The following is a 144,179-nucleotide window of genomic DNA, read 5'->3' as shown; positions in this document are numbered from 1 at the left end:
CCGACCTCATCGAAAATATGGAAATGCTGCTCACACCATCTAGGACAGGGTTTCCCAAACAGTGTTCCGTGGAACGCTGGTGTTCCGCGGGAAGTGAATAAGTGCTCCGCGGAAATCTAATAACAACATGGTGTCTGTTTTTTTTTTCGATATTTATGGTACTAAATACTTTTTAATTTTATTTTGATTTCTGTGTTATTAGATATGATTTAAAACTGAAGTAATCACGAAATAAAACAAGTTTTTTTTGTTTTTTAAAATCTTATCAACCTTCAAAATAAGAACGTTTTCCATCGAAGTACCAGCATTCTTCTCAAAGTGTTCCGTCAGAGGAAAAGTTTGGTTTGGGAACTGCTGGCCTAGGCCAGGGTCTCCCAATCTTCGTGAAAAGCAAGTGCTCCGCGAAAAACTATTCATAACATGGCGGTATTTTTTACATTCTGAGAGGATTAATTATTTTTTAATATTTTATTGTGATTTCTGTGTTATTAGTTATGTTTAAAACGGAAGTAATGACTGAATGAAACAAGTTTTTCGTATTTTTTTAAATTTTGTTAACCTTCGAAATAAACAAGGTTTTCATCAAAGTACCAGGATACTCAAAGTGTTCCGTCAGAGAAAAAGTTTAGGAATTCTTGGTCTAGGGAGATCCACTGAATTGTGCTACAACTGCTGCTGAGGACCAGAGAGCTCTTTATGTTGTTTGTTTGTTTTATTTCAATTGACTCTGGACAATGGTTGAATCCATCAAGCACAAAGTTCAGCAAACGTGAGACGAGCTGTTCCATTCGGTCATCTGCATGGAACAACATTTTCGTACAACAACGAGATGAGCTGGAGTATTCTAATTAACGGTAGCACCACTTCCAAATACGTCATGTTTCAGGACTTAGATTTTTCATTGTTTTGATAAATACTAAACTCAAAATATATAAAAAGAACAATAAATAAACGTGCAGCTCAGCAAAAGCGTACAGAGCATCTGAATTACGGTGAAAGGGAGGGAACTCATTAATTTGGAGGAAGGTGGAAGAACAGAGAAACGAAGAACAATTTCTTACAAAAGAAATGAGGTACCTATTGAAAGACTGCGTTTATTTATCAGCAACGACACTAGCGATGCCACTTCATATCATGGAACGTGATACCAACAATGAACTTCAACTAGAGAGTGTAGTCTGTACAAGATTTGTAGATGCGATCATTTTCAATATTCACATTTTAGGTACTTCTCGGCATTTTTTCGTGAGATTAGAAAAAAAGTTGTGAAGGCACTATAGCGCCACGGGAAGCTTTTTGAGTCCATGACCATCTGCATCTTTCAGCTGCAAATAGAATAGCGGCCAAGGAAGAACTAGTTTTGGTATTTCACAACAAATGTGTCTGCGTACAGTTGCTACTGGTTCTACATGTTCTTGCCTGCTTCATATTGTGTAGTAGTCTGCAGTTCAAAGAATGGTTGGATGGAGCCTCCGCGCTAGCCTATCCTATGCAAGCGTCATCGTCTCTGCATCACAGCTGCAACCTACATCCGTATGAACCTGGTTGCTGTATTCATCCTTTGGTCTCCCGCTTCAATTTCTAGTCCCCGCATTGCCCTCCATTACCAAACGACGATTCCTTGAAGCATCAAAATGTCTCCTACCTACCGATCCCTTATTTTTGTCAAGTTGTGCCATAAATTCCTTTAATCCCAAGGTCGATTCCATACATCCTCATTAGTTACTCTATTCTCTTTTCACAACATGGTCGTGAATAAAATAATGACCCGAATTCAGAATAAATCTCCTTTACTTTAGGTCCATGGTCACAAATTTTTTGTCAGTGAGACTAAATGAGATTTACTCTATTCTTTTCCTCTCCACGTTTCACTGCTGTGCCAGGCTACACTCAAGACAAATACCTTCACTAAATACACATTCAAATTAATGTTTGATGTTGACAAAATTATCTCTTTCAGAAATACTTTTCTTGCCAGTCTGCGTATTATAGCCTCTCTAACTCGGCCATTATCATTCATTTTGCCGCCAAATAGAAACATTCATCTAGTATACTTGGTTGTTATCTACTTTAATAATCCAAATCCATCAACATCGCCTAATTCTACTATATTCCGTTATTTGCGTTATCCTGGTGCACTTAATGTGAAGGACAACCAACCAACATGTCACTCCTCGGTAAGATCTTGGATAGAACGGTAGATGGACATCCAGTCCGAACCATGCATGATCACTAATACATGTCCAAATCACAGTTAAAAAACGAGCCCGGACAGAACATAGTCCACGTATGACAGGATAAAACCATCGTGAAAATCCGAGGGAGAAACACAGAATTAAAAGACATACAGTCCGTGCGAGTCATCAACATAGTAAAATATACATACGGGCATGCGTCAAATGCCGGCCGCGGTGGCCGAGCGGTTCTAGGCGCTTCAGTCCGGAACCGCGCGACTACTACGGTCGCAGGTTTGAATCCTGCCTCGGGCATGGTTGTGTGTGATGTCCTTAGGTTAGTTAGGTTCCAGTAGTTCTAAGTCTAGGGAACTGATGACCTCAGATGTTAAGTCCCATAGTGATTGGAGCCACTTGAACCTTTTGATTGTCGTTCACATTGCTGTAGTTACCCAACCTGTAAGGTTCCTTGTTTTACTGTTGTTGATGTTCATCTTATAACCTCTTTTCAGTATACTATTCCTTCCGTCCTGTTCCAAGTATTCGCTGTTACAATGTCATCGGCAGTTTTTATTTCTTCTCTCTGAAACTTAGATCGCTTTCCAAATTTTTCCTTGGCTTCATTCACCACTAGCTCAATGTACAGGATGAATAATATCGAGGATAGGATACTACTATGTATCACTCCCTTCTCAAGCACTGCTTCCCTTCGATTCTTATAACTGCAGTCTGGTTTCTGTAAAAGCCGTAATTAACGTTTCCTTGCCTGTATTTTATCACTATTACCTTCTGAATTCCAAAGAGCGTGTTCCTGTCAACAGTGTCAAAATCTTTTATCCAAATCTGCAAATGCCATAAATGTAGGATTGCCTTTCTTTTCCTCTAACCTGTAGTGCCAGTATTGTCTCAGGAGTTCTTACATTTCGCCCGAACAGATCGTCCGCGAGGTTGGCTTCTATCAGTTTTTCTGTGCATCTGTAAATAACACATGTCGGTATTTCGCAATCATGATGTATTAAAACGAAGGTTTGGTAAACTGAAAATTCCTACTTTCTTTAGAACAGGATTTATTAAATTATTTTTAAAATCTGATGTATCTTCCATTCAAGGTGAACGTGTTTCGTCACAGCTGGCTCTCCCAAGCATATGTATAATTATGAGGGAATGTCGTCTTGTCTACAGGCCTTGTTTCGACTTAGCTCTTTCACTGCTCTGTCAAGTTCTTCTCTGAACTGATGGACAGGAAGTGAGTTTGTCTGGGTTCGCACTTGACATGAAATTAACAAGTTTGATGGGAGCAAGGGTGGACAACAGAAAAATGTGGCACGGTGTTACTTCATCAGCTGTGGGGGAAACCTCTCGGAGACTTCAGCAGGGATTTCAAAGAGATCTCGGGTTTCCCTTTCATTCCGCGTTTGACTGGCCCGCTTTCGGTTTTGCCCGGAACGAAGAAACGGCGGCGAAAGCCGTGACCGCCGCTTCTGCAACAGCGTCACGGAGATAAAGCAGGCCCAGAATGCACGGCTCCAGCGCCGTCGCCGCTTGTCGCATTTCTTTATCCCGCCACCTGGGGGGCAGGAAATCCCGGTAGTCTTCCTGATCCGAGGCACTGTGACTGCTGAAACCAATGAATCCGAGACTTCGGGAGACTACGATCACCTACTACAACTTTCAGTGAGCCGAAACAGTTGTCTGCGCTCATACTGAGTTGGTGTTCCTCATCACTGCAACTTTTTGCTGCGTCATTGAATATCGTTTGTTATCTCACCGTTTCTTGCATGAAGTGTACTGACTATAAATGGGGCTTGATGTTCACTTTTGAAGAAAATTTATATTACTTTGAACGTAATTTCACAGAAAGTTATGTGGAGAATGAAACTAAAAATGATGAAAATATTCCTCAAGTTTAATGAAAATGTGGTGTTATGACATCTAAAATGTCCCGACATGTTTGTGCTCTCTTCAGGCAGAATCTTATGGTTCAAATGGCTCTGAGCACTTGGGACTTAACTTCTGAGGTCATCAGTCCCCTAGAACTTAGAACTACTTAAACCTGACTAACCTAAGGACACCACACACACCCATGCCCGAGGCAGGATTCGAACCTGTAACCATAGCGGTCGTGCGGTTCCAGAATGTAGTGCCTAAAACCACTCGTCCACCCCGGTCAGCGCGGAATCTTAGTTAAGAAATTCACTTGAAAGGCCACTTTGACGTAAGTGGTTCCTCACATTTGTCAAGACAGGCGGTATTCTACGATGACCTTCCAACTCTTTTATTTATTAGAACCTACCTACATCCAAGAACCAACAGCTCTGATGATATGTGACCTGTCAACAGACACTGTGCCTCATTTTCATTCTTTTTGGCGACGTTAAAAAAAATCTGATGAATAAGTATCTCGTTTTCAGCCTTTTTAGGCTATGTACACAAGGGAACAGAGCACAAACGTCGTTGTGTTGCCGACACTTTATTTTACATTTTACAGAAGTTAACCGTTAAACTGAGAATAGAATAGAGAAGAGAACAGAAGCTTTCAAAATGTGGTGCTACAGAAGAATGCTGAAGATTAGATTGGTAGATTACGTAACTAATGAGGAGGTATTGAATAGAATTGGGAGAAGAAAAATTTGTGGCACAACTTGACTGGAAGAAGGGATCGGTTGGTAGGACATATTCTGAGGCATCAAGGGATCACCAATTTAGTACTGGAGGGCAGCGTGGAGAGTAAAAACTATAGAGGGAGACCAAGAGGTGACTACACTAAACAGATTCAGAAGGATGTAGGTTGCAGTAGGTACTGGGAGATGAATAAGTTTGCACAGGATAGAGTAGCATGCAGGGGTGCATCAAACCAGTCTCTGGACTGAAGACCACAACAACAACAACCACCGTTAAACTAACATATTCTGTATCATTACATTTGGCGTCAGCAGCCTACATTATTATCTTGGCTGATTGGTCTCTTACAGGCAAGTGGAGCTTCCTGGGAACTCCTGAGGGGCTGCAGCCGTTTTTAAATACCGCGTTGTAGAGAATGCAACGAGGAGCCAGTGCCCCAGTAAGACTCAGGTGCCGTATCGATAGGGGTAACATTATGACAAAACAAATCGTTCGTAAAAGCAGAATCACCTCCACCGTAATTGTCAGAATCACTTGTAAATACTGCACCTTCCACTGCTTTAAAGCTCTAATGATGTCACTGTCATTGGACCGTCGTCGGCAACACAAAGAGATTTATTCATGCAGTCATCCGGGTCTTCATTCTCACTAGGAACATCTGAACAATCATCGACAAAAACCTCCACAAGTATTTCATATTAGTTCATTTCCTTCCGTTTAGAAATAGGGCCCTCTCTAAAAGTAGGAGCTTCAAGACGAAAAAAAAAAATAACTATTAGAAAATAAACATGCTAAATACGAGAAAGGTACATGAAGGCTGTCAGATCTGATACACCGAGCATTTGTGTAAACACCTAAATAGGCGAAGTAGTTAAAATATATGACAGCAAATGGCGTCTACAGACAGCTTGTAGAGAATACGAGTTACCTCGAGATCAGTCCGAAAGGGATGGTGCGCGGAAAGCGAGAACAATTCGCGATGCGTTCGCAATGTGAAAATAACATACTTACCGTGTGGTATTCCAGCATTTTCACAGGGTCCGACAGAGAGGTTTAGATCGGGTATTTCGAATACTTAGAATGGGTAACACAGCGAGACGGATGCGGCGATGAGAAATTTGTTAATGCCTGATGCACTGAATTTGATTGTAATCTAGAACGACTGACTAATCATACTCACCTTCCTGTAAGAGTAATTTTTATGTTACATATTTCAGTCTCACGTCACACATATGGTATCATGACCCGTTTCGACTTCTTAGCAAGTTACCATCAGATGACTGCTCAAAACAAAACAAAAAGTAAAAGGTAAAACACTAGGGAACTATATCAAGAATTCACACTAACTTCAATGCACAACCGCATGCAGTTGGATACGTTACGTACTAACTCGTCGAAGTAGTACAACTGACCATGTCAAGAGAGGCACTCACATTGTAGACCTACACTCATCCTTCCTCTGATTGTCAGGTCCGAAGGTTACAGTTATTATGTGTTTTTATAGAGTTTGTAACTTTTAGTCGCAAACCAACAATCTAATGTTCTAGTTAGCATCCGGACTCTTTCTTTTCGTAAAACTTTTCAATTATCCGCATCTAGTGAATAGAATCCATCAATTTTTAGATCTCTTCCTAGTGTGAGGTAAGTGTCAAATTCAAGATCTAAAAAGTTTGAAATACATACTTTCAATATCATAGTCGTAAAATCGTTGTAATAGTATCTGTACCTTAACTGAGTCGTCTACAAAATAATACAGCCATAGTGCTGGTACGCTATTAGAAACAGTTGAAATAGTTTCATTTAAATGTCCATTAAGTATATTCCGATTTGTGTAAGAAATAACTGATATATAACAACTACTGTAATTAATAATAGTACAACTATGATGAGATGGCTGTCTATTAGCTACTACTGTTCATATATGACGCATACCAATTACCAAAAGGCGAACATACTACTCCTTAATCTTACGAGCTGAACTGGAGGGAAATATTAATTGATTCAAAAAACGATTTACCGGGGACGGATCCGGAGCTAGTTTGTTTTACAAGGTGTGTGTGTGTGTGTGTGTGTGTGTGTGTGTGTGTGTGTGTATGTGTGTGTGTGTCTGTGTGTGTGTGTGTGTGTGTGTGTTTGTGTGTGTGTGTGTGTGTCTGTGTGTGTATGTGTGTTTTAGAAGCCGCGCAAAGTGTGGTTCCTTTGAAATTGGGAACAAAAACTCAAGTATTTTATCAAAGCACTAGCATTAAAAGATTAATAAACCCTAGAAATACGCACATTGTAAGTTTTAGGCACACTGTCAGTAAATTCTAAACGAGGCGTAACGAATTCATACCTTAATCTCAATCAAAATATACCACTGTCTCAAATTCACTTTGCTGTAGCAAGTCAGAGTTTGTTTAGGCAGTTACATGCATTGCATGCCAGAAACTCGCATCATTAAAAAGCAAGTGTAAAAAAAAGGAGCATCATCAGATGCGCAGCGACTGGAGGAAAAAATGGTAAATAATCTTCAGCAGTAAATCGTAGTGTAATTACAGTAAACAGGCCAAAAAAAGGTAGGGTTCGACATCACCATTGCCCAGATGAAACTACGTTGGAAAACACGTAACAAAGTGTAGTTGATTCACGAAAGAGATGGGTTACAAAATTATTAAATATAATTCTTCTTTCTTTATTCTTCTTCTTGCGCTAAGGGCCCCTTCATGTATTGTATTTTCCTGCTCCCCTCCCAGTCCCTAATTACCCTCCCTCTTCTTCTCTCCTGCTTTTCTTCTGCCCTCTTTTTCCTCCCTCTTCTTCTCTCCTGCTGTTCTTCTGCCATATTAAGTATCCTCTTCTCTTGTCTGCTCCAATGGTGACTTTCTGTCCTTTTCCTGAATCCTTCTCTGTCGTCGATGTCTGACATGTGGGCCGGCATGTACTTGCTGCTCCAATTTTCCTCTCCATTCACTTGATTCCCAATTCCGTCTGATCCTAACGGGATTCCAAAACACACTTGGTTCCACTCTTTCCTCTTGTATACCCTGTTGTTTGCCACACTGTTTTCGTCATTCTGTCCTTGGCCTTTTCAGCCTGGCTTATTATTATATTATCCTCATGCTCCAGTCCAAATTTTCCCCAATGTCTTCGCAGCTATCTTTCACCATCTCCTTTAGGGCCTAGTATTTTCCTCTGACCCCGGCGAGGTCAGGGATTTTCACATGCCCCGAGATGACTGGGTGTTGTTGTGTCGTCACCATCATCATCATTCTTCCCCATTGCGGTCGGAGGAAGGCACGGCAAACCACCTCCATTACGACCTTGCCTAGTACTGCGGTGCGGTTCTGCTACGCTCTGTCAAGTAGTATGGGATTTCATTTCCATTCCATATATTAGCTCCGTCCTAGTTAGTTCTCTTTAAGTGCACAGTCTCTGGACGAAAGAATGTAAGAATCTTATTTCTCTTCCTCTTTCAATCGGCGTCCGAAAGGAGCTTGCCTTATAGGGACCGGACGGGAGTCTTGGCAAAAAGCACCTCTAATGGAGTGCGGGGTGTGGACTGCAAGAAGCGCACGGCCGTTCAGCTCTGCTGGGTGCACGCCGCGGCACCGCACCGGCTTACGAAACACGGCCGCCGCGTCTCGTTAGGGCTGAGCTCTCTCCGCAGTCCGCCTGCTTCTCTTACGCAGTCTGCGCGACACTGTCTGCCCGGACGTGGCAAAGAGCAGGCCCAGTCTGACCTCCGTCTTTTCTCATCTCGCGCCAATTTTTTCGAATCTATGTTGCTACCACATTCAGTATCCTCGACAGTCTCTACTGTAGGGGAGAGTTGGCTGTACTGTTGAGGCATCTAATTTGCACCAGTGCTATAAAATCCGCACCTCTTGTACTACCCGACATTTAGCGAGGTCACCGTGAACTACGTGCTTCTTGGAGTCATGTTGTCAGCTACTGGGTGACAATTATCGAACTATATGAAACAAAATCGTCATAACTTCTGAGCGGTTTGAGTTAGGACGTTCAAACTGCACGGCTGGCCGCGTGGCATGATGGGAATTAGCATGCGAATGCACCTTGTTGTTAGCGACGAAGCCCACTTTCACTTGAAGTAATTCAGTCACAGAATAATCGGTGCGATATTCCTGCCGGCCGCGATGGCCGTGCGGTTCTGGTGCTGCAGTCCGGAACCGCGAGGCTGCTACGGTCGCAGGTTCGAATCCTGCCTCGGGCATGGGTGTGTGTGATGTCCTTAGGTCAGTTAGGTTTAAGTAGTTCTAAGTTCTAGGGGACTTATGACCTAAGATGTTGAGTCCCATAGTGCTCAGAGCCATTTGCGATATTCCTTGATGGCACGGTCATGAAGGTTTTGAAAGATGATTTCTTCCCCATTATCCAAAGCGACCCGATTACAACAAGATGTGGTTCATGCAGGACGGAGCTCGACCCCATCGAAGCAGGAGAGTGTTTGATGTCTTGGAGGAGCACTTTGGGTACCGTATTCTGGCTCTGGTGTGCCCAGAGGCCACTGCTATGAGCCTCGATTAGCCGCCACATTCTCCGGATTTGAACACTTGTGACTACTTTTTGTGGGACTACATTAAAGACAACATGTTCTGCAATAATCCCGAAATAATTGCTGAGCTGAAAATAGACATTCAGGAGGCCATCGACAACATCGAAGTTCTGACACTTCAACGGATCATGCAGAATTTCGATGTTCGTCTGCGTCACGTCATCGCCATTGAAAGCAGGCATATAGAACGTGTCAGAACATAATACGAATATCTGTAGTGACGTTTACATGATGAATAAAGTGTGCGCACACAGCAGTTTACAACTAATTTACGTTTTATTCGTATTGTTCAATAACTGGCACCCTGTTTGAGCTCTGTCTGTTGAGGAACACATCGTCTGAGGACAGCGTTGATTTTGTTGTAATCTAACGTTTTGTGTACGTGACGAAAAGAATTACAGTTATAAGTAGAAACATAACATTTTATTTGTGGATGAATATACAAGAAATAATCTTAGTTTTCAGACAGTTATGAAAATGTGTATTTTTTGCTTTGTTTGTAGGAAACTGACAAAGACAAAATGGCGACGTTATCTATAACGTACCTTTATAAGTCTCCGAAATTGTACCGGTGCACTTCTGGAAACTTGCTCGTATAGTGAGCTTTAAAACTGGTTTATTATTATTAATGCAACATAATATTTAGAAATGATGCGGTGAATTTTCTAACGTGTTCCTTATCCTAAGTTATTAATTAAATAACTATTTTGTATTACTTTATGCCAACAAATAGGCGTTATGCAATATGTGCAGAGTGGAACACAGACGAATTGCATTCAGCTATAACAGTACATGTAAATGCATATCATGGGTTAAATAAATGTGCACGCATTTGCCGGCCGGAGTGGCCGAGCGGTTAAAGGCGTTACAGTTTGGAACCGCACGACCGCTACGGTCGCAGGTTCGAATCCTGCCTCGGGCATGGATGGGTGTGATGTCCTTAGGTTAGTTAGGTTTAAGTAGTTCTGAGTTCTAGGGGACTTATGACCACAGCAGTTGAGCCCCATAGTGCTCAGAGCCATTTTTGTGTGCTCGCATTTAAAGTGTGCCTAAGCCGACAACAGAGGCGTACTAAAAATAAAAACGAAAATGCGAACGGAGATGTAAAAATTTTTAGCCGCAGTAAAGTGTTTTCGAATGAAATCTTAAATGAATTGGGAGAACATATTCTAACATTTGAAGAGTTGACGCTCGATTTAAAGATGTTGGAGATAAGAAAACTTGCGTTCGAATTTGCAGACGGAAACAGATTGACTCATAATTTAAATGCCGAAGAAGCCATGGCAGGCAAACAGTAGGCTTAAGGTGTCCATCCAAGAAATGTCGCCGAATCTGAGGGAAATCATGAAACCTAACCGAAACAAAGGAGAAGAAATTTAAAAACTGCATCTCTACCAATCACAATGACGTGTTTTGGTGACTGCGGGGAAGCCATCACAGAGGACTGATACAGGAAGTTGTGCAAGGAAGACCGAATGTAAGAAATAATCAGATGCATGAAAGGCAAAAATGTGGATTCATGCAAAGTGTACAGGTGTGGAGAGACGAGGAGAGAAGTTATATTGCAATGCCAGCAAATAGTGATGTAAGAACAAGAACGTGGAACATTTCCTTAAACGTAGACTACACACTTCTTTAAATTCAGTGATGCAGTTTATAGGGGTGGTACAACTTATTCAAGCACCGGTATAAATTTGGAAACCAGATCCTTAGTTTGTACCACATGCAGATGTTTAGAAAATAAAAAGGCGTGTGTTTATTTCTCTCAGGATTTCCAAGCCTGTAAACCAGAAAGCAAGAACAACGTCCTGCAGTAGAGGATGGCTTTATTTAAGTAATTTTGTAACTTGCTTTTTAGGGTATCATCATCATCAGTGTCCTGCCAAAAGGCAGGATTTTCACATGGTAGTTCTCCAGGCTGTCCGGTTTTCTGCCATCCTCTTCAGGTCTGCATAATTTCCTCTTCCCTTTATGTCGTTTACATTTGTATCTCCTTCCTCTCAGTCTTCTCCCACAAACCAATCCTTCCAAAGCACCTGCTAACAAGCACTCCTTTCTCAATGAATGTCCCAACTAGTTCCTTTTCCTTTCTCTTACAGCCTTCAGCAGATATCTTCTCTTACCAACCCTTTTCAATACTCTTTTATTACTCACTCTTACCATCCAGCTTATTCTCTCCATTCTCCTCCACATCCACATCCCAAATGCTTCTAACCTTTTTTCATCCTCTCGTCTCAGCGTCCATGTGTCTGCCCCATATAGTGCCACACTCCAGACAAAACATTTGACAGGCTTTTTCCTTAGACCTTTATCTAATTTGCCACATAAGAGTCTCCTCTTCCTGTTGAATGCCTCCTTCGCCATGGCAATTCGAGTTTTCACCTCCTGGTGACATCTCAAGTCTTCAGTTATTGTGCTTCCAAGATGTTTAAATGCACTTGCTTGGCTAATGGTAGATTGTCCTATTTTAATATTGGACAGTCTGCGTCTTGTACGAGGTGCATTCAAGTTCTAAGGCCTCCGATTTTTTTTCTAATTAACTACTCACCCGAAATCGATGAAACTGGCGTTACTTCTCGACGTAACCGCCCTGCAGACGTACACATTTTTCACAACGCTGACGCCCTGATTCCATGGCAGCGGCGAAGGCTTCTTTAGGAGTCTGTTTTGACCACCGGAAAATCGCTGAGGCAATAGCAGCACAGCTGGTGAATGTGCGGCCACGGAGAGTGTCTTTCATTGTTGGAAAAAGCCAAAAGTCACTAGGAGCCAGGTCAGGTGAGTAGTGAGCATGAGGAATCACTTCAAAGTTGTTATCACGAAGAAACTGTTGCGTAACGTTAGCTCGATGTGCGGGTGCGTTGTCTTGGTGAAATAGCACACGCGCAGCCCTTCACGGACGTTTTTGTTACAGTGCAGGAAGGAATTAGTTCTTCAAAACATTTTCGTAGGATTCACCTGTTACCGTAGTGCCCTTTGGAACGCAATGGGTAAGGATTACGCCCTCGCTGTCCCAGAACATGGACACCATCATTTTTTTAAGCGCTGGCGGTTACCCGAAATTTTTTTGGTGGCGGTGAATCGGTGTGCTTCCATTGAGCTGACTGGATTGAAAAATGGCATCCACGTCTCATCCATTGTCACAACCGACGAAAAGAAAGTCCCATTCATGCTGTCGTTGCGCGTCAACATTGCTTGGCAACATGCCACACGGGCAGCCATGTGGTCGTCCGTCAGCATTCGTGGCACCCACCTGGATGACACTTTTCGCATTTTCAGGTCGTCATGCAGGATTGTGTGCGCAGAACCCACAGAAATCTGAGCTCTGGAGGCGATCTGTTCAACAGTCATTCGGCGATCCCCCAAAACAATTCTCTCCACTTTCTCGATCATGTCGTCAGACTGGCTTGTGCGAAACCCGAGGTTGTTTCGGTTTGTTGTCACACGATGTTCTGCCTTCATTAAACTGTCGCTCCCACGAGCGCACTTTCGACACATCCATAACTCCATCACCACATGTCTCCTTCAACTGCCGATGAATTTCAATTGGTTTCACACCACGCAAATTCAGAAAACGAATGATTGCACGCTGTTGAAGTAAGGAAAACGCCGCCATTTTAAGTATTTAAAACAGTTCTCATTCTCGCCGCTGGCGGTAAAATTCCATCTGCCATACGGTGCTGCCATCTCTGGGACGTATTGACAATGAATGCGGCCTCATTTTAAAACAATGCGCATGTTTCTATCTCTTTCCAGTCCGGAGAAAAAAAAATCGGAGGCCTTAGAACTTGAATGCACCTCGTACTGATGACCATACTCTTTTTTTGCTGTGTTTATTTGCATCCCATATTCCATACCAGCTTAATTCAGATCTTTCAGCATGTTATTCACTGTGCACTCACTTTTTCTCATTAATACCATGTCATCAGCAAATCTTTTACATTCTATTCTCTTTCCACCAATACATGCCAGCCGGTGTGGCCGTGCGGTTCTAGGCGCTTCAGTCTGGAACCGCGTGACCGCCACGGTCGCAGGTTCGAATCCTGCCTCGGTCATGGATGTGTGTGATGTCCTTAGGTTAGTTAGGTTTCAGTAGTTCTAAGTTCTAGGGGACTGATGACCACAGATGTTAAGTCCCATAGAGCTCAGAGCCATTTGAACCAATACATATTCCTCTTTTCCCATCTAAGCCTTTCAAAATGGTTCAAATGGCTCTGAGCACTATGGGACTTAACATCTATGGTCATCAGTCCCCTAGAACTTAGAACTACTTAAACCTAACTAACCTAAGGACAGCACACAACACCCAGTCATCACGAGGCAGAGAAAATCCCTGACCCCGCCGGGAATCGAACCCGGGAACCCGGACGTGGGAAGCGAGAATCTAAGCCTTTCGCAATTATCTCTTCAAGGTATGCGTTAAACAACAGTGGGGATAGGCAAAAACCTTGTCTAACAGCTCGTCCAATGCTGCTTACTTCTGACATTTCATTTCCCATCCTTATCCTTACTTTCTGGTGTAAATATTAATTTTGTATCAGTCGTCTCTCTTTCCAATCTACTCCTTTCCTCTTCAAAATATCCATCAGCTTGTTTTAGGGTATAATAAATAAAATCTGAAAAGTGGTACAATTAAGCCTACTTGGCCGACCCATTTCAGTCCTACCGAAAAAAAATCCCTGTCAGTATCGGGTGCTGACGGGCCCACGCGAGTCGTAAAGCTTAGTGTCATGCAGTCATGAAGGGACCTGAGTGGGCTTTGAACTCCGAAAGTCCATATCGATGATGTTTCGTTGAATGGAGCCGGCCGGAGTGGCCGTGCGGTTCTGGGCGCTACAGTCTGGAACCGCGAGACCGCTACGGTCGCAGGTTCGAATCCTGCCTCGGGCATGAATGTGTGTGATGTCCTTAGGTTAGTTAGGTTTAAGTAGTTCTAAGTTCTAGCGGACTTATGACCTCAGAAGTTGAGTCCCATAGTGCTCAGAGCCATTTCAACCATTTCATTTCGTTGAATGCTTCGCACGCTGTCCCTTGTTGATGGCCCAACATTTAACTCTGCAGCAATTTGTCGAAGTGTTGCACTTCCGTCACGTTGGTTGAGTCTCTTAAGTCGTCCTTGGTCCCGTTCTTGCTGGGTCTTTCTCCGGCCACAGCGATGTCAGAGATTTCATGATTTATCGGATTACTGATATTCACGGTACACTCGTGAAATGGTCGTACTGGAAGATCTCTACTTCATCGCTAACTCGGAGATGCTGTGTCCCTCCGCTAGTGCGTCAAACATGACACCACGTTCAAACTCACTTAAAACTTGATAACCTGCTATTGTAGCAGCAGTAACAGATCAAACAACTGCGGCATTGCTGACCGCAGCGCCGTATTCTGCCTGTTTACATATCTCCGTATTTGAATAGGCATGCCTATACCAGTTTCTTTAGCGCTTCAGTGGAGAATCAGAGTCAAGAACTCATGCCACGAGATACCAGTAAAGAAATTTCATGGATGCTTCAATCTTGATTACATTCTCTGCTTACGAATGAGAGCACAATATTCTACCGACATTTGACCGTAAGATTCTGTACACTGCTTGGCTTTCTACTACCGGGAGCTCACGACCGATTACAACTGAAGACTCCATATTAACGACTGGCGCGCTCCCGCAAGCACAGAAGCAAGACACCGTAAAAGCCACTGTTTAGCCCAGAGATTCTTAAGCGCACGTTGGCGGACTTCCCAGAAGCTTTCTTTTTGCATGGTATATCGATCGAGATGTAGCAACGGTGACTTCACAGTCTTCTTTGAAGGTTGGTCTTACGTGCTAACTTACTGTTTGCGTTTTATCATGATCAAAGTAGTTAAACCATGGCGGGTCATGACACTCGACTAACAAATAACAGGCATTTGTTTCTAATACCAGGACTGAAATGAATTCTCAAGAATATGACATGAGCTTATCGACCTGTTTGGCTTCTTTGAAAGTGGGTAAGTTACGTGCTTGCACGAGCTTCCAACCTCTTCATAAGATTCATTTGCACACTGGAAGGAAAAATAAGAACTCCGTGTTCGTTACATTAAGAGATTCGTACAGATCACGCCTATTGCAGTGAATTTCGATACTAACGAATTCCATATATAGTAACTCTATACGTAGCGCAGAGAGCTTTTCTTCAGCCTTGTTTTTCTTTAACGTAGACTCCGACCGGTGAAGCTCGTCGTGGATACACAGAAGAAGAGAAGGGACTGTCGTTCCACCATACCGTACCGAGCTAAGTACTTTCTTTCGCAGTCCGGGAAGTTAGTAGGGCACGGAGCAAATCCTGGTCTGATGCAATGGTACAATCCAGTTAGATTCTTTTGCAACTATCTTTAGGTGAATATTCACCCGAGTCTCTGTTGAGATCAAACACACTATACAGAAGCAGTACAAAAGACAAAAAGGGATGCATTGTGCATAAGTAATCGAAATGGATTTTTTTCTGTGTTACAAGGAGATCAATCATGTCATTAACGGGAGTGGAATAATCCGAAGGAAGACTAAGTTTTAACGTCTCATTGCCGACAAGGTCGTTAGAGACGGAATACAAACTTGCATTGGGCAAGCATGGGTAACGAAATACGCTGAATCTGTATTAAATGAGCCATTGATTTAAGCAGTTAAGAGAAACGACGGCAAGACGTTTTATATCGTCTCATTTGACCGCAGCCAGACTGTGCGTGCACGAAGCGTGAGACACATCATCTCCACGGTCGTCCAGGCACAAGCCTCCTCGCGTTCCTTTGTGTCCACTGAGGTTTCCCAGAGTCTATCTACAAGTGACCTGCGCCTCTATGATAAGCGGTATACCGCATGTCTCAGATAAGGTGTTTTTCTTGGCAACTTATAAAATAATAAATGAAACGAATATTTTTCTAGACAGGTAACCTAAGAAACGTTACTGTTTCTGTGGAATTATAAACGTACATTGCCGGAAAAAAATAGTCCACATTTTCTGATTCACTCAATATCTATTGTTGCAACAGTGCGTATGGAGTTCATGAAATTATTACATTTACAGGTCAATAGCACAAGGAGTTCTGAGGTACCAGGTATCGACCCACGCTGAAACACCGATATTAGTACGGGGTGTAGACTCCGCGGGCGGCAATGCAGGCGCTGATTTTGTCATCCAGTGAATCGTACAGATGGAGAACACTGTCCTAGGATACATTATGCCACGCCTGTTCGACTGGTTCACGTAGTTCTGTAAGAGTTGTTGGCTGACGAGCTGCATGAGTGACTTTTCGTCCCATCATGTGCAGCACTTGTTCGACTGGAGACACGTCTAGATTGTGTTGTTCAGGGTAGTTGTTGCACTTCTTGCAGATAACGATGAGTTTCATGGACAGTGTGTTGGTGAGCATTATCCTGTTGCTAGAATGGCAAAAGAATGGATCTAATATTCTGTGCGTACTGAGAGCTGATTAGTGTCCCCTCCAGAAACACCAAAGGTGTACGAGAGTTGTAGCTTCTCGCACACTAGACTTTAAGTCCTGGGATGGGGCCGGTATATCTTGCAAGGATGCGCTCTACTAGACAACGCTCACTAGGTCAAAATCGTACCCGCAAACGACCGTCGCTTGCTTGCAGGAAGAATCTGCTTTCATCACTGAAGAACGTGGCGCGCCATTCCGTCTTCCTAGTCATCCTCTGATGCACCCAGTCGAGCCTTGCACGTCGAAGCTGTGGCGTGAGTGGAAAAAAACGGCTCTAAGCACTATGGGACTTAACACCTCTGGTCACCAGTCCCCTAGACTTAGAACTACACTAATGGCCATTAAAATTGCTGCACCACGAAGATGACGTCCTACAGACGCGAAATTTAACCGACAGGAAGAAGATGCTGTGATATGCAAATGATTAGCTTTTCACAGCATTCACACAAGGTTGGTGCCGGTGGCGACACCTACAACTTACTGACATGAGGAACGTTTCCAACCGATTTCTCATACACAAACAGCAGTTGACCGGCGTTGCCTGGTGAAACGTTGTTGTGAAACCTCGTGTAAGGAGGAGAAATGCGTACCATCACGTTTCCGACTTTGATAAAGGTCGGATTGTAGCCTATCGCGATTGCGGTTTATCGTATCGCGACACTGCTGCTCGCGTTGGTCGAGATCCAATGACTGTTAGCAGAATGTGGAATCGGTGGGTTCAGGGCGGTAACACGGAACGCCATCCCAACGGCCTCGTATCACTAGCAGTCGAGATGACATGGCTGTAACAGATCGTGCAGCCACGTCTCGTTCCTGAATCAACAGATGGTGAAGTTTGCAAGACAATAACCGTCTGCATGAACAGTTAGACGACGTTTGCAGGAGCATGGACTATCAGCTCGGAGACCATGGCTGCGGTTACCCTTGAAGCTGCATCACAGACAGGACCGCCTGCGATGGAGTACTCAACACCGAAACTTGGTGCACGAATGGCAAAATGTCATTTTTTCGGATGAATCCAGGTTCTGTTTACAGCATCAAAAATGTTCAAATGTGTGTGAAATCTTATGGGACTTAACTGATAAGTTCATCAGTCCCTGAGCTTACACACTACTTATCCTAAGGACAAACACGCGCACCCATGCCCGAGGGAGGACTCGAACTTCCGCCGGGACCAGCCGCACAGTCCATGACTGTAGCGCCTGAGATCGCTCGGCTAATCCCGCGCGGCTTACAGCATCATGATGGTCGGATCCGTGCTTGGCGACATCGCGGTGAACGCACATTGGAAGCGTGTATTCGTCATCGCCATACTGGCGTATCACCCGGCGTGATGGTATGGGTTGCAGTTGGTTACACGTCTCGGTCACCTCTTGTTCGCATTGACGGCACTTTGAGCAGTGGACGTTACATTTCAGATGTGTTGCGACCCGTGGCTATACCCTTCATTCGATCCCTGCGAAACCCTACATTTCAGCAGGATAATTCGCGACCGCATGTTGCAGATCCTGTACGTGCCTTTCTGGATACAGAAAATGTTCGACTGCTGCCTGGGCCAGCACATTCTCCAGATCTCTCACCAATTGAAAATGTCTGGTCAATGTTGTCCGAGCAACTGGCTCGTCACAATACGGCAGTCACTACTCTTGATGAACTGTGATACCGTGTTGAAGCTGCATGGGCAGCTGTACCTGTACACGCCATCCAAGCTCTGTTTGACTCTATACCCAGGCGTATCAAAGTCGTTATTACGGCCAGAGGTGGTTGTTCTGGATACTGATTTCTCAGGATCAATGCATCCAAACTGCGTGAAAATGTAATCACATGTCAGTTCTAGTATAATATATTTGTCCAATGAATACCCGTTTATCATCTGCATTTCTTCTTGGTGTAGCAATTTTAATGGCCAGTAGTGTACTTAAACCTAACTAACATAAGGACATCACACACATCCATGCCCGAGGCAGGATTCGAACCTGCGACCGTAGCAGCAGCGCAGTTTGGGACTGAAGCGCCTAGAACCGTTCGACTACAACGGCCGGCGTGATTGGGAGATGGGCTAGATGTTAGTTCCACTGCTAATAACCGGTTCGCAACAGTTCGTGCTGACACACCTGAGCTCACAAGCCCTCTTATTTGTGCTGTGTAGCAGTACTACAGTACTATCTGCCACTACTGCCCTTACAATGCGACGATTGTCGCGGGCATCTGTGCTGCGTGCACGTCCAAACCTCGTTTACCTGTATGATAATTTTCACTTGTCCACTGATACCAGCATCGACGCAGCACGTCAGACTTGCATGACAATTTCCGAGAGGACCATCCCGCCACTCGGAAGACCGTAATTTGACCCCTTTCAAATTTACTCAGTTGGCTGTAAGAGGCACGAATTCCTCTCTGTGGTCTGGTTGCCTTCTTGCTTCACACCTCTGCACCACCCTGAGCCTTCTAGCGGCCACCATTACGTATTAAAGGGGAAACACACAGGGCGCTCTGCTAGCTATGCCACTACGCTCTCTGTTGGCACACGACGTTGAAACCACTATCATCAGTACACCTACTATCCCCCAGATGGCATATGCTGTCATCGGATCAAAATCAACGTCATCTTTCCACGTATATTTTTTCCCCCGACAATGTAGTTTACTAGTTTCAACTAAGGAAAACCGCAACAGCTGCGTCAAAACGATTTATTAATTGAGACTAGTTGTACATCTTCATGTGACAACCTGTTTACCTAAAGAAGAAATAAAAAAGCAAAATCAGTCTTAAACAAGGATGTACCGAATTGATAGAATGTTGATTAACAAGTGAGGAATACGAATTTTTCAATACATACCTTTATAATCTCCATAAGGGTAGATAATAGAAGTTACCTATCTTCTTGCAAAAAATGCACAAAACTGACATCGTAAAGTAAGACAATATAATTAGCATTTTTGTATATTCTTTAGGTCAACAGTTTATGTCACGAAGATGTGACTGTAATTTCATGAAAATAGTCGCGATTAATACATCATTTCGTCGCAGTTGCCGCGATTTTCATCAGCTGAAATGTATTTACCAGAGCTACCACTGCTTCTCAAACCAAGTGATTAATAGTATATTTGGTTATTCTCCACAGAGTTATAGCAATGTGTCATAACTTTTTAAGTAAAACATTATTTTTTTCCATCATGTAGCTGATGCAATGAAATCATCTGTGTAGAAATCAATTTAAATCACATTTCCGTTAATTTTAATTAGGGAACTAGAACGTTCAAAGCTTTACAAGTGTATGTCACAACTTGTTCTTTTCCTTTTGCCTTTGTTCCGCATCATCACAGGGTCGGTATGGCCATTAACGAATTTCCCTTTGTTGTTTTAAAGGGTGTCTGGATACCGCTTCTGTCACCATCCCAATATCCCTAATCCCTCTCGGAATGGAATATGTAAACGCAAATGTCTGCGTTAGTGTTACCCTCACCTAGTGGGACGTGGAGAACCGCTTAAAAATCACATCGACGCCGGCCGGAACATCTAGCCTCGTCGTTACTTCTCCCCATCCAGGAACCGACGCACCGACGCACGGCTACACCAGGCGGGTAATTTCGGGTGTATGCAACATGCTGTACATAATTAGCTGTGTTCAGTTGGATGTTGCGATGGCAAAATGTTTATTCATGTGACATTTTCAAAAGAATACTAACCCTCCTGAATGTACAACTGAATGCACTTTCTGAAGGACCTGCGAACGAGATGTACAGTTACTGGTGTCACGGAGCGCGGCCTGAAGTCTTGTTCAGCTAGACTGTATAATGTATGCAGTGCAGGTCGGAACGCCAGAGATGTTGGTGCGGAATAAACAGGGCATACATAGCTTACAAGTACGATGACATGTCACTGATGCTCGACGAATACCGACAGTATGTTAATGAATCAAGCACGACTTATGCAGTGAGATAACGTAGTAGATGAGCAGTATCAGTTAAGTGCTGAACAATGGCTTCGAGAAACAAGACGTTTGAGAAGCTCGTCAGTAACAGGCGAAAATCAGAAAGTAGTGACGATGTGGAAGTGTTTATTTTAGCTACAAAACACCACGGTCCTCGTATCAGCTTACGAGACGTAGTGCACCTAGCAGCCCTATTCCGTTCCCGCCACATCTCTGCAAGCTCCCTCAGGCAGCACACCTTACGAGAAACTGCTGCAGCCACTGGTATCGCCCATAAATCAGCGTGATGAATAGCACACGGTCACAGCTGTCACACGAACCACCTGTCAGCCATGCAGAAGCTGAATGAGAACGATTTCAATCGAAGAGTTATTACAGGGTGTTTCAAAATGACCGGTATATTTGAAACGGCAATAAAAACTAAACGAGCAGCGATAGAAATACACCGTTAGTTGCAATATGCTTGGGACAACAGTACATTTTCAGGCAGACAAACTTTCGAAATTACAGTAGTTACAATTTTCAACAACAGATGGCGCTGCGGTCTGGGAAACTCTATAGTACGATATTTTCCACATATCCACCATGCGTAGCAATAATATGGCGTAGTCTCTGAATGAAATTACCCGAAACCTTTGACAACGTGTCTGGCGGAATGGCTTCACATGCAGATGAGATGTACTGCTTCAGCTGTTCAATTGTTTCTGGATTCTGGCGGTACACCTGGTCTTTCAAGTGTCCCCACAGAAAGAAGTCACAGGGGTTCATGTCTGGCGAATACGTAGGCCAATCCACGCCGCCTTCTGTATGTTTCGGATAGCCCAAAGCAATCACACGATCATCGAAATATTCATTCAGGAAATTAAAGACGTCGGCCGTGCGATGTGGCCGGGCACCATCTTGCGTAAACCACGAGGTGTTCGCAGTGTCGTCTAAGGCAGTTTGTACCGCCACAAATTCACGAAGAATGTCCAGATAGCGTGATGCAGTAATCGTTTCGGATCTGAAAAATGGGCCAATGATTCCTTTGGAAGAAATGGCGGCCCAGACCAGTACTTTTTGAGGATGCAGGGACGATGGGACTGCAACATGGGGCTTTTCGGTTCCCCATATGCGCCAGTTCTGTTTATTGACGAAGCCGTCCAGGTAAAAATAAGCTTCGTCAGTAAACCAAATGCTGCCCACATGCATATCGCCGTCATCAATCCTGTGCACTATATCGTTAGCGAATGTCTCTCGTGCAGCAATGGTAGCGGCGCTGAGGGGTTGCCGTGTTTGAATTTTGTATGGATAGAGGTGTAAACTCTGGCGCATGAGACGATACGTGGACGTTGGCGTCATTTGGACCGCAGCTGCAACACGGCGAACGGAAACCCGAGGCCACTGTTGGATCACCTGCTGCACTAGCTGCGCGTTGCCCTCTGTGGTTGCCGTACGCGGTCGCCCTACCTTTCCAGCACGTTCATCCGTCACGTTCCCAGTCCGTTGAAATTTTTCAAACAGATCCTTTATTGTATCGCTTTTCGGTCCTTTGGTTACATTAAACCTCCGTTGAAAACTTCGTCTTGTTGCAACAACACTGTGTTCTAGGCGGTGGAATTCCGACACCAGAAAAATCCTCTGTTCTAAGGAATAAACCATGTTGTCTACAGCACACTTGCACGTTGTGAACAGCACACGCTTACAGCAGAAAGACGACGTACAGAATGGCGCACCCACAGACTGCGTTGTCTTCTATATCTTTCACATCACTTGCAGCGCCATCTGTTGTTGAAAATTGTAACTACTGTAATTTCGAAAGTTTGTCCGCCTGAAAATGTACTGTTGTCCCAAGCATATTGCAACAAACGGTGTATTTCTATCGCTGCTCGTTTAGTTTTTATTGCCGTTTCAAATATACCGGTCATTTTTTAAACACCCTGTACATGCGAATGGCTCGTGAATAAGTTCACTCTGGACGCCCTTCAAAGCGATTGATATCTGATGAATCCACGTTCGTTCACAAATTACGGTGCATTGAACGGTAGATACGTCATGTCAACCGTAAAAGATGATGTGTGGAGACGAAGTCATCAACCCATACTGCTTCGCAGTTACCCTGACAAGTAATATATATCGAGCTTCCATGGTCCCAGTAGGCTGAGGCTATCCAATGGATTGTGGGGAAATCAAGGTACTGGCCACAGCCTCATGCTACTGGGATTCAATAATCAAGCAAGATGTGAAATACAATTAACAGACAACCTACTCAACCGAGGCAAGGGTTCCCAGCTCGTCAAATCGTGGTAACCACTCACTTCATGCCTGCACTCTCAGAGAAATTATTGCTCTTAACTGTAGTTTGACATTCCAACACGTACCACCGACTAAAACAATGAACCTGATAATTCGTTAATAATTCGTCAGCACTGAGGATTTCTTGACTCTGCGCTTGCTATGTTTTATTCTTAGACGTATAGTCACATCTGTGACCGTCGCTCTTGTTATCGACAACATTGTCTTTGACGCATGCACATTGATTCGACAGCGTCATGTTAACTGGTTCTAATTTTATCACCGAATCACCTCGAAGATTGCCTTAAGGTTATCAGGATTATCAGATGAAACATCGGACGAAGAAATAAAACTATCCAGGGAGCACAACCGAAAGATGATGAAGTAATGTAATTTCAGTATAATCAGTTGCTACCCTAATTACCTTTTTTCTGTGAAAAGACATTCACAACTTGAAAAAGCCGGTAATATGTCGCTCCGAAAGATAATAGAACATTCCATACGCCGGGAAAACTTCAAGAGACACATAATTGCATTATTACTCTGTAATGATCAACCGCAAACCATGAATCCCCTACGCCAGAATTCTTAGAAAATGTCAATGAGAAGCTCCGAATATTTATCAGAAACGCTACGAAAGGAAAACAAAAGTAGAGCAACATCATTTGTGAATGAGGATTTTTGAAACTATATATATTTGCTGTTTCCTACTCTTTACTCACTAACGAGTTTGACAGTGCGATTGCTTTTTGTGTAGTAGCGCGAATTCCTTAACTCTCTCGCCCTCCGAATAAATGAGTCTTCTCGTAAGCATGTCTTTACATTTAAATACGAACATTTTCGATTCGTGTCGATATTGAGCATTATGAATATCTACTTAAATTACAAACAACTTTAACGATTAAGACTTATTGTACTTCCCTCTGCGCGTTTCGGAGGATATAGATTTATGTTAGTTTAGAAGAAATGAATGTGTTGTATATACGACTTTTAGTTATGCTTCTGTTACTGTTCACAGGCTGTTCCTTCCATTCGTATTTACATCACATACAAGTTCTATAAACAATAAAATGTATGTGATGTAAACGCCTTGTTAATTGACGTAAGTTAACCTGAAGCGCATAGTGGACAGTAGAATATAATAATTGTGACATTGCAGTAATTTATTCTTTCAGTCTATGTGATGCGGAATCGAGCACTAGATGCACACCACGAGAGGCGGACCCGCCATTATGAAGGATGGCGGGGAGTATTGTGTTGTCAGCACACAAGCAGTAACAGCAGAATGTGTGCGTCAGGAGAGCTCATTGACTTCGAACGTGAGCTAGTTATTGGACGTCATCTGGGTAATAAATCTATTATGAATATACAAGGTGGTCGGAAATTCCCGTTACAAACTTCTAGGACATTTAGAAGTTAGTGAGTACAGAACATTTTGAATAGGAACGCATGTAAGGAATCGTATCGTTTCCATTCTACGACAGTTTCAATTCAGATGTGTACCTCGTCAACGTCTGCTTAGATCAAGAGAAACGTCTCAGAGTCCCCTGTCCTGGTATGCAACAGGGTAGACACGATGACGTTTAATACGTCAAACGATCCCCAGATGTCACTTATTGTCCGCTTTGCTGTGAGACCGAATCAATACCTGTGCATCACCGATAGAGGAAACATGGTGCAGTACACGTTTGCGGAATACACAGATGTGATCCTTGTGTATGGCGAAGCTGGAGGTAACGGAAGAGCTGCTAGTCGGCTGTATCACGAACGTTTTTCCACACCGTCACACTCCATCGCACAAACTGTTTGCCCAAGTTACACAACGGCTACGAGAAACGGGTACCTTCACCGTGAGGTGGCAGGACTGTGGTGCTTCAAGGCGAAGCCGCACTCCCGAATTTGAAGAAGGTATACTGCGTCGCATCGAAGATAGCCCGTCAACGATTTCGCGAATAGTTGCGCGTGCAGTGGCTGTCAGTCATAGTACCGTCTTGGACGTCCTGCATGAGCAACAATTACATCCGTACCACTTACAAAGGGTACACGCTAGGCGTGCAGCAGACTTTCCACAACGCGTCGCCTTCTGCACATGGTTCTTGCACCGTTGCATCGACGCGCCCCTGTTTCCACCTCGAGTTCTCTTCACAGATGATTGTGTTCTGAATGCTCGAAATAGCGATGTCTGGATGGACGAAAACCCTCATGCCACGCATGTTCAGGGATTTCAAGACAAGTTGGGAATTAACGTGTGGGTATTCGGGACGGTCATGTCATTGGACCATACCTCCTTCCATCCCGCATACTTAATCTTCCTACTTCACGTACTGGACCCGTTCTTGGAAGCTGTGCCATTGAATGTCCGTCAGAAAACGTGGTTTCAGCATGATGGAGCACCACCTCACTTTTCACTGGCTGTCCGGAGACATCTCAACAGACGGTATGGTGAAAGATGGATAGGCCGTGGTGGTCCAACCGCGTGGCCGCCCCGATCGCCAGGTTTGACCCCTATGGACTACTTCCTGTGAGGTCGTATGAAGCGTCTAATTTATAAGACATCTGTAGAGACAGAGGAAGATCTGATGGCACGAGTTCTGGCCGCTGCACAAGACATTGAAGAGACACCAGATGGGATGGTGACAGTGTACCAGAACATGCTTCGGAGGTACAATGTGTGTAACAACGTTGGTGGTCGCCACACCGAGCCGCTGTTTTAATGCATCGGTACGTTACGGCTTGTGCAGTAGATGCTGGGTTCTTGTTGTTGTCGACTAATGTAAACCATAAGGTGTAAGTTGTAATAAGAATACGTAAGTAATAACGGAACGAGTCAGTATTCTTTTCAAATAGATTGCAAAAATTGTACTGGGTCACGCCTAAGTACATTCCTCACGTGTGTGTGGATGAGATAATCATCTGCATTGAAACTGTCGTAGAACGGAAACGATAGGTTTCCAGACATAGGTTCCTATTCAAAATGTTATTGTACTCACTACCCTCTACATGTCCTGGAAGTTTGTAACGGGAATTTCCGACCACCCTGTATATAGCCTTCTGAAACTGACAAAGTCGATGATATGACTGTGAAGTAGAAACGCGAAGAATACCAACAGCGTAATCGAGACATAGGAGACCTCATGTCATGAAAGACAGGGAGCGTCGAGCATTGAGGAGTGTAGTTGTAAAAAGTGGCACGGAATCAGCGGAAGGAAACACGCGTGAATTCCAGAGTGTTATCAGTAGTCCATATAGCATAATGACTGTGCGTATGGAGTTAAAAATGGTCGATCAGCTCCTCATAAGAAATATGTTCCTGTAGTCAATGCTAAGCGATGCTTGACGTAAAGTAAAGAGCGACTCCACTGGAAAATGGGCGGCTGTAAACGATTGATTCAGGGTAATGAAATACGCTATACCGCGTGAAATCCGGTGGAAGTGTTTGCGTCTGACGAATGCCTGGAGAATGTTGCCTGCCATCATGTGCAGTACCAACAGTGAAGTACAGAGGAGGTAATGTTACAGTATGGGAGTGTTTTTCGTGCTTAAGGTATGAGCCCTTTCTTGTGCTTAAGAAAACGCTAAATGTGGGAAGACATGAACACATTTTGCAGCATCGTATACTGCATACAGTAGAGGAACATTTGGAAGACAATGACTACATCAGCATGACAATGCACCCACATAAAGCAAGTGTGAGACAATGCATATGGGCAGTACCATTCCTGGAATGGACTGGCAGTCCCAGAGTCCCGACCTGACCTTTAAGATGAGTTAGACCTCGCACCAGTTTTTGAATCCGACATCACTACCTTCTCTAGTTTCGGCTCTTGAGGAAGAATGAGCTGCCATTCCTCCACAGTAGATTTCATGCCGTCGTAAAGGGGCAGTGTAGATGTTTCCATATTACTCATGCTTTTGGGAGCCTAAACTACTTGCTGGACCAGGACTCGAATCAAGACTCCTGCCTTTTGCTAGGGGTGCTCTTACTGTCTCAGCTATTCGGACTTCTCAGCGTCCGACCCATAACTTCAAATTTGGAAATAGTTGTTACCGTAAGGCCGGCCGCTGGGGCCGAGCGGTTCTAGGCGCTTCAGTCTGGAACCGCGTGACCGCAACGGTCTCAGGTTAGAATCCTGCCTCGAACATGGATGTGTGCGATGTCCTTAGGTTAGTTAGGTTTAAGTAGTTCTAACTTCTAGAGGACTGATGACATCAGAAGTTAAGTCTCATAGTGCTCAGAGCCATTTGAACCAATTGTTTCCATAACGACCGGTACTACAGCTGTATAGTCCAGGCTATTTTGGCTGTGCTCACCCTCGTATTAATCGAACTTTTGAATCCGCCCGCTCGTCGGCGGGGTACGAGTCTCAGGCCGTGTCGCCCCCCTGGTGTCCTGAGCGGCGGCCACGTGTTGTGTCCCCCGAGGGCTGGGCGGCAAGCGACGGGCGGGGCATCAGTTTTTCCGCAGTTCACGCACGACTGGGTTCCGGGCACGGGCATGGCCGCCTGATTGCGATTTATATCTTAGAGGGCGGGGTTACTCGCCACGGGAACAATAGCGTACGTGAAAAGTCGCCTCACATGCCATCTCGTGGAGGTCGTCCCGGCCTCCGTGGACGAGTCTTGGCCTCTTTTTTCTCCCAAATACACTGAATTCCTCCTACTGCTTAACAAGGAGTCGTCATCTACTTCAAGAGTTAGACCTTCCGGCTGCAGCGAATCATCAGTTCGTCAGCAATATAGGATCTTCCCAGCATTTCACGTGCGCTGTGCAGCATCGGTTTGCTGCTGACTAGGGGAACGACTCAGATGCGACCAATCGATTCGACTTGTATTTGGCCAGTCGCCTGTGTACAACCTAATATGAAACCACAGTTTTGAGGAAACCACCCCTAAAGCTCATGACTCACAATCGACTCCAAATTGACGGAATAGATAGATAACTGAAAATTCAACGTGTCTTTATTATCACATAGGGGGTCAGAAAACACATATATTTGTTTCTCTTTTCTTGTGAGTCATCAGTCTTCCGACTGGCTTGATACAAGCCAAAACGAATTCCTCTCGTGGTCCAAACTTTTCATCTCAGAGTAGTAACTGCAACCTACACCCTCAATTATTTGCTGCACATATTCCAATCTATGTTTGTAGGCAGGATGTTAAGGTTTTTATGTTGGTAACGCCACGTAGCGCCGCTCTGTATGAAAATCACTGACTGTGCTGTGTGCAGTCTGTGGCTGGTTGGACTCATTGTTGGAATATTCGCCTGTGTAATGTTGGGCAGTTGGATGTGAACAGCGCATAGCGTTGGGCAGTTGGAGGTGAGCCGCCAGCAATGGTGGCAGAGTTTTGAGAGGTTATTATAAGCGGACGATCTGGACGTGTGTCTGCCAGAAAAAGGATATTTGTAAAGATAATTGTCATTAATTGATAGATATATATGATGACTTTTCAACATTATTAAGGTAAATACATTGTTTGTTCTCTATCAAAATCTTTCATTTGCTAACTATGCCTATCAGTAGTTAGTGCCTTCAGTAGTTAGATCCTTTTATTTAGCTGGCAGTATTGGCGCTCGCTGTATTGCAGTAGTTCGAGTAACGAAGATTTTTGTGAGATGAGTGATTCATGGAAGGTATAGGTTATTGTTAGTCAGGGCCATTCTTTTGTAGGGATTACTGAAATTCAGACTGCGTTGCGCTAAAAATATTGTGTGTCAGTTTAGTGATGATCAGAATAAGTAAAGAGAAAACTGTTTGAGTAGGTTGAATTTTACTCAGCTGTTTGAAAATCAAATAACGTAGAAGTTTTCCAGCACAGCATTCATAATTTTCCAAAGGGGGCGTTCCGTATTTCATAATTTTTCTAAGGGGACCTTTCATGTTTTCCTCTACAGTTTTTGCCCCTTGAAGCTCCCTCCTAGTGCCATGGAAGACTTCTTAACAAATGTCCTATCACCTTGGTCCTTCTTCTTGTCACTGTTTTCCACATGTTCCTCACTGATTCTCCGGAGAACCTCCTCATTCCTTACCTTATCAGTCCACCTAATTTTCAACATTCTTCTGTAGCACCACATCTCAAAGGCTTCGATTGTCTTCTGCTCGGCTTTTACCATAGTCCAATGCTGTGCTCAACACGTACATTCTCACAAATTTCTCCCTCAATTTAAGGCCTACATTGGATACAAGTAGACTTCTCATGGGTAGTAATTTCCGTTTTGCTAGTGCTAGTGTGCATTTTATGTCCTCCTTGCTTCGTTCGTCATGGGTAATTTTGCTGCGTAGCAGAGGAATTCCTTAACTACGTCTGCTTCGCGATCACCACTTTTGGTGTTAAGTTTGTCGCTGTTCTCATTTCTTCTACTTCTTATTACTTTCGACTTTCTTCAATTTACTCTCGATCCATATTCTGTACTCATTAGATCATTCCATTCAATATATCCCGTAATTCTTGTTCACATTCATTGAGCAATGTTATCAGCGAATCTTATCATTGATATCCTTTCACCTTGCGTTTTAATCCCACTCTTGAACCGTTCTTTTATTTGCGTCATTGCTTCTTCGATGTGCAGATTGAACAGTAGAAGCGGATGGCTACATCGCTGTCTTACACCCTTTTTAATGCGAAAATTTTGTACTTGGTCTTGCATTCTTATTATTCTCTCTCGGTTCTTGTACATATTGTATATACCCGTCTTTCTCTATAGCTTACCCCTATTTATCTCAGAATTTTGAACATCTTGCACAGTTTTACGTTGTCGAACGCTTTTTCCAAGTGGACAAATCCTATGACTGTGTCTTGCTTTATCTTGACTCTTGCTTCCGTTATTAACTGTAACGTCACCGTTGCCTCCACGGTGCCTACACGTTTCCTAAAGTCAAACTGATTGTCATCTAACAGGTCCTCAATTTTCTTTTCCATTCTTCTGTGTATTATTGCTACCAGGAACTTCGATGTATGAGCTGTTAAGTTGATTGTGCGATAATTCTCGCTCATGTCAGCTCTTGCAGTCTTTGGAACTACGTGGATGATGTTTTTTCCCAAAGTCTGATGGTATATGGCCATTCCCAAATATTCTGCAGCCGGCTTCGGTGGCCGAGCGGTTCTAGGCGCTACAGTCTGGAACTGCGGGACCGCTACGGTCGCAGGTTCGAATCCTGTCTCGGGCATGGATGCGTGTGATGTCCTCAGGTTAGTTAGGTTTAAGTAGTTCTAAGTTCTAGGGGACTGATGACCTCAGATGTTAAGTCCCATAGTGCTCAGAGCCATTTGAACCAAATATTCTGCACACCAGCGTCGACAGTCGTTTTGTTGCCATTTCCCCCAATGATTTTTGTAAATTCGGATAGAATTTTATCTGTCACATCTGCCTTATATGAACTTAAGCCTTCCATGGCTCTTTTTCCTAGAGATCGAGAAAGGAACTTCTTCCGTCTGCTATTTTCCTACCCATAAGGTAAACACTGCCCACCGAAAGCGCCGATCGCGGGGCGGCTAAAGTATATGAATGGCAAGCAGAAAATCTGTGTTGGACTCCCCGATGCCTTCTGCTGATTTTTTTTAATTCGTATTTTTTCCATATATAAATTGGTAAGAATAGAGGATTAATAAGGAAAGCGGATCACAAAGTAGGCAAATAAAGCTTTCAAACGACTTGGAACAGTAAAGAATTAAACTTTTAAGCCTCGTAGTACGAAACAATTTACGAATAAGACTGCTGCGAAGAAGAGCATTCGAAGCACGTAAGCGCACAAACCCTTGTCATAGACTGTAGTAAACATAAAATAACAAATTCGTCCACGGCGCAACATTCTATCACAGTTTCTTGAAAATAGCTAGCTAAAGGGTTCCTGTGCTTATAAAAACTAATGATTAATTTGGTCCTCGGGGTACAGAATTGGTCAGGCTTTTAAGCCATTCCTTAAAAATGTATATGTCACTTGTTCAAAATGCGGGAAATTGACGAGGGTTGTTTTTTAAACTGAGTGTCTTGAGAAGATTACAAAACCATACGTTCTGATAACAAGGTTTGTCTGATAATGAATTCCTGGAGTGGGCAAACCAATACTATCACGTATGGTAGCGTGTTTATAGATGACAGACGCATTCGGTAGAACTAATACCGCGAAACTGCACACCTGTGTGCCATCGATGTAATGTTTATTTTCATCGCCAAGTTAAAAAGTTTATTTCGAGGCTTCAAAATTACAAACTGCTTCTGGAAAACCAGCGGGGATTGCACAACCGCACGGACGCAATAACGATCCACAGCAAAACTTTTGCTCGACTTTCAGCAGCGATACCTGAGGCAATGTTAACGTATCCCTAGATTGCATCACAATTAATCCCAGAAAAAAATTAAATGTCAACCAAGTCTGTTTCCCTATGAAGATTCGGATAGAACGATGTAGTTGTGCGAAGACAGCATTCATGAGATCTCCTTGATGTCGCTAGTATGTGTGCTTCGAATGTTCATATAATAAGTACCAACAACCTAGTTGTTCGAAGGAGATTAAGAAGCGAGTGAAAGGGCCGTTGTAAACCGGCCAGAACCTAATTTTTAATTCTATGCTAATCCAAGTCGCTCGCCTTGTGAGACTTGCTACGTCCCTAACTCAAAACCCAGCAATTGCCTTCGGGGTTTGTTTCCCTGTGTTCCTCCACTTTCCACAGGCATTAATTGGTTCCTCTATATCGCAAGTGTTACTACTATTTTTGGTAATCCTAATTCCCACATCCGTCTCTTTCCACCAGTAACTTACAGCGATGTAGTGCAGTTGATGAAAATGTCTGAAATCAACTGACTGCTTCACAAATATGGCAGCCGTGAGCTGAGTATGGAGAAGGGCTTTTTTAATAGCAAGAAACAGAAAGCCTGTTTCAACATTTACAGTCACGACTGCTATGTTATCTATATGACATTACATTAAGTTATTTGTATTTATTTGTAGGGGACCCAGGATAGCCGGCCGCTGTCGCCGAGCCGTTCTAGGTATTTCAGTCCGGAATCGCACTGCTGCTACAGTGGCAGGTTCGAATCCCGCTTCGGGCAATGATGTGTGTGATGTCCTTAGGTTAGTTAGGTTTAAGTGGTTCTAAGTCTAGGGGACTGATGACCCCCGATGTTAAGTCCCATAGTGCTTAGAGCCATTTTAACCATTTTTGACCCAGGATAATCGCACCAACACTATCTGCTGAATAGTATCCGGAAACACTTCGGTAATGTGAAATTGACCACTAGATGTCAGAGGCAGGGAGAATTGTTTTCTCAGTGGAGAGGTTCAAAATGGTTCAAATGGCTCTGAGCACTATGCGACTCAACTTCTGAGGTCATCAGTCGCCTAGAACTTAGAACTAATTAAACCTAACTAACCTAAGGACATCACACACATCCATGCCCGAGGCAGGATTCGAACCTGCGACCGTTGCGGTCGCTCGGTTCCAGACTGCAGCGCCTAGAACCGCACGGCCTCTCCGGCCGGCTGTCAGTGGAGAGGCAATAGCAGCAAAATCGGTCTGTAGGGCTCAGTGACTTTGAACATAGACTAGCCATTGGATGTTACCTGAGTAACAAATCCATCAGGGACATTTCAACGCTACTAAAGATACCCAAGTCCACTGCGGATGTAATTGTGAAGTGGAAACGTGTGGGAACAGCCACACCAAAACCAAGACCAGACAGACCGTATGTACTGACTCACAGCACCGTCGAGCATTACGGAGGGATGTTGTAAAAAAACAGACAAAATGAAATGGTCGCATGGTGTTGATGACCGGGAGTCCCCACAGGCGGCGTTCGGCCCCCGAGCTGCAAATCTTCTCAGCTGACGCCACATTGGGTGACTTGCGTGCCGATGATGATGAAATGATGATGAGGACGGCAGAACACCCAGATCCCAAGTGGAGAAAATTTACGATCCGGCCGGTAATCGAACCCAGGCTCGCTGCGTGATAATCAGATGAGCTGACCACTCATTCAAAAAAAAATCTTATTTTGTTCGATATAGTTCGTTGCATTTGATCGGGGCGTACATCCCATGACACTCAAGTTCATCGATGATCCATTCACTCAGTTTTTTTATTGCAGAGGGCAGCCGTCACTCATCAGCCGGATATGACTGTTATGAAAAATCGCAGGAAATGAGCGGAAGTATCACTCGTGAGTTCTCAAGTGCCTCCAGCAATCAAGCTAGCGCAATGACTGTGCGCAAGGACTTAAAAAATGAATGCAGTCGACGAGCAGCTCTTCATTTCTGTAGTGAATATTAGGCGACGCTTAATGTGCGTTGCTGCTGGACACTTGGACACTGCATGACTCGAAACGTGTTGCTTGGAGTGATACCCTGTGGCAATACGATACAAGGGTTTGGGTTTGGTGAATGCTTGGAGAATGTTACCTGCCATCATGTGTAGTGCCAGCAGTTAAGTATGGAGGAAGTGGTGTTTCGGTAGGCGGGTCTCTTTCCTTCGTTAGGGCTGGACTTCGTTTAAGAGGACGCTATATTTGTGCAGTAGAGGAACTGTTCGGAGACTATTCTTGTTTGTATTGGCTTAACAATGCCCTCTGTCGTAATGGTGGAGGGTGAACACGCTCCATATTTATGTTCACTAACGAGTGTCCAGATACATTTGATCAGATAGTTTATACATTCTGTGTCACTGCATCACAGCGGAGAAGCCTACGAAAAGTGGCAATAAGTACCGGACATCAAGAATTAGATGAGTGCAGCACCAGAAATTATACGAAACACGAGACAGTCATTCTGGCTTCTCTCAATATCTCTTACAACACCTCACCCCTCCCTCTTCTATTAGTTTGGTTTACATGACCGAACGCGTACCTTTTCGTTGGGTATTTCTCCTTCCTCTAAGCTAATTCGAACGATGGACTTGTTAAAGATCCTTCGTGACATACCACTGATATTATTTTAGGAAATAACACATTCAACTATGCCAAATTTCAGATGGAACTTAGAACGCCACATTTTCTTCGTAACTTCCCAGTGTTTTGGTGTTATTGTGCCACTCTTCAGTCTTCGGCTGGCTCGCCTTCTATTAGCGTCGTTTTTGCAAACCTTCAAAGACGGTGCAGATTCATAGATCAGTATGTCTGAAACAAAATTGTTTTTCGTATGCTTGGATCCACAGCCATCAAATACGGATTACAAAAACTCTGAGCTCCGATGTGGTTATTATTTGAAAAATTTTTTAGTTACCACTACTGACCAATGCCAGCTACATAGTCGTTTTCAAGAGCACATGTTATTAGCAAATCGCTTGAAGTGGAAAACGAAGAGAAGGTGACGAGACGTATGACACATTACAGAACATAACATCTATTACACTTGTTACCAGAAGTACTATACAGCAGCACGTAGCACCACCATCGCCTCTTAATCGCACAAAATATGTGTACACAGATCCAAATTCCCCCACGAGTTTCCCTTTACTGTTAGATGCATGTCTTTAAATCCTTCTGTGTCTTAAATTGCGGAACGGGTCGCCTTTACATGAGCAGGAAAGCAATGTCACTGTTTTCTGATTAAACTACTTAAACTCTGTTCTAGTGTAAGGATTAATTTCGTGCGTTTTCAGCGTAAAAGACGAGAAGAAGCCAGTCAGTCACCTAGACAGGTGAGGGAAACAGCATGAAAGAGGCATACAGCTTTGCCACGATGAGTCGTGACGCCGTACCCGCACTGCATCACGCTCGTTTAACTTACGTCACAGCCTATATTTTCGCACCGCATCCATCCACTGCTCAGTGGCGTAACATACGGCGTTGTCGTGTTCTCACTCTGTGACGAAGATGAGATAACACGTGGTAGCGAGGTTGCGGTGAGCTGTGCGCACTGTCTCGCAGTCCAGAGGTAGCGGGCAGCTGCCTCATCTGTTGGCAGCTCCGCCGTCTCATCGCAACCTTGCCGCCCCCCTGCGTTTCGGTACGCTTTCTTCCCCCAGCTGACGCGCGATGGTTCAGCGGCAGAGAAACCGAAACCGCGAAACCACCGCTTCTGCGTTCCCACTGCCCGGTGAGCAGCGTGGCTGGTGTGAAGACTGAAACTGTTCGATACAGCGTCTCCGAGAGTGGAAAATGTCCTCTACAAAATATTCCTATCGTTTCGTATGCTTCACAGGAATCAATAATTTAAAGTCTCAACCGCGCTCTTGCCGGACATAAAGCGGAAAATTGCTATCGTATCATCCACAGCATGGCACAACACATTGGAGTCTTTTGTTTGAAGCGGTTGCCGCTAATAGAAAGTGCGACCGTCGGATTACTTGACAGTTACGCTAAGCAATGGACCTTCGAGACGACAAAATTATTAAAAAGGACAAACTGCATGTACACAGAATGAAAAAAAAATTGTCTTACAGTCATTTCAGATAAAAAAAGACATACATGAACTTTTGGGATACGCCTTGATAGCCGCTCGTGCTAACATGCCGGCTACGGGATTTGGGAGGCGCGTCGGTCCCGGATTCATGTACTGGCCAGCCTGGACGTGGTTTTTAGGCGGTTTCCCACATCCCACTAGCTGAATATCGTGCTGATACCCACGTCAGGTCTCAGTTAAACGATTCACATACATTTTGAAGACCCCCACTAACTTTCACATGGTCAACACTAAACACAGATAGCCGGCAGGTGTGACCGTGCGGTTCTAGGCGCTTCAGTCTGGAACCGCGTGACCGCTACGGTCGCAGGTTCGAATCCTGCCTCGGGCATAGGTGTGTGTGATGTCCTTAGGTTAGTTAGGTTCAAGTAGTTCTAAGTTGTAGGGGACTGATGACCACAGATGTTAAGTCCCATAGTGCTCAGAGCCATTTGAACCATTTATTTAAACACAGGTAGAAGGCGTATAAAATTCCTTACTGTAGCGGAGGGGGGGGGGGGCGGAGGGGAACGGCTGAGAACAGGAATGGCTCCAACCACCCTCCGCCACTAACTTTGCCAACATGCAGGCCCCGAGAAGACACGGGATAAGTCTAAGAAAAAAAAGGATACACGATTTGGATTAAATTGACTTTAAATGGTCCTCAGGCTGTTATACGTTTAAATACCTGTAATTGTGGAATATAGGTGTTTAGTTTCTCGCTTTGGGACAGTCATTTATCTACATCCTCAGAGAACTTCAAGCGTTTCTCTTCGTTCCTTAGTACGTCTGTGTCCCATTTCTTTGCGTAATGATTCTTCATGATTAGTCTCTTTAACTTCAACCTACTCCTCATCAATACTAAATTGTGACCTGAGTCTATATCTGCTCCTGGTTACTCCTCACTATCCAGTACCTGATTTCCGAATCTCTGCCTGATCATGATGTAATCTAACTGAAATATTCCCGTAACCTCCGTCCTTTTCCAAATACTCCTCCACTTGTGATTCTTGAATAGAGTATTCCCTGTTACTAGCTGAAATTCGTTACAGACCTCGGTTAGTCTTTCTCCACTCTCATTCTGCCGTAACCGTTTCTTCTACTCCTTCCCTACAACAGCATTCCCATCTCCTGTGACTATCAGATTTTCATCTAGTTTACGTACTGAATTACCCGTTCAATATCATCAGGTACTTTCTCTATCTCTTCAACTTCGGCTTGCGTTGTCAGTATTACTAAACCATTGTTGTCGGTGTTGGTTTGCTGTCGATTGCGATGAGAACATCCCTATCGCTGAACTGTTCACAGTAACTCACTCTGTCATACCTTCTTATTCATAAACAATCCTACTCCCGTTATACTATTTTCTACTGCTGTTGTTATTACCCTATATTAATCTGACCAGAAATCCTAGTCTTCTTTCTATTTCACTTCACTGACCTCCAGTGTATCTAAATTGAGCCTTTCCCTTCGCAGATTTTCCGTTGAACATTGCTGATTTTTTCACCTTTTAGGGGCAGTTTCCCACCCAAGGGTAAGAACCTCTGTCCGCTCCTCCAGTCTCCTTTACAAGGCCGTTGGCAGGACGACGGTGACGTTTTATGCCGGAAATCTTCAGGCGCCATTGTCAATTATGTTTATTCAGAATTTAAGCAGTCCCGGAGTTTGAACCCAGTATCGAAGCTACAAATTCAAAAGGAGGTGTGTTTGTTTTACTGCAAATCTTCAGGTAGAGATCACACCGAAATCTTTACGGCTTCGACAAAGATCTAATCATTATCAAGAGGGCCACAGGAACATACCGACATATCTCAGGGCCAGATGGCTGCAGTTCAGTGACTTTGGAAAGACTGGTGACTTGACGGACTCAGCACAGGAGGACGGAATGAATTGCAGGCAAGGGTGCTTACAGAAGGACTGCATCACTTCTGACTCTGACAAATATACGCATGACAACTGCTGAAATCAGGGCACCATGTGGTTTGTGACCATGAACTACTTGGAACAAATTGCTGGTAGCTAGGTTGGGATATTGAGATGCCATGAATCACTTACCACTGACACCATACAACATATAACAGGAACAGTACGGTGTAGAGCCAGCGTGAAATGGGATGATGGTAATAATAATAATAATAATAATTTAAAGCGGCTCTATGGCAGTGGGCAATTCTATGGACTGGACGCAACGAGCGAGTTTAAGTAGTGGCTGTCACACAGTACTCGCATCCGGAAGGACGATGGTTCAAATCCGCGTCCAGCCATCCAAATTTAGATTTTCCGTGCTTTCCCGGAATCGCTCCAGGCAAATTTCAAGATGCTTCCTTTGAAAGCCACGGCCGATTTCCTTCCCCATCCTTGAAACGTTTCGTGCTTGTGAGTCATCTATAATGACTTCGATATCGACCCGACGTTAAAACCTAGTCTTCATTTCTTCCTTCGATTTTAAATGTGTTCATAACTATCCGAGTTTTTCAACCGGAGTTTAACGTGGAACCAGAACTACGTCCTCTCTGGTGACTCCCTACACCGTTGAGCGGTGAAGGCTAGATTAAAAGTAGACTGAAAATTTCCGTGGCTCAACCGACATTCGATCCTGCAACCTCTCGGTTTCAAGTAATACCACCTGGCTCAAAAACCCCGTGTTAAGCAATGAGTTATGCTTTTGTCTGTGTTGGTCAGATCGACGTCAAAGATCCGTACGAGATCTGTAAGTCGCGATCCTCGGGACACCCCCGGCCGGGGTGGCCGAGCGGTTCTACGCGCTACAGTCTGGAACCGCGCGACCGCTACGGTAGCAGGTTCGAATCCTTCCTCGGGCATGGATGTGTGTTATGTCCTTAGGTTAGTTAGGTTTAAGTAGTTCTAAGTTCTAGGGGACTGATGACCTCAGAAGTTAAGTCCCATAGTGCTCAGAGCCATTTGAACCATTTGAACCTCGGGACACCCATACCTCTCCAGTCGATGAAATCATGATTTGGGGAGCTACTTGATACGACGTAGGACTGATTTGGTAATTGTTGAAGGCAGGCTGAAAGCTCGCCATTACGTGGCATGAACGCTAATCCGTGTTTCCTTACCGTTCTTGGCGAAGGTAATAAATGGCATATTGCAACAAAATAATGCAAGACCCCACACTTAACACTACAGACGAATGTACGGATTCCTGACTTGCCTACCCAGGTTGCTGTTTAGACACCCGTAGAGCATGTCTGGGATGCAATGGAAAGACTTCTACTTTCACACCAACCTCCAGCCAGCAAACTTCATTAACTGAAGCAATTCTGTTTTTAGGCATCGAAAGAAAATTCCTCAAAATGACATTCAGCGGCTGTTTGCACCCATACATTACTTCTAAATTTACATCACCACTCAGCAATCCCTATCCAAGTGCTTGGTAGAGGATTCACAAGGTCGTTTTCAGACTATTTTTCGACCGTTCCAATGTCTAACAGCGCAAACATTTGAACACGTAAATATTTCCTTGCTAGCTCTGATTTCTCTCATTTTATTGCAATGGTCATTTCTCCCTATGTAGGTGGGAGTCAACAAAATATTTTCGCTTTAGCAGGAGAAAGATTATGTCGAAATTTCGTAGCAATATTTCTCTGGAAAGAAATACGTCTTTGTTTTAATGATTGCCACACCAGCTCGTGTATCCTATTTGTGAAACTCTCTCACCTATTTCGTGATAATACAAGACGACCCGCCCTTTATCGAACTTTTTGATGTTCTCCTTCAATATTAACTCTTATGAGGATTCCATGCCGCGCAGCAATACTCCAGCAGAGAAATGAGAAGCGTGATGAACGAGTCTTTTTAATAGATTTGTTACATCTTCTAAACGTTCTGCTGATAAAACGTAGTCTTTGGTTCGCCTTCCCCACAACATTTTCTTTGTGATGGTTCCAATTTACGTTGTTCGTAATTGTTATCTCTAGGTCCATCGTTGAATCGATAACATTTAAATTTGTGTTGTACTAAAAATAGAAGAGTATAGACATACTCATATTTCCGTTATAATACGTAATTGTATTGTACTAGCAACACAAAAGTTATGTTCATACCTGTTGTGCGTCACACTGTAACACTACAACATAACCCATCACATATTTAACAGTCAATAGATTCTATGTTTTTATAACCTTTTTGTTTGTAATTACATGTACTTTTGGGTTTTTTCACTATGAGTAATTGGTGTTTATGAACTGTAATACAGGCTAGAAGAAGTAAGAAACAATTATCTCAAAGCTTTATAGTAAAGGTACTGGCGAAGTCAGGGAAATTCGTACTCTACGGAGCCCAAGGAATATCTTTTTCTGTAGCAATAACATCGTTGGCGGAGCCACAGAGTATGTACACTTATGGAGTTGGCATAACCTACTGCGCATTTCCTCGACATCAAACCGGGCTAGTCATGTGATTTTTGGACGATGCTGCTTGTCTACATTTTGATGTAACAGCAAAACTTGAATATAACACATAATCGCCTTATTTTATATACGTTTCTGTACATTTGAGTTTTAGTAACAGCTATGTTGCAATATTGTCGTTTGCTACGGATGTAAAGAGAAGTATGTGAGAGGAGGACGAGTTACTTTCCTAGATAAGTACGACAAATGCACAGCTGTAAATGTCATACTGAAATGAGGCACTTTTTATGTTTAAAAATATCGAGACAAGGTGTTATACAGTCTTGGATTATAGGGATAATTACAGCGATTTTATGACCAAGCGTTTACGAGACGAGCACCAGAGAAATTTGCAAGTTAGTTTGGGCAAACTACCGATCAGTGTATACATATTGGTGTTAGTCATTGGGTCACAATAACTGAAGCTGCTCCCTAATCAAGAAGAGGCTGTTGCCATTAGTGGATACCATAAAAAGCATTACATCGCATAACAGGCTATTCGTCATAAAGTAAGGTCAAGACAATTATTTTGTAGTTGCGTACAAAACTTACCAGCATAATAGTTAATTTTTTTAACATTATAGTGTAGTTCAGTCAAATCGTAAACTTAGTGAGTGTAGCTGATTGACCCAAGTCATTAATCATCAGCAGGGTCCCATTCTTCCACCAAAACTTCAGAGAAAGTCACAAGTGAAAATAACAATTGTTGTTGCTGTTGGTGTGGTCTTCAGTCCGAAGAATGGTCTGTTGCAGCTCTCCATACTACTCTATCCTGTACGAGCCTCTTAAACTCCGAGTGACTTTCCCAACCTACATCTTTCTGAATGTGCTTAATGTATTCATCACTTGGTCTCCCTGGACTATTTTTACCCCCCACACTACCCTCCAATGCTAAACTGGAGATCCCTTGATGTCTCAGAATGTGTCCTATCAACCGATCCCTTCTTTTGGTCAAGATGTACGATAAAAATGGTTCAAATGCCTCTGAGCACTATGCGACTTAACTTCTGAGGTCATCAGTCGCCTAGAACTTAGAACTAATTAAACCTAACTAACCTAAAGACATCACACACATCCATGCCCGAGGCAGGATTCGAACCTCCAGACTGTAGCGCGTAGAACCGCACGGCTACTATACGATAATTTACTATTCATTACTTCCTCATTAGTGATGTGATTGACCCGTTTAATCTTCATCATTCTTCTGCAGCACCACAATTCGAAAGCTTCTATTCCCTTTTTGTCTAAAATGCTTATCGTCCATGTTTCACTTCCATGCATGGCTACAACAATTAAAAGAATTGCAGATAACTTTCATTCAAATAATTACTGGAGTCAGAGGTAGTAGTAATTACTGTTCTCCATAATGTGTTACACTACTACTGCAGACAATCAATCAAACCAGAAGTTATTTAAAAACAATTTATACTTCAGTGACAAAAGTGACACTTCCGCAGCCAAAGTAATTTTATGATTTAATATTGTGTTTCACAAATAATTTCATGTGCTTATATCCTCATAATACTGGCAGACCCAAATGGTTGTTGCTATAAAAGAAAACACTTACGGCCTTAACTTGAGAAGTAATCATTAAGAAGCAGCAATTAGTTTCGGTCATTTTTGTGCAAATTTTCAAACAGTCAGCATTACCGTATGTAAGTAATTCGTAACAGTTTCCATATAGTGTTGCAGGTCCTTTTATTGGTCCCATTATTGGTGTTGGTAACTATATGTAATATCAGTGTATTCCAAATTAACAACATTTCGTTCACGTTACACGTGTCTTTAACACTCTAAGCTCGCACGAGTGCATTTTGTTCCGTTGCTGATTTATTATTCACTCTCATTCATTAGGCGATTTCAGAGACACGTCAGTCACTAACTTTTTGGGCTGGCGATCGTAATTATCACGCAGTAAAAATTTATTTCACCATTTAATTACTCAAAATGATTGCTAACTATAGTGAATTGTTTTTATTTTTCGATCGTTGTTGTACTTAACAGAACCCCGTGCAGTAACGATCAGGATATTATTATCTGTATTCTTCGGAAGTGATGCCTTGTTTCCATTAACTGCGGGACGTTAGGGTTACGTGTCACAAAATCTTTAATGAACGGACAGTATGTTGATGTTATTGAGGGACATTAGCTTCGAATGGAATGAACATCTCCATAAGGTACGATGAATATCTGACTGGCGTGTTGATGGTGTACCGCCTCCTACCTCTTTCAGTACACAACGCGTTGCTGCTTCCTCGGCAAGTCCGAAAGCGTCGGGCAGCGGCGGCGGTGGCGAGTTTTGCGGGTCCGCGGTTACACTGCCCTAGGTCGGCAACCAACGTCCTCCCACTCGGGAAGGCTGAGCCTGGAGGTCGCTGACTCACGGCCGTCCTCAGCAGATCTCTCACACTGTGAAAACACGGGGAAGGTTGCGTGGCGGTCAGCGGCCTTCTGCGGTGAGCAACCAACTGAAGGAAAACTCGAGGAGACTGCGGGTACCAAACAACTTCCTGAAATCGCACTCGGGCATTTTAAGGCGCAAGCTTCGTGACTTCGTGTACCTGGACGGACTGAAATACGCCTTCCTTTTCTTACGTTACTTTATGCCATTAACAATGTCAATTACTCCAACCTAATTCGCAAATTAGCGGGGTCACAGTGGGGATCACATCCACAAACTATTCGCTGTTCTGCAATGGCACTGTGATTTTCTACTGCTGAATATGCTTCTCCAGTCTGGTACAGGTCATCTCATGCCAGACAAGTAGACATTGCTCTCAACGAAACCTGCAGGTTGATCACAGGTTGCTTAAGACCTACCCCAACTGATAAGCTCTACTGCCTGGCTGGAATAGCGCCACCATGGATACGCAGAACAGTGGCTGCCAACAAGGAGAGACTGAAAGTGGAACAGGACAGTGCCCATCCACTGCACGGACATAATCCACCACAGCAACGGCTGAGATCGCGAAAGAGCTTCCTGAGAACATCCGAGAAGCTCACCATTTCACCAGAGAAGGCAAGGCTGGAGTTATGGAAGAAGTCGACGCCTCACCTGCAGACACCAGAAGCTGAAGAACTACCACCTGGACACAACGAGAGCTGGCTGGTGTGGAAATCTTTAAACAGATTACGATCAGGAGTTGGACGATCCAGAGACAACCTGAAGAGATGCGGCTTCATAACAGAAGATACGTCCTGTGATTGTGGACAAGAACAAACTACAAGTGACATGCTCCAGTGCCTTTTGTGTCCTACGTCCTGCACGAAGATTGATCTCCTGCAAGCCTTGGAGGTTGCAAAGTACTGGGCACATGTAATATAAATACAGTTTATATATATATATATATATATATATATATATATATATGTGTGTGTGTGTGTGTGTGTGTGTGTGTGTGTGTGTGTAGATATTTATTGATGTGTATGGCTACTGTAAATTTGTATGTTTCTGATTCGAGAATATATAATTACTCCATAGATCTGTATCGTACAATTTTTATGTTCAATTTATCGTTACAGCACGAAAGCGCCGTAAGAAATATGTCTAGTAGGAACGCCGCGATCAGAATAGCCGTTTTGAGGGGAGGGGGGGGAGGGGGGGGAGGTGCCTTGGTGGTCGGTTCCTATTTGAGCCGAGAACATCGGGTGAAAAGTTTTTGGTTTAGTCTGGACGAGGGCCCATTTGTGCAGCCATTCGAACATCTATCTTAATGTAGCTACGTTACAGTACATTAAGCAAGACCTGAACGACGAAACGCAGATGGCGTCCAGGCAAATTGTGCGATTCGATTAATTCCGTTTGCAAAAGATTTTAATTTGGCTGAAAATAATGCTCAGGTAATGGCACGATTTATATGTGTAATTTCCTGACTTTACATGAAAAAAACAATCAACCTGGTCCGGATTTTACATGCAAAAACAGTCACCGTTAAATAGCCCCGGACAGGAGCAAGACTGAGAGTTCAACCATTTCAAAAAAGTTTCTTTTTTTGGATTCTACGTCCAAAAAAACATGTTTTTGCGGGAGGGTTTTTTGTGCTATGTTGCGCTATGCGGACGCGGTATGGATTGGCATGGGGTTAGCACGCCGCTTTTCCGGCCATTGCCGAATTTGCGGACCCCGTTAGCATCACGAGGTTGAGTGCACTCCGGTCCAGTCCTCACACTAAGGAAAAATCCCTGTCAGTACCGAGAATTTAACGTGGGTGCTCCACATGACAGCCAACCACTGTGACCACTCTCCTACGGAGGCAAGAGACTGCACTTTTTGAATATTAAGTAAAAGGACAAACTTCTGGAAGTGATCCGGACAGGAAAAAACAATAGAACTGATAGCAACATATGTCCAGAAATGGACGGTAATTCTATAATAAAGTATTTAGTGCTGATATGTTACATTACACAACATAAGGTATTAATTTCCTCCATGTTACAAAGGTAAAAATCAATGACTTTAAGTATGGTGATGGAGAGCCAGGGCACAAGGGCATTCTCAACTTATTCATCTCCAAGGAAAGACGCTGCTGTGGTTTGAAGAAAGATACGGAAGTGGGCTGGTACTCCATCAAGCATTTGCCACATATTTCGTTCGATTGATCCTGCATCATAATACACGTCATAATATGATATTTTGAAAAGGAAAGATCCGCACTAGCTGCAATAAGTTTAATATTCTTTGCGACAGCTGTTTAGGTCTTATTAACATTCCCAAGCTGCAAATAAAACAATGGTGAGACTATGTACACAAAAGGTGGTTATCCATGTGAATAATTACACATTATAATTATACATAAGCAGTTACCGTCTAGCTTCATTTGATGTCCATATTCCATCTACACTAAACTGTCACTGTCTAATTTGTAGTGTTTCCGTGATATGTAGCAATTACACCGGCTGGAGTGGCCGAGCCGTTCTAGGCGCTACAGTCTGGAACCGCGCGACCGCTACGGTCGCAGGTTCGAATTCTGCCTCGGGCATGGATGTGCATGATGTCCTTAGGTTAGTTAGGTTTAAGTAATTCGAAGTTGTAGGGGACTGATGACCTCAGAAGTTAAGTCCCATAGTGCTCAGAGCCATTTGAACCATTTTCTAGCATTTACAAACGTATGGAATGCGTTTTCACATTTTCTTGATAGTTTGTTTACTTTAAAGTACGCCTTGACATTTATCTGACAGTTTGTTTGCGATGATGTTACGTGATTACAAAGTATAATTAGCTAAGCAACGATAGTGTTTTATTTCAGCGCCTGTATTTTGCTGTGAATTATATCTTTGGTCTGAGTATGTTTTGTTGTCCACACACAGTCACTTATGCTGACTGTAACAATATCCATATCGGTCAAACAGGACGAAATTTCAGTATCGGATTCAAAGAACGCACCAGAAACAGCGACAGTAATCAGCTTCTCTTTAGATCTAAACAACCAACACCAAACAGCCGAGAAAATTGAAACTGAATTACAAATACTACACAGAATACCGAAAGGACTCACTACGAACATACTTGGAGAATTGGAGATATATATACACTATGTGATCAAAAATATCCGGACAGCTCACTGAAAATTACTTTAAAAAATTCGTGGCGCCCTTCATCGGTAATGCTGGAATTCAGTATGGTGTTGGCCTACCCATGGCCTTGATCACAGCTTCCGCTCTCGCAGGCATACGTTCAATTCGATGCTGGAAGGTTTATTGGGGAATGACAGCCCATTCTTCACGGAGTGTTGCACTGAGGAGCGGTATCGATGTCGGTCAGTGAGGCGTGGCATGAAGACGGCGTTCCAGAACAAATAGTTCAAATGGCTCTGAGCACTATGGGACTTAACATCGGAGGTCATCAGTCCCCTAGAACTTAGAACTACTTAAACTTAACTAACCTAAGAACATCACACACATCCATGCCCGAGGCAGGATTCGAACCTTCGACCGTAGCAGTCGCACGGTTCCGGACTGAAGCGCCAAGAACCGCTCGGACACCGCAGCCGGCCATCCCAAAGGCGTTCTGTAGCATTCAGGTCAGGACTCGGTGCAGGCCAGTCCATTACAGTGATGTTACTGTCGTTTAACCACTCCGCCACAGGCCGTGCATTATGAACAGGTGTTAGATCGTGTTGAAAGATGCAATCGCCGTCCCCGAATTGCCGAATTGCTCTTCAACAGTGGGTAGCAAGAAGTTGCTTAAAACATCAATTTAGGCCTATGCTGTGATAGTGCCAAGCAAAACAGCAAGGGGTGGAAGCCCCCTCCACGAAAAACATGACCACACCATAACACAACCGCTTCAGAATTTTACTGTTGGCACTACACGCGCTGGCAGATGACGTTCACCGGGCATTAGTAATACCCACACCCTGCCATCGGATCGCCACATTGTGTACTGTGATTCATCACTCCACACAACGTTTTTCCACTCTTCAATCGTCCATTGTTTAAGCTCCTTACACAAAACGAGGCGTTGTTTGGCATTTACCGGCGTGATGTGGTGCTTATGAGCAGCCGTTCGACCATGAAATCCAAGTTTTTCCACCTCCCGTATAAGTGTCATAGTACATGCAGGGGATCCTGATGCAGTTAGGAATTCCTGTGTGATGGTCTGGATAGATGTCTGCCTATTACACATTACGACCCTCTTCAACTATTGGCGCTTTCTGTAAGTCAACAGACGAGGTCCGCCTGTACGCTTTTGTGCTGTACGTGTCCCTTGACGTTTCCACTACACTATCATATCGAAAACAGAGGACGTTCGAAGTCCGTGAGTTCCGCGGAGCGCCCCATTCTGCTCTCTCACGATGTCTAATGACTACTGAGGTCGCTGATAAGGAGTACCTGGCAGTTGGTGGCAGCACAATGCACCTAATATGAAAAAACGTTTGTTACTTTTGATCATATAGTGTACTTTTGATCATATAGTGTACATGCGAGAGACTATCCACATGAAATTCTAAACGAACACACAGGCTTTAAACATATATATATATATATATATATATATATATATATATATATATATATATATATATATCTGGAAAACTTTATTGAAATACGGGAACACGAAAAGGGACAGTTCATATGGACAACAAAACATACTCAGACCAAGGACATAATTCACAGCAAAATCAATCAGTGACATTTAAATTATCGTTGCTTAGTTAATTGTAGTTTGTAAACATATAGCATCATGTTAAATGAACTGTCAAATAAATGTCAAATTACACTTTATACTAAACGAACTGTCAAATAAGTACAAAACGTATTCCATACTTTTATAATATCTACGTATTAAGAAATCACTACGAATTAGACAACGACAGTTTACTATAGATGCAACAATCAGATTAGTCGCAAGTACTATATTAACTACAACATGTAATTGTTCTCATGAACAACCATCATATACGTAGATAGTCTCATAAGTATTTTATTTGCAGCTTGAGATTGTCAATAAAGCCGAAACAGCTGTCGTAAAGAATATTAAACTTATTGCAGTGTACTGGACCTTTCTTTTTCAGTTGTTGTGGCGATAGAAATGGTCCAAGTGGGTGGTCACCAGTAACCTCTGTCCAAACGTTTACGTTAACCCACGCTGAAACAACGATTCAACCATTCCTCAATGGTTATCTGTAGACAGAAGATGATGATTGTGTAGGTTTATGATACCATCTCTATCAACGGTCGTATCGTCGGTGAATAGTACGAAAGACAAAAATCACATAATTTCAATTTCACTATCTATTTCCGGACATACGTTGAAACAACTTTTTTTATTTTCTTCTTTTGTTCGGAACCACCTCCTCAAATTCGTTCCTTCAGTTAATATTCACCGTATATTGTCATTGTGGCGACTAAAATGAGCCTTAAAACCTGAGCGCCGTATGTAACACGAGCTTTCGTGCAGAACGGTGAGATGTGCTATGCTGAACTCAATATTTCGGCTGATTTAATTACGACATTATTTTGTTGTGGATGAACGCTGGTGATACATTCGGTTTCTGAGGTATGTCTGGTGCTTGATGATCAGATTATACACTACTGAATTTGACGTCATGTGACTTGAACATCAAATAAAATTGCGTGGTACTGCTGAATGAAGAAACTGACTTTGTTATCGGAGTAAATTAAAAACAGCTGAAAAAATCCATAAGGATGTAGTAGCCACAACTTTGTGATAAAATGGCCTTGTTTCGCTATACAAGAGACCCGAACCGACCTGTATGAACACACAGAGCCTTAGTTAGGTTAAAAAGGCAGTGAGATTTCTGCACAGGAAGAGGAATTCTAGGATGCCTTTCTAGGATGGCTAAAATGCCATTAATGTGTTTGTAATTTCAGGACAATGTTATCTAAACAGCAAGAATTTAAATAGGAAACCCTCCCAAATAATTCTGGAAACCAGAATACATTATTCAAACCAAGGATGGTTTGCAGCAAAGGCCGACAAAACTGCACAAATGGAACACCTTCAACGTACCGATGAACAATCGCTTGATGTTTAGAGTGATGTTTGGTGTCTATTTTTCAGGCCATTCTTGTTTCGCGCTATTTCATCAAAGAATGACACTATTAGAGAACCATATCTGTTCTATTGTACAGGGAGATTGTAGCGCGCAGGAGCAAAAAGCCAGAATTTTGTTTTGGTTCACTTCATTGGAAAAGATACTGTTATCGTTTTCGAATCTACACGTTCGTCGTCAGGAGGCTTGTATGATTTTATCGGAACACATGACACATAAGTTTAAGGGGGAATTACTCGAAATTATCAACTAGAGCATTTGTTTTCAATGTTTCTCTGTAAAGAATAACATTCACGTTATTCTTGATATTCCCACGTACTGTCACACTAGTTTTAATTATTATTCACACTCGTTGCAAGATCCTCAAGGATGCAAAAACAAGAATACGTATCACATATTTACAATAAAAAGAGATATTCTAATATCCCTTCCATAGATCTCAAGTTAAAAGGTTTACAAAATCTGAAATATATTATCATTTAAACGGTAATAATAAACTTGTTGTAAAACATATAAATGTACAGTACACCAAAGAGCAAATTCTAATTATTAAGCTCTTGTAGCCACGCATCATCAAAGCGAAATTCAGTATACAACTCTTATTAACATTGATCACATTACTGTGCTAAATATGATCAGAAAGCACATTTTTGTGAAATGTTACTTGATACTATTAGTAATATACACACATTAATATATACACATCAATAGGTTCTCCTAAGAAGTTCGTCAGTAGGGTGGAGGAAGTTGGCCGCCAATAAGTTCTTTAGGCCCATGTTAAACTGAACGATACTAGCAGCCCAAGTTGTTATGGCTGCTAGCAAGTTATTGAAAATGTGTGTTCCTGAATAGTGGACACCTTTCTGGGCCAAAGTAAGTGACTTTAAATCTTTGTGAAAATTATACTTATGTGTAGTACGGATTTCATTACGTGAACTGTTGGTTTGAAAAAGCAGTATTATTCATGACAAATTCATTGAGGAACAAATATACTGGGAGGCAGTCGATTACACCTCAAATAATTCTTATTACATGCTTTTGGAAATTAAATACTTGGCTTGATGAGTTATCCTGAAATATTATCCTGCATGGTATTATGGAATGAAAATATGCATACTAAATTTTTTTTGTTTTCATATTACCAATGCCTCACATCATTCACATTGCAAACACAGATTTGTTAAAGCACTTTAGCAGTTCTGTGGTATGTTCCTCCCTACTGAATTTTTATCCCATTTCAATACCAACAATTTAATACATCCAACCTACTTGTCGCCATATTTTAGACATATACTTGGTAGAAATCTCTTACAAGTCCTGTACAGCATACAGTGTGTCCTGACAAAGGAACCATTTATAAATGTCAGTGAAAATTTAATTAACCCATCCTTCTAAAACTAAGCATGATTTACTATTTATTGCAATGTTTGTATCATCTGGAAACAAAACCATTGTGGCATCTGGTAATTTTACTGATGAAAAGTCATTAATATAACATAAAAATATAAAAGTATTAAGATGGAACCTTGTGGAACACCACATGCAGTTAGTTTCCAGTTGAATGATGGCTGATAGTTGAACATGACAACCCCATCTTTTCAGTAATAATTATGAAATTCTTGTTAAATGGTGTTGCAGTATTGAACACATTTGATACTAATGCATCATTCAATCTTAATGAAAGTTTTAAAACTACCACAGGGCACCACACATTAAGTAAGTGTAGACTACATTAGTTTTCCTAGCAGCTCTGATCAGTTAAGTTCATACATGCATTACCTGCACATCGGGTGTGTTGCATACCTATCAGGCGTTACCTCATAACGATCGCTTTCTTAATGTATGCGATCAGTGTCATACTAGATTCTCCTAAAAACTGGAGTGGTGAACTGTCTATAAACTGAGTGAGGATATATAAAGCACCAGGAAAACTACGGAATATTTTTGTCCTATGTAGTTATCTTCATGTATGTTACTTAAGAATAAACTGTATTTAAGCAAAACTGAAACTGTCAGCGTTTAATTCCAGTTTTATTCGAGAATTGTTGATTTGTAATGTGAAACAGAGGGAAGCTGTAGTGAAAATAAATAGAACAATACAGATTTATCATATAGCTCTAGAAAATGCAATTAGCTCAACAAAAAGGTACAAAGAAGTAAAAGAAAAATATATGAAACATCGCTTCAATACTTTGTCGAACTTATGTAAAACATGTCTTTGTTATTCATACGCAACTTTCGTACTTATCAATTATAAAAAGAAACTCTTGCCTTTGATCATGATGAAGAACATTCTATTGAGTACAAAGTAACAACAATGGTTATACATATTTCTCATGATTTTGCGTTTAAACTGTACTTGCATCAAAAGTAATTGATTTGATAACATGAGAGGGCAGAAGTTCCGAGATCAACTAATTTTTGTTAATTATAAAATGCAATTTATATTTTGTAAGGATATAAAATACATAATTCATGAACACTGAAGGAGTGCGGTTCTGGTTATGTCCAAAACAAACAAACGAAGAAACAAAGAGAAGTCATCGGATCCCATTTTCTGTCTTACTCATTCACTTATGTTTCTTTCCCTGCCAGTTCTACCAATACTATCGATAATGCTACTATTTACTGAGCTATTTATGTAGTGTACCAAAACTATCGAACTGTAGTCTTGGTAGAGCGTAGCACTACTCTTAATGCTATCTACTCTTCTTCACCTCTGGCACTAGCAGTCTCTTTTTTCTTTATATACCATGCTATATTTTGTTACCTGATGTGACTATCTTTTTCTCACAGTACATTTACTTCAATACCCGTTTTCTATTTTCAGTGTTTTGCAGTACGTCTTGTACTGAGCTAGGGACGCCAATTAAGAGTCCATCACATGTTTCTTCTTCTCGAGACCTGTGTGGAACATATCATGCTGTGGTGTAACTTGATAATGGTCAAGGGGGCGAATTTAGCTAATAGCTGATTTATGAAATAAGCAGTTTATTTCAAAATAAAACAACAGCCAGTGCAGGAAAATGACTGCCCTCAGGAAATTCACAGTGGTTGTGCAGCCATACTTATCAAAAAGTATCTCAGAGAAGCTTTTGCATGGTTACTCTTGACTGGAACAGAACTTTCTACTTTATTAATCGTGACTGGTAAGGGTCCAAGACTGCCTATCAAAAAGAATTGGTTGATCGGAGGTTTTGTAAACCATATCCTTCGTGAGTGAATCACATTTTCCTACTCGAGATGATTCCACCTGAGTAGTCCGGGTTTTACTAAGCCACTGAATGCAAAGCCTGTGCGGAATGTGATATAGAAGAATCGTGACCTTGTTGCTAAAACAGATAACCTGTGACTTCCACGGACTCTCCTGCGTAATCATCGAATGTCCAAAGTATCTACTACTATCAATTACATGTGTTCACACAGTCACATCGAATTTATACCTATTCTAGACTCCATGACGAGAATTGGAAAATTAAAAAAAAGTGTTATTACATTGCTACTACGTTAAACAATAATCGCTATTTCATTGTCATTAAGTCGCATTTATGAACACGTACTTCGAATAGTGCTTTCTTAGAGATCTACGAAAATAAGAAGATACACCATGTGTGTTTCTAAGTCATTCATTTGAAACTAAAGGAACGATGGTAACAGGAATACCTAAGTTCGAAGGTGTTCAATATGAGCACAGCGTACGCAGAAGTAGAGCAACAAATCATTTGATAGTCATACAGCATTGGAGAATAGGAAGCAGCTGATGTCCTGTTGACCTACAAATGAGACATCAGTGTCGAAATTCAGATCTATTGGACCACAGCCTACAAGCCCCAGAAACACGATACCTATTTGTATCCAAAATTGTTAGAAGAGGCTCAAATCTGGGCTTAGTCTGTGGCCGGTATAAGGCAGAATCGACGATATAAACTCTAGATAACAACTATCTGTCGCTGAAAATTTAATTTATGAGAAGCACAAACGTGGCCAGCCTTGTCTAGGGATGTACTATATCGCTCCACAGATGATGAAAAACTTCGGATACGGCTTCTAAAGTACTCATACGTACTACATTAATTCACCAGCTCTTATCCTACCTTTTTGACATCTGAATTACGACCGTCCGCGACGATATTTTCGTTGATGAGACGTCAAACGTGCACATGAACCATAGACCTTGCCGTTGGTGGGGAGGCTTGCGTGCCCCAGCGATACAGATGGCCGTACCGTAGGTGCAACCACAACGGAGGGGTATCTGTTGAGAGGCCAGACAAACATGTGGTTCCTGAAGAGGGGCAGCAGCCTTTTCAGTAGTTGCAGGGGCAACAGTCTGGATGATTGACTGATCTGGCCTTGTAACATTAACCAAAACGGCCTTGCTGTGCTGGTACTGCGAACGGCTGAAAGCAAGGGGAAACTACAGCCGTAATTTTTCCCGAGGACATGCAGCTCTACTGTATGATTAAATGATGATGGCGTCCTCTTGGGTAAAATATTCCGGAGGTAAAATAGTCCCCCATTCGGATCTCCGGGTGGGGACTACTCAAGAGGACGTCGTTATCAGGAGAAAGAAAACTGGCGTTCTACGGATCGGAGCGTGGAATGTCAGATCACTTAATCGGGCAGGTAGGTTAGAAAATTTAAAAAGGGAGATGGATAGGTTAAAGTTAGATATAGTTGGAATTAGTGAAGTTCGGTGGCAGGAGGAACAAGACTTTTGGTCAGGTGATTACAGGGTTATAAATACAAAATCAAATAGGGGTAATGCAGGAGTAGGTTTAATAATGAATAAAAAAATAGGAGTGCGGGTTAGCTACTACAAACAGCATAGTGAACGCATTATTGTGGCCAAGATAGACACAAAGCCCATGCCTACTACAGTAGTACAAGTTTATATGCCAACTAGCTCTGCAGATGATGAAAAAATAGATGAAATGTATGACGAGATAAAAGAAATTATTCAGGTAGTGAAGGGAGACGAAAATTTAATAGTCATGGGTGACTGGAATTCGTCAGTAGGAAAAGGGAGAGAAGGAAACATAGTAGGTGAATATGGATTGGGGGGAAGGAATGAAAGAGGAAGCCGCCTTGTAGAATTTTGCACAGAGCATAACTTAATCATAGCTAACACTTGGTTCAAGAATCATGAAAGGAGGCTGTATACATGGAAGAAGCCTGGAGATACTGACAGGTTTCAGATAGATTATATAATGGTAAGACAGAGATTTAGGAACCAGGTATTAAATTGTAAGACATTTCCTGGGGCAGATGTAGATTCTGACCACAATCTATTGGTTATGAACTGCAGATTGAAACTGAAGAAACTGCAAAAAGGTGGGAATTTAAGGAGATGGGACCTGGATAAACTGAAAGAACCAGAGGTTGTAGAGAGTTTCAGGGAGAGCATTAGGGAACAATTGACAGGAATGGGGGAAAGAAATACAGTAGAAGAAGAATGGGTAGCTCTGAGGGATGAAGTGGTGAAGGCAGCAGACGATCAAGTAGGTAAAAAGACACAGGCTAATAGAAATCCTTGGGTAACAGAAGAAATATTGAATTTAATTGATGAAAGGAGAAAATATAAAAATGCAGTAAATGAAGCAGGCAAAAAGGAATATAAACGTCTCAAAAATGAAATCGACAGGAAGTGCAAAATGGCTAAGCAGGGATGGCTAGAGGACAAATGTAAGGATGTAGAGGCTTGTCTCACTAGGGGTAAGATAGATACTGCCTACAGGAAAATTAAAGAGACCTTTGGAGAGAAGAGAACCACTTGTATGAATATCAAGAGCTCAGATGGCAACCCAGTTCTAAGCAAAGAAGGGAAAGCAGAAAGGTGGAAGGAGTATATAGAGGGTTTATACAAGGGCGATGTACTTGAGGACAATATTGTGGAAATGGAAGAGGATGTAGATGAAGATGAAATGGGAGATAAGATACTGCCTGAAGAGTTTGACAGAGCACTGAAAGACCTGAGTCAAAACAAGGCCCCGGGAGTAGACAACATTCCATTAGAACTACTGATGGCCTCAGGAGAGCCAGTCATGACAAAACTCTACCATCTGGTGAGCACGATGTATGAGACAGGCGAAATACCCTCAGACTTTAAGAAGAATATAATAATTCCAATCCCAAAGAAAGCAGGTGTTGACAGATGTGAAAGTTACCGAACTATCAGTTTAATAAGTCACAGCTGCAAAATACTAACGCGAATTCTTTACAGACGAATGGAAAAACTAGTAGAAGCCGACCTCGGGGAAGATCAGTTTGGATTCCGTAGAAATGTTGGAACACGTGAGGCAATACTGACCTTACGACTTATCTTGGAAGAAAGATTAAGAAAAGGCAAACCTACGTTTCTAGCATTTGTAGACTTAGAGAAAGCTTTTGACAATGTTGACTGGAATACTCTCTTTCAAATTCTGAAGGTAGCAGGGGTAAAATACAGGGAGCGAAAGGCTATTTACAATTTGTACAGAAAGCAGATGGCAGTTATAAGAGTCTAGGGGCATGAAAGGGAAGCAGTAGTTGGGAAAGGAGTGAGACAGGGTTGTAGCCTCTCCCCAATGTTATTCAATCTGTATATTGAGCAAGCAGTAAAGGAAACAAAAGAAAAATTCGGAGTAGGTATTAAAATTCATGGAGAAGAAGTAAAAACTTTGAGGTTCGCCGATGACATTGTAATTCTGTCAGAGACAGCAAAGGACTTGGAAGAGCAGTTGAACGGAATGGACAGTGTCTTGAAAGGAGGATATAAGATGAACATCAACAAAAGCAAAACGAGGATAATGGAATGTAGTCGAATTAAGTCAGGTGATGCTGAGGGAATTAGATTAGGAAATGAGACACTTAAAGTAGTAAAGGAGTTTTGCTATTTAGGGAGTAAAATAACCGATGATGGTCGAAGTAGAGAGGATATAAAATGTAGACTGGCAATGGCAAGGAAAGCGTTTCTCAAGAAGAGAAATTTGTTAACATCGAGTATAGATTTAGGTGTCAGGAAGTCGTTTCTGAAAGTATTTGTATGGAGTGTAGCCATGTATGGAAGTGAGACATGGACGATAACTAGTTTGGACAAGAAGAGAATAGAAGCTTTCGAAATGTGGTGCTACAGAAGAATGCTGAAGATAAGGTGGGTAGATCACGTAACTAATGAGGAGGTATTGAATAGGATTGGGGAGAAGAGGAGTTTTTGGCACAACTTGACTAGAAGAAGGGATCGGTTGATAAGACATGTTCTGAGGCATCGAGGGATCACAAATTTAGCATTGGAGGGCAGCGTGGAGGGTAAAAATCGTAGAGGGAGACCAAGAGATCAATACACTAAGCAGATTCAGAAGGATGTAGGTTGCAGTAGGTACTGGGAGATGAAGAAGCTTGCACAGGATAGAGTAGCATGGAGAGCTGCATCAAACCAGTCTCAGGACTGAAGACCACAACAACAACAACAGCAGTTCTTTTATAGAGCAGCAACTGCTTGTTTTAGACACAGTGATTACGCTTTTATTCAAAAGGAGAATCAGCCAATAAGTGTACTACTGGCCATTAAAATTGCTACACCACGAAGATGACGTGCTACAGAAGCGAAATTTAACCGACACGAAGAAAATTCCGTGATATGCAAATGATTAGCTTTTCAGAGCATTTACACAAGGTTGGTGCCGGTGGCGACACCTACAACGTGCTGACATGGGGAAAGTTTCCAACTGATTTCTCATACACAAACAGCAGTTGACCGGCGTTGCCTGGTGAAACGTTGTTGTGATGCCTCGTGTAAGGAGGAGAAATGCGTACCATCACGTTTCCACTTTGATGAAGGTCGGATTGTCGGCTATCGCGATTGCCGTTTATCGTATCGCGACATTGCTGCTCGCTTTCGTCGAGATCCAATGACTGTTAGCAGAATATGGAATCGGTGGGTTCAGGCGGGTAATACGGAACGCCGTGCTGGATCCCAATGGCCTCGTATCACTAGCAGTCGAGATGACAGGCATCTTATCCGCATGGCTGTAACTGATCTTGCAGCCACGTCTCGATCCCTGAGTCAACAGATGGGGACGTTTGCAAGACAACAACCATCTGCACCAGTTCGACGACGTTTGTAGCAGCATGGACAATCAGCTCGGAGACCATGGTTGCGGTTACCCTTGACGCTGCATCACAGACAGGATCGCCTGCGATGGTGTACTCAACGACGAACCTGTGTGCATGAATGGCTAAACGTCATTTTTTCGGATGAATCCAGATTCTGTTTACAGCATCATGATGGTTGCATCCGTGTTTGGCGACATTGCGGTGAACGCACATTGGAAGCATGTATTCGTCATCGCCATACTGGCGTATCACCCGGCGTGATGGTATGGGCTGCCATTAGTTACACGTCTCGGTCACCTCTTGTTCGCATTGACGGCACTTTGAACAGTGGACGTTACATTTCAGATGTGTTACGACCCGTGGCTCTACCCTTCATTAGATCCCTGCGAAACCCTACATTTGAACAGGATAATGCACGACCGCATGTTGCAGGTCCTGTACGGGCCTTTCTGGATACAGAAAATGTTCGACTGCTGCCCTGGCCAGCACATTCTCCAGATCTCTCACCAACTGAAAACGTCTGGTCAATGGTGGCCGAGCAACTGGCTCGTCACAATACGGCAGTCACTACTCTTGATGAACTGTGGTATCGTGTTGAAGCTGCAAGGGCTGCTGTACCTGTACACGCCATCCAAGCTCTGTTTGACTCAATGCCCAGGCGTATCAACGGCGTTTTTACGGCCAGAGGTGGTTGTTCTGGGTAATAATTTCTCAGGATCTATGCACCCAAATTGCGTGAAAATGTAATCACATGTCAGTTCTAGTATAATATATTTGTCCAATGAATACCCGTTTATCATCTGCATTTCTTCTTGATGTAGCAATTTTAATGGCCAGCAGCGTGCTATACAGCCTCTTTCTCAAATATATCAACATACTGAAATGATCTAGTATTATGCGAAACAAATGAGTTTTTTCTTTAATTTTGAGATACGCTAGACAAACAGCATATACAATATTACGCTCACATTTTTTCCGGAATGAAAGCGGGCGCATTTGACACGACACACTGCACGAAATAAGCCTTCATTACGGTCGGTAGCTTTCTGGCAGATCGACGTATATCCACTGTGTACGACGGACTACATATTGCGTTTAGTTTTGTGATTGACACGCTCATTTTATTTTGAACATCGACTGTCGCGTCCAAATAAAGAAGTACTGGCTGCTCGGCATGATTAATCGGCATAATAGCCAATTTAACATGAACTACTCTGAGCTACAAACCCGCTGCTATTTCACCAGCTAAATAGACTGTATTTCAAACGTAATTGGATTATTCTAGAAGCAAGAGCTCTGCGCAACAACAGTGGGAAAATGCGTTATAAACCAGATAAAAGTACTACACCGGGCTTCTAAATTAGATGCACATTTTAACGGCAGTGGAGTTGAGCTACCTGACAAAAAAAGCGAACCACCCATAACACATAGTCAGATGACAATCAATGTAGCTTCATATGTGTATACACCATCGGCAGCTACGTAAATGATTAGGTAGAAAGGCCATCGGAGTGCAGTTAGTACTGTTCGTGATTAGTTTGTTGCCATACCTGGTATGGCACGTAAGATGCGGGACAGCGTCATATGTTGACTGATCACTGTGAAGGACTTGAAGTTGCCGCGTACTCGAGTGCGACAGCGTTATCAGCAGGCATACTTGTAGTCTGGGTTCTAGACGACCAAGTCTGACCACCACAAGGGGGGTCGCCATTAATTCCTCCACGTCTGCCCCTGCCCTCCGAAAACTACTAACAGATTGCCTGCGACATTCTGTGTCATCCCACACCGTTGGTCGGAGACTAGAAGCAGGCGAACTAGGGAATTACCATCCCATTCGTAGGGTGTCGTTAACAGCTCATTAAAAACGGCTGGTTTTTGAGTGGTGCCTTGACTATGAAGCATGGACTGCGGATTAAAGTTGCTGAATTGTGTTTAGCGATTAATCGTGGTTCTGCTTCACCTCGCACGTCCATCGTCGGCCAGTAAGACGATGATCAGGGGAGAGGTCCCAGTCTTCCAATGTTTTGAAGAGGTACAGTGGTGTTGCTTTTGATGTCATAGGGTCAGGAGCCATCAGGTATGAGTTCAGGTAACAAACGGTAGTGATTCAGGGAACTATTACAACACAACGGTACGTCACGTTCATCTTATGTCCTCATGTGTTACCTCCCATGCGACAGCATCCTGGTGCCATTTTTCAACAGGATAATGTTCGTCCACATATTGCTAGCGTCTCTATGAACTGCCTGCACTATGTTAAAGTACTACCGTGGCCAGCAGTAGACGTCAGATCCATCCCACTGTCAGCAGCCAAGACATCAAGGGCCAGCTACAACAGTAGTGTCCCAGCTTGCCCCAGGAGAGGATACAACACCCGTTTCCAAGCGAATGAGTGCATGGATGCACGCCAGAGGCGGTGTAACGTCATACTGTGAAGTTCTTTGTCAATATGACTCGATTGTGTAATCACTGGAATAACATCATACACACTTTCAACTCGTAAAGTTTCATTTCTATTTCTTCTCCTCTTCTGCGTGCTTCACGCTTTTATCAGGCAGCGTATGTCTTTTCCAGTGTATTACCACTGTGTAGAGATGGCATGATAATCGTAGGGAACCTGTTCAGCTCTTGAATATTTCGTTCAAGAGATCACCTCCGTTTCCTTGTTTGGCTGATCGCGGAATATAACTCCAGAACATCGTTGTAATCTCGACAGATCTACTTTGAAGATGAAGGTGAAAAAGGACTATAAACGTGAAGTAAACGTAGAAAAATAAACTACTAGTACTAAATGAATTTCAGTACTATTCAGCTGGTGACGAGCAATGAATCTAGGGAGATCGCTTGCCATTCATTATTTTTTCCCAGATGGTTGAAGATACTCGGCTTTGCCAAGCAGCAATAGAGTGTTTCCGTGCTGGCCTTTAGCCATTCGTGCGCTGATGTATCGATGCGCAGCGGAACATTGTCCCAAGGAAGACTCACACGTTACTCAATAACGGAGACTGATTACGATGCGTTGCACTGTTCGAGTAAACAACTGACAGAACGTAAATCATCGAGTCAACAGCGATGAGTTCTTAAGACAAAGATCTAAAAGTCGTTCGCTGCAGAAGATACGGTCAAAGGAGACAATTTGTATGACAAGAACTTTAATGACGTATAAGTAGAAATATTATCAGTTTGTTTTCAAGGTGGTGCCACACGTATGGCATCTGATCAGCATGAAGATCGTATATTGTCAGAAATTGCTCTCTCTTGGTTATTTACGGTTTCAAAACTTAGAACAGTTGTGGCATTAGCGCCCTTAAAAGCCTTCTTTATGGAGGAGCATGTCCGTGGATGCTAGAAAAACATACCGAACCATGTTTACTGTATAGTTGACGCACAGGCATTGAATAGATCTCGCAGCAAAATTGGTTCAAATGGCTCTGAGCACTATGGGACTTAACTACTTTGGTCACTAGTCCCCTAGAACTTAGAACTACTCAAACCTAACTAACCTAAGGACATCACACACACCCATGCCCGAGGCAGGATTCGAACCTGAGACCGTAGCGGTCGCGCGGTTCCAGACTGTAGCGCCTAGAACCGCTCGGCCATTCCGGCCGGCGATCTCGCAGCAAGGCAGACGTTATGTGATATCGGAGGATCATCTGACGTAGTACACGTCATCCTGTCTATCCTATTGCATACCAAAACAGGCAACTCTGAAATGAGAGAGGCAGGAACGATGACATTGCAACACAGAGAAATTATATAGACACGTACACAAAACAACTGTAGGCAATTAATCTCAAGCTCCTGGAATGATAGATTATCTTCTTACAACCTCAAAATATATGACAATAAGCAATATCAAAACTGACAGTATCTTTCAGAAATACCATTATTGCACTAGTTTTTGCTGAAGTGGTACTGCGAAAATATGCTCCTTGCCAATATCGAGCTGATTCTTAGTACTACGCAAAAAGTGAAAGGTAGTGTATCTATCGGCGTTTAGCTGCATTGAAAAATCTTCACTTGTGTCATTACTGTACAGTTGACGTCAACAAGACGCCACGTAGTCTTTCATTTCTTTCATAATTGTTCCGTATCCTTCACAGCTCGTAAGCCAAAACAACACTAGCTGGCTCAAGACGTTTTATGCCTCCTTACAGAAATATGATTGCTGAAACTTTCACAGTGACTTTTAGTAGAACATAACTGTCTTCAGTCCCACTACTTCCATCTGATATTGTTAGAAATTTATTTGATTTACTTCCGCATCTGTCGTCAGTTGTAGTACCAAATTTATGTGGCTTTTTCGTGCCGACTGTAAGAAATAAATTATGTCCGGGCCGCTTATCGGTTGAATACTTACGTAAAATATAAGCTGTTGCGCTCCACTTTGCTTTAACCCTTATTCTGCCACCGAGATTCGCAGCAGTCTATACTTAGCTAACCATCTTGAAGATCGGATTGCATAATGGATGCGTCTCAGTGTTTCTCGATCCTGGAATGCAAAACTGAGACGATGCATGCGACAGATAGATTTACTGAATGACAGTTGATTGTACTTATTTTTTGCAGTTCACTAACATCTTCGTTGTATTTCGAATTGTTGTGTGCAGCGCTTCTCATATATAGCGTGCAACTCAAGGATTTAATTAAAAATGAGAGTAGGTTGTGATGTTATCTTGGCTAAAGCATCGGCAGCAAAGAGTACTGGTATATCATTAATTTAATGTCTACAGTTTCAGTTGCCTATTTTGTTCAAGGAAAGAGCATATATGCTTAGAGGAACAACGGTCGGAAAAAGTACCAAATAGCTAAGAGGATCGTAGCGAACTATGTAAACTAAATATCTTAGTAAATTCGCTCTCTAGATTCAATAATAACTATCAAGTTAATAGAACGATTGAACGTAGTGTTTCCATCCAATGTGAATTTGAAATATCTTGAGCAACAGTTAAAATCTTCAGCAAAAGTACAAGTTAAAACTGTAAGGCGGGCGCAGACACAAATCAGGATCCCAGTGTGTCGCAGTTAATATGTTAACAGTTCCACACTACGAACAGGTCGCGCAGACTCATGGTACGAACGTGTCACCATATCCTCATCGATACCCAGTCACGTCTAAGTTTGCAGAAGGGCTAAACTTTATATACGTCTGATTAACGAATTGAACTCTCTACGATATGGAGGGCTTTTGCGTTTGTTAAGTCTCAAGGAATATTTTGCTACATAAAATTATAATTGATACCTCCGTGATGGGTGGCTTATCAACATGTGCAGATCCGAATAAGAAATTAACAGCACAAAGCAGTCTTCTATTACATGGTATCCACTCAAATGAAGGGATTACGTGCTATGTATTTCGAAACAAATATAAACACCATAATATTTTATTATCACTGTAAAGCAACGGACAGGATGTGCAGTAAGTTGAGGTGTGAAGTACTTTGGTAGCTACCAGTGAGTATGGGGAACGTAGTTGAGCAGATGCGTTTTTCGATTCAGTTTCCAGTTGACAATTGTACCAGTGCATACATTTAGAGCTCCTTCGTCAAAGTTGGAAGATTAGTCTTTGAAGTGGATTCATAGGCTTCCGCACCAGATATTCTGTGCAACAAAAACCTTCTCAGTTTGTAACAATGCAATTACGCTCTCTCGATGCTTCCATGATATGGTTGCTCGCGCCGGTAAGAAAACAAGTACTGTAAAAGTGAGGAGTTCGTAGTATGTTTCAATTTTTACCACGTGGTGAATAACCCGGCACTTGTAAATGTTGAAGAACCACAGAAAATCACTGTGAAAGACGCGAAATGAAATTATCGTCGATTACACGATCTTGTAATTAATCTAGGAAGCATGACCCCTCTGCAGAGGAGCAGTCCTTCCGTTCCCTTTTCAAGTACAGTGCGCCCTGTTAAGTCAGCCTGACGCAGCATTGTTGTTTAATTACGCAAGCAGTCCCGCTAGGCGGCTTGCATTTTCCAGTGAATGACCATGAAAAATCTTAAAAAAGGATACATTCTCCCGTGCAAGCAAAAAGAGCTTGTTAAGTTTGTTCCAAAGCAATTTGCTCCCTCTCATACACTGCCTAGACAGTAAAATTGCTGTATCATTTCTACGAAGATTAAAGACGATTGTTTTAAACGACCAACTGTGACATCAATAACCTTGCTTCATTTTTCCTGAGGCGGGAAACACCACGTAGTATTTCCTGTGAAGTCTCACCCACATGTTAGTGGATGCCATCTAGTGTGGCTGAGAGAGTATTTCAGCTGTTACTCCGAGACTGGTGACCATCATATTGCGAAACCAGTGCTTGTTTACGAAGCTATTAATAGCGAATAATTTCTTTTAGAAACGCTTTAACCCTTTGTTTCCTGACATAAGAAAAAATTTACTTTTTAACATTTTCTTTGCAGAATTTATGCTATTGTGGCCTCAAATGACGGTAGGATTTTTTGTAAAATTTTATTTTATTTTTTCCAACTATTTTCACTCGTGGTACTCAGAAGTACCGTCAGACTCCATGGACAGAACCACAACATGCGCAGAAAATGCTCCAATTTTTATAACTTGTACTTTATTCCACATAAATATTAAATATTTTTACATTAGAAAATTAATTAACAAAAATATGATATTTCTGAATTTTTTTTTAAATTCGTATAAATTTACCTTACTATGTGTGTCCGGTATTCACATTGAGGTGAAGGTGTAAACGGCAAAGAACACTCTGAGGCATCATTATCCGAAAAAGTGGAGTTTGTTTCACAATCTGCCTCTTGCAAAACGGCACGAAAAAGTTTTGTCAAAATTATTAACATTTTCGTCATCATCTTCTATGTCAGTATCCTCTGTAATATCAGAAGGAATGTCCTCATACAAAATTGCTTCAGTCTCTGCATCACTCAAAGGTCGAAAGTAGTCACCAGTTTTACGATTTTCGTCCATCTGTGTGTGAAAAAGTGGATAGAACAACTAGTGAGAGGTAACGCACTGTTGCTACAATAAAGTGTTCGCACAACCTGACGGTACTAATAGGTCCGCTTTATATTTTCCACTTTATCTCATTCCCTTGTAACGTAATGCTTCAAACTATTATAAAAAAACAAAGAAGGTAAGTACTTACAATGTAAAACTCAGCGGAAGTTTCAATAAATTGCGCACAAATTCAGGCAACACCATGGAAACAAGCATATACAATCTTCTGTTTTCACAGCAGCGCGGGAAAAACAATTTCAAGCTCTGACAGCCAGAGAGGTCTATGTATTGCATAATAACATCTATGAAACAGTAGAGCAGAGTTACTATAACGTACCGACAGGCTCTCAGATCACGAAACTGCACCACGAGAAAATAATGACAGTCAAAACTTACTGGTACTTTTAAGTACCATCAGGCAACAAAGGGTTAAACTTTCCACATTTCATAAAGGGTCATAGCTTCACTTACGGTAAATAGTAGTGTGACACTTCTGGAGTAGTAGGCAGTTAATTATCATCGGCAGCGCCACCTGCACTAGCTACGGTACTTTTTTGTATAAATCTTTCAATTTAGTTATTTTGTTATGTGTTTCTTCCCGGAGGGGAGCTGTTTCTACTAGGTAGTTGCATAACTTCCCAGCGTTTTTCCATAAGTTTAATAAACAAAACAATTACAAATAACAGTCTTTAAACATCAACGTGATTTCCCTAAATCACTCCAGGCAAATGCTGGGATGGGTCCCTTGAAAGGGCACGGCCGACTTCCTTCCCCATCCTTCCCTAATCCGATGAGACCAATGACCTCGCTGTTTGGTCTCTTCCCCCAAACAACCCAACCAATCAAACTTAGTCATCAACAACAAATTTTTCTTCACTATTTACAACAGTCTACCAACGATGGGGTAACTTTTCGATTCCGCAACTGTAGAAGTCACTTGTTTGGAGGCGAAGAACTCGTCGAGCCATGTTCAGAGCGAATTTTCATCCGTAAAGGAAGTTCCGTGAAGGTTGTTCGGTAGAGAGCGAAAAAGGTGAAAAATCAGAGGAGGCAAGGTCAGGTAAATAAGGTGGTTGTAGAATGACTTAATATCCAGACTCATGTACTGCGTTTTCTGACAGTCTAGCAGAAGGCGGGCGGGCATTATCATAGAGTAGCACCGCTTTACGCAGTCTCCCTGATCGTTGTTCTTAGATTCCGTCTGCAAGACATCCCATTTGTTGATAACAAATGCCAACAGTGATGGTTACACCTCGAGGAAGCAAGACTGTCGCTGTTCAACCAGATCCATAACGTTATCTTTTGTGGATGCGCGTAGTTCTTTGCATGTGGAGTTGCTGCTTTGTTTGCGCCCAGTCATTCGTTTCTGTTCCTTATGTTAACATAAACACACCATTTAGCGTCTCCAGTAACGGGTCGGTGTTGCTCGCGAGCCAATTGTTAACGAGCAAGCAGAGATACTAACCGATTTCTAGAAGTGCATGGTGATTCCACAACGAAAGAACGTGACAGGTACAAAATGCTGGAAATATCAAACTTTAAGCCTCATATCATATATATAATAGATTATCACCAAGATAATTTTGAGGTGAGTCGAAAAGAAGGAGAATTATACGCTGAATGAAGATCGGTTTGGATTCAGGAAGAGATTAAGAGCACGACAGACGATCCTGGAAGTGATTGAAATGCAAAATAAGGCAGCTTAACTTTCCTTTATAGACCTGTAAAAGGCATTTTCTAATGATACCTGGCAAAAGATGTTTAGAGATTTGCAGTAATACATTTTAAAATACAAAGAAACGCGGGTGAAACTCGGCTTCTAGAAGGACGAAGTGCCATTCGTTAGAAATAACAACCTGAACAGATGTAAAACTTGGGTAGGTGGGGCTACTGAAGAATAATGAAGCTCACCTGGAAAGAGAGTTACCGTTGAAGACGTTCTGAGAAGAATACAAGAAATCAGGTCTCTCCTAAAGACGATTCAGACAAGAAGACACAAATTCATTGAATACATTCACAAGACAGGAACATCATTGGAGCAATAGCATAAGAATTTACTGAAGGAAGAAATCGGTGAGACGATCTTGGATGCATACGTTAAGGGATGTTGGATGTTCTGCTACACATACAGAAGTAAAGAAGTAGGAAGACGGAAAATTGTAATGACATACTGCATGAAAACAAACCTTCAGGCTGAACGCTAAAGAAAGAGAAAGAATTGACCAGTGCGTTAACAGTACGGACCTCCCTTACCTCAAAACCGAATTTGGCGCTTTTGAGTATATGAATAAGTACAACCAGCTAAAATGACAACATGACTGTAAAAATCTCTCTGGTGCAGTATAGCTCGAATTAGATTTACGCGCAAGCACTGAATCACCATGTTCTTCTGTGGACATGCCTAAGATTTCCTGGTGGTTTTAATTTAATAATTATGACGTTTAGTGAAGCCCCTCTGTAAAGACTTCATCATCAACCGAAACTTACACTCTAACGTTCCTTCGACAATTGCTACGTTACTGAAACGTGGCAATAAGAGCTAGATCTTGACGTTTTTACTGCCTCAGTTCACCGAGGTAGTATGACATGTAGTAGTAGCTAAATTGTGCAAAGATGGAGAGGATTGAAACGCATCACCTAAGCTGTCCTGTCTTAACGGCAACCTGACCGAATTTGTACACGTTTGTTTTCCCGACTAACAGACTGAAGTAGAGCTGTACAGAAACAACATTCACATTGGATAGGAAACGACTGCAAAATCACTGGCGAGATATCACCTTTTCTAAATCATAGAATACGATGACGAAAGAAAAACAGTCTAGCACAAAGAAAGCATTCCACGCTAGAAGAAGTCTCCCAGTATTAAACATAACATAAGTGATAGAGAAACTTATAGTAATGAATGCGTGGCGTACAGCACTGTATGGAAGCCAATCAACTATGGGAAGGGACGAGATTCGTCGCTTTTAAGGCAGGGTGTTACAGAAGAACCCAGAAAATGAAGCTGGCTGATACGAAATGTGGTTCTCTGTAGCAACGGCGAGGAAAGGCATATCTTAGAAACACTAATAAGAAGAAGCGAAAGGAGGATCGGAAGTGTGTTGGAACACGAGGGATTAGATTAGATTAGATTAGATTAATACTTGTTCCATAGATCATGAATACGACACTTCGTAATTATGTGGGACGTGTCAGGTTAATAAAAGATGTCTGTACAAGACATTACATTACACAAAATATTGTATGACACTAATGTTTAAGTTGTTTTTTCCCTTAATTTATATCTAAAAATTCAGCCAATGAGTAGAAGGAGTTGTCATCTAGAAATTCTTTTAATTTATTTTTAAATTTTAGTTGGCTATCTGTTAGGCTTTTGATGCTGTTTGGTAGGTGACCAAAGACTTTTGTGGCATCATAATTTACCCCTTTCTGTGCCAAAGTCAGATTTAACCCTGCATAGTGAAGATCAACCTTTCTCCTGGTGTTATAGCTATGCACACTGCTATTACTTTTGAACTGGGTTGGATTATTAACAACAAATTTCATAAGTGAATATATATACTGTGAGGTTACTGTGAGGATCCCTAGATCCTTAAATAGATGTCTGCAGGATGACCGTGGGTGGGCTCCAGCAACTATTCTGATTACACGTTTTTGAGCAATGAATACTTTTCTACTCAACGTTGAATTACCCCAGAATATGATGCCATACGAAAGCAGTGAATGAAAGTAGGCATAGTAAATTAATTTACTGAGATTCTTATCACCAAAATTTGCAATAACCCTAGTAGCATACGTAGCTGAACTCAGACGTTTCAGCAGACCATCAATGTGTTGCTTCCAGTTTAACCTCTCATCAATGGACACACCTAAAAATTTTGAAAATTCTACCTTAGCTACAGACTTCTGTTCAAAGTCTATAATTATTACTGGAGTTGTGCCATTTACTGTACGGAATGTATATACTGTGTTTTATCAAAATTTAAAGAGAGTCCGTTTGCTGAGAACCACTTAATAATTTTGTGAAAAACATCATTTACAATTACATCACTTAGTTCTTGGTTTTTGGATGTTATTTCTATACTTGTATCATCAGCAAAAAGAACTAACTTTGCATCTTCATCAATGTGGAATGGTAAGTCATTAATGTATATCAAGAACAGTAAAGGACCTAAGACCGAACCCTGTGGGACCCCATACTTGATAGGCCCCCAGTTTGAGGAATCAGCTGTTGTTTTAACATTACATGAACCGCTTATTTCAACTTTCTGCATTCTTCCAGTTAAGTATGAATTAAACCATTTGTGCACTGCCCCACTTAAACCATAATGATTTAGCTTATCTAAAAGAATTCCATGATTTACACAATCAAAGGCCTTTGAGAGATCACAAAAAATACCAATGGGTGATGTTATTCAGAGCATTTAATATTTGATCAGTGAAAGCGTATATAGCATTTTCTGTTGAAAAGCCCTTCTGAAAACCAAACTGACATTTTATTAGTACTTTATTTTTACAAATATGGGAGGCTACTCTTGAATACATTACTTTCTCAAAAATTTTTGATAGAGCTGTCAGAAGAGAGATTGGGCGGTAGTTGTTGACATCTGACGTATCCCCCTTTTTATGCAATGGTTTTACAGTGGCATATTTCAGTCTATCGGGGAAAACACCCCGCTCCAAAGAGCTAATACATACGTGGCTGAGAATCCTACTTATCTGTGGGGAACAAGCTTTAAGTACCTTGCCGGAAATGCCATCAATTCCGTAAGAGCTTTTACTTTTCAGTGAGTTTATTATTTTACTGATTTCAGAGGGAGAGGTTGGTGAAATTACAGTTGTTTTTAAACTGCACAGGTATGGCCTCTTCTATTAGTAGCCTTGCCTCTTCTAGTGAAGATCTAGATCCTATTTTCTCCACAACATATAAAAAATGATTATAGAAAATATTTTCAATTTCAGATTGTTTGTTAGTACACTTGTCATTCAGTTTTATGGCACTAAAGTCTTCCTGTGCTCTTGGTTTCCCTGTTACCCTTTCAAAAATTTTCCAAATTGCTTTAATTTTATTATCAGAGTTACTGATCTCAGACATGATACACATGCTTCTGGACTTTTTAATAACTTTTCTTAGTACCGCACAATAGTTTTTATAATATTGTCCAATTTCGGGGTCAGTACTCCCTCTTGCTGTTAGATACAGTTCTCTTTTACGGTTGCAAGATATTCTTATTCATTTAGTTAGCCAGGGTTTTTATATGTTTTCTTGGAACTATGTATAACTATTTTCTTGGGAAAACAATTTTCAAATACCCTTAAAATTGTATCGTGAAATAAGTTATATTTCAAGTTTGTATCCGGTTCCTTATACACTTCATCCCAGTCTAGCTGCTGTAGGCTTTCCCTAAAGTTTGGAATATTTATATTGTTAATTGAATGCACTGCTTTGAAAGTCTGATTTGATATACTGCATAGAGCTATGTAATGTACTGTAACTAGCTGTGCACCATGATCTGAAAGACCATTCTCAACAGGATAAGCATTTATGTCCTTAAACTTATCTTGGTGTACAAAAAAGTTATCTATCAATGTACTGCTGTTCTTTGTTATCTGAATAGGAAAATCAATGACGTAGCTCAAATTGAAAGAGTAATACTACAAGGTCATTCTTCCTATTACACTCATTCAGGGAATCAAAATTGAAAGCCCCACAAACGATAATTTGCTTCCCCCTGTCTGACAGATAGCACAACAAAGCATCCAAGTTTTCTAGAAATAGCTGGAAATTCCCTGAGGGGGACCTATACAATATTACAATTATGAAAGTGCCATCATTTAGTTTAAGTTCAGTGGCACATGCTTCCATATGTTGCTCTACACAAATTTTTTTAGTTTTTAATTTTTTTACACTGTGGAAGCTTTTGACATATATGGCAACTCATCCTCTCATCATATCATCTCTACTTACATGTGCAGCTAATTTGTACCCATTGAGCTAACCATTTGCATATCAGTGACAATGTGATGCTCAGACAGGCATAGTACATCTATTACATTCTCAGTTTCTATATCTTCTAAACAAAGCAGAAGCTCATCAATTTTATTCTTCAATCCCCCAATATTTTGATGAAATATACTAACATCATTTTTCACTTTACTTTTGTATCTTGAACTTTTTTAACATCTTTAGTACTTGCCTGGCTGAGTTTCCCAATGGACACTGATCTTACACTAAAAAAGAGTTTCCACCATGAGATGTAGTTCCTCCCCCCTTTAAATTTCCTGCTATCACCCCAGCCAGTTTACCCTTCCCTTTCTTGTTGAGGTGTAGACCATGTCTAGTATAGTCCCACCTACAGAGTGAATCAACAGGAACCACACCAATGTGTGACCCTGCACCAGATCCAAGTAGCCGTTCCAACTCCAAATTAACTCTCCTGACAGAAGAGCTCAAATGAGGTTGGTCGTGGTGCTCCAGAACCGACACAAACCCAACACCGGTCTGAACCGATGTTGATGCAATCTTTGCCAGGTCACACTCTACGCTGTACCCCGGATCTCTGTCAATACTGTTGCCCGGCCCACCCACAATAACCATGGTATCTTCCTTAGTAAAGCCTCTACATAGTGAACCTAAATCCTCTGTAACCTGCCCCCGTCCAGCACTAGGGAATAATTTATGTAGCACGAAGGAAACAGAAGAGAGAAAAATATGTTTACAAATACACGCAAAGAAAACTCAGTATATGGTTGTGTGTGACAAGCAGCATTATTAAATGCTGGGAAGTTTAGTATTAATTTTGTTCTTTTTTAAATATATGTGTAACTGTACCCCCAAATATAAAGGGTGTAGATTTTTTTAAGAAACAAGTTTGGACAGGGAGAACTAAAAAGATTATATACAAAAGAACAGCAGAAAGTATATGTGTATACGGCTTAGAAGTGTGGGAAATAACGAAGAGAGAAAAACCGCTATCTGTGGAAATGGATCTGTGGAGACGAAGTGCTGGAACCACAAGTTTAAATTACTTCATAAATGAAGAAATTAGGAAAAAAACCGGCGAAAGTGGAAGAGAACGTCATTATAACGTAATGGAAGTTATTCAGGATGGATGGTGTTGGCATTTACTAGGGACGTTTAATAAGTAATGCAACACTTTTTTTCCTCGGAGAGTTTCGGTTGCAAAATGCAGAATTTGTTGTGGCATATCGTGAAATATTCCCGCTTTAGCCCTTGTTGTTTCATGAAATTCCGACTGGTATCGGTGCTATACATTGCCCCCAAAATGGCGTCTGTAACGGAGTGTGTTCCAACTAGAGAGCCGTCATTGAGTCTCATTTGGCGGAAAAACAGATCATCACAGATATTCAAAGGCGCTTGCAGAACAGAGAACAAAAACACGGTGAGTCATTAGGCGAGGCGTCTGCCATCATGGCAACAACTTCGCGCATACCTGTCTGATGTGCATACTGGCGGGTGCACACAGTTATGACTCCTGCAGCGTTGGCACGTGCGGACACTCTCATTCGTAGTGATCAACGGATCTCAGACACATTCGTACAGCAGTTGGGACACTCAAAGGTGTTTGCCCCCTGGGTTTCTCGCCGCCTAACAGACGACAATAAAGAGTAACGAAGGACCATCTGTGCTAAATTGCTTGCCGATTACGAGGCTGATGTCCGCCCTCGGTAGCTAAGTGGTCAGACACAAGAATGTCGATCCTAAGTGCCCGGGTTCGATTCCCGGCTGGTTCGGAAATTTTCTCCACTCAGGGACTGGGTGTTGTGTTGTGTTGGCTTAATCATCATTTCATCCCCATCGACGCGCAAGTCGCCGGAGTAGCCTCAAATCGAAAGACCTGAACCCGGCGAACGGTTTACACGACGAGAGGCCCTAGTCACACGACATTTACATTTATTTACGAGGCTGATTATGACAGTTTTTGTCGAAATCGTCACAGGCTCCGATGTCGACCAGACGAATGGCACCATGCGCCCACAGAGGAACTCCCTGTAAGCTGGCGGAAGGTTGTCGCATTGAATGGGAGTTATGTTGAAAAATAGTGTTTTCTGGCCGAAAGGGTGAGAAATAATATGGAGTGTTAGAATCCTTGCCCGCCCGGTTGGTCGTGGGGTCTTACGCACGGCTTTCCGGGCGGGAAGGAGCGCCTGGTCCCCGGCACGAATCCGCCCGGCGGATTTGTGTCGAGGTCCGGTGAACCGGCCAGTTTGTGGATGGTTTTTACGCGGTTTTCCATCCGCCTCGGCGAATGCGGGCTGGTTCTCCTTATTCCGCCTCAGTTACGCTATGTCGGCGATTGCTGCGCAAACAAGTTCTCCACGTACGCGTACACCAACATTACTCTGCCACGCAAACATAGGCGTTACACTGGTCTCGTGTTTGACGGGGGGGGGGGGTCCACCGGGGCCCAAACCGCACAATAACCCTGGATTCGGTGTGGGGCGGCGGAGTGGTGAAGTGAACTGCGGTAGTCGTCGTAGGGTTGTGGACCACTGCGGCTGCGGCGGGGACGGAACCTCTCCGTCGTTTCTAGGTTCCCGGTTAACATACAATATAATACAATACAATTAGAATCCTGAATAAAACCAACCTGCTTTCAGAAAAAAATTGTGCTACGTTGCTTATTGAATGCCCCTCGTGGAACGAATGGATATAATACGTGGCCAAAAAAATGTGGAGTTTGATCCCAGTGAGACAAAGTCGACCGCTATAAGATGGTTACAGCAATAACTGCGCGTGGCTAAATGACCAGTTGCAAGTCTTTCAATTGGTCGCCACTTCGGTGACTTACGTGACCTTAAAAAACCCCAGTCGCCCAACCTGGGAAATGAGGCTTACAGTTTAACGTGGAATCCGAACCATGAGTAGTTCATGGCGACTCATGAAATCGTAGATGGGTGAAAGCTAGATTAAAAATGATTCAAATGGCTCTAAGCACTGTGGGACTTAACATCTGAGGTCATCAGTCCCCTAGACTTAGAACTACTTAAACCTAACCAATTTAAGGACATCAAACACATCCATGCCCGAGGCAGGATTCGAAACGGCGGCCATAGCAGCAGCGCGGTTCCGGACTGAAGCGCCTAGAACCGCTCGGCCACAGCGGCCGGCGCTAGATCAAAAGCAAACTCAAAATTTCCTTGGTTTCCCCGGGGTACGATGCCGCGACCTCTCGGTTTCAAGCACGCGCTTTATCGCTAGACCGCCAGACCCAACAGAAGACAGATGATAGACGTCAAGGAAATAATCTCTAAGAGATAAATTGGGAATACCTGAAACTTCTGAAGTTGGGAATCGGTTTGAGAAAATAGCAGTATAAGTAAAGCAGAATGTCTAGAAGACGCTTCTAAAATAAGAGTCAATTGCCGTAAACTCTACATTGGTAAATGCTTTGAATGGAAGCGCCTCTTCCAGTGTGGACTGGGATGCGGAAGCTGGCGTCCTGTGGAGAGCGACATTTCACCGTCGCGCGATACGTTGTCGTCCACGTAGAAAAAGTGCATCGTGAGACTGCGGACGGCGCGGTCATGGTTTTTGGACGGTGCTCACTGGGCCGGCGCCACCTCCCCTCTCCCCCCTCCCCCTCCCCGCCACCCGCTCTACTCCTCTCACCCTTACCGCCTTTCGCACCGGCGCCGGGCACGGTAGCCCGCGAAAGCCGAGAAAACACACGTACTACTCAACTAAGCGCCCGCTTTCTCCACACACGCCGCCAGCACAATACCAGAGTCCCGCATTCGAATCGTAACAAATATGCTAATAATCGGCTGCCGTCGTGACCACATACGGAACAGGAAAGCAAATTTTCTATAGGGGTTTCACGTTTGTGCATATATCACTTATACGATTCTGACTGAGAGTTTTCATTGTTGCAGGCGTAAGAACACAGATCGTGAAAGTGGCCGGCTCCCTGGAAGCAGAACGTGCGAACAGCGACAGACATTCTAAGTAATCAGCTCAAGCTTTTCCTTTTGTGAACGTTGCCCTCTGCTTCACATGAAGTTATTGTGCATCATTTCGTTTGAGAACAACGTACTGACGACTCGCTACCTGCCCCTTGACCGGTGCTGCTTTCTGTTGTTAATTACCAGAATTATTTCGAAACAACATTAGCGAATGTAACAGCTGTCGAAATGACTGAGCCAAGAAGATCGCACTGACGTTTTTTCGTGCGTGTACTTGTTGGGTTTCACAGTTTGCTGTAACTCTGCTACAAATACGTCCCATTTGTTGAGTGAGCAAGAAATTTTGGAAGTTCAAGAGGAAGAAATTGCTCAATAACTCAATTCACACTTTTTTTAGGGGTAATGATACTTTCCGTCATCATTATTTCAAAATTTGTAATCTATCAAAGAACTGAAGTAAAAATGAAAAATAAATATTGAAGCTTGGTCTTCTTTTTTACTACGTGCTACTCTTGAAGACAAATCAATTGCTCATGTGCCAGGAGCACTATAAAAAAAATGTCACCAAAGTCCTGTTCTCTAGGCCCGATGTACAGGGTTATTACAAATGATTGAAGCGATTTCACAGCGCTACAATAACTTTATTATTTGAGATATTTTCACAATGCTTTGCACACACATACAAAAACTCAAAAAGTTTTTTTAGGCTTTCACAAATGTTCGATATGTGCCCCTTTAGTGATTCGGCAGACATCAAGCCGATAATCAAGTTCCTCCCACACTCGGCGCAGCATGTCCCCATCAATGAGTTCGAAAGCATCGTTGATGCGAGCTCGCAGTTCTGGCACGTTTCTTGGTAGAGGAGGTTTAAACACTGAATCTTTCACATAACCCCACAGAAAGAAATCGCATGGGGTTAAGTCGGGAGAGCGTGGAGGCCATGACATGAATTGCTGATCATGATCTCCACCACGACCGATCCATCGGTTTTCCAATCTCCTGTTTAAGAACTGCGGAACATCATGATGGAAGTGCGGTGGAGCACCATCCTGTTAAAAGATGAAGTCGGTGCTGTCGGTCTCCAGTTGTGGCATGAGCCAATTTTCCAGGATGTCCAGATACACGTGTTCAACCGTTTCTTCGCTCACTGCAGGCCGACCCGTTGATTTCCCCTTACAGAGGCATCCAGAAGCTTTAAACTGCGCATACAATCGCTGAATGGAGTTAGCAGTTGGTGGATCTTTGTTGAACTTCGTCCTGAAGTGTCGTTGCACTGTTATGACTGACTGATGTGAGTGCATTTCAAGCACGACATACGATTTCTCGGCTCGTGTCGCCATTTTGTCTCACTGCGCTCTCGAGCGCTCTGGCGGCAGAAACCTGAAGAGCGGCTTCAGCCGAACAAAACTTTATGAGTTTTTCTACGTATCTGTAGCGTGTCGTGACCATATGTCAATGAATGGAGCTACAGTGAATTTATGAAATCGCTTCAATCATTTGTAATAGCCCTGTACTTCTAAGTGACCGGTCTGAAAAGCGTGCCTCACGCTGTGGTCGAGCGATTCTAGGCGCTCCAGTCCGGAACCGCGCTGCTGCTACGGTCGCAGGTTCGAATCCTGCCTCGGGCATGGATGTGTGTGATGTCCTTAGGTTAGTTACGTTTAAGTACTAAGTCTAGGGGACTGATGACCTCAGATGTTAAGTCCCCTAATGCTTAGAGCCATTTGAACCATTTTGAAAAGCTAGGGAGGAATTCGATTCGCGCCCGGTTCTGAGATTTCTCCGCTCGAGTACTGGGTATTGTGTTGTCCTTAAATTCCTATCGTCGTACCTGACAAGAAAATTGTCTCTGATACACTGTCGTGTCGTTTGTCGATTATTGAGATGGCTGAATGAGCGAGACCAGAAAACCAATTTTTAAAAGAAAAAAAGTTTCAACAGTCGTCGTGGAGCTGGCTTGAACTCACCGCATGGCCCAGACCAAGAGGCAGCGGCAGACTGTTGGCTATCCGATCTCAGGCAGTCAGATGGCGGTCGTTGGTTCAAACCAGGAGATGACTGCCGTGGTTGCGTCATGAGTTCGGCGACAATTGGCACGGATTGTGCGACATAATGTGGACCAGCAGTATCGATGGGCCACGAGGGTTTCCTTACCGCTCCCCGGGGCTAAGTTTGCGGAACGTCGCTTGGAAACCTCTGGGGAACAGAGGCCGATCAACGTGGTCTGGCTATTTCCATGCGGCAGTGGGTCAAACTGCAGAAGTTTCCTGAAGGCTATTCCACTCCCGTTGCTGACACGCGGGAGCGGCGTTGCCTAAGTGGCGGCATCTCCTGAGCTGCTCCGTCGGCAGGGCGTTGTCCAGATGGCAAGCTGTGGCTGCCACTGATTGCTGTCCTGGCCTACGTTGCATGTCGCTAAAGTTCTACGCTGCTACAATACTGTGGTTCCCATAACGTTAGTAGGTGAAGTTTTCGTTCACGCAGTTTGCACAGCCACGGTCAATTTCTTAAATGGAACCACCTTTTTTAATTAACAGAATTATTCATGCACAACTTTTACTTTTATCTGCCTTATTATTTTTATTAATTTTTATTAATGCTAGTCGGTATTTTTGAATTAGTTTTTCCAGAACTGTTTGATGATTGTATAATTATTGCGAAAATTTGTTTTGCTTTTGAACCTTGAGTATTTTATTCACTTGGACTTAGCCTGGCTATTCCACATCAAATTTTTGTGCTGACAACTAACATCTTTTGATATTTCTGTAGGAGCAATTCCGTCATTTACACAATAATTACAAGAAAAGATATAAATCGGAAATACCGTGCACTAAATCTACCGGGTAATGAGAAAGTCAGTATAAATCTGAACTCTGAATAAATCAAGGAATAATGTAGATAGAGAGGTACAAATTGACACACATGCTTGGAATGACATGGGGTTTCACTAGAACCAAAAAAATACAAAAGATCAAAAAATGTCCGACAGATGGCACTTCATTTGATCAGAATAGCAATAATTAGCATAACAAAGTAAGACAAAGCAAAGATGATGTTCTTTACAGGAAATGCTCAATATGTCCATCATTATTCCTAAACAATAGGTGTAGTAGAGGAATAATGTTGTGAACAGCACTGTAAAGCATGTCCGGAGTTATGGTGAGGCATTGGCGTCGGATGTTGTCTTTCAGCATCCCTAGAGATGTCGGTCGATCACGATACTACTTGTGACTTCAGGTAACCCCAAAGCCAATAATCGCACGGACTGAGGTCTGGGACCTGGGAGGCCAAGCATGACGAAAGTGGCGGCTGAGCACACGATCATCACCAAACGACGCGCGCAAGACATCTTTCACGCGTCTATCAATATGGGGTGCAGCGCCATCCTAATAAAACCCCATGTCATTCCAAGCATGTGGGTCAAATTTTACCTCTCTATCTACATTATTCCGTGGTTTATTAAGTTTTCAAATTTATACTGACTTTTTGATCACCCGGTACATCAATTCTAAGTCCACAGTTCGTACCGCAGCTCCATCTGGCTCAGAATCAGGGAATTCCTGAAGTAGACAAGCGCCGAAGTAACGAGTGTATGTGTGGTGTCACCGCCAAACACCACACTTGCTAGGTGGTAGCCTTTAAATCGGCCGCGGTCCGTTAGTATACGTCGGACCCGCGTGTCGCCACTATCAGTGATTGCAGACCGAGCGCCGCCACACGGCAGGTCTAGAGACACTTCCTAGCACTCGCCCAGTTGTTCAACTGACTTTGCTAGCGATGGTCCACTGACAAATACGCTCTCATTTGCCGAGACGATAGTTAGCATAGCCTTCAGCTACGTCATTTGCTACGACCTAGCAAGGCGCCATTACCAGTTACTATTGATGCTGTAAAACATGTACCGTCAAGAGCGATGTTCACCACTTATGGATTATGTTGTGTCTAGACAAGACAGCCTAGACACAATGAGAGGAAGCCGAAAGGCACGCGCTGAAACTCACGCAGGCTGGCGTGAGGTCTGGAACAGGATACGTAATGAATGCTATAAAGAAAAGTACGTAACTTCTGGAATACTTAACCTTAATCCACATTTGTAGAACATCGCTCTTGATGATACATTAATAGAATCTCAATATCAAGTGAATACGCCGCCTTGCTAGGTCGTAACAAATGTAGCTGAAGGCTATGCTGACCATCGTCTCGGCAAATGAGAGCGTAATTCTCAGTGAACCATGGCTAGCAACGTCGGCTGTACAACTGGGCGAGTGCTAGTACGTCTCTGTAGACCTGCCGTGTGGTGGCGCTCGGTCTGCAATTACTGACAGTGGCGACACGCGGGTCCGTCGTATACTAGCGGACCGCGGCCGATTTAAGAGCTACCACCTAGCAAGTGTGGTGTCTGGTGATGACACCACAGATTAAAGTTAAGTATTCCACAGCTACGTCCTTTTTTGCTAGTCTAATTTCCTTGACCTGTTCCAGACGTCGCGCCAGCCTGCGTGAGCTAAAACGCGTGCTTTTCGGCTTCCTCTCATACAGAGTTGGCTCTATTGCCAATCCACAACAGTATGGAACGCTAAATTCACTAAAAACTGAATTTTGGAGAAACGTGAAGAGAAATACAAGATGAGCCGGCCGACGCACGGGGCGCGCATTAATGTGGAAGTGCGTCTCACGCGGGCCAGGCGCACCGACAATCCGATTGATTAGCGCCCGGAGCGGAACCGCTCCTCCAGCTCTGCCGGCTAATCCCGTCGCGTCCCGGTGCCGGACGCTTCGGGATGTTAGCACGCCTCATTTCCAAAAAATTATTCGGCCGTACAGAAAGAAATCGCAAGTAGATTAAAATCCGTTGCCGGCGACATCGAATTTATTTACCAGAGGGGAGTCGCAAATTGGAAGAGAGTAATTGATTTCGCGTGTAATCAACGGAATGCGCTGGCACGCGCTCTCCCGATATATCGGGGTTTCACGCCGGTTTATGTTCGAATATGTCACCGGAAACGCCCCGTTCAGCGCTGGCAGTGGCGGCCAGGTTCGCGCACACTACGTCGCGGCCAGACAACATTTTAAAAAGCGCCCCGTAGCGCCGGATTCCCGGAATTAGTCCACAATCAGCGGCACCAGAGGCTCGCCCTTTGAAGTGACGTTCCGTGTGTAAACGCCCCGATTTCCGTCCAAATAAACACTTCAAAATGAAGCAAGAATGCATGACACACATATTTTGCTGCTCGACTGAGCTGTTGCACGCGTTCGGGCGGAATATTAATTCTCTTCCGCTCTCCTCTCTGGTACCTGCTTCGTTAAGAATGTCCGAGACGGTACTAATGAATATTTCATATGAAATCGAACACAGCATCCGAGGGTTGGAATGCCTGATTCACTCATGGAGTGACTAGCCTGGGCTACTATCTCGGTGCTTCAATTGAAAGATCCACGACCTTTGCATAACTGTAGTCAGCGCTGCATCCCGCGCTCGTCATCGCAGCTGTCTCGGTCGCCATCATCACATACCATCGGCACCGCTGTCGTCGTCTGTCATCTTGTTGGAGGCCGCTGCCTTTACATATTACATAAAACAACATTACATAAAACATCACCTCTACAACGTCTTGTGCGTATTCCTCTACCATTGTCAGTGACACTACCTGATATCTTCTCCCATTATTGGCCAACGGTTCTTTCAATAATCCCTAAATCTACATCTAATTATCAACTGATATCGATGTATCACAATCTGCGACCTGGTCGCGGATTAAAATGGCTGGCTCTGAGCACTATGGGACTTAACTGCTGTGGTCATCAGTCCCCGTGGATTAAAATAGTGGTCCAGGAAGTGTAGAATAAATTTGGTTCTTAGACTACTGATTTTGGTCACCAATGAAAATCTTCAGATCTGCAGTAAACTGAAACACAACTAGTGGACTAATTATATCCTATAACAATAAAATATGCCATAACAAAAAACAGGTATACCTCGTCGTGCTTTAAACATATGTTTCCTTACCCGTGAAAGCAATACGTTTTTGTTATGGCATGTTTTATTGTTTTAAAAAGTTATTTGTGCATTAGTAGTATTTCATTTTGCTGCAGATCTGAAGATGATCACTGCTGACCGGAACAGGTACTCTACGGACAAAAAGTTTTGTGGTCATTGACCGAAATAAAATAAATTTATTCTATGATATCGATGCTTGTACACCCACCACGTCACCATGTATCTACACCATCTTTACTCCACCACACCGAGTGAGGTGGCGCAGTGGTTAGCACACCGGACTCGCATTCGGGAGGACGACGGTTCAAATCCGCGTCCGGCCATCCTGATTAAGATTTCCGTGATTTCCCTAAATCGCTCCAGGCAAATGCGGGATGGTTCCTTTCAAAGGGCACGGCCGACTTCCTTTTCCGTCCTTCCCTAATCCGATGAGACCGATGACCTCGCTGTCTGGTCTGCTTCCTCAAACAACTAACCAACTCCACCACATAACCATATATATCTTTACCCCATATTCATTTTCCCATCTGCCCTTCACACCTTTTCTACCACATCACCAAGACAGCCTCCATTGTCGTTTACATAAACATTCAATTATTTCACCAGCTCCTTCTTTTATGGCCACTGACATTCTTAGATAGGTAGCAGCTATGCTACCTATGTCAGTATTGTATGCTGTAATCACAACGGCAATATCAGCACCATCTCCAACTCCGTTAGCTTCATCATCTTATCCAACTGACAATACTCTCAGTAGCACGTCACATGTCCAATCCCTCTGACCAACCAACATCCTCACATACCACATCAACAAACTTAGCACAGACACTGCAAGCCTCACAGAAAAAAAAAAAAAAAAAAAAAAAAAAACATAGATATGAGACCACCAAATCCATGGACAGCACTTCCATAACTTTCCCCATTTCACTTCTTTTTTCTTATCCAGCCTGAAATAATATTAATATATGCACGATATTGCGTATATTCTGCGGGTTAATTCATTTAATTCACGGAACTAAATAGATCCTGTAGGAAATACACAACATTGTGTTTTTCATTTATTGTCTTGTTGTTCTACCAGTGCCAACGGCCTTGCCGCAGTGGTAACATCTCTTCCAGCCGGTCACCGAAGTTAAGCGCTGTCGGGCTGGGCTATCACTTGGATGGGTGACCGTCCGGTCTGCCGAGCGCTGCTGGCAAGCGGGCAGCACTTAGCCCTTGTGAGGCAAACAGAGGAGCTACTTGACTGAGATGTAGCGGCTCCGGTCACGAAAACTGACAAGTGCCCAGTACGTTCACCTGATCAAAGCCCAGTGCTGCGTATTGTGGAAGCGATTCAGATTACGTTGCTGCGAAGCTTGAAGTTAAGCACAATCTTTAATATGACTCATCATGCATCTTCGAGTTTTTCGGACATTACCGGGTTATGGCTCTCGATCTTGTCTCACGATTTTTGTTCCTGGAACAGGAATAAAGGGATATCTTGTGCACTTCTGTGAAATCGTCCCAACAGTCTTCATTGAATTGACAGATTTAATAAAATAACATATTTAGTCTAGAAAGCCCGCCCGGTTAGCCGTGCGGTCTAACGTACAGCTTTCCGGATTGGGAAGGAGCGCCTAGTCCCCGGCACGAATCCGCCCGGCGGACTTGTGTTGAAGTCCGGTGAGCCGGCCAGTATGTGGAAGGATTTAGGCGGTTTTCCATCTGCCTCGGCGAATGCGGGCTGATTCCCCCTATTCCGCCTCAGCTACACTATGTTGGCGATTGCTGCGCAAACAAGTTCTCCACGTACGCGTACACCACCATTACTCTACCACGCAAACACAGGCGTTACACTCGTCTGGTGTGAGACGTTCCCTGGGGGTCCACCGGGGGCCGAACCACACAATAACCCTGAAAAAGTGGTTAGGTGTGGGGTGGCGGAGGGGTGAAGTGGACTGCGGTAGTCGTCGTGGGGTTGTGGACCACTGCGGCTGCGTCGGGGACGGAACCTTTCCGTCGTTTCTAGGCACCCGGTTAACATACAATACAACAGTCTAGAAAATCTATTTGTCTCTCGAACCATGCGATGCATTTTTCAGTTGGTCTGTACTCGAACCTCTCTGGTACTGAGTCATTATTACAGAGAAATTTTCGTTGGTTCATCAGAGCATTATTTCTTAAAAACCTCGAATATCTTGGTAAGCGTGTATCGCTGGTGTGGTGAACTGTACCCGTTATACGACGCACCCATTGTTATACGCTGTCCTGGGGTTAAAACACAGCCAAAGAGCATTCTGTTTACTTTCCTGAGCATGTTTTGGTAGTTTTCTCACGTGTTTGTTGCGTAGTGACTGAAACCGAATATCTATGTGGTTATCGGAGCAATACGCTGACCCATGTTCAGCCAACGTAACATTCCTGATAACATATGGCAGCTTACACATAACGCGGATGTAATGGATAGGGATCTGATGGATAAGATCAGCCAGAGGCTTGTTATCAAGAGCTACTACATTATGGATGAAGCTTATTCATCACAGACGTTTTAGAACCAGTGACTGTGTATCTTTACGTATTATAAATTATTTTTCTGCATGTATGTTACAGATAATCTCAAGATCTATTGTAGAAATTTTGACACGCTTTTCGCTAACAGATAAACTGATTCCTGAACAAGGTTTGTGTACATCTCTACACATTATAAACAAGTCATCCGAGTGTAGATACTTAGTGCTTTCCCTTATGAAAACCGAAAACTGCCACGAGTCACTTTTTTTTTTTAAATGCTCGCTTATTCCATTAATTACTTTGCGGACATTTCACGCTCATCTTCAGTTGGTGCACATGGAAGTTACGTTTTTATTGCCGTAACATGGTGCTGGATACTGACTTCCGACATTACGGGCGACTTTGTTGCAAGCCAGTACTCAGCATCCCTACTACGGAAGTAACGATGTAACTTCTATGAGCACCGTCTGAAGGTGAGCCTGAAAAGGTTCGAAAACCAGTCAATGGAATAAACGTACATTTCAAAAAAAAAAGTGACTGGTTACAGTTTTCTATGTTTATACTACGTGATGGTTCTGGGTTTCGTTCAAAATTTTCCTCTGTTCTGCTGGTCACTAGCTTTTTCTTCCCAGCCATACTATTGCATTACTTCCACATTCATTCTAACATTATTTAAGCATGTCTATTTAGTGCTATTATATTTGTATTAGACAATATCATCTTCCACAGTACGTTTTTGTAACCTTCCATCCATTGTAGATGGTATACTGTGCCCAGTTTCCGTCATTTTACAGTATGACGAAGCCTTCATTCTCTAAAACATCATTCATCTCATCATTTTGGTGTAGACGAACCGTCGAGATAGCCGTTCGCGCTGAAGTGCGACTTTCGGGACGGAGAGGTGCGCCGGCCCCGGATCGACATCGTGCGGCGGCTTAACAAAGGGCCAAAGGGGGTCGGTGTGTTGACCAGCCTGCATGTAGTTTTTAGGCTGTTTCTCACATCCCACCAAATGAATACCGGGCTGGTGCCCAGGTCCCAATTCAGTTCCAAGGTTCGCAAATATTTAGAGAACTTTCGCTCATGTTCTCATGACTAACACTACACGCAGACAGTTGTGGCACACATATTTCATCCCGGGGTTATGTGATGGCGACAGGGACAGCATCCTGCCACCCTTTAAATTAACCGTACCATGACGACGCTACGCCGATGCGGAACTGAAGCACAAGAAAAAGAAGAAGAAGATTCTGGAGTGGACGCCATTTGTTAGTTACATATAATTTCCGTGATATTTTCCTGTCGAAAATTTGCAAAGAGGATTCTCGGTTTCTGTCAGCGTCCAACTTCTTGACCTGTACATACCGTAAGTAACGACTGGGCTGATTAGTGTTTGAGAGATAACCAGTGTCGATGAGAAAGGTACCTTTCTTTTGCCCTACAGATGCAAAGATAAATAGGATGAAGAATTTGATCGACATGTGATTACTCTGTAACCAGCCGCCGGAGGCCTCTGGTCCTTTGCACCAAAATACTCATAAAATATCGCCGAAAAACTGGCGAAATTTTCTCGGTGTTCAACCAATATGAAAGGGGATGACAGGAGAAACTGAAGCTTCAAGTTCAGAGTCTCTACAGGAACAGTGTTTTCTGTTTTCCTTGTGACAGATACACTTTTTTCCGGTTTCAGATACATCGTGCAAAAAAGTGAAGAAATGATGTAAAGGCGTTCGCCGTTTCACGGTCCGCAACCCGAGTAAACGACGACGCAGACTACAGAAATCCCACCGCAGCTGCAAAGAACCTCATTGTACCATGCAGTCCCAGGCACGACAGTGTAAGTCATCACGTTTGATTCGAATAAAGCAACTTCTTCTGTCTCATTGTGCTTAACAGTGGTAAGGAGAAAGCTACAGAGGTGCCAGATGCGTTCTCAAAGGGGGAAAGCACATGCATGTTGCAGACACGTGGATTACTTTCAGAGCTTAAACTCTCAAAGTCAATTCGTGATCAGTCGTTCCGTGAAACATCCTTTCCCTGCATGCACAACGAATGAGATATACACATTCTTGATTTTAAGACAGACCACTTCTTTTTCTGTTTCTTTTATCCGCTTGCTGTATGATGACACTATCTGATCAAATGTATTCGGATACATATTACTGGGCTTTAGTATGGGGTGTGTCCGCTCTTTGCCTTTATGACAGCCTTAACTCTGCTGGTAACACTTTTTTTTAAAAAAACAATCTTTATTGATACAATATAATGTATAATATAATGATACAACAAAACCCACCACCTTAACTAATCAGTGGGTCTATATGTGATACAACATGAAAACAAAGCAGTATTGTCACAAAAAACTTTCAAGTACTGGCATAACTATGAACAAGGGTAATCTATTTTATTATTCTACTCTAATTCTAATCTACTCTGCAGCGTTACAGTTGTGCCAGTTCATACACTCCTGGAAATGGAAAAAAGAACACATTGACACCGGTGTGTCAGACCCACCATACTTGCTCTGGACACTGCGAGAGGGCTGTACAAGCAATGATCACACGCACGGCACAGCGGACACACCAGGAACCGCGGTGTTGGCCGTCGAATGGCGCTAGCTGCGCAGCATTTGTGCACCGCCGCCGTCAGTGTCAGCCAGTTTGCCGTGGCATACGGAGCTCCATCGCAGTCTTTAACACTGGTAGCATGCCGCGACAGCGTGGACGTGAACCGTATGTGCAGTTGACGGTCTTTGAGCGAGGGCGTATAGTGGGCATGCGGGAGGCCGGGTGGACGTACCGCCGAATTGCTCAACACGTGGGGCGTGAGGTCTCCACAGTACATCGATGTTGTCGCCAGTGGTCGGCGGAAGGTGCACGTGCCCGTCGACCTGGGACCGGACCGCAGCGACGCACGGATGCACGCCAAGACCGTAGGATCCTACGCAGTGCCGTAGGGGACCGCACCGCCACTTCCCAGCAAATTAGGGACACTGTTGCTCCTGGGGTATCGGCGAGGACCTTCCCAACCGTCTCCATGAAGCTGGGCTACGGTCCCGCACACCGTTAGGCCGTCTTCCGCTCACGCCCCAACATCGTGCAGCCCGCCTCCAGTGGTGTCGCGACAGGCGTGAATGGAGGGACGAATGGAGACGTGTCGTCTTCAGCAATGAGAGTCGCTTCTGCCTTGGTGCCAATGATGGTCGTATGCGTGTTTGGCACCGTGCAGGTGAGCGCCACAATCAGGACTGCATACGAGCGAGGCACACAGGGCCAACACCCGGCATCATGGTGTGGGGAGCGATCTCCTACACTGGCCGTACACCACTGGTGATCGTCGAGGGGACACTGAATAGTGCACGGTACATCCAAACCGTCATCGAACCCATCGTTCTACCATTCCTAGACCGGCAAGGGAACTTGCTGTTCCAACAGGACAATGCACGTCCGCATGTATCCCGTGCCACCCAACGTGCTCTAGAAGGTGTAAGTCAACTACCCTGGCCAGCAAGATCTCCGGATCTGTCCCCCATTGAGCATGTTTGGGACTGGATGAAGCGTCGTCTCACGCGGTCTGCACGTCCAGCACGAACGCTGGTCCAACTGAGGCGCCAGGTGGAAATGGCATGGCAAGCTGTTCCACAGAACTACATCCAGCATCTCTACGATCGTCTCCATGGGAGAATAGCAGCCTGCATTGCTGCGAAAGGTGGATATACACTGTACTAGTGCCGCCATTGTGCATGCTCTGTTGCCTGTGTCTATGTGCCTGTGGTTCTGTCAGTGTGATCATGTGATGTATCTGACCCCAGGAATGTGTCAATAAAGTTTCCCCTTCCTGGGACAATGAATTCACGGTGTTCTTATTTCAATTTCCAGGAGTGTATATAAACCTACTGTTGTGGCCTGCTCACCGAGCTAACCCCAGTGAGCGTGCCCCTGGCACTGGGCTGGCCAAGTTAGTTTGAGTCGCTGCAGTCCCTACTTGGTTAGTGTCTGGTAACACTTTCAATGCGGTGTCTGAATGTCTTTGGAAGAATAATAGCCCATATTTTTCCTTAAGAGACGAAACTAGAGAAGAGAATGTTGTTGGACGCTTCGGTCTGGAGCAAAGTCAATGTTCTGACTAATCCTGAAAGTCTCAGTATGTCCATCTTTTTAAAGATGGTTGCGGGACTCGGCTGCTCGATAGGAGATGTCAAATTAAATACCTTTCAGCCGTCAATTCTCAAACTTATTTTATTTGGAAACCAGTTTCAGTGTTTTTACTACGCCATCCTGAGGCCCCTGACCGACGAGGTCGGCAGGTGATGGTTGAAGTGATCACTGCAGCAAATATCTACTGATACCAGTGTTGCTGGTCCCTGTTTTGACCACAAGCGAGGTAGATTCTTCATACACGTCGGTCAGGGGCCTGAAGAGGACGTAGTAAAACGATGAATTTGGTTTCCGAATAAAATAAGGTTGAGAACTGACGGCTGAACGGTATTTAATTTGACAAACCCGAAAGTGTTCCATTGGATTCAGGTCGGGACTCTAGGCAGGACAATCCGTTTCAGAAATGTTATTGTCGACCAACAAGCGTCTCACAGTCATCCTATGTCCCCTGGCGTCTCTCTTTACACATCAGGCGTCATTTAGAATTGCCTACAGAAATGCATGGCTTATGAGGAGCTAATCGGCCATTGTAACGCACTCTCATTAACTACGTAGGTATAGTCATTGTGCTAGCCGGATTGGTGGTGCGGCTTTGGATCTCACGAGCGATTCCTTCTGCTGATTTAAGGCCAGTTTTTATAAGCAGCCTCCGCAATATTCGGCGGTCTCTGTCCGTCACTACACGGAGTCTGCCTTGCCTTGTTTTAACTGTGGTTGTTGCTCCGCCTTTCTATTTCACAATCACATAACCAACAGTCGATTTGGGAAGCTTTAGAAGGGTTGAAATGGCCCCGGTAGATTTGTTTCTCAAGTGACATCCAATAAGTAGCCACGTTCGAAGTCACTGAGCTCTCTAGACCGAGCCAGTCTTCAATTAGTGCTTCTTTGATAACAGCACAACATCCCCGCCCCGTTTTATACTGGCGTGTCATCTCTTTTGATATATAGGGGTCAATCCCCCATTATACGGGAGTGTGTGCATACTTTTGATCGGATAATGTATTCTCGCTTCCAGCTTCTCGCAGCAGCGTTCAACATGCAATCTACACTGGTTTTGAAATTTCCTCGCAGATTAAAACTGTGTGCCGCACAGAGACTCGAAGTCGGTACCTTTGCCTTTCGCGGGCAAGTGCTCTATCAACTGAGCTACCCAAGCACGACTCACGCCCCGTCCTCACAGCTTTACTTCCGCCAGTATCTCGTCTCCTACTTTCCAAACTTCACAGAAGCTCTCCTGAGAACCTTGCAGAACTAGCACTCCTGGAAGAAAGCATATGAAAGTAGGAGACGAGGTACTGGTGGAAGTAAAGCTGGCCTGTGCCGTACTTGGGTAGCTCAGTTAGTAGAGCACTTGCCCGCGAAAGGCCAAGGTCCCGAGTTCGAGTCTCGGTCCGGCACACAGTTTTAATCTGCCAGCAAGTTTCATATCAGCCCCGCTGCAGAGTGAAAATCTCAGTCTACACTGGCTTTGTCTTAACAATTGGTGTGATTGAAATGTAGGGCATTGCATTCGCTTTTATTAACATCTTCAGTACTCAGTTTATGCTCTGTAACGTCGCTTATTTTAGTATTTTAACAGCCGGCCGCTGTGGCCGAGCGGTTCTAACCGCTTCAGTCCGGAACCGCGCTGCTGCTACGGTCGCAGGTTCGAATCCTGCCTCGGGCATGGTTGTGTGTGATGTCCTTAGGTTTAAGTAGTTCTAAGCCTAGGGGACTGATGACCTCAGATGTTAAGTCCCATAGTGCTTAGAGCCATTTGAACCATTTTGCGTATTTTAACATTTTATCTGTTTTATGCAGTGATGTGGCAGTGCATTCAGAACGATTTTAATTACATTAACGCTGAGGGCAAGAACCTTCATCCTCATATTATCCTTATTTTTAACCTCTTACATACCAGAGTCGATCGGTATATTATCAGCAGGTCTTAGTAGGAGAGTTAAACCAAAAAGATGCTTACTGTTTGACTACAGAAAGAATAATTACGATGAACCTAGAGGTACAAGAACAATTTGAAAACAAAATAAGGATAGGAATAATAGGACGGTGAACGGAAACATTTGAAGAAGAAGACAATTGAGAAATATCCACTGCGAATAGTATAAAATGGTAACATATTTCTCCGAAACAGGCGGCCTTTTCTGTCCACATAGTCCTATTTCCCTGCTGTAATTGTACCATTTGAAGCATTGTTTCGCTACAGAATTACGTAAACTACAAAATTTCACTTTTACTTGTGCAAAATCGCTGGAAAGGATCAGAAAACCGGTTTTGTGAAACAAGACGACTTAGGGATGAAGAAAGGAACTACAGTGCTTTCATTCTTACGTATGAATTTAAATGAAAAAAGCAACACTATAACCCACAAATAAAATGGTGTAATACTTAATTCATGGCTTCTAGAATCTTAATTTGTTCCCGTATTTAATTTTCATTCTAGACGTTATTTCATAGCTTGTTAGCTCAATCATCCGTCACTTCTTGGTAGAACAACTTCAATAATAATCAAAAAACACAACATAGTGCAATATATTTATAATTATATGGTAGCTTTTGGCTTACACCGTTTACAACAGAGAGATGAGATCCACAGAGAAGATACACTCAGCGGTAGACACGACGTATCTTCGCTGCAGTAGCATCTAACTATGCTCATTGAGTAATAACTAAGGGTAATGAAGCGTGAAGAAGGGATAGAAGTCTCAACCACTTTACGAGAATTTTACTAAGATTCAGTTTTATTGTATTTTACTTTGCGCCAGTTCTGACGAGTTTTAAAAAATTTTTTCCATGTGAAGGAAAAGGCTAATGAATGCTTCAGCACTTTCAGTTACGCTTTTCAGCAGGGAAATTAACACCGAAATTTGAAAAAGTGGATTTAGAGCTCGATGCTGTTAGTCTCTAGATTTACAGGAAATAGCACTTGACACGTTTCCAGCAACAGTCCGACACTTAATTTTTCACTCGATTCCTGTTATCAGTAAGCTGCACTTGTTTCCGAGTTTCTTTAGTTCTGGGCTTTCATCAGAAGGCAGAGCAAACGGAAAGAGTGCGTCGTTATTTAATGAGTTCCCAGAAGGTACCTCAGCGAAGTTACCCGTTCTTCTCTCGCGTTTGCCGCCAGGGTGGTGTTAACCTTCCACGTTTTTCTTGCAAGAGCAGTAACGATGACAAATACCAGCTCCTCAGCAGAATCTGACGTAGACTTTGGTAGCGAGAAGAAAACAGCAATGATATAACCTCTCCACAGTAGAGCGGGAAACATAACTTAATTGTCCTCTCTCGGCCACGTGTCGCTTTTATGCAATACTAACGGCATGTTGTACTACATTTCTACGACTAGACGACTTACCTGTCGTGGTGGTGATAAGTTGTGTACACAAACCTTCCACGTTCATCGATCTGTCTAATAGTGAAATCCATGGTTCCTGAGATAAGCCTTGGCATACAGACGTAGAACGCTGCCGGGGACTTTAATTTATAATCCGTACAGATATTTCATGTGAAATATTAACTGATTAGTTCCTTTATTTCAAGAACGTACAGTGCACTTAACAGCACAGATCGGCACTGACGTCATAGAAGAAAAACAAGATTTGATGACTGTTAGCGGGAATACGACCACATATGATTTTTCTAAACGATAGAGCAGCAGGCGACCATTATACGAAGTTCCTAGACGCAGTAGGAACAGTGATAATACTAATAATGAACTACAACAATTTCTATATACTAGATGCTCTTAATAGTTAATGCTATGAAGTTACAAGAGCTTCTCAGGAGTCTCATACGGGGCAATAACAAGTTGTTTGCTCTGTAACAACTGCAGTGGAAACTTTACAGACATTAGTGTAACTTGATCTCTCAGACGTCTATTCAAGCGTTCGAGTACGCTGGGTATGTGGTTAAGACACGACAAGGCAACCTTGCTCATCCGGCCCTCGGGACCTCCAGTTAATCTGGATCGTTTTTTTAATTAAAATACAATAAATGTAAAGTATTCGATACTCTGGAAGTAATAACAACAATCGACTACGACGATCATTAAATTTAAACCAGAGGGTAAATGCTCCTGTCGGAGCACAAAACAGGTGAATATGTTCATCTTTAAAAAAACTCTGACGGAAAAGTGGGGAACGAGTTGCCTCGATCCTCACCCCATCTTCCTCACCACAAACTTTGGCGATATTTTAACACAAAACATTCTAAATCCTTTTACCCAGTTTCTCATTGTAACTAAGCCTTCATACTCAGCATCTCCCTTTCATTGCCACTATCTGCATACGTCTCTCATCCACTGTCTCCTTTTTCTCCCATTGATTTACAGTATATCCCACAGCCTCTGTTTCCTTTTCTCTTTCTTTCCCAGTGCCACAGTTTCCACCATACCTCGGAAGCTCAAAACTTATGGGTAGTCGAGCTGTTTCTCCCCTACACCCAAATGTTTAAAATTTCTGTCCAAAATGCGCCCTCGCCTATGCTTGTGTGTTAAAGTCCGCTGGTTTGGGAGGCTCCACACCTCTACAAGACTAAATGTGTTCTCCACCCATCTGTATTTTTCATTTCCATTGTCTCTTCTTTTTTTTTTTGCCCCCATTGCTTATATCCCCATCCATATACCTTTCTCTTTTACTGCCACTGTCTCTCACTGACCATCAATATCTCCTCTCTCTTTGGCTCCCATTGCTGTTGCCTTCACCCATCTCTCTTTCTCTTTCACTGCCACTTTCTCCCACCATTGCCGTCTCCCCTCATTTCCACCGTCGCTGTCGCTCTACTACACTCTTTCAGTACAAAAAAGTGCTAATATGTTTACATATCAAAATTTTTGGTGAGGAAGGCGGAATAAGCTGATTTCCAGTTTTTCTCTCAGAGTCTTTTAAAGAAGATTTCTGTGCTCCAACAACATTTTTCCACTGGTACCTTCGTTTCCTCTGCTGTGTCAAGGGGTGCTGCTTATATAAAATGAATTCTACAGCTCAGTAAATTTTTGACAGTTTGTTTATATACTTCGACACATTTATATATTCTGAGGCACAAAACAAATAAGTACGCATAATACAAGGTTAACACGTAATCGTTTGCTTTACATTCTCCCTGGATACTTTGCTCATCCATCACAATTCATCGAAATCGCCCGGCTTATAATTTGTATCTTAAAAGAGTAAAAATGTTTTTAAAAACATTTTACAGAATTTGTAGTCTTTCCAGTTATAAATAATATTTGGCTGTTATTTTATGTCCTTTTCACACATGTTAGGACCCTTTTTTGTCCATTTCGTCATCAATGCAGTTCCGCTCTGGACATATTTGTTTAGGTATGAAGTGTTCATTATACAGAGACAGGACGTCATAAAGTTTTGTTGGTGAGAAACTGCTGCAAAAAACATAGTTTGGTGATCTGAAAATCCTTAAGATGACCCTAGAACCCTTTCCATGTCACTATATTTATGGTGTAGACCAGATATTAAGTGCACACTGTACATGCACAAGTATGGTAACTTTGAACCTCTGGATCTCGGTAACGGGAAATGATATCGAAAAAAACTTTCAAGATTCCCCGACTGCATCATTTTTAGCTGCCCTACGTAGCATTGATATGTCTGCTGCCTGCTTATGAATGCCTGGGCGACATGAGGTTGCACGAATTGTGGCGTCGGTCATTGTATTTTTCCTATAAATTATGAATAAGCGTTTGTTTTTGTTTCTTGTAATATTTAGATCCAGGTAACTGATGCTTTTATTTTGTTTCATTGTAAACGTAGTTTTCTCATGCAAATTATTGAAGCAATTTAGACTATCTGTTTTGCTTTAGACATCCCCTTTCACTAGCAGTAGTAGGTCACGTACCTGTCACCTATAAAATTCAGTTTTCTAATTTGAACCAAGAAACCATGCAACAAGAGAAAACATTGTGAAACAGATTGCAGTTGCTAATGACTATACTGCTTCCATGGTTGACCCAGACCTAGACAAAGTGGAAAGAGACACAAATACAAAGTGCACCACAGAAGAAAAGGACAAAAACAAATGTATATTTAGCATCTCATTCATTGGCGATACATCACAGAAGCTTGCAAATATTTTCAAAAACCACAAAGTAAAAGTTGGGTTTTCTACATCAAATAAACTGCAGGAAAGCTAATACATAATACGAAATGTAATCATTCTATATCAAATAAACTACAACAAAAACTAATACATAATATGAAATGTAATCATGACCCATATTCAGACTCTGGAATATACAGAGTAATGTGCCAGGAATGATCCATGATCTACCTATGACAAACAAGCCGAAATTTCATATCAGGTACACAGAGCACATCAATAGCTAAACACATACATAATAAAGGACAACCATTCGTAAAAGTAGAGCAAACTGTCAAAGTAGTCCACGGTCTAAATAAAAGACATGAAATGGTTTGTTAGGCGAACTGGAGATACATTCTCATTAGAGAAAATATGAAGAAAAAATATTACAGGAAAAACTTGAAAGTGAGTAGGTGAATTTCTGCAGATCTTCGACAATATCCTCAAATAGAAATAGTAACACATGGAGATAAGAACCACTGTAAAATAGATGTAAGCAAATTATAGTTCATATTGTTAAGATAAATATGTTCTGTACAAAAGCCTATCATACTTTGAGGAAGATCTGTAACATCATCTCTGTCAACTACATGTAAAAAAATCTTTGTAACTGTTTGTTTATGTAACTTAGCCTCGATGTGTACTGTGCACTGAAAGTTGTGTGTGACGTTTAACATTTGTGAAACTCAGGACAAATGGACCATAACAAAAACGTAAGCACAAGTTCTTCCAAATTTCGTCACTAACTACATTTAGAAATCGATAAGTAACTAAAAAGCATTGGTCACACCGGTCCCCATCAGGTCACCGAAGTTCAGCGCTGTCGGGCTTGGCTAGCACTTGGGTGGCTAACCATCCGGTCTGCCGAGCGCTATCGGCAATCGTGGCGCACTGAGCCCTAGTGAGGCCAGTTGAGGAGCTACTTCACTGGGAAGTAGCGGCTCTGGTCACGAAAAGAGAGAACGGCCGGCAGAGCGGTGTGCTGACTCGTACATCCCCCCACCACCACTTGTAAGCATGCAGTGACGCCTTGCTGCTGAGGATGACACGGCGGTCGGTCGATACCGTTGGGCCTTCAAGGCCTGTTCGGATGGAGTTTAGTTTTAAATAACTAAAGACTGCACTCTTTTTATATGTTGCAATAAAGTCAACAAAACAAAGCAGAACCTCACACACCGAAAACATTACGTAAAAATGTTAAAGTACAAAGAGAAAACACACTTGAAAATGGAAATAGTTTTCCGAAACGCGTCGTGTAAAATATAAATAAAAGAAAATCATGACTGGAAGCATAAAAGTTATTTATAAAAAAACTCAGTGTTTTCACAGTCGCAGGCTTTCAAAAGACCATTTGTAATGGACAAAATCACATAATATCTATAGTAATAGTCCTATTAAGGCTAAAATGGACCATAAGAGGTATTTTATCCGTGTCTGTAGACGACTCTCAATCCAGAATAAAGTCGTGCTTCCTGCCCGTCTGGTTTTTTTTTTTTTTTTAAAAAAAAAGCCGGAAACGTGGTTAGATATCAAGTACGAACGTATTTTCTTCAGTAATGTGGTGTAGTACGAATCAAGACTCTACACAAGCGTAGATACACCAAGTCGCCCTGAGAATTTGCACAGACCACCATGATAGTTTTCCAAATATCGTTTTTATAAGCACTATATTACATCTGAACTAAGATTATGTTCCATAATTCCGCTATAATCAGAGGTGAGGGATGTAAAAGATAATTCAGTGAAAAGGCTCTACTGCCTTTCTTATAAATGTTTTTCCAAAACCTGTAAACAGCTCTCCGCTTAAAAGATCTGCGGAATTTTTTCTTAGAAAAGAGTGCAATTAATTTATTTGAAAATTCATAAGAGGACTACAAAGGTAATTAGTTAGACCCTGCAGCCATGTTGGGTTTTAAAGACTTTATCTGATTTTCAGTACAATGGTACTGTGCCATCCAGCTTTCCTATGGTCGTTTCTGTGATATACCTACTTACAAGATTAACTGTTAAACCCTACCCTACGTCAAAATAGTATAAATCTTCAGCTTCACTTATTTTCTTCAAACAGAACTGATATAACTACTTTTCAAAATTCCCTACACGTGTTGATGATGACGTTTGGTTTGTGGGACGCTCAACTGCGAGGTCATCAGCGCCCGTACATGTCCCAATTTTTACACAGTCCAATTTTTTAAACAGTCCAGTCGAGCTACTGTAACGAATTATGATGATGATGATGAAATGATGAGAACAATACAAATACCCAGTCCCCTCACAGAGAAAATCCCCAACCTGGAAGGGAACCGAACCCGAGACCCGGTGATCCAGAGGCAGCAACGGAAGCCACTAGACCACGAGGTGCGGACCCTACACCTGTTTGATACCTTGCACACGATCCTTGGACATATTGCACACGATCCTTGGACATATTTTTTTGTCGTATAACAGAAGACACGACAGACTATATCCCTGCCGGGAAGCTAATTAGCCACGAAATCGAGCTTGCGACCACGACCCATTTATATCAAATAAGACATATCGTGTTCAAGATACCCTGACGTGGATCCCAGCCATGACTCAACAGGAATGCACATCTCCTCGTCATAAGAGCGCATTCAGTACCACAGTAACAGAACAAGTAAAATGATCTGGCAGTGCAGTGTGGAGAATGGAATAGCCTCGTTCTGATTAAACGTTCGCCTCTGCACTTTGGCAATAACTGAAACCAACAACGTAAGAAATTGAGAATTATGTGCTGGTCGCATGTGTCATTACAGGACTTTGATATGAAAAAAGCTATTTGAAAAGGGAAAATTCAGGGAAATGGAACACGTAATGAAGGCCTTCATACTGAAACTCGGTGAGAGCCGGAACAACTTTTTTTGTGTGTACAGCGCGTGCGGGCACTGTTACGCAACGTCAGAAGACTCCATGTGTGGCGGTAATGATGGGTACACGACCATCTTGTGCTTAGGCAACTTCTGGGATCCAAAGAACATGTCCGCACGTTTCATGACAGTGCCAGGCAACAAGTCACAGCTGAGTCTCCGTGAACTGAAGCAGTATTCCTCGCGTGTTACAAGACAGCTAAGCAGAAAATCATTTATATTCGTCACTATTTCTTCGAATCGTCCCCCAAACTCCTTTTGCCATAGGGACGTGTTGGCACCACCTGCGAGGGAGCCGATTAATGCTACGTTATCTAACTAGCAATTTAGAAGTCACTGAAAGACATCATGTGTCTTTTTCGCAAGATAATGACATCGGCTCAAAGTACTTCAGCATATGATGCGCAGGAAAACGAGCGGTGAAGTCACACTCCGCAGAATAAAGACGCTTTAGCTACCAGTAATTACGTTTAATAACACTCGTCAAATGATATTAATCCTCTTTTACTGCTTGAAAGACAATGAAATAGGCACACAAGATTGCTGCATGAACAGAGAACTGCATATTTAGTGTGTGTGTGTGTGTGTGTGTGTGTGTGTGTGTGTGTGTGTGCGTTGGGTTTCTATGAGTGCGCACGAGGACAGACTATATCCCTGCTGGGAAGCAAATTAGCCACGACTTCAAGCTTGCGACCACGACCCATTTATATCAAGTAAGACATATCGTGTTCAAGGTACCCTTACATGGATCCCAACCATGACTCAACAGGAATTCAGATTTCCGACATGCAAGTAATGGTTGTAGAATGTATTCATTTTCTTTATATCAACCATTCTGAATGTCGTCCGATTAGAATAATAGGCTGAGGTATCATTTACATATATAAATGACCTTGTGGATAACATCGGAAGTTCACTGAGGCTTTTTGCGGATGATGCTGTAGTATATCGAGAGGTTGTAACAATGGAAAATTGTACTGAAATGCAGGATGATCTGCAACGAATTTACGCATGGAGCAAGGAATGGCAATTGAATCTCAATGTGGACAAGTGCAATGTGCTGCGAATACATAGAAAGAAAGATCCTTTATCATTTAGCTACAATTTAGCAGGTCAGCAACTGGAAGCAGTTAATTCCATAAATTATCTGGGAGTAGGCATTAGGAGTGATCTAAAATGGAATGACCATGTAAAATTAATCGTCGGTAAAGCAGATGCCAAACTGAGATTCATTGGAAGAATCCTATGGAAATGCAGTCCGAAAACAAAGGAAGTAGGTTACAGTACACTTGTTCGCCCGCTGCTTGAATACTGCTCACCGGTGTGGCATCCGTACCAGATAGGGTTGATAGAAGAGATAGAGAAGATCCAACAGAGAGCAGCGCGCTTCGTTACAGGATCATTTAGTAATCGCGAAAACGTTACGGAGATGATAGATAGACTCCAGTGGAAGACTGTGCAAGAGAGACGCTCAGTAGCTCGGTACGGGCTTTTGTTGAAGTTTCGAGAACATACCTTCACCGAGGAGTCAAGCAGTATATTGCTCCCTCCTACGTATATCTCGCGAAGAGACCATGAGGGTAAAATCAGAGAGATTAGAGCCCACACAGAGGCATACCGACAATTTTCTTTCCACGAACAATACGAGACTGGAATATAAGGAACAACCGATAGAGGTACTCAAGGTACTCTCCACCACACCCCGTAGGTGGCTTGCGGAGTATAGATGTAGACGTGGATGTAGATGCTCATGTGAGCTACAGATTCTGAACACAATAACATGCACGAAGCTACTGCTCCTTGTGAATACGTTATCCAATCTCGTTCCAAGTGACAACACAACCTTCTCAGACATTATCTAGGGCAGACACAATGAAAGTCGTATATGTTTCCCCGTCTTTTGTACTCAACTGAAGCATTACAAACACAAGAATTATACGGTGTGGACAAAAATCTGTGTGCAGCAACCAGGGCGTACGAGCTTCCTCAAACGTTAAGTATAAATTTAATTTTGTTTGTTGATATCCGTTGAATACAAACAAAAGTTGTTTATTTCCCAATTGGTTTCAAGAACGGTAATAATAAAATTATCTCACGAAGTTTTCCTAGGTATCGAGGAACGATTTCATCGAATATGATTTTTGGGAATACATCGTGGAGGAGTAGGCAGGCACTCTCGAAGCTGACGCCAAGCTGGTAAATTCCCCTCACCAACTCGTCCCGTGGGACCACTTGGAGATTTCGCTAGGGATGTAAAGCAGCGGCGCGGAAGGGAGGCGGTGGGGTAATGAAAGACAGAGGTTCCTGGGGAAGGCTTAGTGGCTGCCGTAAAGTGAATCTGGGGCTGCGAGTCGTCCATTTTACTGTCCGCGGTTCGTGGCGGAGCAGGAGGGCTGGAGTGAGAGAGTGGTGAGTGGGTGGTAAAGCGGTGAGGCCTCGACGGGGTGGGGCGGGGGCGGGGGGAACAGTGCACAGGCGGCTCAACCCGTGCCCCAGCCGGTTTGCTGCAGCCTCTGTACGGCTTTGTTTCAGCAATGACCGTGTAAAATACGTGAATTTCGACTAAGTGCACCTGCTCTGGACAAGCATCAGACAAGGAATGACAAAAGCAATCACATCTCTCGTAAATATTCACCACCGCACACTGTCGGTAACTGGGGAAAAAAAGCTGGTGACGAGTCAGAATCGATAGAAGGCATTGTACTGAAAATTGTGTCACACTAAACCCAGGTTGCAATCAATCGGATTAACACGTTTTTATTAGGTTGCTTTCTTGTCTCTGTTTTCCTTTCTTGTCTCTGTCTGTTCGGCACAAATTTTGCAACTGATTTTATTCTCAATTCCTGATGAGGTTAAGATTTGAAATTTTAAACATATCTCAGAAGTGGATCAAAATGCAGTATTAATTCGCTTTCTTGTTCTAAGTTCTAGGGGACTTATGACCTCAGATGTTAAGTCCCATAGTGCTCAGAGCCATTTGAACCATTTTTGTAATTACAGTTTATTGCAGTGAAGATCATTAAAATTTATAATACACTTCAACTTGATTAAACGTCCTTGAATGTAAAGGGTGATACAAGAGGTGGAATATTTGATGCTTACAGTAGCCCTACAGGTTCTCAGTGTGATCACTTTATGTACTTCTTTGTTTGTGTTGATTTGAACTATCACAAGCATGTCTGAAGATGAAACTGTATAAGGTCGAAATGGATCAAGTAAATTTCGTACCGTCAGTAAAACAGCTGAATAAATTATCCAAGCCGGCCGCGGTGGTCTAGCGGTTCTCGGCGCTCAGTCCGGAACCGCGTGACTGCTACGGTCGCAGGTTCGAATCCTGCCTCGGGCATGGATGTGTGTGATGTCCTTAGGTTAGTTAGGTTTAAGTAGTTCTAAGTTCTAGGGGACTGATGACCACAGATGTTTAGTCCCATAGTGCACAGAGGAATTTTTTGAAATTATCCAATAATAGTACTCTTATCAGCCAGAACATTATGACCTCCAACCTATTATCGGTATAAACCCGTGCAGGCGATAGCAGCGTCTCCTGGAGAGGAATAACTGCCAGTCACACACAGGCATTGTGCGTGTAGTATCAGTGAGCGTGCTGTCCCTGAGTAGAATTGGAAAGGCGGGCGATCTATCTGAGTTTGACCGAGAGCAAACTGTGATGACCCGGAGGCTCGGCACGAGCATTTCGTAAACTGCACGATGTGTCGGGTATTCGAGGAGTGCTGTGGCGAGTGTCTTCAACACGTAGCGAAACCAAGGTGAAACCACGTGCAGACGTCGCGGGGTTGGCGGCCACCCCTTATTACAGATGTTGGACGTCGTATACTGGATTGGTAAAACAGGACAGTCAGCGAACTGTGGCGGAAGTAACATCAGACTTTAATGTGTTCAAATGTGTGTGAAATCTTATGGGACTTAACTGCTAAGGTCATCAGTCCCTAAGCTTACACACTACTTAACCTAAATTATCCTAAGGACAAACACACACAGCCATGCCGGAGGGAGGACGCGAACCTCCGCCGGGAACAGCCGCACAGTCCATGACTGCAGCGCCTGAGACCGCTCGGCTAATCCCGCGCGGAGACTTTAATGCTGGACAGAGTACAAGTGAGTCCGACCTCACAGTGCTCCGAACACTGCTAACGATGGGCCTCCGCAGCCGACGACCCATGTATGTGGCACCACACGACATCGGCAACTACGACTGAAACGGTCACGTGACCATCTACACTGAACATTGGCGCAGTGGCAGAGCGCTGTATGGTCTGATCCCGATAGCTTCTTCATCATGCCGATGGGAGGGCACGAATTCGTCGTGTTCTAGGGGAACAGCTCCTCGACGCATGTGCTTTGCGACGAAGACAACCTGGCGGCGGCTCCATTCTGCTCTGGGGAACATTCACATGGGCATCCGTGGGTCCAGTGGAGCTGGTGCAAGGCATCATGATGGCCAAGGAGCATCGTAAACTGGTTGCAGACCACGTACACCCCTTCATGGCGATCATGTTTCCCGACGGCCGTGGCACTTACCAACTAGATAACACGCCATGTCACAAGGCCAGGAGCGTAATGGAGTGGTTCGACGAACACAATTGATGTACGGGGCTCCAAAGTCACCAGATCTGGACCCGATCGAACACGTCTGGCATGTTACTGAACGTGCCGTCAGAGCTCATAGCACCCCTCCCCGGAATTTACAAGAATTTAGTGACCTCTGTGTAGATGTGGTGAAAACTCCCTCCGTCGTCCTACTAAGGCCTCATTGCTTCCTCGCCACGAAGAGTCGCCGCTGTTATCCGTGAAAGGTGAACATACCGGCTATCAGGTAGGTGGTTCTGGATCATCAACACACATTAACGTTTACTAAAAACTGCACCTCTTTGGGTGTCGTACTGCGCTGTGGAATACGTACTTCGCCGGCCGCGGTCGTCTAGCGGTTCTGGCGCTGCAGTCCGGAACCGCGGGACTGCTACGGTCGCAGGTTCGAATCCTGCCTCAGGCATGGGTGTGTGTGATGTCTCCTTAGGTTAGTTAGGTTTAAGTAGTTCTAAGTTCTAGGGGACTTACGACCTAAGATGTTGAGTCCCATAGTGCTCAGAGCCATTTGAACCATTTGAATACGTACTTCGTATTGTGTGTCTGGTTCACGCTAAGGTGCAAGTTTAAAGTTGAAGAAGTCTGTAGTAATGTAGCGTGAAAGAAGCATAGAGCAACGCTGGAGTTACGACACGGTAGGCGGGCCACTCGTGGCGGAACGATGGTCGTCGTAAGAGTAATCGCGCGCACTGACCGGTTCCGTGGCCACACTAGCAGAACGCTTGTTTCCACGAGCACAAGCAGAGCGCAGGAATGAGCTGTGTAGCGCCCCGGCACCACACCTCCTCTGCTGCACAAGGCGTGGCCCCTTAAAATGCAAATTCTCCCCAGTACCGCGGCACACGTTCGTATTCACGTCTCTTGGAATACCCAGCTTGTGCCTTCGGTTTATAAGCCGCTAACGTTTCATATTATCGAACAGACATTTATACAACAAATTTGCTCATTCATTTTCATCTCAAATGTGGCGAAGTCTAGGTCAATTCAAGTGACGTCTACTTTGAATTTTTATGTTTGAAGCACGCGAGTCACGTGTGTGAGTTCTGGCACTACTGGCACATGTATATAAACAATTTCGCTGCTGTAAACGGTATACTACTTATACAGGGCATACCACAATTAATACCCAAAATTGACGGACAGAAATATACGCTAATAGAAGCAAAAACGTATTGTAAGCATAGGTCCGGAAACGACCTGTTAGCGGGGTAGCTGCGATGTATGGTTACGAGCCGATGCTAACTTCAGTAAGAGCTATTGTCCTAGTTAGAAAAATCGTATTTGGAACATGAACATTTTAATTAAGCCCCCGTTTTATTGATCTCAAGTTGGACGTAAACACACGTGCTGTTCATGAGTAGCAATATCAACAACGTTTCTCATTGGATGTATGTCTTCCCGGTGGTCGTCTCATCAGGCCAAACACTCTCCCAAGAAAACTTGATGGACGAAGGGGCCACCGGGTTCTGCAGTGGGATATTTCAGGACCGCTTGAGGATGTTCCCTACACACAGCCTTGAGGACCGTGGAACATGCGCCATGGAGCACTCACGGCTAATATGGCTTTTAATACACCAGTATGATTGAAAATACGTAGGTAGAGCAAGCACATGGCCTCAGTCTTTGACATTTCCCTGTCTGGGGTCACTTCAAAAGTGAACCAGTTGATAAGGCTATAAACTGAAGCAGCGAATCGTGCAGTCTTGTCAAATTTTACGGGATGATCCGGGGATGTTTGAAGGAATTCTCAACTCACTAATCAGTCATTGTGTGTTCTCTCAGGACTTCCGACATATTAGGGGCAAATGTAAAAAAGTAAAAGTATATATTATTTCAAACAAAATCGCCGTAACTGTGAATACATTTATCCCATTATCAAACAAGACGGTCAGTGCTTTCATAGAAAAATGCTTGCTGTTGCCTACAGAGCTGTGACTGTACCCACACTTGCACCTCTTCGTCCGAAACAAATTGATGGCCACTAACGTCTTTCTCCAGGGCTCCAAAAACATGGTAATCACTTGGGGAGGAGGCGTGACTGATCGGAGGATGTGTAAGGGCCTCTAGGCGAAACTTCTGCAGCGTATTCGAAACAAATTTGGCAGCATGTTGGCTGGAATTATCCTGGAAGTTCGTTTCGACTATGCCTCAGACGTTTCACTGCAATGTCCATACACACCTCCATACTGTCCCGATCTCTCCCCATACAATTTCCATATCTTTGGAGCCTCAACGAAAGGCATCGTGGCCGTCAATTTGCTTCGGACGACTAGGTGCACACCTGGGCACTTTCATGGGTCCACAGGCACCCGCAAGCGTTTTTCCATGAAGGCATTGACCGTCTTGTCTTACAGTGGAATACTTGTATTAACTGTTACGGCTATTACTTTTGGAATATAAGATACAATTCACTTACTTTTTTCCATCTGTCTCGTTTTCATTTCACTGCCCCTTACATACTGTCCAATCACATTAATGTGACCATCTGTCAAAAGCTTAAACAGCCCCCTTCTGCAGCGCAGACCGCTGGGAGGCGTCCAGGAAGAGAGGCAATGAAGGTCTGGAAGGTACCGACAGGGATGCGAGCCACGACCACTCCAGTGACGTGGACAGCTGCACTACGTTTCCCTGTAGAGGATCCATGGCGCGAACAGTCCGATCGAGGTGGTCCCACAGATTCTCGATTGGGTTTTAACTCGGGGAGTTTGATCGCCAGAGGGGTACGGTGGTCTTCGAACCACGCACGTACATTGCGAGCTGTGTGACACGTTGCGTTGTCCTGCTGGTAGATGCCATTGTGCCGAGGAAAAGCAAACTGCATGTAATGATGGTCCTCAAGGCTTGTGTTGATCCATTGTACCCTCCATAATGAAGAGATAACCCAGGGAATGCCACGCAAACATTTCTCACACCGCGCCGCGCCCTCTTTCGGCCTGCTTTCAGAGCTTTCACGGCGATTGAGCTTAAAATGATTCATCTGAAAAGGCCACTTGTTGGCACTAGGTGAACATCCAGCTGCCGCAATAGCGTCGAACGAGGTGCCTGCTGCGAAGGCCCATCGGCAGTAATTCATCCGGGCGATCGGTTGCTCTACAGTTGCACGCCTATTGGCCCGCATGCATCTACACAGCCGTCGTTCACCCTTGCTATCTACGGCCCGTCGTGCACCACAGTTGCCTCGCACGGTTTTGGACAGCGCCATTGGGCCGTGTACAGTGTGCGGTGGTTGGTTGATTGGTTGCGTTGGGCCAGAGGGACCAAACAGCGAGGTCATCGGTCCCATCGGATTAGGGAAGGATGGGGAAGGAAGGCGGCCGTGCTCCTTCAAAGAAACCATCCCGGCATTTTCCTGAAGCGATTTAGAGAAATCACGGACACCTAAATCAGGATGGCCGGACGCGGGTTTGAACCGTCGTCCTCCCAAATGAGAGTCCAGTGCGCCATGTCGCTCCGTCACGGCATACGTTAACCCCGGCGGCACGCGAACAGCTTACAAAAAATGGTTCAAATGTCTCTGAGCTCTATGGGACTTAACATCTGAGGTCATCAGTCCCCTAGACTTAGAACGACTTAAACCTAATTGATCTGAGGACGTCACACACACCCATGCCCGACTCAGGATTCGAACCTGCGACCGAACAGTTTACAAACGTAGCCATTTCCGAAATGCTTCCACTCTTGACTCGAAAGCCATTGATCTGCTCGTGTGGACCTCAGGTAAATCGCTCCGTTTCCTCATTACGACAACGACTGCACAGTTTTCCGCATCCCACCGACATGCTTTATATACCTCCGTTGCTAGTGCTGGCACTTCCGTCTGTGACTGCTTATTGCACGTTGACGTCGAATGTAGGCGGTGGTGACATTAACGTGACCGGGTCGTGTATAACCACTGGATAACAGCCCTGGAGGCCGAAACGGGATGTGGTATTTATAATAAAAATCACAACTGGTGCTGTGTCATTTTGTTCCAAATCACTGCAGACTTTTGAGCTGCGAGGGCCACACGTGGTACACCCCACTTAGCGGTACAAGTGTACAATAATTTGTAAAGTGATACGCGTTGAAGTAGTACTGTGTAGGACATTGGCCAAATGTAGGTCGAATCATATGGGTATGTAATCGAAAAGTTTACATTTCAAATACGTTTGTACTACCTACGACAATATTTCGTGCTGAAGTCCGTGGCAGCTTGCAACCACACATTCGCAGTTGTCCGGTTTGCGGACAGGTATTTACTGGAACATTTTTACTGTTATAGCGGTGTAATTTCACCCGTGTCAGTTTCCGCTATTAATTATGATAAACGCTGTGCTAAAAGAAGTTCCATTTCGATGTAACGATAAAGTTAAAACAAATCGAAGTTGACACTAACACGATCGCGTTGCATATTCATTTTAGCTATAACTGGCCGAAACTGAGTATAGTTTTGGACTACAGTGAAAATGGACAACAGTAATTTCTGGTAGTTGTGATCCACAAGCTGTATGACATTATGAAGTGACGTCGTTTTTCCTTTATTTCCTTCATCAGTTGACGGGAGCGCTTATCGCCATTTTATAGCGACTAAGAGGTACAAATTAGAAAGTTTCACCTGTGTGTTAGTGGCTGAATACGGAGATGCACTGTTTACTGTTACATCAATTTTAAACTGTGTGCGGGCAGCTCATACATTAGTGTGAACATGTAAATTTAATATCTGTATTACAAATAAATAAACATGTAATATGTTCTCCTTGTAACTTGGTAAATGAAAGCATTTCAAAATCTAGTTTACAGACTGCTTTTCCTTTCGCGTAGAAAAAAAAAATGTGTGTGAAATCTTATGGCACTTAACTGCTAAGGTCATCAGTCCCTAATATTACACACTACTTAACCTAAATTATTCTAAGGACAAACATACACACCCATGCCCGAGGGAGGACTCGAACCACCGCCGGGACCAGCCGCCTTTCACGTAGACTCTTTTCCTTACACATTAAAACTTGCACACCAATTATAAAATAATTTCTTGTTATTTTGTTCCGTGTGGTTCTTTTGGCTGGTACTCCTCGTCTTGCATGGCCTGAATGTTATACAGACCGCGTGGATTCTGACAGGTATACAACTTAAGCTCGTAGGTTCAAGGGACGGAGCTATACTTTACGTAACACGGATTTATCTTTAAGTATGTTCTAACCGTCTAAACGTTGAACCTAGTTCCTTTAACTTCAAAAACACATATTATTCTGAAACGTTTACAGTCTTTACTATGAATAATCGTAAGAAATAGATGGACATCTGTTATTGTTCTCCCTTTGCTTTTTCAGTGTTCCCTAGATACTTCCTTCGGTTCTATTTATGTTTTGAATTCCTATGCGCAGTTCCACGTGACACTATTTATGGTGAAGTTCTGTATAAATTCTGAAATGTACATCTCATCTGTTCCTGCTGTCATTTATTGTTCGTAAAGTAGTTTCCGTTTAGCGCTGACATCACATTTGTTCACTGCTATGATTTTTACCTCGCAATAAACTTGACCAAAAGGAGTTTAGCGTGCCATCTTTTGTTTCCAGCAGTACTGGAACATTGTCATACACTACTGAATATCTCCGTGGCTACTCACAAATTTTACACTGACAGAGAATACCGGTCTAAACTCCATATGTATATAAATGTACATATTATTACATTGACCAAAAACATCGTTTCCATAAGAACATATAGTTCATGCATTCAAATACTATATTACTGGTCCGAGTTTGCATGCATTACGATATCGCCAAAAAATGGAAAAGTAATGAGAAATAATGACTTTAATGGACATTACATTTGGCACAAAATTTGTAAAACGAAACAAGAAATGAGAGCAGATACTCACTAAATGTAAAAATTCAACAACGGTATAGTAGTAAAAGCACGCAAATAAGCAAAAAGAGGGGACTGAAACCTCAGATGTTAAGTCCCATAGGGCACTGGATTTAACAGGCACATCAGATGAAACGATAGCACAAGATAAAAAGCAACTACATGCCAATAAACCAGTGGAAATGCTGGTAACTTTTAAAAAAATTAAAAACGTCAGTTGTGAATCGTTCCTAATACAAGCTATGTTGGTGCAAGAATAAATTCTGATCGTGATTGCAAATCACAGTCTTATTATTTTTTTGTAACTCCATTTTATTCCTGGAAACTTAACATTGCACGACAACGTGTAGCAGTAAAAGTCTTTCAGCATCCAATTCGATAAGTACCTTCTTATTTTTAATGAAGTGGTATCCGTGGGGCCAGAAAAAAGGCGTGAATTTTATAAGCCTCACATAAAAATTTTGTGTGAATATTAACCCAGGTCGCGAAAGGAATATTTATCAGATTTTATCTGTAACGGTGACCATATCAGTGCAAGTAAAAGCAACATGAAATATCCATCAAAGATATTTGAATACGTAACGTGTAACCCACAGTCATTTCTTAGCACTATCAGATGTTATGCTGTTGCCTTCCTAAGATTAATCACAACGTAAATTTGGTATTATGAGGACCAATGGTCTAGAATAATGTAAAAGAGGTCAGTTCCAAACAGTCGGCGACTGTTACGAAGGTATCTCTATAAATACTTTACTGGAGAACCTTTGTTAGAACACATAAAGAGTTCTCGCCGGCTCGTATGGGATCGTTACGTATAAGGCAATCGGAGATCAACACTGGAATGCCGTGCAACTGACGCAACCAAAGCGGAAGACCAAAGGTCCACAGTCTCGGAGCACAAGGTGTCATTGTTGGCTAAACTGCGCTTTAGAAAGTCTCGCGACGTTATTGCCCTTTCACCTAACGCTCTGCAACACACTTCGTAAACGTCAGTCCGCCGAGATATCTGCCAGTTTTCTCACGTGTCCAGCGAAATTACGAAACTGCCATTGCAGATCCATTGTCTGCAAGCGCTTAATACTCTGGTATCGTTAGACCTTTTTGCTGCATCTATCTCTGCTAGAGGTGTGATGTGCAGTCGACCAGAATAGCCCAAGTGGTAATTAAGTGCACCTGGCCGATATTGCCTGTGTTGTGGGGCTTACAGAACGCGCTGCGGTTGAAAACTGGATGAGAATAAAAAAACTTCGCATCCAAATAACAGGCTCACATCTCTGTTCATAAGGAATAGTTGGCTAAATTGTGCCAGTCTGACCTACCAATAAGAGGAAGTTAAAACTAGACATAGTAGCGTTTGCCCGTATGCCTAAAATTCAAAACATTAAGCCAGCATAAAAACCTTTGAAAGAATCGTATCTAACTTTCAACCACATGAAATATTTCAAAACCATAGGCTTGCATTTTCTTACACAGTTACGAAAGACAACGTATGAAATAGTTGAAAACAATTCTTAAATATGGATTGCCAAGTTACTTAAAAATTGCTGTAGAGAATTTTATCTTCTGGAGTCACTGAAAATTCTTGAGGTGAGCCTGAAAACGACAAAACTTCAGCCCGTGTTTACTGCGGATAATATTCTAGGAAAAAATATCCAAAAAATTCTTAGCGGAGATAATAAGTGCGTTGCGCTCGTTGGCTAGAACGAATTAACCATCGCTACAATGTAACTGACCAGTTATTTCCCTTCCTTAAAGCAAAAAAGAGTCACCTGTTTCTCAAATGTGGCAATACGACAGATGTGACGAGTACGCCTGCACGATGAAATGTTGATATTCAACAACACGGCATTAAAAGCCTTCCATCACACTTGCCACGTAATGGCAAGCAATTTTAACATACCGACAACGTTCATGTCATTATAAAGAAAGTACTCTTTCTGTTCAACAAGGGTGTAGTAAGGACTCCTCCATGATGAAATATGGAACTTAAACTGAATTCAGTTCTATATTCGGGGCACAGAGTGATTTTCCAAATTTATTTCATACGTGTGCTTGCAAATTCACTTTCGTAACCTTGTCCCAGTGAACCTGTGCTCCAATCCTAATGACATAGACGTCGAAGGAATGGCATATTCTAACCACCATAAGACGTTACATTCTTTATCTGCTACGTAACAGTGCGTGATCTATTGTAGCATTATTCAGTTATAGTCATTAATTAATGAAACTTTTTATACAACTCTTCGTGTGAAACTAATTTGGAAACACTCGTATTATAAAAATGTTACACTGTTTAATGTTGGAACGACGGTATTTCTTCCATGGGATAGTTTAAAATACTGTGTTAATGCGATCTAATCATAAGATCTAAGATTTTAGACTATTACCGACAATTCACTTGCCAATAGCGAGACAGTTCGACTAACTGAATTCTTTCTATTGCCGTAAGCCGTGATTTATACACAAATACTCATTTCAATACGATTTTCTTCACAAAACTCATTATTCGTGTCGGTATTGGAGCAAAAACCAAATATATTTTGCGAATTTCGCCTAGAGTAAAAGACAATACGTCTATGTTCACTATTTACCTACACATGTTTCATTGAAGTTTGTGTTCCTCTATGTTCACTGCAAGACAAAATAAGTGAAATAACCACAATAAAGTGAGAATACGGATCCAACACCAGCAGTTTCAATTTAGGAAGTTTTTCGTTTCATAGAAAGCACATAAATGTAAAACAGTCCTTGTTGGTTGCAGATCAGAAGCTGTGCAAAATTATCACCACTACTAAACAACATAGCCAGCGACACGTACAACTAAATTGTCTGTCACGGTACACGTTTTTGTTGAAACAGTTCTGTCAATCTGATGACCACAATCGGAATCTACATATATTTTCACCCTACATTCCTAGTGTTTTGTTGTCAAAGAGGGAAAAAGCCATTGATGATGATGTGACACCACCGAAACATACAAAGATAAATAATAGACGCAAAAAAAACTACGTTCTGCTCTAAGTAGAATCTTCCAAAGATGACAACCTCTAAGGATACTTATACACAGAGTAAATTCCGAGTTTTCAGAAGCCTACACCTCCAAGTTCTCGTACACACTGGGGATCTCGCATAGATTATTCACAACTCTTCAGACGTTTACAGTAGATGACGTGTTGCGGGCCTCACTGCCGGTAACGTCTGCTGTAGTCTCGGAGACAGCCACACGGCTGGTGGCTGGCGGGTACTCACCAGGAGGCCGTGCATGTCTGCAGAGAGTAGCGAGTGGCGAGCAGCGGGTAGCGGGTAGCGAGTAGCGCCGGCGAGCAACTGGGTGGTGTCTGAGCGCGCACGCCGACAGCTGCCGGCTTTATGGGAGCGAGACGGCAACTCTCGCCGCGGCGCGAGCACCAGGCCTGACAAGCCACACGGGATGGCGCCAGCCTACACTGCTCTCTCACCTCATCTGCCTGCTCCGTGAACACGCTCCTAATTGTTTACTGACCAATTTAAAAACTAAACAAGAAACTAAACTCTGTCCGGAGAGGCACCCTAAGGCCCAACAGAACCGACCGACCGCCGTTTCGTCCTCTGCTGATACGCACCACTGGATTCAGATATTGAGAGGCATGTCGTCGGCACACTGCTCTCCCGGCCGTCGTCAGTTTCCGTGACCAGAACCTCTGCTTCTCAATAAAGTAGCTCCTCATTTGGCTTCAGAAGGGCTGACCCGGACGGTGATCTATCCAAGTGCCCTACAGTGCTTAACTTCGTTGATCTGACGGAATCCGGTTTTACCACTGAGGCAAGGCCGCTGGCACTGAACTATTGAACCAGTTATTTATTGAAAAAGAAACAGTTTCCTGCACACACTATACGTAATACTAACTAGCTGAGAAATATAGCGCTTACTCCTTGCCCCTCTCTCTCTGTCCACCCCTCTACCGCACTTTTCTAGTCCACCTCCTCCTGCCTCTCCCTGTTCACCTCCTCCTCTCCCCTCTCTCTGTCAAAAAAAAAAAGGTTCAAATGGCTCTGAGCACTATGGGACTCAACTGCTGAGGTCATTAGTCCCCTAGAACTTAGAACTAGTTAAACCTAACTAACCTAAGGACAACACAAACATCCATGCCCGAGGCAGGATTCGAACCTGCGACTGTAGCGGTCTTGCGGTTCCAGACTGCAGCGCCTTTAACCGCACGGCCACTTCGGCCGGCTCCTCTCTCTGTCCATCTCCTCCCTCCTCCTATCTGTCCACTTACTCCTCCTCTCCCTCCTCCCCCTCTCTCTGTCCATCTCTATCTACTGATCTCACCATCACACTCTCTATGTCCACCTCTCCTTCCCCTTCCACTTCTCTGTCCATCCCGCCGTTAACACCACAACCCACAGCACTTCTCCACAGATAGTAAGTAATATGTTTACCAAGTCTGGGTGAAATCGATCCAGTGTCTTAGGTGGGATGTTGAACGTACGCAGATGCGTTGTGGCCGAGGCGCTTCAGTCCGGAACCGCGCTACTGCTACGGTCGCAGGTTCGAATCCTGCCTCGGGCATGGATGTGTGTGATGTCCTTAGGTTAGTTAGGTTTAAGTATTTCTACGTCTAGGGGACTAATGACCTCAGATGTTAAGTCCCATAGTGATCAGAGCCATTTGAACCATACGCAGATGTGACCATGTTACACACATATATGACAGATTCTCTACTGTATTACACCACACGACTCCATGGAGAGCGTCAACCCTCTGACTCACAACAGGACGTATGTGTCCCACGATACGTTATCAGAGAACTAATTGAAATTTGTTGCTTGTTATTGCTACGTATCACTGTCCACTGGTAAAGGTTGTTGTTTTTGGGGGGAGGAGACCAGACCGCTACGGTCGCAGGTTCGAATCCTGCCTCGGGCATGGATTTGTGTGATGTCCTTAGGTTAGTTAGGTTTAAGTAGTTCTAATTTCTAGGGCACTGATGACGACAGCAGTTAAGTCCCATAGTGCTCGGAGCCATTTGAACCATTTTGAACCGAAACATGTTGACAACATTCACCCTCTCGTTCTCGTGCCCTGTTTGACAAAGAGAACAGCACAAATAAGAGGAAAACTTCATTTCATATTTTAAAAGTATTCTATGTCAAGTAAATACAAGAAATAAATACCAACAGCTATTTTTCGAACTTTTCCACGACACGCCTTCTCATCCACACCCCCGCCCCTAATTGTAGTGTAGAATTGCCCCCCCCCCCAAAGAATTTTCATACACATAGTAATTCAGGTATCTAATAAATCTGCTTAAAATTGCTCCGGGTGTTCCTGAGCTATGCTTCAATGCCACCCCCAATTTCATTCCCACCCCTACAGCATGAAGACGGTTCGTAACATCACCGCTCTTCTTTCTAGATAGTAAGTAACCAGTAAAAACCCGATTCCTTTAAGGCTCTAACTGCCCTCGTATAAAAGAGCTTCAATCACCTGATGACTTTACAAACGAGTCAATGTGTTAAATACCTGATGTTTATCATGTAACTTACGAAAGGTTTGAAATTATGTTTAAAGTGTGTTGAAAGTCGCTAAGTGCACTCGTTATCACCCGCTGTATGAGTATCGTTTACGCAATTCGCGCTACGTTTTAAGAAAACCTTGTTGTTCACACATCACAGCGTTTACGACGTCTTATCTACTGAACGATGTGTCATACAATGATATAATTTTGCAGCCACATTTAATGGTATATGAGGGTTCTGTCTACAAATCCTGTTGCGAAGGGACGGAGCAGTAATGAAATAATACTCGAAAATGTCATGCTTGGCGTAAAGTATTGCTATATGAACAGTGAAACTGTAGTGAGCGATAAATGTTTTTCCTTTCATCCTTTTTTAGGGAGTGTCAGCGAGAAAAAGTTTCTTAAAAGTTTGGAAACAATGTGTACCGTTTGTTAGAAGTCGCTAAGTACTCTCAATCTCAAAATATATTCTGGGTATTTGAGGACGTTATGTTTCTTTTTCATCCCCCATCCCACCTATTTGAGAGGTAAGTAATTCTTATTCCCACAGTGTTTCTTTCCAGACAGCAAGTGATATGTGTACCAAATTTGGTCGAAATCGATCCAGTAATTTAGGAAGAGTCGTTAAACATACATACACTATGTGATCAAAAATATCCGGACACTCCCAAATTCATACGTTTTTCATATTAGGTGCATTGTGCTCCCATCTGCTGCCAGGTACTCCATATCAGCGACCTCAGTAGTTATTAGACATCGTGAGAGAGCAGAATGGGGCGCTCCGTGGAACTCACGGACTTCGAACGTGGTCAGGTGATTGGGTGTCACTTGTGTCAAACGCCTGTACGCGAGATTTTCAAACTCCTAAACATCCCTAGGTCCACGGTTTCCGATGTGCTAGTGAAGTGGAAACGGGAAAGGACATGTGCAGCACGAAAGCGTATAGAAAGATCTCGTCTGTTGACTGACAGACTCCGCCGATAGTTGAAGAGGGTCGTAATGTGTAATAGGCAGACATCTAGCTACTCCGTCACACAGGAATTCCGAACTGCATCAGAATCCACTGCAAGTACTATGACAGTTAGGCGGGAGGTGAGAAAACTTGAATTATATGGTAGAGCGGGTGCTCATATGCCACCCATCACGCCGGTAAATGCCAAACGACGCCTCACTTTGTGTAAGGAGCTTAAACATTGGACGACTGAACAGTGGAGTGACGAATCACGGTATTCAATCTGGCGATCTGATGGCAGGGTGTGGGTATGGCGAATGCTCGGTTAACGTTGTCTGTCAGCGTAGCAGTGCCAACAGTAAAATTCGGAGGCGGTGGTGTTATGGTGTGACCGTGGTTTTCATGGAGGGGCCTTGCACTCCTTGTTGTTTTGCGTGGTACTATCACAGCACAGACCTACACTGGTGTTTTAGGCACCTTCCTGCTTCTTACCATTGAAGAGCTATTCGAGGATGGCGACTGCATCTTTCAACACGATCGAGTACCTGTTCCTAATGCACGGCCTGTGGCGGAGTGGTTACACGACAATAACATCCCTGTAATGGACTGGCCGACACAGAGAAAAGTGGTTCAAATGGCTCTTAGCACTATGGGACTTAACATCTGAGGTCATCAGTCCCCTAGACTTAGAACTACTTAAACCTAACTAACCTAATGACATCACACACATCCATGCCCGAGGCAGGATTCGAACATGCGACAGCCGGCCGCGGTGGCCGTGCGGTTCTAGGCGCTGCAGTCCGGAACCGCGGGACTGCTACGGTCACAGGTTCGAATCCTGCCTCGGGCATGGTTGTGTGTGATGTCCTTAGGTTAGTTAGGTTTAAGTAGTTCTAAGTTCTAGGGGACTGATGACCTAAGATGTTAAGTCCCATAGTGCTCAGAGCCATTTGAACCATTTGAACGAACATGCGACCGTAGCAACAGCGCGGTTCCGGACTGAAGCGCCTAGAACCGCTCGGCGACAACGGGCGGACGGCACAGAGTCCTGACCTGAATATGAATCCTATAGAACACGTTTGGGATTTTTTTTTTTTTTTTTCTACGCCGACTGCTTACCAGCTCTCACCAACCGATATCAATACCTCTCCTCTCTGCAGAATTCCATGAAGAATGGTCTGCCATTCTCCAGAAACCTTCCAGCACTTTATTGAAGCCGGCTGCTGTGGCCGAACGGTTCTAGGCGCTTCAGTCCGGAACCGGGCTGCTGTTACGGTCGCAGGTTCGAATCCTGCCTCGGGCATGGACGTGTGTGATGTCTTTAGGTTAGATAGGTTTAATTAGTTCTAAGACTAGGGGACTGAGGACCTCAGATGTAAAGTCCCATAGTGCTTAGAGTCATTTGCACTTGATTGAACGTCTGCCTGCGAGGGTGGAAGCTGTCATCAAGGCTAAGGGTGGGTCAACACCATATTGAATTCCAGCATTACCGAAGGAGGGCGCCACGAACTTGTAAGTCATTTTCAGCCAGGTGTCCGGATGCTTTTGATCAGATAATGTATATTTTTATAAGATACAGAGACAGAGATAGTAAAATAGATACTATTCTTTCAGCAAAGTTAACAAAGATTTGAAGAAAAGACTGTTTTGTATAGAGTAATGGTCGTCAAACTTTTATGACCAAGAGCCAATACTGACATTGCGGAACTGCATCTCGGGCGCCGTATGTACCGATCGTATTATCGATTGGTAGCCTATATAAAGTACACTCATGATCAGAAAAAAACAGAACACCTTGAACAACTAGAGATAGGATATTCATATTCACAATACATGTACATTAGTATGATCTACAGAAATGATTAGCATTTGAACCTTGTCGGCCAGTGGGTTCAAGGCCAACATCGATATCGCGGTGCAATACCACATACTGGTAGAATATGCCTGTGGCTCTCGTTGTTGCTATAAACCGAAGGTTATGGATCAGAGTGACTTGGGCAGACGTGCAGGATGCCTCGCAGAAGTATGCGCGAACGGTACTGTCAAATCGATGAGTTTCAAAGAGGGCGCATTATTGGCAAGGGAGAATGTGATGCATCCATCCGAAAAATCGCTGCTCGTGTGGGACGAAGTGTTTCGGCAGGGTAGCGGGTGTATGTAGAATGGTTTACAGAGGGCCAAAGAACACGGCACGATGGCTAGGGTCGCACCACCCAGACTACCTCCCGAGAAGATAGACACCTCATCCGAATGGCATCGCAGGAGAGATCTGCATCTTCGTCGGCTCTGGCGCAACAGTGGAACAGCGTAACACAACATACACTATCAGTGGTGGCAGTCTGCCGCCATTTATTACGGCATGGGTTACGTTGCACTTCGTTCACTTCTCCGCCTATCTTTGACGAATGTGCAGAAACGTGATAGACGTCAATGGTGTATGGAATGACTTCACTACACACAGGAATGGCATCAGATAGCATTTTCGGGCGAATCAGGGTTCTTTTTGTTTGAAAATGGCGCCCGCATTTTGGTTCGCTGCAGACAGAGGAAGCGGCATCACAGTGACTGTAATCGCACAAGACATAAAGCGCCAACCCAATGCCTTAGTTTGGGGTGCAGCTGGGCACAACCACAAAGCACAACTGGTGCGTCTTCGGAGCAATGTGACCAGTGTGACCTACGTGAATGACATCCTACGACCCGTAGACATACCCTTTCTGCACAACACTCCAGACGCCATTTTTCAGGAAGGCAATACACGACCACATGTTGCTGCACGAACATGTGCCTTCTTGATGTCACAGGATGTCAGCCTTTTCCCCTGGCCCACCACAGATCACCAATCACCAGACTTGTCGCCAATCGAAAATGTGTGGGATATGGTAAACAAAGAGTGTAGCACTGTGACACAAAGCCAAACACCAAACACCGCAGATTAACTTTGAAACCAGGTGAATGCTGCATGGATGGCTATACCACAGCATGGCATTCGTGCCTTATGGGAGTCGATGCCATCACGCATGGAAAAAGTTGTCAGGGCCCATGGCGGACCCTGTGCCTACTAGGCAACAGGAGACATGCTGAATCGAAGTGACTGAAAGGCTAATCATTTCTACAGAACATACTAATGTACATAGCCTGAGAATATGAACGTCCTATCTCTATCGTTCAAGGTGTGCTGCTTTTTTTCTGAACATGAGTTTAGTATTTTAAGGACCCCCAATAGACTAGCTATAGTATGGGTACGATAAGTTGCTCTCTGACCTTATAGTACTGATCGCTAAAAGACGGCACCATTTGGAACTCTTTATCCCGATTGTTCTCTGTTTCTGACAGCTCAGCGACCCCAACGTTGTCACACTGTAATTGCCTGACGAAGTGCTATTCAGCTGTCTCAGCGGATGACTAAATTTATTAATAATGTTAATTGTACTTATATTTAAATGCATCGTGCAATATGACACACGATCACAAATGTTTACTACATTTTCTGAATGTCATATTTCTTCTACTGATTATCATAACTTAATTGCCTATTCCCCGACACAAATACGTACCGGTGCCCGATTTGACGATAACCATCTCTGGAATGCACAGTCGCGAATCCGTGTTACTTCCATTGGCAATTTATACCACAGCAGCTAATCAACAACAGTGGCGTACGCCCCTGAGTTGTCAGTACAGGAACACAACAATAAACAGCCCGCCGCCCCTTTCACACCGTCTAACCCCTCCCCCCTCACATCCTCTAACCCTGCAGTGGCTACATATCCCTCTGGCCCTGGGGTAAGCGGCCAGCTTTTCTTAGCTCGCGCCTGAATGCACAAACATCAATTAAAATTAAGCACATCTTAAAACATTACAGTCTCTATAAATATTTTTGTTTGTTATTGAACAGGAAAATTACCATCTTAAGAAGCTCTTAACGTAAGTTGATGATTCTGGATTAAGCTGTTAATTTCCAGATGCGTGTTATTGTAAAAAACGCCTAAGAACTGCGGGCCGCGCGAAACTTTATCCGGGCCGCAGTTTAACGACCACGGGTATAGAGTGTTGTCCAGTATGGCAGTGTACCATTTTTATAAAATTTCCAATTTCATTTCACACGATGAATTATATAAAAAAGTGGACGTGGCGGAAAGTGAAAAGAATAAGTTGAATGGATACGGTGAAAAAATAAGGAGGTACTGACAAGAGTGGAAGAACGGAGAGAACTACTGACAAGGGGACCACACGGCAATCGAAGTTTTGTATTCTTTTCTTTATATTTATGTTCCGAATTTTGGCACTCAAATATCAATTTCCCACAGCAGTTCGACGCAACTCTCAAAAATTTTCTCGCTAATCGACTTTGACCTTCTCCAAGTAACATTAATTCACCAATGTTGGGATGATTTTCGACGGGCCACATGACTATCGGTAGCTCTCGAAAGTGGTAATCGCTGGTTTGAGTTTCGCTCCAGTCATTAACTTTTCTCCTTTATTTTCGATTCGATTACCTACATCATTTATATATAACAATCGTCAAAAATATTATATCTAACGCATATGTAATTATCATTTTTGTGAAAATTAAATGCACCAGTTGTGTCCTCGCTTAAAGACTCGTTCACCCCGAATTTCATTGTATATCAACGTGAATCAACATGCAAGTGTATATCTCTAGAAACTAATATACTGCGTCCCACTAGTGTTCTCTTTATAGGGAGTCTATATTGTCTGCATTCATCCTAAGTTAACGCTGTTGTCAACTTTTCAGTGTACATAATCTGAAAAACGTTTCAGAAACTCAGGAAAATTTGTACAAGTGTTGCTGTTGTCGTGACAGGTATCTCGTTTGGGATGTAAATGGCTTCAGTTCTAAGGGCTACAGGTAACATAAATTAAAAGAAATTCAGCAAGTTTAATTTAAATTTACCTTTTTACTGCTCTGTAAAATGCTGCACCAGACACAATGCTGCCCTACTGCGTGTGTTATTCTCGCGCACCGGATGAGTTATTTGCTGTTCATAAACTGTTATAAATCGCCCTGATTATCCTCTCCTATGTGTAAAGCCTCTTCTACAGGAAGTACAGAATCAGTCATTACCTGTACGCTTAACTATCAGTGTACTGTCACTGATAAGTCTAGGCGGATGTACAGGGGAGATAGGAACATGGGAGTACCTGTGAGAACCCATCCCCATCACAAGATCGAGGTACTGCCTTCCCCTGAAACCGAAACTGAACCAGTGAGATTCACAAACAGCGAATAATGGTACTTCTTAGGTAAAAGCCAGCAAGAAATGGGAAGGAACCCCACGTGCACTCAGTACGTATGCCTGGTGATCTCATTCAGTGTGTTGAAGGAAGGAACATTAGAGTTTAAAGTCCCGTCGATAGCGAGGTCATGAGAGACGGAACACAAGCTCGGATTACAGAAGGATAGGAGAGGAAGTTGAGCATGTCTTTTTCAAAGGAATCATCCCGGAATATGCAACGATCGATTTCGGAAAATCACGGAAAACCTAAATCGGGATGGTCGGAGACTGATTTGAAGCGACGTCCTGCTGAGTGCTAACCGCTGCGTACCTCGCTTGGTTCCAACATGTTGGAGGCAGACATTGAGGTAGCAGGGTGTAATCAATTGCTGAGTGTGACGCATCTGAGACAGATGATGCCTGTCGTCAGGGCTCTGAGGTCATACTAGCATCATCCCGGGATCTGGCAGTGAAGGTTGAGAACACCAGCCTTGCTCATGGAGTTTCAACGAAGCTCGCAGTTTGCGGCATTGTTCCCAGAATTTAGCCTCCTGGTTCTGAGTAGAATGCATTAACCAGAGACTCGGAATGTCAGCAACAAGATAGGCTGTGACTCTGTAGACTTAAGCTATAGTGTTGAGAACTGTAAGAGCCCTCTAAATGGGCCAACTGTGCACTACACTTAACAGGCTGTTACCCAGATAGGCGAGTGTAAGTGAGGGTTTTTTAGATAGGTGAACACTCAGTCCAGATAACGGCAGCTGTAGGAGACCTGCAAGTATCAGTGTAAGATCGAAAGAAATGCCCCCTAAGGGCAAGAGTATTAAAATCCTAGTTGCTAACTGCCAAAGAATTCGCAAGAAAGTGCCAGAGTTAGAAACGCTCCTAAAAAGCAATGAAGCTCATATAATACTAGGTACAGAAAGCTGCTTAAAACCCGAAACTGATAGCGTGTGTAAAGGGATAGATTAATGGAAAATGGAGCTGGGCTATTTGTCGCAGAAGACAAGAAATTTAATACACCGAGATAGAAACTGAAACTACCTGAGAGATAGTTTCGGAATGACTCAGTATCAGAGGCTGGCATAAAATTGTAATTGTATGCTTTTATTGACCACAAGACTCAACTCCTGATATGACCAAAAGCTTGAGAGAAAAACTTGGTTCACTAGTAGTTAAGTTCTCCAATCATAGTGTCGTCACCGGAGGAGACTTTAATCATCCAACAATCAATTGGAAAAATTATTGTTTTGTTAGAGTTGGATCTGACGAGACTTTCTGAGAAACATTATTAAGTGCCTTCTCTGAAAACAAGCTAGAACAGATAATTTGGAATCCCACACATGTTGGAAATATGTTAGATCTGATGACAACAAATAGACTGACCTCTTTGAGGACGTCCACATCGAAATTGGTATCAGTGGCCATGAAAACAGTCCTAGGACCAATGATTACAAAACTGAAAAAGGCAACAAAAGCAAGTACTTTTATATATTCATCAAAGACAGATGAAGCAGTAACGTATATCTCAACGAAGAGCTTGAAACTTTTGACTGAGTACAGGAGCCTGTAGAGGAACTACTGCTGAACCTTAGAAGAATAGTTGAGCATGCACTGAATAGATACGTACCCAGTACAACAGTTCATGATCCTCCATGGTATACAGTCAGTGTAAAACACGTTTAAAGAAACAGAGGTAAAACAAAGCACTGGACTGTAGATAGGTATCGAAATAAACGCGTTTGGATTGTCAAGAGAGCAATGCGTGAAGCCTTCAGCAACTACCGTAGCAGAATATTGACGAATGGTCCTTCGCAAATAGGAAGAAATTCTGGTTGTATACAAAAACTGTTCGTGGCACCAAAGTTAGTGTCCAGTCACTCAGGAAGAGAAAGAAACTAAAATTGAGGGTAGCAAAGGAAAAACAGAGGCACTTAACTCCATTTTAAAATATCCCTTTATGAAGGAAAACCCAGAAGAACTGCCTTAATTTAATCCTCGTAACACTGAAAATACCAGTGAAAAATGTAGTGTCATAAAGTGGACGCCTTCCCTAAATCGGATCCCCTAGTCTCTTGGCTGTGCATTCTCCTGAACTCAAATGGCTCTGACCACTATGGGACTTAACTTCTGAGGTCATCAGTTCCCTAGAACTTAGAACTACTTAAACCTAATTAACCTAAGGACATCACACACATCCATGCCCGAGGCAGGATTCGAACCTGCGACCGTAGCGGTCGCGTGGTTCCAGACTGTAGCGCCTAGAACCGCTCGGCCACCCCGGCCGGCCCTCCTGAATTCTAGCGCGGACAAGTGTAAACAGTAGCTTAGGCTTCCATTACTCTGTAGCTAGGTGCAAGAGTCCCCCACTTCACTTATGACGTATCACTTGGCAATTTCATGTATTGACAATAGAAAAAGTTTTTACATTGTGCTACATTTTACGTTATTTCTCCTATATATTGCTAGGTAACCTTGTCAACCAATATGTGTTCTTAAATAGTATTATTTAAACACAACGTTTGTGATTAAAGCATCTCATTTAGATGTTTCGCAAAAATGTAAGGTCTAGACGTTTAAGATTGGCCCTTCCCTTTTTCACGTTTAAAATCTGTCTGCATTAGGAAACGCTCTTATTCTCTTGGAATTCTCTTGCAGATTCCAATAGGATAATCGGGAAGGTCGATCAAAGCAACCAGAGTCCATCTAGCTGTTGCTGTTCAGAAGCAGAAGAGTGGTTGGAAAAAGGTCAGTAAACAGTCTCATATTCCGAAAAGAACTCTTATGAGGTTGTGTAATATGAAATACAGTACATCTGACAAAGCATCAAAAACAAAACCAGACAGACCTACAATTGCGAGTAAAGGTGTTTGATAAGAGCTGGTTCACTACTACCTTGCTACGGAATCTTCTTTCTTTGGGCTTACTCGTAACGACTTGTGAAGAATGGTTGTGAAGAATGGCCGTACAGTTGGCAGAGAGAAATGACACTGAACACACTTTCAAAGACGAAATTTCTGGAAAAAAGTGAGTTATTCATTTTCTTAAGCAAGAAACCAAATTGTCAGAAATAAAACCTACGGGAATATCCTAAGCTGTGCGGTTGGTCCCGGCGGAGGTTCGAGTCCTCCCTCGGGCATGGGTGTGTGTGTGTGTGTGTGCGTGTGTGTGTGTGTGTGTGTGTGTGTGTGTGTGTAATTAGGATAATTTTGGTTAAGTAATGTGTAAGCTTAGGGTCTGATGACCGTAGCAGTTTATCCTAAGCAGGACTCTAAAGTAAAGCAAAGAAACACAGAGAAATTATAAAATCTTCGGACAAATGTTATGTTATACCTATTTTGCAAATAGATTACGTTTCCTCTGATTTACTACCTCTTTGTAATTTTGCTTAGTGTCATTATGATTATTTTTAAACGGAATCTGATTTTAACAGTTATATTTCAAACTTGCTAAGAGTAAGGTTTCTGAAAATAATTTTTTTGATAATAACTTTTCATTATATTTTCTAAGAGTCCAACAAAAATGATGCATAATATTATAACTTGATGCTACACGCATTAAAAACATAATTTTTTACTATTTTCTACACTACTGGCTATTAAAATTGCTACACCAAGAATATGACGTGCTACAGACACGAAATTTAACCGATACGAAGAGGATGCTGTGATATGGAAATCATTAGCTTCTCAGTGCATTCACACAAGGTTGGCGCCGGTGGCGACACCTACTACGTGCTGACATGATGAAAGTTTCTAACCGATTTCTCATACACAAACAGCAGGTGACTGGCGTTGCCTGGTGAAACGTTGTTGTGATGCCTCGTGTAAGGAGGAGAAATGCGTACCATCACGTTTCCGACTTTGATAAAGGTGGGATTGTAGCCTATCGCGATTGCAGTTTATCGTATCGCGACATTGCTGCTCGCGTTGGTCGAGATCCAATGACTGTTAGCAGAATATGGAATCGGTGGGTTCAGGAGGGTAGTACGGAACGCCGTGCTGGATCCCGATGGCCTCGTATCACTAGCAGTCGAGATGACAGGCATCTTATCTGCATGGCTGTAACGGATCGTGCAGCCACTTCTCGATCCCTGAGTCAACAGATAGGGACGGCTGCAAGACAATAACCATCTGCTCGAACAGTTCGACGACGTTTGCAGCAGCATGCATTATCAGCTCGGAGACCATGGCTGTGGTTACCCTTGACGCTGCATCACAGACAGGATCGTCTGCTATGGTGTACTCAACGACGAACCTGGGTGCACGAATGACAAAACGGCATTTTTTTTGGACGAATCCAGGTTCTGTCTACAGCATCATCATGGTCGCATCCGTGTTTGGCGACATCGCTGTGAACGCACATTGGAAGCGCGTATTCGTCATCGCCATACTGGCGTATCACCCGGCGTAATGGTATGGGTTGCCATTGGTTACACGTCTCTGTCACCTCTTGTTCGCACTGACGGCACTTTGAACAGTGGACGTTACATTTCAGATGTGTTACGACCCGTGGCTCTACCCTTCATTCGATCCTTTCGAAACCCTACATTTCAGCAGGATAATGCACGACCGCATGTTGCAGGTCCTGAACGGACCTTTCTGGATACAGAAAATGTTCGATTGCTGCCCTGGCCAGCACATTCTCCAGATCTCTCACCAATTGAAAACGTCTAGTCAATGGTGGCCGGGCAACTGGCTCGTCACAATGCAGTTTCTTCAATTAGTGTCGGTGGCGCTGAGAAACAACCGAAATCGCTAAAATTGAACAAAACTAAAGTCCCCTATGGAATCCCTATGAGATTAATTACTGAATTAGCGGCTGAGTTGGCCCCTCTTTTATCTATAATCTACCGTTGATCTTTCGAACGAAAAGGTGTGCCCATTACTTGAAAGAAAACACATGTCCCATCCATCTAGCAGATAGGCTGGACGGCAGCACAAGAAACACATTAAGGGGGAAGGGATGGACCGCCCGAAATAGATGTACAACGAGACTGTTAACTTAGTAGGCAGCGTATGACGATGACACTTCTTTATTTAACGACCTGCTCGTGTAGCTTATTGGCAATGTGCTAGCTTGCGAAGCGGAGAGTCACATCGGGATCGAAGCGGAATAGCGGTCTTTGGTCTCGTACACTATTTGATCAAAAGTAGCCAAACACACTTATAGAATTGACCACTAGATGTCACGAGAGGCAGACTCGTCAACGCAAAAGGCGGCAGGAAGTATCATGTTGTCAGCAGAGAAGCAGTGATATATGTTAGGAGAGCTCGGGCCTTCGAACGTGCTCAAGTCATTAGATGTCACGTGGATAATAAATCTATCAAAGACATGTCAACCCTTCCAAAGCTACCCATGTCGACTGTAGCTGATGTGATTGTGAAGTGTAATCGCGAAAGAACAGCGATAGCTGAACAAAAACCAGGCAGTCCTCATGTACTGGTTCAAATGGCTCTGAGCACTATGGGACTTAATATCTGAGGCATCAGTCCCCTAGAGCTTAGAACTACTTAAACCTAATAACCTAACGACGTCACACACATGCATGGCCGAGCCAGGATACGAACCTGCGACCGTAGCCGTCGCGTGGTTCCAGACTGAAGCGCCTAGAACCGCTCGGTCACACCGGCCGGCCCTCATGTACTCACGGACAGCATTTCGAAGGATGGTTGCAAGAAGTAGCATGAAATCAGCACAAGCAATCACTGCTTGTTTTTAAAGTTATATCAGCAGTCCACCGAAACAGTGACTTAACGTAGACAGCTAAAAAGAATGGGGTATAATGGTCGAGCAGCCACACATTTCCTTACTCAGCGTTAAGCGACGCTTGAGATGGTGTAAAAAGTGGTGCCACAAAAGCGATGCCGCTGAACAGTCGTTCTGTGTGGTTTGGCGAATGCTTGGCGAACGTTACCTGCCATTAGATGTAGTGCTAACATTGAAGTCGGGAGGAGATAGAGTTACGATAAGCGTTTTTTCCGTAATTATGGTATGGTCCCGTAATTCACTTAAGAAAACGCTAAATGTAATAGAATATGATCGTATTTTCCAGCACTGTGTTCTGGAACGGAACAGTTAGTAGCCTAAGATTGTATCAGACCGCATATCCACGCTGTCATAAATAGCAACTGTGAGGAAATGATTTGTGAACAAAAACATTCCTGAAGTAGACTGACCACACCAGAGTCCCGACCTGAGCCAATGGAACGCCTTTGGGATGAATTATATCGTCGACTTCCCTCCAAACCGCCGCGTCCAATATCACTATCTTCTCTTGTTTCGGTTCTTGATGAAAAATGGGCTGCCATTCCTTCAAAGACATTCAGAAACCTCGCTGAATGCGTCTCAAGCATTCGAGATGTCATAAAAGCGAAGAGTGTGCACATTAATCTCTGCAAAAAAGGGTTCAGATACTTTTGACCAGATCGTGTACATCAGGCAGCCTGAGAATAGTTTTAGATGGCTTTCCCCGCTTATTTTGGCAAATAGTGGGCTCGTTCATAATCTCCAGCTCAGACACTCGAAGCACAAGCAGGTGAAACACGATAACACACAGAACGGAGTAGTACGTTTCACAGACTGACGGCACTCACCATTTACCCCGTTAGCATTGGTGACGACTTGGGCGACAGGAAGAGCACCAGACCACATACTTAAAATAAGGTAAATTAGTCAAATTGTGAAAAACAGTAAAAGCATACGATAGGATAAAGACTGGGAAAGACACATTTGTTTATTAAATAGCAGTCACATTTGCAAATGGCCAATTTTAACCTCACTGGTTATTATCAGGGGCACGCCACTAAAAGTAATAGAATATGCTGCTTAACAAATGCGGAAGAATATTTACGTATCTGAGCAAGACGAAATAACTCTAAAATCCCAAGAAATTTTGGTCATACGATAACGCTATCAGTGACTCAAAAATCAAGGGTCAGATGCTTGGAGCCGAGACAGGTAACGAAACAGAGAACGCTAAATTAATACTAGAAATATTGAAATTTGTCTTCAAAAGTTTCTTCTCAAAGAAAAACCAAGGAATGGTGGGGCAGCACTGTTAGTGGCATAGAAATCATTGTTGGTGATTTGAAAAGCTGCTGAAATTGTTACAACTCCGTAAAGTTCCAGAGACCAGTGGAATCTGTCCTGTTCAGTACAAAATTAGCTCCACTTTGGACCATAGTTTACATCATATCCTTGGCCAGAGATATTTCCTCCTTGATACACTACAAAAAAGGAAAGACCACCATCCTGTATAATTCACATCTAACTCTAATAGAACATTAAAACGCATTTTATATTCAAATATTCTGACCTACCTGGGTCATTATAACTTTCTCCGTTGAAATCGGAGGGAAATTGCAAAATACTGGGCGTGTGAAATTCAACACCAGCTCTTCATCTATGCCATTCTCAGTGTTATGAACAGAGGAAGCTATGGTGTTTCGAGTTTCTGAACTATCTGAAGTACTTCATTCATTGTCATATTGTTACTTTCTAAAGAAAATACGCTATCTGATTGGAAGTATCCGAACACCCCTGTGTAATGCGGAATTGGCCAGTAGATGTCTCGAGAGGCTGACCCACCACTATGAAAGGAGGCGGGGAATACTGTATTGTCGTAGAGGTGTAATAACAGCAGAATGTATTGGTCTGGAGAGCTCTGCGACTTTGAACTTAGAGCAGTAGCTGAATGTCATCTGAGTAACAAACCCACCATGGGCATTTAAACCTTCTACAGACGCCCAAGTCGACTGTTGGTGATATGATTGTCAAGTGTAAAAGGGAAGAAACAAACACAGCTAAAACAAGTCCATCCAGACTTCATTCACTGACGCTCGGAGACCGTCGAAACTTGCAGAGGCTGCTTGTAAACAGTCGCTCTCCTATTGAGTCCCGTTCTCGCACCCATATTCAATCTGTCAAGAAATTTCATTTTACGACTGCACTTGTGGGTTGATAATGCACTCCTGTTATGGGGAATGTAAGACCTAGACTATTAGCTTGGCTCACTTCCGTGTCATAGGGGTAGGTCAACCGCCAGCGCTCTGAACCCCTTGCATTTACCAAAGAACTGACTCTTATTCATAATAACTTAGTAGCTAGATTAGATACTTAATTTATAAAGATACTCTATGGAAAAATCCCGTGGCGTTAATAATGTTATAGGAAAAGGACAACTACCCTAATCAAATAAAGTTTCACAGAAAATGATATACACATTTGCGAATGGCGTCCTGAGAAAATTGCGAATACAGATGAAAACAAGGATAAATTATAATCATTGTAGTGTAGCAGAACAATGTAAACAGAGTACGTGCATTCCAAGTTCATTAAAAAGTCAATTAATTGCGAAATTCTAATGAAAAGCACTAAAAGCCTGACTGGACAGTTTCTCACTATCAACTACGACATAAAACGGTAGTTCGTTGTCCTAAATAACCACCGCGAAAAGAAGGACAAGGCCACCACAAGCGAATCTCAATCTTAATTGAAGCAAACCAGTTAAAGTTCTCAGTAGCCTTAAGTCCCTCAAATATAATTAAAGCTCATATGAGCGTTCAAACACAATCACATAAAACCTCGTTAAATTTTATAAGTCCAGTTAATATTTATGAGCCTGCGTTTACTGAAAACAGTTGAAATCGAACCCAAACTATCACGACTGCAGCCATGTGCACCCACTGCTACCGCATCACTCGCAAAAGACATAAACCTACGACGGAGACAGGCTACTGTCAACAGGCGGTGTGTGCGCTGGTGCTCACCCTTAAGTGCTTTCCGTGACGTCACTCACTACTGAATCTGTGTAAAACATTGAAACAATCACCACCATTCAAAACCAAGGATATCTGCAAGCATACATTTATTATTAAAACAAACCTACCATTACTACGGTCATATTGCCACATCTCATTAGATAAACAACACTAAGGTATTAGCAAAATTCCTAATCACGCTCACATCCGGTTTTATGGTATAAATTAGTTACATTAAAATTATAGAATATAAGGGGCACTCCAATGAAGACTAGATGGATGGAAAAAAGTAAGTAAATTGTTCATTATTTCAAACGTAATCGTCATATCTGTGAACACACTTACCCCACTGTGAAACAAGACAGTCAATTCGTTCAAGGAAAAATGTTTGCAGTTGGATAAGGAATCATAACTGAACCTAGACGCTCTTCGTCCAAAGCAAATAGACGGCTATGAGCGTATCTCTTCAGGGCCCCAGAAATAAGGAAATTGCACGAGGAGAGATCACGACTCTATGTGTCAGGGCTTCCCAGCGAAACTTCTGCAGCATAGTTGAAACAACCTTGGAAACATGTGGGCTCGCCCACTTGCTTAGTCGATGTCATGATTAGGCTTCCTGATGCCTGCAACCTCGGTAACTGTACATATAGAATACTATATAAAGTCCTGGAACTGACATCCATGGCACATCCTCACTGTAGCTGCTGGTGACAAATTTCTATCTAAAATCTGACGCCTAGTATCAGGTTTTGCTGGATACTACTTGAGTTCAGAATGTACATTTGTTCGGAAGTATCAAGCATGACTACGTTATCTGCTTAGCACATTATTTTGTTTCAGTTTCAAACTCCACCTTGACCTGAAGAAAGAAAGGGAAAAGAGGACTCTCGTATACGTAGAAAATCAAATGATTCAAGCCTTGGCAGCTGCAATAAATGGGATACCCTTAAGAAGCGTTATTAAACTGTACGAAGTTTCCAGAACGACACTCACGAATAAAAATTCTGGAAAATATCAAATTCAAAGACATATTGGTCCCCCCTGTACAATGGGTGAAGAATTAGCAGTTTGCTTAGTTAAGCAGATCTTGGAGAGACAAAAAAATAGATTCACTATTAGTGGAAGTCAACTAATAGAAAGTCACAAACTGGTTTTGGAGTTAAAGCCAGACAATCAATTCAAAGACAGTAAACCTGGCAAGAAGTTGACAGAATCGCTTTTTCAAAGACACCAATATATTATACAAAGATCCCAGAGACAATGACTCCATCAGGACGTAGTGTTACTGATAAAAGACATAGGCAGTAGCATGTACCATATGTTGTGGCAGTGAAGAAGAAGAAAATAAAGAAAAAGAAAATGAAGCCTTTGAAGCCAAAGAGAACAACATATTTATGAAAGCACAACGTAGAGATACTGGAAGAGAAGAAGAAGAAGAAGATGATGACGATGGAGATGGAGATGATGATGATGATGATGATGATGGAGATGATGATGGAGATGATGATGGAGATGATGGAGATGATGATAGAGATGATGATGATGGAGATGATGATGATGATGATGATGATGATGATGATGGAGATGATGATGATGATGCTGATGGAGATGATGATGTTGATGATGGAGATGATGGAGATGATGATGATGAGGAATTTGATGATGAAGAAGAAGAAGGAGGAGGATTATGATGAGGAAGAAGAAGAAGAGGAGGAGAAGGATTATGATGATGAAGAAGAAGAAGAGGATGATTGTGATGAAGAAGATGAGCGTTATTGGAATAAGGAAGATGACATTCATGACTGGAAGACGATCTTCAACAAATCGTCAACAGATATTGACTGGAATAACCAGAATGAATTGGTAGAGAGATTAGTTTTCCTGCTAACTTCGAAAGCGATTTGCAATAATTTACGTGATAATGACATAACGTATACTGAAGCGAAACTTCAGTAACCATCGATTATTACTTGAAAATTTTCAATGGCTGCTGAAGATCAAGTGAAAGACTCAGTGGTAAGTTTCATATGAGAACATTAAGTCTTACCTGGAGAAACGAAGTGCTTAGATAAATAATTATGAACTTACACCATTGCGACGAATTCTTGCTAAGTTGCTGATGATGATACTGGTAGGGACACATGTTTCAACAGAGCTGCTCGTTCCCAGAGATGTTTGTCGCCTTTGATATATTAACAAGAAGTATTTGCATTCTGGTCACATCGTTGTGCTAAATGCACTCAAAGGACTGGAAGATGTATGGATGAATGGTAAAACGCTTTTTGTAAGCATTAAACGTCAGTGCATAAGATTGTTTACTTTGCTAAGTATTGTCAACAAATGCAATTTAAGCTGCAAGCTAGCCCATCAGTAGCACCCATGTGTTATTTGCAACCAATTTTTTATGTATTTTGGTGAATCTAATTCGTGGTACTAAGATCGAACTACACTCATCCGCTAACGTAGAATCTATTTCAGCAGTGTTTCTTATACGAAGTCACTAATGCATGGTTCAAATTACCACCACGACGACTTTATACACGGAAATCTCCAGCTGACAACAAAGACAACATAGTCCGTAACCAGACAGACTATATTTTCATTAATAATCGTTTTGGGACTTCAGTTACAAGGGCATCCACTTATCCTGGAGCAGATGTTCCACCTGACCATACACTACTAGTAGCTTCTCTAAAAACGAAACTTGTAAAACACAAAAATAAAACTCAACAAAGGAAGATAGCTTATGAAAAACTTAAACAGCCTGAACTAAGAAGTAAAGTTAGCAAGGACATCAACAATAAAATAGTGACAATGAAACCTCTGATTGACCAAGAAAACAGCACCAGAGTATGGGAAGAGATAAGAAAACATTACGCTAACCAATGCTCGAGAAAAAATAGGATATAAAACAAGAGATCGAAAAACAGAAATGGATGACGAATGAAATGCTTTCATTGATGGATGAACGGCGAAGGTTTTAAAGCCCAGTTAGATCAAACTAAGTACAATAATATCCAGAAACTTGTAAGATCAAAGATTAGAGCAGCAAAAAATGGATGGCTACAACATGAATGTGAAGAAATTGAAAGCTTGCAAGTTTCACATGATTTTAACTTACATAAAAAGTTAAAATAAACTGCTGGGATATATAGGAGAAAAAACATATCCTTATTAACAAACAAAAATAATATAGTAGTTCTAGATACCTTTGAGAAGAAATAGATATGGGAAGACAACATTTGGTATATCATTTGAAAAGAGGTTCTTAATGTAGAGACTTACAGGAACAACAGTTTAACAGGACCTCCAATCATGAAAGAAGAAATCGAGAAAGCCATCAAAAGTTCAAAAACCAATAAAGCCACAGGGCCTGACCAAATTCCAATCGAACTTATTAAACGCTTTGATGAAGAAGGTATCAAAGTCTTACACAAACTGTTTAACAAAATTTACGACACTGGTCATTACCCTGCCGAATAGCTATTATCTACTTTCATTGCCTTACCAAAGAAGAGGAATGCGAGAAGATGTGAAGATCACAGACTCATTAGTCTTGTGAGCCATTCTCTGAAAATGTTTCTGAGAGTCATCCATCAAAGGCAATACGAAAAATGTGAGAAATTCATTAGTGAAACACAGTTTGGATTTAGGAAATGTTCAGGTACAAGAGAATAAGTAGTCACACTACAAGTTATAGTACAAAGCTGCTTTGATCAGGATAGAAATGTAGGCCTCTGTTTTATTGACTACTAAAAAGCATTTGATAGAGTACAACATCATAATCTCATAGAAATTCACAAAAGAGTTGATATAGTTGAGAAAGATATTCGCTGTATAGAGAATTTATATTTTAGTCAGACAGCGCAGGTTAAATTTGATAATGAGGTCACAGATTTGGTCAATATATGTAGAGGAGTCCGACAAGGATGCATACTGTCATCCCTGTTATTTAACTTACACTCTGAGAATATTTTTCAGGAGGCACTTGATGATGTAGAAAAGGCATAAAGGTTAACAGAGTGTATATGAACAACATTCGCTATGCTGATGACACGGTAATAACAGCTGATAATTTACATGACCTTCAACAACTTGTCAGCATAGTAGGAGATTACAGCAATATTCTAGGTCTGAATATTAACATCAAAAAGACTGATTTTATGATTGCTACACGAGAATCCGACTCACTTAAAGATGCAAATCTACGATTTCAAGGGTCTGCAATACAAAGAGTCAACAAGTTTAAATACCTCGGAACCTGGCTTTGTGAAGACTGGCGAACAGATCTGGAAATAAAATGTCGCATAGAGAACGCCCGAACCGCCTTCATAAAATTTAAGAATATTCTTACAAGCACAGACCTATAACTAAACCTTAGAGTACGATTTGTAAAATGCTACATCTGGTCCGTGCTTCTATATGACTCTGCAGGATGGACACTAAATATGACAACAACGAAGAAGTTAGAGGCCTTTGAAATGTAGAGTTATCGCAGAATGCTTAAAATACCGTGGATTGCAAGAATAACCAACACCGAAGTACTGGAAGTAATGGATAAGCAGCGAGAAATGTTGACAGTGCTTAAAAGATGAGAAACTGCATACCTAGGACATATATTACGGCACACCAAATATATGCATCTGCGGTTAGTAATAGAAGGGAAGATATAAGAAAAAAGAAGACAAGGGCGAAGAAGAACATCCTGGTTGGACAACATAAAGCAGTGGACAGGACTACGAAGTCTAGACCAACTATTACATACTGCGATTCACAGAAGAAAGATACAAGTGGTCGCCAACGTCCATTAATGGATAAGCAGCAGAAGAAGAAGAAGAAGCGTTATTACGCACTGGCAGTTCAATTTCAAATCATGAATATTTTTAAACCACGCAAACAGAACTGAAGAGAAGGTGTGAGAAGCACTCCAATTTGCAAATCAGTTCTGAGCAGACAGCCTGAAGTGGAAATACGCCACTTTTTTGTCAGCAGAGTACTGACTCGGGCATGCTACAGGTGGCCAGACGAACTCAGAGAAACCTAAAATTCTCCAAACAGTCCATAAGTGAAATCTGCTAACGAAGAAGGCCACAGCACGAGAGTAGAGAGCGTCAACAGGAAGCGATGTCAACACACGGTCTGTGCAGGGGTTTACAGGCTTTGTTTCTCCCAGTCATGAACTGTTCCATCACTGGAGTCTAACAATGCCTACAGATTAAATGAGGACCGGTAATTGATTCAGATATGAATTTCAGGACTTACAATTAACACTGGGGTCTAGAATTAACTGTCTTCTTTCTTGGCTTTTTGATAACGGAGATAAATGAATGACAATAAAGTCGGTCATCTATAATATATCTACAATAAGATGAATATTATTTCCTGCAAAGGTTCAGTATCTGTCTCCGTGTATCGCAGTAGTACTAATCATCCCCTTGCAAAAAAAAAAAAAGTTGTTAACTACAGTTATTTCATTTGTGTTACCAGCGTCATGGGTCCAGTAATAAGTTAGTTATTTAGCCGAAGCCATGATAAGTATAGATCACCATCAGTTATCCCTTGTACAAAAAGATATACGAATATTTCAGTCCTGGCTGCTTAGACCAATAGCCAACACCAGAGGTAAAACAGTGGGAAATTGAATGTTATATTGATACTGTGTCCAGTAACTGTTGGGCGTTGTGTAGATACCGTAAATGAACGACTGCATGGAGCCGAAAATATTCATTTACTTTCTAATATTTAATAAATGAGTTACATTCATAGACTGAGAGTGGCCTAAACTGCTGGCCCTTGAGATAGAAATACTTAACTCGCTTTCGGGAGGTTGACGGTTCAAATCCGCGTCCGGCCAACCTGATTAAGTTTTTTGGTGATTTACCTAAATCACTACACGTAACGGCCCGGTGGCAATTAAAAGAGCACGTCCGATTTCCTTCCCCAGCCTTGAAAAAAAAATACCCGAGACTGTGCTCCCTCTCTACTGACCTCGATGTCGACGGGACGTTAAATCTTAGTCTTCCTCCCTTACAAGTAGCAAGGGATCAAGACAAATCAAACAGAATGCTATGATTACTCCTGTATCGATAAATTACAAGACTAGGATAAACACAGCAATTGTCCTACACAAAACAGTTTGAACGCTACTGCCACCTCTCTACCTCAAAAAGAGCATGCCTCGTTCATCGGTAACATGGGTGCTACATCAGCTGACGAGAACATTGAAATTACTCCTACATCTTGTGAAAGAGTACACCTGGGTCACAGATAACATCCTTGTAAAATTATACGATGGTCTGATACTCCAGCGATTCTGTCGGAAAAATGAAGGAAAGTGTAAAAAATGCCATGGCATCAGACGTCGACGCCTTTTACAACAAAACAGATCTCGGGTTCTTGCATGCTATGCATACAATAATCAGTGTACAGCTAACAATGCAGAGTAGTGGTGCTGGAAACTGCCCTCCATCGCAGTGGAAGTTGCGTGTTCAAGTCCCACCACGAAATGTTCTATTTCCGTGTGTGTCCTATGCATGCAGCAGATTAAAATGTTACCAAGCGAGGTAACGCAGTGGTTAAAATACTGGACTCTCATCCGACAGGACGGAGTTAGTTAGTTGCTCGTACCATAGATAAAATTTACGATAAATGCTATGACGTGGAACGGTGAATCGAACGAACATAGAAGACTTACGCAATATACTTCTAAATAAAAAAAAAATTACGTTGTTGTATACTGGCCAAGAGTATGTTTTTATTTATTTATATTTGATAATGAATAAAAACAAGTGTTCAGTTCCTAGTGCTGTGAAGTTCAGCTACACTTCATTTTGAGTACATCGATAACGCCTTTCACTTATTTCTGTTTTCCTGATACATCACATTGTTTTCCTGACTCTTCTAGTAATACCGAGAATATATTTTTGCATTTCCCTCAGAGTCATCCTCGGCTATTGAATGGTTTTCGCATTTTAGTCCATGTCTTATTACCTCAGTCCAGTACTGGTAACATTCACTGCAAACTTAAAAAAAAAAATTGTAACAAGTGGCTCTTGGCTGTGTAATTCCTGACGATGCTGGCGTTGGTCGGGTAAAAGATGTAAAAAATAACGAAAAAGTTACATTCAATTTGTGGTTGCTCTACAATTCTAATTTTTACGACCGCTGTTCCTCTGGAGGCAAATGCCTGCGTTCACTGCAAACTTCGGTTTAAAAACGCTGTTTGGCGTACTGAAAGTGCTTCTGGCCACTTTCAATACAGCGTTCATTGTCTTCAAATGCTCTAAATACTGGATCTCATCAACAGATTGTATTACGCCATTGTTAATATGTACTTTTTTCATTTCGATATGTTGCTTGTATATTATTCAAAATTTCTTGACTTGATTTTCAGACCTGTTGTGAAACTTGCACTATTACGTTATTCCAACCATTCTTGAGTTTACCAGCTCTAGATATAAACAGTGCAATGCTGTCCGCAAATCGAAGGTGGTTCAAAAGTGTATCATTTACACGAATTCCTTTTTCGTTTATCAGTTTAAAGACCTGAAACCTTCCTCTTGGACTACAGAGTAAAATCTTGAAGATAGGAAATCACATTATCTGACTCCTCTTTCATTTCGGAATTTCTCACTATCAACCATCGTCATCTATGCTCCGCAAACCAACTTACGTCATCTGTAATCCGCACGCCAACTTACGTTGTGTGGCGGAGGGTACTTCTGGAACCACTCATGGAGTGTAACAGAAGCTGTAGCAATGGAGTATACGTATATTCTCCATTGTGTTGTTGCAAGCTGGGTGCCTTGTCTCTCAACGGTTGTTAGTACAGATTCTGTTGAAACTGGGTCAAAAGCAATATCAAAGTCGCAGACAAAATCGTAATACATCAGTATAAATATGGATGAAAAAGTTGTGACATAAATGGTTGAAGAAACAAATCACAGCCCAAATACGATAATACAGATACTTATTTCTTCTTTTTTGGCTGTTTCGTGATGTACTTCGCTACGTTACGCCAGCTGCCTGTTCCAAAAATTGTAAATATGGTAAACAGAAATGTATTTAGACGATACGCAGCAGATTAACTCAGTTTTGTACAGATGGAAATTCAGCGTGTAATGTTTTCATCGGCGACGAGGTCTTTAAAGACAGAGCAGAAACTCGAACTGGGAAAAATCGGGGGAAGAGACATCCTCTCCTCATGCAACTTTTACTTTTTCTTTTGAAAGGAACCACGCCGATATTACGATCTTGGAAAACTTAAATCTGGATGGCCATGTAGAGAGTTGAACATTCGTTGGATAATATTCTGGCGTAACTCCCCCCAAACTCCACCCCCCCCCCCCCCCCCGCCCTCGAAGCAAACAGTATTCATTACAAAAAAGAAAGTAATTAGGATTATGTGTGGAGTTCACACACGTACATCTTGCACGTGTCCCCTTAAGCAGCTGACAATATTAACCATAGTCGCACTATACATTTGTGGAGCAACGTTTGAAAACGCGATTGAAAATTAGTTTGAAACTTGTTTCTACTGTAGAAGATGATCTTCAACGAGCTAAGGTATTGTTTTCATTTTAAACGCAATTAAAATATTTTGAAATATTGTGTCAGGAAAAACTGTGAGCTATTAATATTATAACTGATTTAATATACACAGTCTTGATCGCATTTAACTTAGTTTTAATTTCGATCTTCTATGAGACCATCATCAGATCTACATTCGTGGAGACCGTAGTTTGTTTCATCTAGTACGTGGAGAGTACATGTACTGAAGACGTTCTTAATGGATTCTGGATTGCAATACTAAACGGCTAGCTATAATGGTCACCCATTCCCAGTTTCTGGTTGCCTATTTAACGGCTACCAGGAGCGACAAAAATTTGATTTTAAGCATTTTATATAATTATTGATCGAAGTTAAACATTTAAAAAGTTGTCATAATCTACTCACTTAGAGCTATAATCTTACGTTAAAGGTTTTACACAATAAGGCAAGTATTGAAGTTAGAAACTGTGTATTTTTCTTAAGGCAGCGTAACTCACGGCGCGTAAATTACACAGACTATATTCATCCAGAGTTTGAGAATGAAAGCGCTTAGCGACTTCCATCAAACTTTACAAATAATTTCAGACCTTTTCGAAAGCTTTGATCGCTGACACTTCCTCCACAAAATAACGAAAGGAAAAAAGATTATCGCTTACTACATTTTCGCTGTTCATGCATTAAAGCTTCAGCATTAGGCACGGCGTTTTAATTTATTACTCCTTTAATACTATGTCCCTTCGCAGCATATTATGCAGACAGCATCCACTTACATCACAAAAAGTACCTGCTAAACAATGTCAATGTATGCACATACTTCAGGAGGAAGGCATTCAGATGCATGGAAAACTAGCTTTCCTAAACATGGAGCAGTTTCATAAATGGGAGTTCGATTCTTTAAAGAACCTAACGAAAGTTGGTAGATAAAATTAGAAAACGTGCAGCGATAACGTGCATTCGTGACAGTGAAGACTGTAACACGTAGAAAAAGAGTATCAGTGTATGTTGACGGCTGATAAAGGTGAAGTTTATCATGATGGTAACTGTTCATTTTTGCCGCACAAAGAAGAGTAGGAGGCTATATGCATCTAATACGCCACCCAAGAAACTGCAACTAAGCCAGCTTATCTCCCGATGGACTCGTAGTAATGGATAATCCTACCCAGGCGTACAGACCTGCGCCCTGTGACTTCCAGATCTGAATACAACCACACTGCAGAAGTGACAGTAGAACTTTTTGTGACCATCACAAAAAGTCTACTCTCATTTGAAATAAACTAGGAACTCATTTCAATGCGTGGCATATAAGGAGACATCAACCTACATCGATCACATCACACAGTTATGTTACAGGCTTTGAAATTTATTTAGCTTTATGTTTTTCTTTCTTTTATTGTTTGAGGATATAATCCTTTTATTTTAACCTCATGTGACACTATCTAGCTAATGAAATCCCCGCAATTTACAATCATAGCTTCATTTTTAAATGAATAAATCGTAGTTGTGTTGTAGACTTTGTAGTAAATCTTTCAGCAAGCAACAGCATCCGTTATTACGATTTGGCGCTACCACTACGTCGTAACAGTAATGCCAGATATCTGACTTACTGTCATATAAGAAATATGATCAAAAAGTAACGGGAGTTTTTTAACTTCAGGGGCTTTATCATCCGATTTTAAATTTTTTTTAAGTCGTTGGTACATATGTTCCTCATGTATGTTTACATTTTCAGTTGTTTTGAATCATTAGTTTACTCCTGACAGTCGAAAAGGTTACACTATTCTCGAGTACTCCGCGAATTTTTAGTTACGAAAAAGATGAATCAAAGGATTTGCGGCTTTTAGCGAATAAACTACGGGTAAGACAAGAGTTCACGAGTAGTATAAACGTTTCAAATAGGGCTGAGAAGACAAATGTTGATGGTGTTAGGACAGCAACCAGCCACAAATTTACTTTCAGTTCCTTTATTGAAAGGCTACCGTTACCGGTTTCGAATCGTTGTGATTCATCCTCAGACGGTTTACATGCTTTCTTTATGACATGTGGTGTGTTTTTTACAGATTAATTGTCCTAAAATATAAATAATACATAATTATAAACACGCCACACACAGATGGTTGCGTTACAGATTTTCGTTGCATGTGACTTACGTGAAACGTCGGTTTCGAGTGTTTGTTTTCATAAAATTCGTCCAGCAGATGTAAATGCATTCCCACTGCATTCTTATTGTTGCACACGTAAATTGTTCTCACTGAACACTTAAGACGTTGAAGTCGACGACGGCCCGTCCAGGGCGACAGTGCGAAAGAAGTAAATAAAATGGTTCTGCAAAAATCACCAAATTATTTCAATCATTGCTGATGACGTCAGTGTATCCTTTGGCTCAAGCCAACCAATTTTTTCGGATGTTTTGGGCATGAAACGTGTAGCAGAAAGGTTTGTTCCGAAACTGCAGACTTTCGACCAAAACCGACGCCCCTTAGACGTAGGTCAGCAATTGCTGAGTGAAGTCGACAACAATCCAGAACTTATAAACAAGGATAGAACAGGTGAAGAAACATGGTTATACGCGTAAGACGTCGTAACCTAGGCTCAATCGTCCAAAGAACGAAAAAAATCGATATGTTTCATCAAATATGAAGGTTCTTCTCACTGTTTTCTTCGATTCCAGTGGATCATGAGTTCCTGCGTTATAATTTTGCGGTCAAAAAGGAACAGTAGCTGGAAATTATGCACCGTCTGCGTGAAGAAATCCGAAGAGAACAATCAGAATTGTGGCAAAACACTTGTGGAAATTGCATCACGATAATGCTCCCGCTCATACCTCAGTGCCTGTTCCTGATTTTTTTGGAAATAAACGAACTGTTATGTTGCCTCAGCTACTGTATTCGCCCGACAGGCCCCTCTGCGACTTCTTTCTATTCCCGAAGCTGATGAAAACCATGAAAGGACATCGTTTGCCACCACTGATGAGACAAAAACAGAATCGCTGAAGGAGCTGAACTCCCCAACGAAAAGTGAGTTTCACAAGTGCTTCCAAGATTGGTAAAAGCTTTGGCACAAGTATATCTGAGAGGGATTAGTGAGGAGCGTACAAAGGTGATGTTGTTGAATACATAGAGATACTTTAAGAAAAACAAGAAGTCCCTTTACGTTTTGATCACACCTCGTATATTCACGGAGCTTTCTGTTTCTTCTCAATTATAACAACATACATTAGCTGACTTCGGTGGTAGTAACAGTCCTGTATTTTAGGTACCGTGAAACATTAACGTATTTGTCTCTTCGATGCGCTTTTTTTAGTGGTTTGGCCTACTGAAGACAACATGAAATACCCTCGTAACTTACTTCTTTCTTTTCTCCTTTCTTTCTTTTCAGTAATTTTTCAGTCTTTCCCAATGTTGCTCTTTCCTTTCTTCTGTCCACATTGCCCCTATCCTTCTTCTCTTTTCTCCTGGAAGCCCTCGAAACATTTTACTTTTGCTCTGTACTTTTATATTTTTCCTATTTCTCCTTCCGTTATTTCCAAATCCCTCAAGTCTGCTTTAACTTCTTCGATCCACATCATCGATGTTTTTGGATTTCTGTCAGTTTCATAAACTTCTCTATTTCTATTTTGCATTGGCATATTTTGGCCCCAAGATTTTCCTATTTTCCTTTCCTTTCTTTTCTGTTTGGCCTAATTGTCTGACTGTACTCAGGGAAAGGCATTCCGAAGCATAAAGACATTCTGGCCTAATGACACTGTTTTAGCCACTTAGTTTTGCATGGTAACTGAAAAGCCACTATTATTTTCCTTGCCCTTTGTAAGTTCGCTTCTATGCACAAACATGTCAGTCGTATTATTTCATCTAGATATTCAAATTTTGTAGCCTTTTCTATTCTCCCGTAATCAGATTTCATGTATTTCATTGCCTCCTTCGCATATGTCATGTGCTCTGTTTTTTCAAAAGATATACATAACACTCCTTTTGAAGCCGTCTCTTGTAGGATATTTATCTTCATTGTTGCGTCTTCTATAGATTCAACTAAAATGGCAAGATCGGCTGCAAGGACTAACATTTTAGTTTCTTCCACTCCCTGATTATCTTCCCTGATACAAATTTTAAAAACAATGGGGACATTCCATGTCCTTGTCTTGCGCCAGTTTTAGTCTCAAAAACTTAGAGATTCCAGTCAAAAATTACGTTTTGCATTTTGTATAAGTTAGTGTGTCTTTTATGATTGAACTGATTTGTAGTCAGCTATAAATTCTTTTAAGGTGTTGTATAACGTTTCTCCGTAAATTGAATCATATGCTTTTTTTAAGACTTTAAATGTTATATAAGTGCTTTTGGCTCTTATTCTTCTGCACCTGATTACAAATTTCAGATTTAAAATTTGTTCCATTCAGGATCGCGCTTTTCTAAACCGTCCTTGGTACTCTCCTGGTTGCTGATTCACTTGATTTTCCCCCTGATCTGTAATCCTTTCGAAATAATTTTGGAAGCCTCTGGAGGGCAGGAAATTCCTCCATAGCTGTTGGCGTCAGTTTCACCTTCTTTATAAATAGCTTAGACGATAGTGAAACAAAGTTTAAATTTCTATTTATTCTAGTTTTATATATGAACGTGGCGTAACTCGGCAGAGATCGGAAATAACAGTTTCATAAAACGTGATCTATCCTGTTTTGTTCATAAAATAAAAAATAAAATTTCGAAACCGGTTTTGGAACCGTTAAATAGATACACTTATTTGTATAATTCAGGTTGCTTAATGGAATTTTGCGTCAGGACAGGAGGCTACCGAATCAGTCCGCCGCCGGCACAAACACTTTAAGTATACTCTATTTCGACAAGCGTGCATCGAACAGTTCCGACTTCTCGTTGTGTCCTGGGGCGTTATCTCTTGGCATGCGGGTAACAGGAGCATGAGTGTGTAATTTTCACAGCAGTCGTATCCCTCGAGATGCGGGTAAAAAGTGTGATAGGAGTCAAACACTCTTTTCACTGTCACTATTTGGTTCCCAGCTTCAGGTTGTACATAGAATTGCCACCATGCCCAAAGGCGAAATGTGTTTATTTAGGTATGAGTCAAATGGAAAAGCGAAATGAACGGGGGTGATGATTTCTGTCTTTCAACCCAAGTGCAATACAGTGTCTGTTACAAGATCCAAGACTTTTGTAGTTGTATTCTCCAATGAAAACGAAAAAATTCCACACCCTCTCCAAACTTCAAGTTTCTTTGGGCTGGGCGATGACGAGTAAGTGGATCAGTCTGACCTTTTTCACCCCCTTAGGTGTTGAATTTCCGAAAACAGTGAAGCACGTATTTTTTATTTCTAACTGAGAAGCTAGATTTAAATTTTCATATATTTAGCTTTAAAAATGCTTCAGTAATAACATATTTCCGTAAAAAATCTCAACCCCTGCTTCACCGCCTTAAGGGTTCAGTTTCCAAAAACAGTGAAACACGTATTGTTTTATTTGAAACCAAAAAATCCAATACCAGTGTTCATAGATGTAATTTTGAAAATACTTTAGTAGTTCTTTAATAATTATATATTTTCAAAAAAAAAAGCTTTCACCCACTATTTCACCCCTATAGCGTTAAAGTTCCAAAAAAGCTGAAAGACTTATTCCTTATTTCTTACCGAGAAACCAAATAAGCAAAATTGCCTTAATAGCGACATTTTTCAAAAAATTGACCTCCATCCCCTTATTCACCCACTCGGGGTTGGAATTTCGAAAAATACCTTCTTAAGCGACGCCTACAGTAACGATCCACACCTCTTCCGAGTTTCAAGTATCTAACCGTAGTGGTTTGGGCTATGCGATGATGATTCAGCCGGTCAGGACATTGTCCTTTATATATAGAGATAAAGAATGTTTGTGGTGATAGTGCAATGAATGATTTTTCAGTGACTTCGAATATTGAAGGCGAAGGTGATTTCTATTCTGGCCTCATGCATCAGCTCGAACACAGCGTCTTAAGCGGGAATTTTTGGACATTCTCGTTACAGCCCTGACTTGGCACCAAGTGATTTTCAGTTATTCCTGAAACTAATGGAATTTTTTGGTGGAAAACAGCTCGCAAAAGATGAAGTCCTCAAACAAGCAGTGAAATCCTAGCTCATATTTTTGGCGGTAGAGGAATACAAAATCGGAATCGAAAATTGTTGCAATAAGTGCCTTAACCAGTAATGCGAGTATATTGAAAAATCGAGTAAGCTACTGTAACTTTATAATGTTTTATGTTGATCTGTTTCGTTTTAATTTAGTTATGCCGAAACGTTGTTTACTTCTGATGACCACCGTCTTTTAAGATAGTTTCTTTCGTTAACAGACAATGGGAGCTAAATTTTCCTATTTTTTTCTTTTACTTCAGACCGAAAGAAACTTTCATCATCAAAGTTCGAAGAAATATAATTTGGATGTGGCGATTTTATGGCATTGCCGATTTAGAGCGACGTGAGACATGCATTAGGGGTGCTTTACTTGGGCCTTTGTTATTGTAGGCAGTTACAGTATCGCCAGTCATTTCCTCGATTTCAATGTTTGTCAGTGAAACTGTACCTTTGTCGCATAGTAAATTATTAGGGTTGGTGAGTCAGCACACTGTCCGGTTGGTGAGCCACTTGTTATCCCCTCTGTTATGTGACCGTCTCTGCCGGTTTCCTCATTCCATAACTCGGTGTTACAGAATAGGTAGACTGCGTTAACTTTCCGCAAGAGGTACAATGAGACTCTGCGTCTCAAGGTAAAATGTATGACTTCCGGAATACCAGTAAAACACTGATATCGCCTGCAAACACAGCAAACATGTAGTCAGTTAACGTTCATTGTTGCAACTACATTTTCGGGACAAAAAAATTATAATATTTTGAATGACGGTTTCGATTTTGATCTGATGACAGATTATGCCACCTGCAAATCGTAAATGTACTGATAACGGTGTAGCTACTAGAGCGCCGTCTGTGTCTACCTTTTAAAAGGGAATGCCCAGGGCCATAATGCACACCGTGGTGCAGACTTGTAGAGCTAGCAGGCAACATGTCACAGAGACGCACTCGTGCTTTCAACAGCCAACTTACAGGACGACCGTTCCTACTTGTCATCACCGATTTCGTTCAATGTATGGTACATGCCGGGCTTGGTTACAAATGAATCTGGCAGAAGTGGTAGCTCCAGATCGCCAAGAGTGTAGAAAAAATGGCGTTTTGGCGTGGATTGAGTGAGGCGTGAGTTATTTATTCGTTTCGAGGCAAAATTGCCCACAGTCTGTATCTTCTGGTAGCGCGCCAAAAACCCAAGCCACCTTTTACGCTTCCCACAGCAACTTCCGTTCAGTACAAAAGTACTCTATTTTTTACATAACACATATCCTGCACATTATCCCTAAGCGTGTACCTTTTTCTGCAAATGACAACTTGCACAAAGATTACACACACAAACTTTTTCGTTTCATTAATCCATGACAAGATATTATTTAATAAATTATACATTTCACATATTTCTTTACATAAGTTACAACACGCATTAGTACAGCACTCCAGCATCACATAAATCACATTTTAACATTGCTCATTGAACATCACAGTTATGCTGCGATAAAATTTAAAGGCAGAAAAGAAAAATTATAAATGTACATGATTGATTGAAGAATACTGTTATACTAGTCTCTACGCGGAAAATTTTTTATTTTAAACTTTTACGTTACTTACGCTGAAAACAAATCGAAATAATATTCACTTTATTGCGTTTATTAATATCTTCATGTTGTTGTTGTGGTCTTCAGTCCTGAGACTGGTTTGATGCAGCTCTCCATGCTACTCTATCCTGTGCAAGCTTCTTCATCTCCCAGTACCTACTGCAACCTACATCCTTCTGAATCTGCTTAGTGTATTGATCTCTTGGTCTCCCTCTACGATTTTTACCCTCCACGCTGCCCTCCAATGCTAAATTTGTGATCCCTCGATGCCTCAGAACATGTCCTACCAACCGAGCCCTTCTTCTAGTCAAGTTGTGCCACAAACTTCTCTTCTCCCCAATCCTATTCAATACCTCCTCATTAGTTACGTGATCTACCCACCTTATCTTCAGCATTCTTCTGTAGCACCACATTTCGAAAGCTTCTATTCTCTTCTTGTCCAAACTAGTTATCGTCCATGTCTCACTTCCATAGATGGCTACACTCCATACAAATACTTTCACAAACGACTTCCTGACACCTAAATCTATATTCGATGTTAACAAATTTCTCTTCTTGAGAAACGCTTTCCTTGCCATTGCCAGTCTACATTTTATATCTTCTCTACTTCGACCATCATCGGTTATTTTACTCCCTAAATAGCAAAACTCCTTTACTACTTTAAGTGTCTCATTTCCTAATCTAATTCCCTCAGCATCACCCGACTTAATTTGACTACATTCCATTATCCTCGTTTTGCTTTTGTTGATGTTCATCTTATATCCTCCTTTCAAGACACTGTCCATTCCGTTCAACTGCTCTTCCAAGTGCTTTGCTGTCTCTGACAGAATTACAATGTCATCGGCGAACCTCAAAGTTTTTACTTCTTCTCCATGAATTTTAATACCTACTCCGAATTTTTCTTTTGTTTCCTTTACTGCTTGCTCAATATACAGATTGAATAACATTGGGGAGAGGCTATAACCCTGTCTCACTCCTTTCCCAACCACTGCTTCCCTTTCATGCCCCTCGACTCTTATAACTGCCATCTGGTTTCTGTACAAATTGTAAATAGCCTTTCGCTCCCTGTATTTTACCCTTGACACCTTCAGAATTTGAAAGAGAGTATTCCAGTCAACATTGTCAAAAGCTTTCTCTAAGTCTACAAATGCTAGAAACGTAGGTTTGCCTTTTCTTAATCTTTCTTCCAAGATAAGTCGTAAGGTCAGTATTGCCTCACGTGTTCCAACATTTCTACGGAATCCAAACTGATCTTCCCCGAGGTCGGCTTCTACCAGTTTTTCCATTCGTCTGTAAAGAATTCGCGTTAGTATTTTGCAGCTGTGACTTATTAAACTGATAGTTCGGTAATTTTCACATCTGTCAACACCTGCTTTCTTTGGGATTGGAATTATTATATTCTTCTTAAAGTCTGAGGGTATTTCGCCTGTCTCATATATCGTGCTCACCAGATGGTAGAGTTTTGTCATGACTGGCTCTCCTGAGGCCATCAGTAGTTCTAATGGAATGTTGTCTACTCCCGGGGCCTTGTTTTGACTCAGGTCTTTCAGTGCTCTGTCAAACTCTTCACGCAGTATCTTATCTCCCATTTCCTCTTCATCTACATCCTCTTCCATTTCCATAATATTGTCCGCAAGTACATCGCCCTTGTATAAACCCTCTATATACTCCTTCCACCTTTCTGCTTTCCCTTCTTTGCTTAGAACTGGGTTGCCATCTGAGCTCTTGATATTCATACAAGTGGTTCTCTTCTCTCCAAAGGTCTCTTTAATTTTCCTGTAGGCCGTATCTATCTTACCCCTAGTGAGACAAGCCTCTACATTCTTACATTTGTCCTCTAGCCATCCCTGCTTAGCCATTTTGCACTTCCTGTCGATTTCATTTTTGAGACGTTTGTATTCCTTTTTGCCTGCTTCATTTACTGCATTTTTATATTTTCTCCTTTCATCAATTAAATTCAATATTTCTTCTGTTACCCAAGGATTTCTATTAGCCCGCGTCTTTTTACCTACTTGATCGTCTGCTGCCTTCACCACTTCATCCCTCAGAGCTACCCATTCTTCTTCTACTGTATTTC

Source organism: Schistocerca cancellata, chromosome 1 (assembly GCF_023864275.1).
Source record: "Schistocerca cancellata isolate TAMUIC-IGC-003103 chromosome 1, iqSchCanc2.1, whole genome shotgun sequence".
In the NCBI taxonomy this organism is placed as follows: domain Eukaryota; kingdom Metazoa; phylum Arthropoda; class Insecta; order Orthoptera; family Acrididae; genus Schistocerca; species Schistocerca cancellata.
This window is presented reverse-complemented; position numbering follows the sequence as displayed.